This window comes from Alexandromys fortis, unplaced genomic scaffold, assembly GCF_014885135.2.
Source record: "Alexandromys fortis isolate MF-2015 unplaced genomic scaffold, M_Fortis_MF-2015_v1.1 scaffold_27, whole genome shotgun sequence".
NCBI lineage: Eukaryota > Metazoa > Chordata > Mammalia > Rodentia > Cricetidae > Alexandromys > Alexandromys fortis.
Window position 1 is genome coordinate 4,671,485 of NW_026067952.1, and position 141,083 is coordinate 4,812,567.

At 46.9% G+C, this 141,083-nt stretch overlaps 6 protein-coding genes across 23 annotated transcripts in view; 1 reads left to right on the forward strand and 5 right to left on the reverse strand.

The window, feature by feature from the left end:
* Positions 1 to 3,990: 3,990 nt before the first annotated feature.
* Positions 3,991 to 4,528, forward strand: Gtsf1l (gametocyte specific factor 1 like). The gene is given in 3 exon segments (XM_050150979.1): positions 3,991 to 4,266; positions 4,339 to 4,392; positions 4,394 to 4,528. Coding segments are annotated over 3 exon segments (465 nt in total).
* A 4,253-nt stretch (positions 4,529 to 8,781) lies between these two features.
* Mybl2 (MYB proto-oncogene like 2) lies at positions 8,782 to 38,363 on the reverse strand. Its single transcript, XM_050150923.1, has 14 exons — positions 38,182 to 38,363; positions 33,902 to 33,995; positions 31,670 to 31,741; positions 30,448 to 30,540; positions 28,394 to 28,614; positions 23,617 to 23,776; positions 20,377 to 20,670; positions 18,462 to 18,878; positions 17,517 to 17,656; positions 14,627 to 14,726; positions 12,823 to 12,936; positions 11,974 to 12,075; positions 9,784 to 9,933; positions 8,782 to 9,312 (listed from the first exon to the last, which is right to left on the reverse strand). Exons 1-14 carry the CDS (start codon positions 38,199 to 38,201, stop codon positions 9,184 to 9,186), a joined length of 2,106 nt encoding a protein of 701 aa, XP_050006880.1. The 5' UTR covers positions 38,202 to 38,363; the 3' UTR covers positions 8,782 to 9,183.
* An 8,137-nt stretch (positions 38,364 to 46,500) lies between these two features.
* On the reverse strand, positions 46,501 to 72,898 carry Ift52 (intraflagellar transport 52). Of its 4 annotated transcripts, none has more exons than XM_050150938.1 (13): positions 72,764 to 72,898; positions 70,461 to 70,585; positions 69,481 to 69,568; positions 68,507 to 68,636; positions 67,993 to 68,068; positions 65,870 to 65,941; positions 64,691 to 64,817; positions 63,078 to 63,164; positions 61,210 to 61,278; positions 57,528 to 57,682; positions 53,722 to 53,809; positions 49,591 to 49,699; positions 46,501 to 47,172 (listed from the first exon to the last, which is right to left on the reverse strand). In XM_050150938.1, the coding sequence occupies exons 2-13, from the start codon at positions 70,577 to 70,579 to the stop codon at positions 47,015 to 47,017; spliced, it is 1,278 nt and encodes a 425-aa protein (XP_050006895.1). In that variant the 5' UTR covers positions 70,580 to 70,585; positions 72,764 to 72,898; the 3' UTR covers positions 46,501 to 47,014. The 4 variants fall into 4 exon arrangements, with proteins under 4 accessions (XP_050006895.1, XP_050006896.1, XP_050006894.1 ...); XM_050150939.1 differs by having other exon boundaries at positions 72,642 to 72,764; XM_050150937.1 differs by lacking the exon at positions 72,764 to 72,898 and adding an exon at positions 70,929 to 72,599.
* A 638-nt stretch (positions 72,899 to 73,536) lies between these two features.
* On the reverse strand, positions 73,537 to 93,078 carry Sgk2 (serum/glucocorticoid regulated kinase 2). 4 transcript variants are annotated; one of them, XM_050150946.1, is made up of 14 exons: positions 92,949 to 93,078; positions 88,776 to 89,004; positions 87,442 to 87,603; positions 86,847 to 86,896; positions 86,253 to 86,310; positions 86,023 to 86,106; positions 85,441 to 85,569; positions 83,852 to 83,964; positions 83,547 to 83,583; positions 82,532 to 82,618; positions 80,840 to 80,935; positions 79,833 to 79,988; positions 76,586 to 76,675; positions 73,538 to 74,724 (listed from the first exon to the last, which is right to left on the reverse strand). In XM_050150946.1, the coding sequence occupies exons 3-14, from the start codon at positions 87,475 to 87,477 to the stop codon at positions 74,563 to 74,565; spliced, it is 1,098 nt and encodes a 365-aa protein (XP_050006903.1). In that variant the 5' UTR covers positions 87,478 to 87,603; positions 88,776 to 89,004; positions 92,949 to 93,078; the 3' UTR covers positions 73,538 to 74,562. The 4 variants fall into 4 exon arrangements, with proteins under 4 accessions (XP_050006904.1, XP_050006903.1, XP_050006900.1 ...); XM_050150943.1 differs by having other exon boundaries at positions 85,441 to 85,572; XM_050150947.1 differs by lacking the exon at positions 76,586 to 76,675 and having other exon boundaries at positions 73,537 to 74,724; positions 85,441 to 85,572.
* Positions 93,079 to 102,262: 9,184 nt separating this feature from the next.
* L3mbtl1 (L3MBTL histone methyl-lysine binding protein 1) lies at positions 102,263 to 139,810 on the reverse strand. Of its 12 annotated transcripts, XM_050150914.1 has the most exons (25): positions 129,470 to 139,810; positions 128,729 to 128,825; positions 128,223 to 128,453; positions 126,804 to 126,949; positions 126,258 to 126,472; positions 125,848 to 125,980; positions 125,495 to 125,642; positions 125,149 to 125,266; positions 124,128 to 124,206; positions 118,244 to 118,332; positions 117,687 to 117,791; positions 116,836 to 116,971; positions 116,434 to 116,525; positions 114,831 to 114,982; positions 114,290 to 114,366; positions 113,486 to 113,571; positions 113,211 to 113,321; positions 112,697 to 112,811; positions 112,228 to 112,327; positions 111,860 to 112,057; positions 111,702 to 111,751; positions 108,914 to 109,071; positions 108,464 to 108,526; positions 104,792 to 104,934; positions 102,263 to 104,193 (listed from the first exon to the last, which is right to left on the reverse strand). In XM_050150914.1, the coding sequence occupies exons 3-24, from the start codon at positions 128,342 to 128,344 to the stop codon at positions 104,800 to 104,802; spliced, it is 2,628 nt and encodes an 875-aa protein (XP_050006871.1). In that variant the 5' UTR covers positions 128,345 to 128,453; positions 128,729 to 128,825; positions 129,470 to 139,810; the 3' UTR covers positions 102,263 to 104,193; positions 104,792 to 104,799. The 12 variants fall into 12 exon arrangements, with proteins under 12 accessions (XP_050006871.1, XP_050006872.1, XP_050006870.1 ...); XM_050150915.1 differs by having other exon boundaries at positions 102,263 to 104,898; XM_050150913.1 differs by having other exon boundaries at positions 102,263 to 104,934.
* Positions 139,811 to 139,961: 151 nt separating this feature from the next.
* Srsf6 (serine and arginine rich splicing factor 6) overlaps positions 139,962 to 141,083 on the reverse strand; it is a 3,607-nt gene continuing 2,485 nt past the window's right edge. The window contains exons 5-6 of the mRNA XM_050150953.1: positions 141,017 to 141,083; positions 139,962 to 140,917 (exon numbers count right to left, since the gene is read on the reverse strand). The exon at positions 141,017 to 141,083 is cut by the window's right edge and continues 17 nt beyond it. Coding sequence (XP_050006910.1) covers positions 140,572 to 140,917; positions 141,017 to 141,083 — 413 coding nt within the window. The 3' untranslated portion in view covers positions 139,962 to 140,571. The remainder of the gene's footprint in view (positions 140,918 to 141,016) is intronic.

Genomic DNA, 141,083 nt, shown 5'->3' on the forward strand with positions numbered 1-141,083 from the left:
CTCTCTCTCTCTCTCTCTCTCTCTCTCTCACACACACACACACACACACACGCACACGCACACGCACACACACACACACGCACACGCACACGCACACGCACACACACGCACACAGTAACAACAACAATATTATCATCTTCCTGGCACCTGGGAACAGAAGGCAGGAGAGCTAAAACTTAAAGACTGTTCTTAGTTACACTGTGAGTTTGAGGCTAACCTGAGATACATGAGGCACTGACGCAAAAAAAAAAAAAAAAACACTTATAAGTATTTAGACTTTGGTTCAGTCCTGTGTGAGGCAAGAGGAACAGTAGTAGGGACCCCCAGCATGGGGAATGTTTCCCACGTTGAGCCGGGGTAACAAGAGCTCCAGCTCCATGTACATAGAGATGCATCTGAATCCTTCTATTCCACCCAAGGAGACTTTTAAAGGTTCCCCAGGGTAGCAGCAGAGCTGCAGGACAAAGGAAGGCAAGGCCAAGAGCCATGTTTGGTAGGCCAGCCCTTAGGCCCGTATCTGCGAGGCACGGAGGCCTGCTCAGCTAAGGAGGCTGTGACTTGGGTGGAGGTGGTCCATGGCTCTGGATCTCTACGTGGCAAGGGTCTTCAAAGGAAGACACATCTGTCTTTAGAGCGATAGACTCTTCCCTACAAAGAATTCTCCAAAGACAATGAATGCTAAGCTACTAAATAACTAGTTAGCTGCAAATGGTGGCACACATCTATCCTCCCAATGCTCAGGAGGCTGAGGCAGAACTGCCAGTTCAAGGCTAGCTTGAGCTACATAATAGGACCCTCCCTCCCCCGAACTTGCAAAAACAGGTCCACACGGGCTTCAAACATGGTTTTTGATCAACTCGGCTTTTCAAGCTTTAAAAAATAAAATGGCAAACCTCAACATATCTGTCTGCATAGAACAAGAAACTACTCAAGGCAGTGTTGCAGACTGAAAAACAACCAGAACCCTAGAAGCACAAACTCTAAACACCACAATTATGAACCAGTGGGGAGGGGCTAGGGAGATGGCCCAGTGGGTAAAGGGGCTTGCTGCACAAGCGTGAGTCGTGAGTTTGGGTCCCAGCACCCAGAGAAAAAGTTGGGGGTTGGCTCCTCTAATACCAGTGCTAGGGTGGAGGGGACAACTGTGTATTAACTACTTTGGTGTTGCAGTGATAGAACACCATGACCAAGGCTGGAGAGATGGCTCAGCAGTGAAAAGCGCTGGCTGCTCTTCCAGAGGCCCTGAGTTCAATTCCCAGCAACCAACCACACGGTGGCTGACAATCGTCTATAACGGGATCTGATGCCCTCTTCTGGCACGCAGGCATATGTGCAGATGGAGCACTTATACACATAAAAAAATACATAAATAAATTAAAAAAAAAAAAACACCATGGCCAGAAGCAAAGCCACCCCTTCTAAACCTACCCAAACAGTGCCACCAACTGGGAACTAAGTATTCAAACATCTGATCATATTGGGGGAACATTCTCATTTAAATAACCACATACCCTGTCTCAGTTAGGATTTCTATTACTGCAATGAAGCACCTTGACCAAAAAGCAAGTTGGGGAGGACAGGGTTTATTCACGTTACACTTCCATGGCACCATTCATCACTGAGGGAAGTCAGGGCAGGATCTTGGAGGAGGATCTTGGAGGCAGGAGCTGACACAGAAGCCACAGAGGGGTGCTGCTTACTGGCTTGCTTCCCATGACTTGCTCAATCTGCTTTCTTATAGAACCCAGGATCAGCAGCCCAGGGATGACACTACCCATAAGGAGCCGCGCCCTCCTCATTGATCACTAAATGAGAAAATGCCTTCCAGCTGGATCTCATGGAGGCATTCCCTCAGTTGAGGCTCCTTCCTCTCTTGTGACTCTAGCTTGTGACAAGTGGACATGACACCAGCCAGTACACACCCCACTGTCACCAGTGGGAACCAATTGTTTAGATATCTGAGCCTATGATAGAGTGAGGGGCATTCTCAGTGGTTAAGAACACTGATTGTTCTTTCCAGGGGACCCTGGTTCAATTCCTAGCACCAACATGATGGCTCATCACCACCTGTAACTCCAATCCTAGGTATCCAAAGCTCTTGTCTAGCCTCCATGAACATTGTATATAGACATACATGCAGGCAGTACACCCATACATATGTAATTTTTTAAAAGGTTAAAAAATCTTTTTAAAAAACCTTTTTTTTTTAAAAAAAAAAAAAAAAAAAAAACCCAGAGACTACCAGACTCAGTGAGAGACCCATGTGGTTGCTGGGAATTGAATTCGGGACCTCTTTGGAAAAGCAGCCAGTGCTCTTACCCTCTGAGCCATCTCTCCAGCCCCCCAAAATAAATCCTTAAGGGAAGAAAAGGTGAAACAAGGGTGTTGTCGAGCCAACAGAAACAGAACAGTATGTTAACAGAAGTCAGGAAGTTGAACTTGAATCAGAAGGACAGTTCCCCAAGCGGTGTAAGATGCAAGGGGAGCCAGAATAGCAAAAAAAGGCACAGATTTGAGAAGGAGAGGCACGGGGGCGGGGGGAGAGAAACCTCACAGATACCAAATGACAACAGCAGCAAAGGCCAAGGAGGCCGTTAAATCAGGATTACCCCTTCAGGAGTGCTTTCCCTTCCTTGGGTATGTCTTTGCTTCTCTGGCTCCTTTGAGAAGCACACAAGCATGCAGGAATCCACGGAGACCAGAAGAGGGCATCAGATCCCTTAGAACTGGCGTTAGAGATGATTGTGAGCTATCAAGGGCACGCAGTGCACTTACACACATGCAGGGGAAACACACACAAAATAAAAATCTATTTAAAAAACTGGACATTTCAATTTGTAATTATTAAACAATTAGAACGTGTACAAAGTGAGGAAGGGTGGAACTATTTCCTCAACACTCTGTACTTAAAATAAGAGCTGGCGTCAGGTGTGTTGCACACCCCGGAGATTGTAGCACTTGGGAGGCTGAGGCAGGAGGATTTTAAATTAGAGACTGCCTACACAAAGAAATGACCTAGTAGAGATAGATTAAGGGGTGGGAGGAGAAGAAAAAAAAATGAACCAAAGAGAGCAGAAAATAAAGACTGAGGGTACAGTAGTCTGTTTGCCACAAACGCATAAGGCCCCAGGTTTGGTCCCCAGCACCATGTAAACTGGCAATAGCAGCACACGTCTATAATCCCAGCACACAAGGTAGAGGTCATCCTCACCTACATATCAAGAGCCAGGCCAACCTCAGCTACATGAAACCTGGTCTCAAAAGAGGGGAGGAAGCGAGTGGGGGCTGGGAGAGACAAGGAAGGAAAGGAGGCAGGCAGGAGGATTGGCAAGAAGGCTCATTAGGTAAAAGTGCTTGTTGCTAAGCCTGATAACCTGAGTTCGAGCCCAGAACTCACGTGGAGGAAGAAAACCAAGTCCTTTCTGAAAGTAGTTCTTCCACCTCCACAATTATGTCACTATGTGCCACTGCATACAAATAAATACATGTAAAAAATATTTTTTGAAAGATAACACAAAGTTAGTTGATGTAAACCAACATGTATTCTGAATTTAATTATACTAATGAAGTCAGAAGATGCAATTGTTCCTGCCATAAATAAATTTGAATAGCAACTTTCCTCGAGGCCACTCCCCCAAGCGATGGACAGTCTTTTCCTGATGTCATAAGCTACCCATTGTGACCACCCATTCTGTCCCTTGACAACACAGGGTAACAGCCCTTCGAGTTAAAGGGTTGTACAGCCTCTAACTTCACCTCCTTGGAAGCTACTGTTTGGGCTCTTGTATCTGCTTGAGCTACCTTCTCTCACAGCCGTTTGCTGGCTTTCTCTGCATAGCTGTTGCTGACAGAACTTGAAGAGGAAGAATTTCACTCCAGAGTCCCAAGAGCCAAAGCTTGGCGGAAGACGGTACAATCTTTCTTACGAAAAGGCTTTTCCTTGAGAGGTGTGCCACTGTGCAAAACAACCTGGCTTCAAGTCAAGTCCCCATGGAGCCAGAATCCATAGAAATTTGTCCTTATAACCCTCACCACCGAATCCCACTCAGCAGACTCCAGTACCACCTGGCATCATGCAGGAAGAAGAACCCCAAGAAAGCCAAAAAGATGGCCAGCTGTAAATACAATGCTTGCCACGTGGTTCCCATCAGAAAGTTGGCTGAACATGAAGCTACTTGTGTCAACCGAAGCTCCCTGGAAGAAGAGGACACGCTGAGCCCTCTTCACGTTAGTCTCCCAGAGCCGCAGACCGAGGACACACTACCAGTCCGTTGGCTTTCCAACCCTGACACATGGAATGTTGATGGTGCCAACTCTCACCCAATGTTCGTGCTTAAGAGTTTTATTCCCCAAAAACTTGTTTGTGAAAGTGACACACAAGAGTCACAGAGAGGAGACCAAACCCCAGAAGATCCTCGAGCCAGGACCAGGAGGGCAAACGTCTAGCAGGAAGAAGAGGGCTCTCAAATGCATGGATAGACGCGAATCTCAAGACGCGAATCTCAAAATAAAAAAACCTGCAAAGTAACTGGCCCTGCTGCCGATTGTTCCAAAAGGGCTTAGGAAGCCTGCAGGAGAGGTGGGGTTTATAACAAAGGTGAGATGGATGTAAGTTGACCCAACTTCCACGGGGAACACTTTGACAGGAAGTATGAAAATGATCATGACACACAGGCTTTGATCAAGTAATTCCACATCTAAGACTTCACCCTGCACAGCCAGCCACATGTAGAAAATGAGGTTGAGTACAGTTACTTCGTAAGGTATTATTTATAGCAGCACTGACTTGCCCATAAATAGAGCCTACCTGAGGGAATTAGGTTGTAGCTTTACTAACAAGAGAAGGGACCATGATGAGCCATTTGTAGAAACTGTACAGATGTTGGAAATTGGACATTGCTTGTTCAGAAAGGTGTATAGTTAGGCTTGCTTCACCTTGCAGACTCTCTGGCAGCTGCTTGTGTCTATAGGATGAAAAGAGCCAGAGATAACAGCTAAGTCAGTGACCCCATGTTCCAATAAAACTGTCTACACAAACAAGAGGCAGCCTGGATTTGGCCGATGGGATGTAGATTGCCAACCACTGAGTTTAACTGATAGAAAACAAGCCTAGAAAAATCTACATTATAATATGCCATTTGTACAGGGCCAGAGAGGAAGCATGATATGTGTGCTTGTATGGCATACACACAGGATAAAATAGCAGCGTGTCCAGAGGTTTAAATGCTCAGCACCTGATAAGAGCTTCTTCCTAGACTCTAAACACTGGCTGCTTCGAGGAAGGACAACCAAGGAGTAAGAAAGGCATCTCCCCGTTCTTCGCCTCTGCATACCTGTGTATGTGTTACCTGGCTTACATATATTTTTTTAAAAGCCAGCAGCCAGAAGCCATAATTAGGTTTTTGTAAGTTCTTCAGAAATCTTTATTTTTTTAAGACATAGTGTAGCCAGCCTAGAACTAACCAAATAGTCTAGTTGACCTTGAACTGTGAAGTGAGCTGAGGCTTGAGTCCACAGGTGATCCACACATCTAGTTTAGGAGGAAATCTAATTTTTTTTTGAAGCATAACTTGGGCACACGCCATACCACCCTTGCCTCAACTGTTTCCATGTTGTGTGCCCCTGACCCTGGAGACAGCGTTTCTCAGTGTGTTGGATGAGATTACTCAAAGGGTAAAGACAATTTGCTGCACACTTAACCTGACCCGAGTTCAATCTCCAGAACCCACATAAAGACAAAGAGAATCAACTCCACATGAACTCTGTCCATATGCACACTGTGAATAACACCCCCCCCCAAAAAAACATACCCAATAACAATTTTAGATTTTTATTCTTGTGTGTATGTGAATGTTTGCCGGGTCTCAGCAGGTGCCCCTGGAGCTGGAGTTACAGGGGCATATAAACTGACAGGAATACTGGGACCTGAACTTGGGTCCTCTGGAACGTGTTCACCAGCCCCAAATAATAAATAAAATTTAACAAGAATTTAAGTGTACTAAATAGAGAACAGCCAATGGGAAGTCAGGGGAAGCCTTGGAGGGATAGTTGTATAAGGCCAGGAAAAACATCTGGTGTGTGTTAAGAGCAAATTAGTCATAAAAGACCTTACTATCATAAGGTGATTCTAGTGTCTTAATCTTTTGTGTATGTTTGTTACTAGGGACCCAGGGCTTTGTGCCTACTAAGCACACACACTACCACTTGCTACACCTTTAGCCTACTTTTATATAAACTTGAAGCCTTCCATAAGGAAGTTTAAATGAATATGCCAAATGCAAAGTGACACCCTGGGTTGAATAGAGAGACAGGTGAAATCCTAGGAAGCCTGGTGTTTGCGGATGGTTTTACACCAGCCATTCTTTGGGCTTTGTGAAATGTACCACTATCTGGCCAGATGTGAATGTTGGCGAAGTGGAGTGCTGGAACTCATCACATGATCTCGGTAGGTCTTCTGTGCACTTAAAATGTCAAAGTAAAAACTTCAAAATGCAAAGTGAACCCGGAAGGGTGTGAGAAAGGCCTCCGTAGGGTCGTTTGGGCTAAATCTGTTCTGTCACTAGATGGGAAGTTCCCATCAGCTGTTGTCAGCAGGGCAGCAGAGGATCTATAGTCCTGACTATAAAGGACTGAGTGGTTCAGCAACTGAGATCAGGGAAGCTCTGCATCCATGCCAGTCTTCCAAGTCAAGCCTCACCGACAGACCCTCTCCCTCATTGCAGGCTGGCCCAAATCCAGATCCCAGCCATCTGCTGTTGCCTAGGCCTACTTCAGTCCTTGCCCTATCTCCAAAGAACTGGGCGACTGCACCTGCTACATGACAAACTACCTCCAAGTAGTATATGAATTGCTTGCTTCCTCAAAGTCTATACCCAGCTGGTTTGTGTAGTTTAGCACATTCCCTTGAGTCTCTGTGATAGCAGGAATATTGTCTCCTTTAGATTTTCCCAGAGTTCCAAGTGGCCCTTGCTTCCCAGGATGCCTCAGTCATCTTTACCTTGGGGCCATGTTATATACATGCCACCATTTGGATCTTGTTGGTTGACCCCTGCCCAACTTTGAGACTTTCCCTACTTAATGTTCACATTTTGCTCCCAGCACCAAGCTCATCACATTAGGAAACACAAACCTGGGGGGTGGATCCAATTGATGAAGGGCGAAAGGCCTCGCCTACAGCTGGCTCCCTGCAACAAGCAGAACTAGGTACTCCCATCCCCTGTGGGCTCTCCCTTTGTATAATTCCTGAAAATAAGACCAGAGGTAGGATTTGCATGTGTGTGAGTTGTGTAGCTTGGTCTGTTTGTGGGGTTCCTAATAGTGGGATCAGGACCTGTCTTTGGTGCTTATTTTTGAGACCCTTCTCCCCATGCTGGGTTGCCTCACCCAACCTTGATGGCATGGGGAAGAGAGCCTGGTTGGTCCTGCCTGAACTTGATGTGCTATGCTTTGTTGACTCCTATGGGAGGCCTGCCCCTTTGTGAATGGAAACAGGAGCGGATGAGGGAGGGGGAGAAGGGAAAGGGGGGAGGGAAAGGAAGGAGGGAGGGGAAACTGGTTGGAACACAAAATAATTTAATTTTTTCTCATTTAATAAAATTTTTTTCTCATTACATTTTAGTAAAAAAAAAAAAAAAGCCAGAGGTAGGAAAGGACATTGGGTGGGGTCTCTTAGACCAACCAGCTCATCAGCATAACCAAGGACTTCCAGGGGCCTGGGCTCCTCTCTAAGGTCTTTGGACCCAAGAACTTGCATCTCCAGCCAGCAGCAGACAGCCACAATACTCTTGATCTTGGTGGGAACCTCTGGAAACAAGGCAGTGCAGGCCTCTTCCCCAATGGCAGAGGAAAAGAGAAAGGCAGAGACGCTCTGGTGGCTACTCTTCATTGTTGGCTTGGGTGTGTCTGAGGAAATTCCAGGGATTTAAAGGGAAAGACCCACCCTACATGCAGGTGGCAGCACCCATTGAAGAGCCCAGACTGAGAAGTCTGGTAAGCACTAGCAACCTTCGTCCTCTGCTTCACAGTAGCCTCGTTTCTGCCATCACACCTTCGCTAGCACTGACCAGGAGCCAATGTAGCCCCCCCCCCATAAGTCCCTTTTTGGTCCTAGTAGTGAGAAAAGCACGAACAAGCACAGGGGTGAAGCAGACAGAAGCTACCTGAGCATGGGGCTCAGGCACAGGCTGTAGGAGGCAGTATGGGAAGAGCAGAGCCGGCCCCCATCATTCCTTGCATAAGAGCAGGGAAGTGTCTGAATTCTGGAGCACTGGCTCAGGTGTGTCTTGAGATGGTATCTCTTGCCTTATCAGAAAGGATCTGCCTCTAGTCTTCTCTGCAACCTGGACTCGGTATAGGCTTCTCAGAGGTTCATCCAACCTCCAATCCAAAGACACTCATGCAAACTACTGAACTTCCTGATCTAAACATAAGGCTCGGCATCTCTCTCTTCAAGCTCACCAGCTATAGGCCATACTCCATCCACTGACCCTAACCAAGGGAGGCAACAGCATGAGCAATTGTTCCCACAACCTCAGACATAGAGCTCCAGAGCTAGGTAGCCCTCTTTCTGCACACTGGCCACCAGAGTTGGATGGTTCTCCCAGTCCTTTCCACCTTCCAAGAGCCTCTCACCCATGCCCAACTTTAACCCCGCTAAGAGTTCCTAGGAGATCTGCAGAGCTTTCCACAGGCCAAGTTCTGAGGACAGAGGTCCACATACCTACATGTCAGAAGAAAGCCACTAAGGCACTTCAAGCAAGGCCCAGAAGGCAGAGTCAGGGCTACACAGGGAGAAGGGTACTTTATTGTGGAGAGAATAGACCAAAAGGGGATGAAAAACGGAACACTCCTAGCCACGTCCCCGATCCTAAGCAGGGGTCTGAGATGAAGCCAGTCCTGATGAGAGCTCGGGAGAAGCTAACGGGGTTCCTAGTAGTGGCTTTGGGGACAGAACAGATAGGCCCAGGAGTGGGATTTTGTTCTTTTAGCACCAGGAACTAACTTCCCAAAGATAGACCTGGGGACAGGATATAGTGTGTGTTACTTCTGCTGCCACCTGAGTAGTCTGAGGGCAGCTGGCGACTTCCTGAAGCTGATCACCTGAATGTGATTTCAAAGCAAGCCTTACCCCCCCCCCCCCCAGCCCCTGTAAACATGAGAACAGGTCTGTGCCCTCCAAGCCCTTCAGGACAGGATGAGGGTCCGAGATGTGTGGCTGGGCTTCAGGCGGCCCAGGAGCTGCCGGGCTTTCTCTTGCATGAAGAGCTGGTCTTTGGTGCCCCCACAGGCCACCATCTTCCAGGCGCTGGTCATCTGGTAGGTAAGAGAGTTAGCTCAATAACAAACCCTGGTAGTCCTGGGTAGTAAGGGTGGGGACATTTCTAGGGCCCTCTCTCTGGATATTGGAAGCCAGTTTATGCTCCCTCCATTTTCTTTGGTGGTCCTGGGGAAGTCACGCCTCATCTGTAGGCTTAATAGTAAAGCAGGAGGCTGAGACAGGAAAAAGTGTGCAGCACCTGCTGGCCTCAGGAGAAGCCACAGCAGAACAGATGAGGACACTGGGATACAATGACCCAGGTCAGCACTAAGCAAGCCAAATACAGATAATGACCCAGTGGCAGGTTAAGTCCAAGCCTCAGGAAGGAAATGGAGCTAGATGCATCTCTTCAGGTGAGGACAGGAATGGCTTCCCATAGGAAGTAGCAGTTAGTCAGGCAAAGAGTCACAGGAATGCAGTAAAACAATCAGGCCCCGGGGCAGGACCTGTTTACAGCAAGCACTCACAGGGGCAGGGGCTGGAATATGGCTCCGGGGCTTCTGGGTGGCCACCACTTTCTCAGGTTTGGCCTGCAGGAACCCCTGGTTGAGCAGGTTGTTATCCTCTTTGATACCTGGCAGGGTGAAGCTAGAGGAGCTGGATGGGATACTTGTTGGCTGAAATCAAAACCAAGTTAGTCACCACTTTGCCACAAGATCTTTGCCAGGGGAAAACAAAACAGAAACACAACCCGGTATCCCAGCATCCCCACCCTGCTAAGATCTGGAGCAGGGTGTCCACCCTCTAAGCCTCTGTTCCCTTTCAGATAAGGAGTTCAAACGCATTCCCTTCATCTTTTTACTTAAAGGAGTATCTATGAACTGATCATTTCGGAGCCCAGCAATGCCAGCTCCTGTCACATGAGGTCCGACACAGTACTTCAGGCTTCCTGGTTCAGAAAAAAAAACCCTAAGCATCAAGTGGAATGTGCCATGGACCCATAAAGCAGCCCTGCTCTGCTCACTGGCTTGCTGTCCTTATGTTCCACTTGGGGTGAGGGGCCCAGGAGTCAAGACCAGACCACAGGTTTATTATTCCCTACAGCAGAGTGGGTTCAACCCCCAGCATTGCTTAAAACCAAACAAAGTAGATGCCTCTGGAGGCAGCCAAAGGTCTGACTGAAGGGAGCAAGTCCCCCACTGGGCAGGGCTCCCTGGAAAAAGGTTTTTCTAGAAGGACAACAGCCCTACCTATAAGATCTGTTTAGCAATTCATCTCCTTCATTCATGCTCCCACCCATCACTGCCTCTCTACTGGTGCCGGATGTCAGGCCCAAAGGAAAACTCCAATCCCCCCAACTCCAAAAGGCTGTCCAATCATCAGAAATGAGCTCAACCTAGACCTAGATAGAAGGATTTCTGGCAGTTAGATAAAAGCCAGCATTTCTCAGGAACCTGTGAAGCCAGTTCCCTTCCATGGGAACATATGGTTACTTGTGGGGCCTATCACATATCAAAGCTTATCTGGTCTCCAGGCTCCCTCCCTATCACAAGTACCTGTTACTCATTTCAAAGCCCAGGCCAGCATCCTCGCCCTTCTCATCTCCTCCGTTACCCCAGAATCCCAGCTCCCTCCTGGCAGCCACTAGTTTTCCTTATAACCCTGTCACTCGTGCTGTTTTCTCTGTTCTCTATCCCGCGCTAACCTCCTCTCTCTTGCAGATAGCCCTGGTCACCTCTAGTCTGCTGTTTATGTTCAGTCTATTCTTTCTCTGCTCTGGACTCTTCCAGATGTTTCTGGCTGTTCTCTCTCTCATATCCAAAATAAAAAATCTCCTCCTTAACCATACAGCAGAACTGCCATACCATCAATTTATACACCAGGCCACATCTCATCAGCTCCGAGGGACCAGCAGTAGCACAACACCTGGGCTCTTAAAGGCAGTGACTTCTATGCCCAGAAGAGCAAGGCTGGCCTGTAGGCCAGATAGCAGTTGCTCAGGGTTAAAGTGCCTCAACCACTCAGCTGGGCTTGGGGCCCATGTGGTTGGCACTCAGTGGGCAGGGTGGTGCTGGGGGCCTAGAATGTTCTAGCAATATAACTCTTGCCAAGTCAAACCTAGGAAAGACACATCAGGACTCTCAGTGAAGTTCAGGCTGGGTGCCCAGACCTGCAATCTCCTGCCAATCTTCCCAACACCGGGCCCAACCGGAGAACCAGAAACCCACCCCATCTAGAGAGTCCTCTCCATGACCAGACAGCTCCAAAGGCAGAGGTTCCCGAGGACCCGTGAAGCAGGTGGTTACTGGCACTGTTATTCTTTCCGTCCCTGCCCTAGCCACGCCCACTCCTTTTTAACCTCTGACCTCCGCCCGCCATTGCTCTCTCTCCCTGTTTTCTCTCCCGGTGTACACACGGCTCGCTCTCTCTCTCTCTCTCTCTCTCTCTCTCTCTCTCTCTCTCTCTCTCTCTCTCTCTCTCTCTCTCTCCTGTAATAAATATGTTACCTTTATGCCTATCTTTTGTGTCTATGTGTCTGTTACCCGCTGAGCGCGGAGCCTCCCGCTGGTGGGAAACTGTAGCCACTTGCTAGGGTGCCGGACTCTGGAGCCGGTGCCCGGCACCACTGGGGACCCGCTGGAGTTTGCTGCTGCTCTGTGAGCCTGCCAGGCCGGGGGAACCCCCCATATATTTAGGAATAAGAGTCACCCCCTTACCAAGGACAGAGTTTTGGGAAGTGTAGACATCAGCTTCCCATCTTCATCCACAATGTCAAGAGCCAGAGACTTTCGAACTTTCTTGATAGGGCTTCGCCGCAGCTGAGGGTTAGGGAAGAAGAGGATGGATGGCGTGAGTAGTCACGTTTCCCATGGTCAATGCCTCAGTGACCACAGTCATTGAATCAGGACTTGAGAGTGTGTGTAATCAAGGCATAGACAGCGAGCAGTTCTTGCTCTAGGGATATGGGAAGACCAGGAGACCTTGGCCACACTAGACTCTGACCCAGGTGGTCCTTACCCTGCCAGACACTGTGGGTCCTTCCCAGCCTCACTGCCTAGCTCCATCATCTCCCCCTAGGAAGAGCAGTCTAGGGAAGAACACAAAAGCAAAGAGATCTGTGGCAACAAGAGTAGCCAGCCAGTGTAATGGGAAGGAAGCAGACCACGACTGGTATCTCATCACGTGGCCCTGTGAATCCCCCACACACTGCCTTCGTGGCTGAGGTACCCATTCTGACCCTCTTCCTAACTCACTCTACCATCTGAAAGAAACAGTTGGAATCTATCCCCCTCTATTCCCTCATCCCACATGAATTCACATGGCCGTGAGGCTGTGTGCTGCTCGCCTGTCTCTGTAAGTCTCACTTGACCACTACTGCACTCGGCACCCCATGGTCCAACCCACTTCAGAAGGGTGTATCAGTCAAAATTCAGGAGGACCCAGGGAAGAGGCCAGGGCTCTCTGAAAAGTGCACTCCCTCGGTAAGGAACTTCACAGGTCCCCTGCCCACGGGGCTGACTTTCTAGGCCAGCTGCCCAGGCAGTAAGTGCCCTCAAGTCACTCACCCCAGGCTTTCTTTTCTGCTTCTCAGGCCTCACATCATCCTCAATAATGAGCTCAATGCCAGCCTCAGAACGTAGCACTTCCTTCAAGTCCTCTTCCAGGTGTGGAGTCTGCGGCTGTGGACAGATGCAAGGGTGACCCACATGAGGCCCATTCAGGCTGTGCAGGTCTAAGAGAGGTGGACGGTTCTAGGCACGCAAAGGAAGCCTACACCAGGACACTGACCTCACATGAATTGTTCATAACCTAGTGGTCCTGCCTTAGACAGCTGGACGAAGACCTTGACCCTGATGACCTACATGTCTAGAAGAGCAGCTTTACAGCTCCACGTAGCCCTGTGCAGCAATTTTCATGTCTACAGAGCAGAAGCTCAGGCTCATATGTATCAAGAACCTGACTTGGGCCACAGCAGTTATTATAATCCAGATGCTTGGGCCCGGTCTTCTTTGAAGTCCCAGGTCCTCAAGGGTCGATGCAGAAGCACCACTAGAACCCTGGGATTTCAGATAGCACCTATAACCTCAGCACTGTGAGGGTGGCCAAGACAGGCGAAATCAGCCTGGACAAGTTCAAGAACAGTCCTGATAGTGTTAGTTTTCCATTAACTTGATACAAACTGGAGTCATCTGAGAGGAGGAGACCTGAGAAAAAAAGGTTTCCAACCAGAATGGGCTGGAGGCAAACCTCTGAGGGTATATTCTTAATTGACGTGGGAGGGCCCCATTGTAGTCCTGGGGTGTATCAGAAAGTAATTGAGCAAGTCATGAGAAGCAAGCAAATACAGAGCACTCCCCCCTCAGCAACTGCACCAGCTCCTGCCCTGACTTCCCACTGTAGGCTGAAATAAGCCCTATCTCCCTGAGGTTGCTTTTGGTCAGCATTTTACCACAGCAATAGAAACCCAAGACACTGGGCTTCGTAGACAAAAGCTATCTTAAAAATAAAGAACCTACATACACCAAAAGCCCAGGTTCCTTCTGTCCTTGTTCCGCACTAACTGGGACATTATGTGTCTTGTTTCCATTGCTCAGGTGCAGAAGCTCCAAGTAACTTCTCTACCCTCAGGTAGCAAAGACTTGGAGAGACAGTGAACACTCATAGTGACACTTCAAATGTCATACAAAGAGCCAGCATTGTCTACTCATCTACAGCCGCCAAGAATAAGCCTGAAGGGCGACCTAGTTCAACAGACACCCAGTAGGGACAGTATTAACTAGTACTCATGACTAGTACCAGTTTCTAGAAGCCCCACTTGACCTAGAATCAATGAGATAACCTTCATCTTTGCTGAGGCTTTCCTTCTCTCCTCCCCATGTAGTGCAGACTGGCTCACAACAGCCTTGCCTCAGCATCCTGAGTGCTAGATTAAAGGCAGGGACCACCATACCTGGCTTCCACCCCCACCTTTTAAATAAGGTCTCATGTTGCTCAGGCTAGCCTCAAACTTTCTAGGCAGCTGAACTTCTGATCTGTCTGTCTCCCCCACCTGCCAAGAACAGGTGTTACAGGTGAGTGTCACTATGCATGTTTTGGCCCTTTTCTTTACAGTAAGAAAATCTGTAGATATTTAGGTGGCATGTGTTTTAATGTCCACGTCCCCTGTTCTACACAATTTCACCAAGATACCACCAACTCTACCGTCAGCCAGTTTCTGCCTGTCTGGCACACTGAAGGTACTCAGGAAATGCAAATAAGTAGAAACTGTACCTTGTGAGAAGACTATGGAGCCCTCAGAGAGAAAGGGGCTCATCAGCCCCTGTCAGATGAATCCACCCCACACAGAGTCACAGCAACCATGGCACATACCAGGGGCTTCAGTGGTCCATACTTCTCCAGGGCATTCTTGAACGGGGTTGGCGTGTGGGGAGTGTTGTCCATGGAGTACTTCTGATCTGGGGTTACAAACCTGCCAGGGGCCAGAGGAGGCTCAGCCAAAGGAAAGAGTGAACTCCCGCTTTCCCAGTCATGACCAGGATCCCCAATTCCCCCCCCCCCCCCCCCCCCCCCCCACCCCCCCCCCCCCCCCCCCCCCCCCCCCGCCCTCCCCCCCCCCCCCCCCCCCCCCCCCCCCCGACACTCTTTCCTATCACATTGGTTCAACGGTGCCTGCCTGACTTCCTGCACAAGTCTAGGTCAGGGACCTAGAGGAAGGAAAGAGGGGGGAGGAGACCATGACAATGATGGAGAGTGCTGCCCATCGAAGTACAGTCTGGGGACTTCCCAGATACAAGGTGGACCTGCAGTCATATTTCAGGCCTGGGAAGCAAGCCCACAACCCTATGTGTCCTCTCTATAGAAAGCATGTGGTACTAGGTACAAGACAGCCACAATCTCCACTGGTTCTCTCAGATCATCATGGTGAGGGCAGAAATGCGGAAAGAACACAATTACAGTTCTTCCATGTTCTCCATCTGCTGCTCCTTACACAAAGGCATGCCTCCACCTTCTAGCTCCGGCAGTTCTCTTCTCAGTTCAGCTGTGTTTCCAAGGGGCCGTCCCTGATCTCTGGCTATAGTGGAACCAGTGTGCCACCCCTCAGGCCAGGGTAACTTTCCCTTCAGAGACCAGTGTCTACTATCAATAAGGACCATACTTTGATGTGTGCTGTTTAGACAGTCCCTAATTTACAATTACAGCACAGCACACACCAACAACATCATGCTTCTCGCTTTCTGTACAGTATAAATTAGCAAAGCAGTCTCTTGTACTAGGCTTTGCACTGGAGTTTCTCAACTGCAGGGTTAGCAATCGAATACATTTAAGGCAGGAGAGGCTAAACTATTTTCTGGAAGTTATCTACTAAATGGATTTTTTCTTTTTTTAAATTTTGTATGTGTGTGCATGCACATGCATGCGTGTTTGAGTTTAATTATGTACACCATTTGAGTGTAGAAGCATGAGGAACTCAGAGAAGGGCATTAGATCTCCTACAACTGGACTTACAAATGGCTGTGAGTCACCATGTATGTACTGGAAATTGAATCCGAACCCTTTGCAAGAGCAGCCAGTGCTCTTAACCAGTGACTCATCTCTAGTCCTGTAACACTCAAGGCATTTTCCACTTTTCTCCTCCCCCTGCTGCACGGTAAGCACCTACTTCATCACTGGCTCTATCACAGCCTCCATGTAGGGCATTTTAAACTAGTGTTGGGTCTATTCCACTGTAAGCTGAGAACACCAATATCCGTTGTTAGTAAACCATTCCTTCTACTAAGCCACAACCTCTGTGACATGACGGAAAAAGTTCTGGGCACAGTGGTGACCGTACCTGTGACACCAGCTCTTGGGGAGGCAGAAGCAGGAAGATAGTAAATCAAGGTCAGTCTCAGCTACACACTAAGTCTGAGGCCAGTGTAAGACATACGAGGGCCTTTCTCAAACAACAGCACACCCCCAAACACAGGATGCATGAAATAAAGCTTTTGGCAACAAAACTCCAATTTGGAAATTTAAGTCTAGTGCGTCTTGCAAAGAATCTTTGAAAGAGATAAGAATATCAAAAGAATTTGTGTTAGTATCTGCATTTAAAGATAAAGCGTGTTTCCACTTCTGGTCAAAACGGAACAGCAAGAATCAGATACACCCTCTCACCAACAGAAGGCAGATAAACAGTTGTGTGAGGGGGACTTGTGACGTTGGGAAATTGGGGAAAGTAATCCCTGAGTCCATGGCTATTCCAGTTAGCTATCTATCTCTTAAGCCCAAAACAGGAAGAGGACACCCAGGCAGAGCCTAGCAGTCACATGAGCTGAGTACAGTGACGTACACGCCTAAGAATGTCACTCATTATCATCAGCCTTTTTTATTGAGATGCAGTCTCATTACTAGCTTGGTAGGTCTGGAACTTGCTCTGTAGACCAGGCTGGTCTTGAACTCGGAGTTCCACCGGGAGGCCACCCAAGTGCTGGGATTAAAGGCGGCACCAGAGCCCCACCACCACCCAGCAAAAAGACCCACTCAGCTGTACCATAAAACAAAATGTAAAATACAGAAATACAAAATTATACAGCAGTAAATTCTACAACACAAGTCTCTAACCACAGAAGGAAAAGGCCAGGCCTGCCATAGTTCAGCATCCCTGTTAAAGGGCTCAGATGGAAAGTCCAGGTTCTCATTTGAATGCAAGAATTACTTCTCACAAGACTATCATTATTAGATTGAGTGATTTCTAACCAATGGATTTTAATAAATTGCTTTTGAAAAGTCATCATTACCTTGTGCAAAATTCCTGAACCAGTTCCTTGAACAGACTGTAATGCCTCTGCAGCCAAACTAATGAATAGAGGAGCAAGAAAGCAACCCTATCCACCTGGAATTCCATCATGCCACAAGAGGGAGTGGGCATACCATAAAAGCCCTCCCTCACAGCAGGCTGAGGACAGACACAATTGCAGAGCTCTTGGCTCCTGAGGCATACAGAGCCCAGGGGCACTTTTGGTTCAAACACCTCTGATCCATACTTGATGCTTATCAAAGGAGGAAAAATATTAGGTTGTTTTTTTGTTTTGTGTGTGTGTGTGTGTGTGAACACTGTTTCTGAGATCCAGGACTATCAAGTTAAAAAAAAAAAAATAAAAGGGGAAAAGAAGGAAAAAGAACAGGCTATTCAGACAAGGACCAAGAGGTTGACAGCTACGCCCCAGGATGAGAGGGCCTCCCTGTTGTCCAGGTGGACAGGTGGCAGTGCGGTACTCACGATGGATACTTCTGATGCAGGGGTGTCTTATCCCTGTGCAAGGGTGTGGTGACCACCACCTTCTGGCTGCACACTGGAGTGGACGTCAGTGAAGGGCTCTCTAGCTCCAGGGTATCCTGCTTGTTCCAGAAGTTCAGAAACTGTCAGGGAAGAGTTAGAACATGTGACAAGAAGAAGCTTTTGACGGACAGGAATAGACCCTTAGACAGCACTCCCCATGTCTGTTCTGTGAGGTTGAGGTCTTGTTCTGACCTGTAGGACACCAGCAAAGACTTCTTTCAACAAGTATGACTCAGCCTTTCTGTCTTTCCTGTATTACCCAGCCAGGTCCTATAGCATTCTCAATGCAAGAAATTCCTCTATCCCTGAAAGTCCCCCTGGATCCACAGTTATCAACTTGATGGTGCTTGCAATCACCATGGGAACAAACCTCTGGGCACGTCTGCAAGGGATTCTTCTAGACTAGGTTAAATGAAATGGGGACAACACACCCTACCGCGGGCAGTGCCAGTCCACAGGCTGGGAACTTGGACTGAATAGCAAGGAAAAAGGGAGTAGAACGTCATCATTCCGCCTCCCTCCAGGCTACAGCTCCTGCTGCCATGGCATCCTTGCCACTATAGCCAAGATAAAGCTGTCCTTTCCTCGGTTGCTTCACCAAGTATTTTGATGAAATGCAGCAACAGGACAAGTGACTAAATCCTTACTAGCTTCATTCCCAGCAGCACTTCACTTTATCCCCTGTCTGGATCTTTTATAATGCAGAGTGGAAGCTTCATTAGGGCAGGGCCAGGTCTGGTTTTGCTCACCTAGCACTGAGTCCCTAGCACTGAGCACAGGGTGATACTCAGTGAAAACTGATTATCCAATGTGTACTGTGCCAGACCCCACTGGGCACTAGGTGTTTTATCTATGCAATCAAGGCAGTCGGAGGGACCCACGCACCTGGGAAGGAGAGAACGGAAGGGTTTTGACAGGCGTGCTCTTCGGGGTAAGACTGTTACAAGAGTCCAGGAAGGACAGGCTGGCACTGTTTTCTGTGACAGGTGACAGGGCCACGCGCCGTTTCTTCTGTCGCTTGAGCACTGAAGGTGGTGTGCCAATGCCTGAGCCTCCAACCTCAGTGCTCGGGGAAATGGGGATCAGCTCCCCCCGGCTGCTCCGGCTCAGGTCTGAAATAGTGTGGCCATCGAGCCGATACTCAGTCATGCTGGGCCCCGGTGTGGCAGTCTCATGGGATGACAGTGCCTGTTCTTGCTGCTGTGATGTCTGGGGTCGCACTGGACTGCTGTTGACACTGCCCTCAGCAGATGGTTCTTCAGGAAGATCAAATTTACTCAAGTCACACCAAGCATCAGGGTCCTGCCAGAAAGGGAGGGTAGAAAGTCCTAATACAGGAGAACTTCATTCATTGCATGAAAATATAGCAACGTCAAAATGGGATCCTTATCCCTGGGATCAGTCATTACCACTTACATTCATTTCCTCAATGCTCTATGAATTATCCTGAAAAGCTTGAACAGAATGCTTGCCAATCAACAGCTTTACAATCCCTTAGCAACCTGCTAGAAAGCATGACTTTTTTTCTTATTAATTCATTGCATTTATTTTTACGTGAGTGTCAAGGACAACTTGAAGGAGTTAGTCCTCTCTTTCTGCCACGTGGGTCCTCTGGATTGAACTCAGATGGTTGGGCTTGGCGGCAAGTGCCTCTATCTGCTGAGCCATCTCACTGGCTCCCTTTCTTGCTATCACATTAAAGAACCCATGCAAAGCTCAAAAGAGTATATGAGAATCACCAGTCCTCATCTTTACCCAAAGGCGTCTAGAAACAGAAGGTTCCACTTTGATCCTGGAAGTATGGCCCTGAGATAGAGCCCACTTGCACGCTGTGGTTCTTGGGACTTGCTGGAGCCAGAGGCAGCTTATTCCTGAGAGTAGAAACTAGCTTGCAGCTAGGTTGACCTCAGATCCTGATCTCTCAGAGATCAGAGGTCCAGGAAACTGATGGCATCTTGGAGCATCTAGGAAGCATATCCTGCAGGAATGCCTGGGGAGGATGCTGGATGGGATGGACAGTGGTTTTATAAGATCCTTTCCCTGACCTTCACCACTCCCGGTAGAGAGTCTGAGGTCTGAGTCAGTCAGGACTTAACTCCTAGCTGATATAGCCTGAAGCTGGCTATCACATCAAAAGGATGGCCCCAGCCACAAGCTCTCAAGCAATGTCACTGTTTAGCTATTTTCTCAGAAATGACACACTCCCTCCTAGAGGAAAGTTACAAGAGCCGCAAGGCCCCTCCCCACAGTTACAGAGCTGTAAATAACTGCTGGTGAAGAGACTCTGCCCGAGGGCTGCATACTATCTGGGCGCCGCAGGGATATACTGCCTGTGAGTCTGCTGCTCATGCTGGTCAGCTTACTAGTGATGCAGCCGTCTTGTGAAGTTACAGGATACCCACAATCCTCTAGGCATCACCTGCTAGAGCTGTGTGGGATTGGTCTGTCCTTGGTGCCATACCTGGTTGGTAAACAGGTATTTGCTTGTCTCCACACAAGGAACACAACCTATGACACCTAGGGCAGTAATCATAGCGTGGCCTAGGGGTGAGCAGCCAAACCCACTGGCTGAGCAGTGTAACTCCTGGCACTTCCAGGCCCCTCTCCAGTGAGACCAATTCGGCACCCTCTCTAAGAATACTTTTCAACCCATTCCATGCTGTAGGGCAAGGACTGCAATGACCTCACTAGTGTCCCCAGCCTGGTCAGGGCTGTGCAACCTCCATCAATCAATAAATGCAAGGAGAGTGGTGGAGGGGAAAAAGGCAAGTTCACAAGAGAAGTGTTGGGGCCAACATACCGACTCAATCAAGTCCAGGGCTTCCGAGAGGCTGGACCCCACAGCAGGGATGAGGAGGTTTGCCGCCTCCACCACCCATTTGTAGGGCAGGCTTGTTTCTGATGAGGGGGAGTCCTCTTGATATTCACGCTTGAGGGGCTCCAGGGGCTCTGGGGTATGCACTTCGCCCAGATCAGCAGGCACAGGTTCATGTTCCTGTTTAGCACAAGCAGCAGCTGCTGCAGCCTCCTCCTCACTGCTCTCCTCTTCCTTCACAGCAGAGGGCGCCAGCGGCCAGCCAGCCATAAGACTTCCCTGTCAGATCCAAGGGCACACAATACATTTTCGTTGAAATAGACAATGCTGTAAGTTTCTAACTAAAAACACATAACCCAAATCAAAGACAAAGGAAGCTCAGATGACCAGAAATTGCAAGACATTCCGATTGTACTGCATATTTGAAAAATATCAGTATGACATAGGCTAATGAGACTTACGGAAAAATAACTAATCCTGGACTATTCACAGGAAAAGCGGAACACGGACTACACAGAAGAGAGAGGTCCTGAAACAATGCTGGGCATGGGAGCACTTGTCATTCCAGAACTTGAAAGGCCAAGGTGAAATGACCACAAGTTACACAGTGAATTCCACAACAGTGTGGGCTACAGAGGTGGTTCAGCAGATAAAGGTGCCTGCAGCTGGGCAGACAACATGAGTTTGATGCATAAGAGCCACATGGTAGAGAAAACAGATGCTATCCTGACTTACACACACACACACATCATGGTACTTGCACACACGAACACACAGACACACAGTTTTTAAAGCAACAAAAATGTCTTTAAAGCAAGCAAAGAAAGCAATCCATTATGGACACACATTTGTCCAAAACCAGGTTTCCGGGGTCTGTGTAACAGCCCACATGGAGACTGCCTGACTCTGCTTCCTGAGTGCTGGGATTAAAAGTGTGGACCACCATGCCCGGCCACACATACTCACTTGTTTGTTAAAGTTATTTTTTAAAGCAAGCAAACAAAAACAAATCATTACCACCACAAGGCTCAGAATCAATGTGGAAGTCCCTGAATTAGAAACAGACATACCTTAAAATACAAAAAAAGGAAGAAGAAAGAGAAAGAAACAGATATACCGAGCGTAAGTGAATTCCCTTATTTTGGAAAATACAAGCTGAAGCACAGAATATTCGGGGGATAAAAATGTAGTAACTCCCGGTTTTTCTTTCTTTTTCGAGGCAGGATTTCTATGCAGTCCCAATTGGCTTGTAAGTCTCTAACTAGACCAACCAGTCTCAGTCTCCAGGGTGCTGAGACTACAGGTGTGGGCTAGCCCTAGATAAAGTATACCCTAATGGACACACTGAGTAATACAGTAAGTTAATGCAAGTCTGGCAAATGGGAAAAATGAGCTAAGCCTTGGAGCTGCAGGTCTGTGGGAGGGTGCTTATCTGGCATGGGCAAGGCTCTTTGGGAATGGGACAGGAGTGGAACCAATCCCAAGCACACATGGTAACTCCTAGTGCTAGCCCAGAAACGCTTCTGGATGTTTATCTCAACACTGTGACAAAAAAAAAAATTGAGGAAAATCCTTCACAGGAATAATTCTCAAAACAGAACCTAGTAAATGAGCCCTGCTCACAATTCCCACAAATTCAAGGCTAGGCTAGGCTACATGAGACCTGCTCACAAAGCAAATGCTGGGCTGGCACTTGATCAGTGTTCGATCGTTGGGATCCATGGTAGGAGAGAATTGCAAGTTGTTCTTCACCTCTACCTGCACAGTGGTATGCACACCCTGTCCCCAACACACACACATGCACAAGATAAACAAATGTAATAAAAAACTGAAAATAAGGGGCTAAAAGGGTGGTTCAAGGGTTAAGGGCACTGACTGTTTTTTTCCTGGGGTGACCAGTCAGCAGCCTGATAGCTCCACTTCCCTCCACAGAAAGAACAATGCTCTGTCCTCACTGTTCCTGCATGCTAGGCTTCTAACAAAACCATCATCTGTGGACTTACAGAACTCCTTATCTACCCTCATGGTATTCCACACAGTATTGCTTCTGAACAAGGAACTCATGTCACAGCCAGAGAAGTGTGACAGTGTGTCCAATATCATGGAATCCGCTGATGTCACCTACCACATTCCCCACCATCCTGAAGCATCTGGCCTGACAGACGCATGGAATGGCCTTTTGCAAACAGCACCAATTAGATGGCAGCAGCCTGGAGAGCTAGGGTTCTCCAGAAGGCTTTGAATCAGCAGGTGGAAAAGGGAATGGTTCTACTCACTATCACCCTTAGTGACCCACTAGAAAATATGAGTTAGCCAATAAGAAACTAGAGCTAATGGGCCAAGCAGTGATTTAATTAATACAGTTTCCGTGTGGTTATTTCGGGAATCTGGGTGGCCAGGAAACAAAGAAGCAGCTTCCTACTACACCTGTCTCAAAGACAAAAAAGAAAGAAAGAAAAATAAAAAAAAAAAAGAAGGCACCATGAACAAGCTGTCCTCTTTCTTACCTCTTCTACATGGGCTCTAGACATGGGACACGTGTACACAAACACACCTTCTTTTGGATTTTCGAGACAGGTTTTCTCTGTGTAGCCCTAACTGTCCTGGAACACCCTCTGTAGACCAGGCTGGCCTAGAATTCTCATAGATCTGCCTGCCTCTGCATCCCGAGTGCTAGGGTTAAAGGAATGTGTCACCACCACCTGGCTATAAAAATGATTTTTTTTTCTTTTTTGGTTTTTCAAGACAGGGTTTCTCTGTGTCACTTTGTTGCCTGCCATTGAACTAGTTCTTGTAGACCAGGCTTGCCTCGAACGCACAGAGATCCTCTTGCCTCAGACTCCTGAGTGCTGGGATTAAAGGCATACGCCACCACCGCCCAGCTTTATAACAAGGATTTTTAAAAATAGCAAGAACACTTTCAGTTTGTAGATAGGAAAGACCTTTAAGAAAAAAGTTGTTGAAAGGGGTAGGAGGCTAAGAACTCTCCTCCCTAACCCACTTCTCAAAATGTTATCTGACCGCTGTCCTGTCCTGCAGCAAACTAGGACTAGACTGTCACGAGGAAAGCTCTAGAAACATGAAGGCAGCACTCAGACCCCAGAGCAGAAATGAGTGAGTGGCTCTGAGGAAGGTATTGAGAGGACAGGGTAAGAAAACCAGGGAGTAAAAATAACAACCAGCCTGGAATGAAACCCAGAGCCTAAGCCACAGGGGGCCACTCACCTGGCCTTCCACGGGCTGGGCACTCTGGTGACGGTCCTTGTCCTCAAGTTCCAAAAGCAGGTAGACAGGTTTGCAGTCTCTGGACTCATTTGGGAAGCCTCGTGTGTCTACTTTCCTCTTGATGGTGGAGTTCCAGTGATTCTTCACAGCATTGTCCGTCCTGTGGGGAAAACCAGGGGCCCCTGACATGTGGCTCTCGGAGGCGCTTGGAGGCTTTCCCTGTAAGACTTTAAGACAATCCTGAAGCCTTTTTTGACAATTCTGAATCCTCTCAGCCTCTGTGCCATAGTGCTTCTCCTCCTCCCCTGGGAACCAAGGACCTAACAGCTACACCCGCACGTACTCAGTTCCTCAACAATTACCCGTATACGTATGTTTTGGTTCGGTCCCCTGGGAAACGGGGTCAAAATGACCTCTTATCTCATCTGATCTGGCACCAGCTCTCCAGTCAATTATTGGTAATAGCCCTTTCGAATAAGCCAATCAGAATAGTCAAAGAACAACCCCCCTTGCTTCTGTGGCCCCTTTAAAAGTAGACTGTACCCGCTATTTGAGGTCTCTTGGCTTCCCAAATGCTGGGGGACCCTGTCATGACAGAATTAATAAAATCCTCATGCTTTTGCATCGGCTGTGGTGTGTGAGATGGTCTCTGGGGGTGACTCCTTCTTGGTGTTTGGACGCTAGAGTCCAACACCCCCACCCTGCTGCAGCGTATCCCCCATCTCTAAGTGAAGGTTCGGCCGAATGCGCTGTGAGCATTGTTCTGCTCACTGTTTGTAGCCCTCCAATGGCTTAGCAAACATCCACATATCTCCATGGAATAAGCAAAAAGGACTGAGTGCAAGCTGGACTGACCCAGAAAGCATCTCTGAAGAAAGAGCAGGGAGAACTGATAGCACGTGGGTAGGCCTCACAACAGGGCAGGGCAGCAATGCAGGCAAGGTTGTCAGAGTGGCTCAGGGCCAAGCAACCAAGGTGACTGCAGATGGAGGTGAGGCTACTGGCATGTTCAAGGCCAATGTTTCTTGCCCAACCAAGCAATAAGGCAGGCCCTCAAAAGTAACACAAGGGGCTGAAGTTATATTAACAGGCAGTTCAGACTCAAAAGACACTTTATCACCTGGTCTTCTCTTTATTCTTCTTTTCAGGATCACACTTCCATGCAATGGAAGGACTCAAAACAAAACACAGAAAACAAAAGCAAAGTAGGGACAAGAAAACAGGGAGGGAAGTAGCAGCAGATCAGATTTTAGAAGTTATTGGAAAGTGTTAAGAGGTCAGATGAGTAACAGACAGCCCAGGAATCTAGGAGTCCAAACCAAACTGACCTTACAGGAAGACTAACTAGAATCGGTTCACCTCGAGGCTCCTCCCAGGGCTTCCCAGAACTTGAGGAGCCCCAAGATTGTAGCAACAGGATTGAATGAGGAGCACAGACAGGCACAGGTTAAGCAGAACAGCTGTCTGACCTCTAGCTCCTGACCCTGACCTCCAGGCAGGAAGAGATGTTTCCTCTTTAAAAAATAACCCAGTTTGTGTGTTGGGTATAGCTCAGTGCAAGAGCATTTGACTGCAGACATAACCAGCAACCATGGCCACAATGGGCAAAAACAGGACAGAAACTGGGGCCTCACGGAAATCTGCACCCCGGAGGTGAGATGCCCAACGCCAGGCATCCCAGGCAACAGCTCCTTAAAGGAATAAGCTACCTCGAGAAATAAATAAGTCCAGAGAAAAGCATTAATTCTTGGAGCATCCCAAAGGGCCAGCGAACAACAAACCCAACAGGTAAGCAGCAGCAGTGTGCAATGGGCTTCACAACAGTAGTTGCCAACTGCTTCCTAACAGCGAAGAGCCAACCACAGATCGGCAATCCTTCAAAGCAAACCTCCTGTATTAACTAATATGGATGGGCAAAACAAAGAGAAAAACACTAGGCCATGGTTCTCAACCGCCCTAATGCTCCGAGCCTTTAGCACAGTTCATGTTATAATAATCCCCAACCATGAAATTATTTTCATTGCTACTTCATAGGCAAGCACACAGTGCAGGGAAGGAGGTTTGTTGTTGTTTTTTTAATCTTTTGATCTTTAAACACAGTATCGACGGTGAAATAAATGGCTGCAAACATACATTAAGGATCTGGGCCAGAAAAGGGATTAGAATTTAGGAAGCAAAACTTTTTTTTGTTCTTTTTTTTTTTCAAATAGGGTTTCTCTGTGTAACAGTGCTGGCTGTCCTGGAACTCACTCTGTAGACCGTGCCTGTTGAGGCTGGCCTCAAACTCACAGCGATACGCCTGCCTCTGCCTCTCGATTGCTGAGACGAAAGGTGTGCACCACCACCTCCTAGCCAGAAAACAAAACTTCTTAGTTAAAATAATTTCCAAAGGATTGGAGGGTAAAAGCCAAGAAACTTCTGAGAAAGTGAAATCAAAAAGAAAACAGAGAAAGGTGAAAAGATCACGGGATGCTCCCAACACTCTGAACAAAAATGACTTTCAAACTCTACATATATTCAAATCATCTAATACATACGGGATAAAAGTGAGGACTGAGCTTTGGATGCTAATGAAGGATGTGTTCCACTAAAATAAGGACATAAACAAAACAGAAGGGGTCTAACAGTATGAGCGACAAAAGACATTTAATCTAACAACAGAGAAACCCTGTCTCAGGGGAGGAAAAAAAAATAAGAGGCATGACTTTCTCTCTTGCTGTGGGACGATGGTCAGTATTTTAAATTGCATTTTATAATAAATAAAAATAAAAAAATAGGGGCTGGAGAGATGGCTCAGCGGTTAAGAGCGTTGCCTGCTCTTCCAAAGGTCCTGAGTTCAATTCCCAGCAACCACATGGTGGCTCACAACCATCTGTAATGAGGTCTGGTGCCCTCTTCTGGCCTTCAGGCATACACGCAGAAAGAATATTGTATACATAATAAATAAATAAATATTTTTAAAAAATAAATTAAATTAAATTAAATTGTATTTTAAATAAATGCTGATTGGTCAGTAGCCACGCAGGAAATATAGGCAGGGTGACCAGGCAGGAAGTAGAGGCAGGCAGGACAACAAGAACAGGAGAATTCTGGGAAGAAAAAAAGACTCAGCCTGCAGTTGTCACCCAGACACAGAGCAAAGCAAGATGTGACTGTCTCACCAATAAAGGTACCAAGCCACATGGCTAACACAGACAAGAATTATGGACTAATATAAGTTATAAAAGTTAATAAGGAGCCCAACTAGGCCGACCAGTTTATAATGTAGACCTCTGTGTGTTTCTTTGGGACTGAATGACTGCAGGACTGGGTGGGACAGAAACCTCTGTCAACACTCTCTATCTCCTGGTGGCTGATGGGACTTCCACTACCTGTACCATGTTTGTCTTAAACTCTAATAATAAAATTGTCTTTGAGATTAAAAAAACAAAAACACCTGTGAAAGGAGGGCCACATAGAAATAGCCAGAGAAGAAGGAAATATATTCATATACAGTACTAGTGCTTGAATTCTATATTCAAGGCAGTGGTATAAGCTCTGTTGTCCTAACTAAAAATTGGGGTCACGGGATATAACCGGTATCCTAGTTACCTTTTTTTCCCACCTGAGACAGGGTCTCTCTTTGCAAACCAGGCTGGCCTCGAACTCAATAGATCCACCTGCCTCTGCCTCCAAACTGCTAGGATTAAAGGCGTGCACCATCACATCAGGCTGTCTACACCTAGTTAGTTTTAACTACTTGTCAGCAGGGCGATGGTGGCGCATGCCTTTGATCCCAGCACCTGGGAGGCAAAGGAAGGACAATCTCTGTGAGATCAAGGCCAGTCTGGTCTACAGAGGGTTCCAGGATAGCTAGGGCTATATAAGGACCTTGTCTCAAAAAAGGTGGAGGGGCAGGGGGACTAAAGTCTGCTAAGTATAAGCCTGCAAGTGAGCTAAAGCAAGCCAGTAAGCAATGTTCCTCCCTGGTTCTGGCTTCAAGTTCTTACTCCCCTCAACTGTGACCTGAAGTGTAAGCCAAATAAACCCTTCCCTCCCCAACTTGATTTAGGTCAGTGTTTTATCACAGCGACAGGAGAACCAGAACAGCTGGATAGAATGGGACATCAGGGAGGTAAAGAGGGTCAGAGTCCCAGGAAGCTAAGTTTGTGGCTGAAAACCAAGATGAACAACATCACAGGGGCTGAGGAAACAGATGGTTCAGCAGCTAACAGCATAAGTCACTCACTCTTCCAGAGGATCCAGATTTGATTCCCAGCACCCACCGGGTAGCTCACAACTGCAACTCTAGTCCTAGGACATCCAACGCCCTCTTCTGGCCTCCTCAGGCACCAGCCAGACATGGTACAGACACACAAGCAGGCAAAACACTCACACACATAAAAAAATAAAATAAAATAAAATAATAAAAAAAGAACCCAGAGGTGTAATAGTCTTAAGAACAGCGTATCATTCATTAATATGGAGACTGGCTAGGCAGGGTGGTGTATACCCACATTCAGCACTCAGGAGGCCAAGGCCACAAGGTGAAGTCCTAGTCCCTGTCTCCAAGTACAAACAAGATGAGTCTGGTTTAGCACAAAGTGGGAAATGGGGACAGAACCATACTCCTTGTAACAGGATATAACCTGAGTTGCTGCCTTTTTAGCCCTGCCCTGCTGATGTGTGACTCTGGAGACAAGGCGGGTTGAATACTGAAGAACATGGAACGGCTAACAGTACTCTGGGTCACTCTATCCAGGATGGGCCTCACTTCCTGGATCGGAAGACAGCTCACCTCCCTGGCAGCATCTTGGCGATCTCAGCCCAGCGGTTGCCCAGCACTTTATGGGCCTCGCAGATTATGCGATCTTCCTCCTCGGTCCAGCAGGACTTCTTTACCTCAGGGTTGAGGTGATTGTGCCAGCGCTCACGGCACTGCTTCCCCAGCCGGCCCTTCAGGTGTTTGGCAATCAGCGTCCACTGTTTGGTGCCATACTTCTTGACCAGCTCAATGACCTTGAAGAAAACATCAGTGAAGGACCTGCCCCTCAATCACCTCCACTCAAGCATCACCAGATCCAGGTGGGTCTCACTTTGTGGGGCTTTAGAGAGCTACAAGCCTGAGAGGTCAGCCCCAATTTCACTGTAGTTATTTCACGTCCTCTTGGCACTTCTATGGACATCAGGAGGGTAGAACCCCAAGCCATGGCACCTACAGCTAGACTTTGATCTTCAGTCACCTCTCTGAAAGGCTCTTTTGCTCATAATACAAACCCTAACAGCCACAGTCACCCAGTCAGGCCCTCTTGAATTCCCTTTTCCGCCCAAAACAGGGTTTCTCTGTGTGGCCCTGGCTGACCTGGATCTTGCTCTGTGGACAAGGGTGACCTCAAACTCAGTATGCCTCTGCCTCCTGAATGCTGGAATTAGAGGCCTGCACCACTACTGTCTGGTTCCCTCAATTCTTGAGACACACAGCCACAACCAGGGAAGAGTAGATACTTATAGAAAAAGCAACTTTTGCATGAAAATATTCTATTTCATCTGTGTAATTAAAAATTACAGGGTTTCACTATGTAGACCAGGCTGGCTTTAAACGCTGATCCTTCAGTTTCCACCTTCCCAGGGCTGGGGTTACAGGCGTGTGCCACCATACCCAGTCTGCTGTGACTTAGGCGCAAAGGCAGCTTGTGGGCCAACATCAGGAAGATGTACCATAACTGCAGGAGAGCAGCCCAGGGTGAGCATAGTCTGGAGAACAACAAATCCTTTCTGTGCCTTGGTTTACTCCCCTTTAACATGAAAATCACCCACCTCACGGGACTACAGACACTACAGAAATAAAGCATTGAAAAGCCAAATGTGGGGGCTGGAGAGATGGCTCAGCGGTTAAGAGCACTGATAGTTCTACCAGAGGTCCTGAGTTCAATTCCCAGCAACCACATGGTGGCTCACAACCATCTCTAATAAGATCTGTTGCTAACGTCTGGCCTGCAGGGACACATGCAGGCAGAACATTGTAAACATAATAAATAAATCTTTAAAAAAAAAAAAAAGAAAAAAGCCAGATGTGATAAACACCTGTAATCCCAGCTCATGGGAGACAGAGACAAGAGCATCAGGAGTTCAAGGCCAGCCTTGGTTACACAGCAAGTTAAAGACCAGTCCAGGCTATCCGAGACCCTGTCTCAAAAACAGAAAGAAAAAAAAAACCTAGAAGGTGTTAGGAGTGGAGGTAAGCTCAGTGGTAGAGAGCTTGCACAACAAGCAATAGGTTTCACCTGAAGCACCATAAAACAAGGTCTCCAAGTTTTGTGACTGTGTGATATAACCATTATCATAACATCACTGGCAGCTGCCACCGGCTGAGCAAGCCCCTTCTGTGCACCACACATAACCTTTCCATGTTCTTTGTGACAGCTAAGGTTAAAAGCCGGGTCATTCATGGGGTAAAGTGGCCAGTATAAGCCCAACACTCAAGAGGTTGTGAGTTCAAGGCCTGCTTAGGCTACACAGCAAATATGAGACCAGCCAGGGCTACAAAGCTGGCCTGTATCAAAACACACACACATGTGCGCACACATGCGCGTACGCACACTTAGAACTAAAGCGGAGTGGTACAGGGATGTTTAACACACACACACACACACCTGAAAACACTTAGGACTAAAGCGGAGTGGTACAGGGACGTTTAACACACACACACACACACACACACACACACACACACACACACACACACACCTGAAGACACTTAGGACTAAAGCGGAGTGGTACAGGGATGTTTAGACATCTCAGTGCCTGGCAATGGTGAAAACCCAGTGTATGCAGCCCTTTGCCAGCACTTACCTTCTGATCTTCCTCTTTGGTCCATGGTCCCTTAACAAGGTCTGGATTCAAAACCCTCAGCCAACGGTACTGGCATTGCTGGTCTGTGCGGTTCTGGGACAGGAAGAGAAATAATTATGGGACTATAAGATTGAACTCTGGTTGAGCCCTGAGCTCAGGGGCCAGGATGCAAGCACACATCAGATAGCTATGTCTTGTGCCATGCACCCACCACACACCAGAGGCTGACCTACCAGAACAGCGGTGCATTAATTTTGATTCAAAGGATAAACTGAGGCCCTGTGGAAAGTAAGTTCCCAACCTCTGAACCTAGCATGTGTGTGGGATGTACTACCTCAAAGTCTATAAAAGCTTTGTGGGACTTATTGTCTCCTGCTATCTTCTCACTTACTTATTTAAGTTTTTTGGGACAGGGTTTCTCAGTAGCTATGGAGCCAGTCCCAGAATTTGCTCTGTAGACCAGGCTGGCTTCAAATTCACAGAGATCCGCCTGCCTCTGCCTCTAGAGTGCTGGGATTAAAGGCATATACCATCACCATCTGGCTTATTATTTTTAATGATATATTTTTATTATTATGTATTTGGTATTTTGCCTATATGCATATCTGTGTGAAGGTGTTGGATCCCCTGGAACTGAGTTACAGACAGTTGTGAGCTGCCATGTGGGTGCTGGGAATCAAACCAGGGTCCATTGGAAGAGTTGTCTGTGCTCTTAACCAATGAGCCGTTTCTCTAGTCCCACATTTTTAAAGAGTTCAGACTACAAGGAAGAAAGAGACAAAGAGGGCACAGATAAGTATGATGATCTAGCCTGAGATGCCTATGGAAGGCCAGCAGTCAAGTGGCAGCCTTGTACACGATCCTGTCTAGATGGCTGCAGTCCTGGGGAGGACATAAAAGGGAAGCACTCTTCCCCAGAGCGCTCTGAATCATCCCGCGTAGTGGTACTAGTCACCTGCGTGGGAGCCTCAGCTTGAAGTCTGCTCAAAGGATGTCTCCCCTCAGTTTCAAGTTCATGGCCCTGAGCTAAGAACTTGCTCAGTAAACCTGGCTGACCTCAGAGATCTGTCTGACTCTGCCCTGTGCCCCGCCCCCACCCGCATGCTGGGATTAAAGGTGTGCAGCACCTCAGCCCAGCCTCCCAGGCTTTCACACTGCTTTCTAAGTACCTCTTGAAGGAGGCCACCCAGAGCCCTTGCCCTGCGGGAGGGCCAGTACTCACAGGGAAGTGGCTGGCCAGGAACTTCCAGTCTTGCTGTCCAAACTGCCTCACCAGGGCCCTCAGTTGCTCATCCTGCCAATGAAGACACAGAATTTAGTTCATGTGTGTGGAAAGTTTTACAGATGCCATGATACAGCCATATTCATGCATTCACTGAGGAACTGTGTGCCTACTAAATGCCAAGTATTAGTCCCAGTAGCAGTCAGCAACAAATCTGCCTGACGAGGAGAAAGGGGCAAACAAAGCCTCAGGCTAGCACAAGTGTAGCCACTCTGCAAAAGGGCATGCTGGGAGTTAGGGTGATTGACTCTTCAAGGCAGGCAGGCTTTTAAAAACAAAACAAGATAGCCAAAAAAGGTAGCTAGACAGGAGGGGGGGGGGGGGGGGGACGGAAGAGAGATCTGACCAGAGGGGCTAACAGAGACAAGCCAGGAGAACTAATTCACTTAGGCACTTGGGCAGCAGATGATCAAGGTCCAATGTGCTAGTTACAAGTTATCAGTGGGCTGCCTCAAAGTGGAAAATTTTCAGAAAACAGTCTACTTTAATCTCTGCACTTGAAACAGAGACAATAGGATCAGGAGTTCAAGGCCATCCTAAAGTATAGGCTAGCAAGCATCCCAGAGCATCCTGGAATACAAGAGACCTACCTCAAATCAAAAACAACAAAATCTGGGGGAGTGGGAGGGAAATGGGAGGCGGTGGCAGGGAGGAGGCAGAAATTTTTAATAAATAAATAAAAATAAAAATTTCAACCATAAAAAAAAAAAAAGAAACAAAACAAAATAAAACAGGCCGGGCGGTGGTGGCGCACGCCTTTAATCCCAGCATTCAGGAGGCAGAGGCAGGCAGATCTCTGTGAGTTCAAGACCAGCCTGGTCTACAAGAGCTAGTTCCAGGACAGGCTCCAAAACCACAGAGAAACCCTGTCTCGAAAACCAAATAAATAAATAAATAAATAAATAAGTCAAAAACAACAAAATCCCACCATCAACAATGTACTTTCCCACTTAGTGCTGGCAATGCAGCTGAATTGCTACAGTGCTTGCCTACTGTGCACCCACTTCAGGAAAAGTGAAAATTCAACATCATCCTCAGCTGTATGACAAATCGGGAGGCCTGCCCAGCACACATTAAAAACCCTGTCTCAAAACCAAAACAAGTGCAAGAGAGACCGCTCAGTGGATAAAGGCACTCGCTAAGTCTAACTACCTTACTTCATGATTCCTAGGACTCAACTAGGAAAGAACCTATTTGGCCCCCAAAAGTTATCCAAATACACACACCACACCACACCACCCACACACACACACACACACACACACGCACAAGCAATAGAACAAAGGAAAAGAAAACTTGTAGCATATGCCAGTCCTGTCACACACAAAAATAACAATACATAAAATTAATTAAAAGCGGCCTGAGAGATGTTCAGTGGTTAGGATCACTGGCTGTTCATTTTCATAGGACCTGGGTTCAATTCTCAGCACCCACATTGCGGTTCACAACCATCTATAACTCCAGTTCCAGTAGACCTGGCACCTTCTTCCAGCCTCTGTTGGTACCAGGTACACAGTGGTGCACCTACACACATGCAAGCAAAATACCCATACATATAAAATAATAAAATTCTTTTGTTTTTAATTTTTAAAAAAGTAATAGACTTTTTTTTTTTTTAACAAGGACCGCAGATTTAACTTCCTAGCAGCCAAGGGTACATAGGGTCCAATATCCCCACCAAAACTCAAAACTCATGTTTAAACTTAATCTCCACTCTACAGTATGATGAGGTAGTATCAGGATGATTAGGTGTTGAAATTATATAATCTCTGCTGTCAGAATGGTTACCAATACATGGACCAATGGGTTCGTATCTTAAGTAATCTGTTAAAAAAGCCAGTTTGGCACTTGCCTCTTACATAAGCCTCTTGCCGCGTGATGCTCTACACTGCCTGGGAATAGAGACACACACACACACCCCAGTAAAAATGGAATTTGGATATAACAGCAGAGAGCAGACTAAGATAAAGGGCAAGAAGCACCTGAGAGAGGAGGAGGTGCTGAGGTCTAAGGACTACGCCCCCCATCCTTAGATTGGAAAGTCTGAGAATGCTCAGAGGAGCAAAGAGAAGCAGATGGCCCATTAACTTTTCACTGTCCAAGAAGGAGGGGACACCGCCAGCTGCCCTTAACTCTCTCCTCCCCTAGTTCCCTGGAGAAGCTGCGGCTCACCTCCTCGTGGGTCCATTTGACCTTGCACTTGTTGTCCCTCTGCTCCAGGAGGTCTGAGTCCGTGTCCTGGTAGTGTAACTCATCCAGCTCCTCACTGCGGAAGCAAGCTAAAGGTCATGGATAGCACGTTTACATACCTTTACCTGGGGGTGGTAGTGCAAGGCCAGGGTCAGGTCAACTATGGGAGGTTTGGGGTGGCAAGCTTTTCTTTTCTACTTTTACAGTAGTAGGTACAGGCTGGGTGTGGTGGCCCATGCTGGTAATCCCAGCATTTAGGTGGCAGAAAGATCAAGAGTTCAACCCTAGTCTGGGTAAAATAAAATCTTGTCTCAAAAAGCCAAAAAAATATAGGCCGATGTTTGCCTTCTGTTTTTTTATTTTAACTTGTTTCTTTTTTTCAGACACCCTCTATATAGTCCTGTCCTGGAACTTGCTGCATAGACCAGGCTAGCCCCAAACTCAGACCCTCCTGCTGGTATTAATACCCCACCATGCCCAGACTCTGCCTTCTGTTTTCTTCTCAAACAGGTTTATGGGCTTTAACAATTACATTTATTTATCTGTATGCCTATGCATACACATCAGCACCTTTACCTGCTGAGCCATCTGCGCTACTCACTGCTCAGTTTATAGTTCCTTGTGATTTGCTGAGACAGTCTTGTTAAATGGCCCATGCTGGCCTCCAACTCTAGATAATCCTACCTTCATCTCTGGGATTGCAAATTTACCATGCCTGGGTTTATTTTCCTTTTGTTGCTTTATTTTCGGGATAAAATTGTTCAGCACCCACAAAGTCCTGGGTTCTACCCTCCACCTCACCACAAATACAAAACAAAAACCCTTCACAAAGATTGTAGTATTTAGAGGGTGATAGTGGCGCATACCTTTCATCCCAGCAGTTGGGAGGCAGAGTTCAAGGCCAGCCTGGTCTACAAACTACAGAACTCCAGGACAGCCAAAGTTAAACAGAGAAATGTTTAAAAAAAAAAAAAAAAAAAAAGATTATGGTATTTAGCTGGGCAATGGTTGAATGGTTGTAAATGTCTATAACCAACACTCTGGAGACTGAGATAGTAAATTGCTGCAAAATGATATTCAAAACTAAATTCCCTCTTTTTTTCTTTTCAACAGTAAACTTACACTGGTATTAGTTATTTCCTTTAGACTTATTTTATGTGTATGAGTATTTTGCCTGCACGTGTCTCTTGCACCACATCTATCTATGCCTAGTCCATGAAGAGCTAGAAGAGGGTGCCTGATTCTCTAGAACTGGAGGTCCAGATGATTGTGAGTCACCAGGTGGGTGCTGGGAACTGAACCTAGATCCTCTGCAAGTGCAACAAGTGCTCTTAACAACGGAGGCATCTCTCCAGTCCCTGGCATTGGATATTTTCAAGATAACATGTAACCATCAAGCATGCAAAATTTTAAAATTCCTAATTACTTAGGGGAAATGTCTGAAATAACTTTTTCCATTTTTTTAAAATGTGGGATTAAAGGCTTATTCTGCCACACCCAACCTAACTTTATTCATTCTTGCCTGCAAATGAAAACAATCAATGGACAGAAAAACTCAGAATACAATTATTTAAAGTCTAAAGGCTTTTTTTAAAAAAAACATAGACATTTTTGTTATTGTTTTGCTTTTCAAGACAAGATTTCCCTGTATAGCTCTGGCTATCCTGAAAATCATGCCTATAGATTCAGAGATTAGTCTGCCTCTGCCTCCCTGCTGAGATGAAAGGTTTGCTCCAGGATGGGGCCAGTAAACATGGAATTTTTTATTTAACTGTTACCCAAATCCTACTATCTAGCTTAATGCTTTGAAAAAGGAGACCACAGCCAGATGGTGGTGGCGCATGCCTTTAATCCCAGCACTTGGAAGGCAGAGGCAGGTGGATCTCTGTGAGTTCAAGGCCAGCCTGGTCTACAGAATGAGTACCAGGACAGGCTCCAAAGCTACAGAGAAACCCTGTCTCGAAAAACCAAAAAAAGAAAACAAGAAAAAGGAGAGCACATTATGAACCTCTAAGAATGCTAGTTGGGGACTGCAGAGCTGGCTCGTCGGTTAAGGGAACACATATTGCTCTTGATGAAGACCCAAGCTCAGTGTCCAGCACCCTTTAGCACCACCTCCCAGCTCCAGGAGAATCCATGGGCACTGGCCTCTGTGGGGACCCACACCCAAGTGAGCATAACCACATATATGTATAATTAAGGAAGGAAGGAAAACAGCCAGTTATTCACAGAAAGTCATTAATCCTCCCCCAATTCCCCAGGACCTGCATTGGGTCACCTCTAGCAAATATACTGCTAGGTCAGTCATGGGGGGAGGGGGATTTGCAAACAAGACAAGCCACACTTTGCATCTGCACACCCTTCCCTTTCTTCCCCTCTCAAAGGCAGCAGAGCTTCCCAGTCACTCCTACATGCCCCAAACACTTTGAAAAACCAGGCCCTGACCTCAGTTCCAACCTCTGGTCTTGACAGCACCCACAAAGGTCAGCTCCACCTCCACAACCTGGTTTGGCACAGAAAGACCTTAAGAAATATTTGCCCAGGAAGTGAGTGGATTTGTGAATGAATGAGTACTTCAAAGAGACGCTGCCTACCAAACAACTTTAAAATTCAGATAAAATGAAAAGACGTCTCCAGACCTAACAATACATGTCACTGGATCTGGAAGGCAAACATGTTCTGTCATTTCTGACCCAATGCAAGCACCACCGACCACTGTAAAGCAGGAGGCAAAGTCTACTAAGTATTAATAATTGAGCTTGCTTCCCCAGTACCCAGCACAAGGCCCAGAGTCTATGAACAAAAGGTATCTGTACAGAGAAGCTCTGATACTGTATAAGGCGGACAATAATAAACAGATGGGAGGTGATGGCATTCACGAGATACTTTCTCACATTCCCAAGGACTCCATTTAACAGATGTGAACACTGAGGCCAACTAGAGTTATGCTGTGTCAGGCTCGACACCTTTACACCCTCACCTCTCTAGTAATCACAGCTTGAAAAGCAGAGGCCAGTGCGTGGCTTTTTAAAAAAAAAAAATCCCATTTTTGTCCACATCCCTTTCTCTTGCCCTCGTAGGTTCTGGGCTGTGCTCCAGGGAAAGGTGAGTCAGTCAGAGGCCAAGAGGGAAGTGGGGCACTGGGGTACAAGGGAGCTAACATGTGGCAGAAAAGGGGCTGAGGCTGGTGAAGATGCAGGGACACTGAGCCCACGCTTCTTCACCAGCCTCAGCCCCTTTTCACAAGGGTCCCTCCAAATGAGCCCCGCGGACTCCCGGAGTTAATCCGTCCGCGTTCTTCCTGGGCACTGCAGTGCCTTAGAAACTGAGGCAGGGGAACCCACCCTAACCAGAGCTCACGGACCGAATACTTTCCAGCCATGAGGAACTCTGAAAGTAAGCAAGCTCGGGATCTGTTAGGTATCCATACCCTAAGCCCAGTTCGGCCATCTGAGGGCGTGGGTGTTCTGAACTGGAGAAACCCAGGGGGAACCCTGCAGACCCCCCCCATGATCTCACCCCTTAGAGTGACAGAGGCTGGAAAGCCCCGGAGTCGGGCCCCAGATACACAGGTGTACGAAGGTCCAGGCTTGACCCAGTCACTTACCCCTGGGGAACTAGAAAGAGGGAAACGCGGCTCCTGCCTTGGGCCCGGCGGCCGCTGGCAGAGAAGACTCGTCACACTTCGTCTGTTTCTACTGATCCCCAGCTGCCCCAAACTAGCGTGGGACAGGAAGAGGGCTTCTGAAACCAAACCGAACCGGCCGCCGAATCCCCCGGAGACAGACAATGAATCCCCGGCCTCACACCCGGCAGAGGGCCCAGGGGCTTTGTGCTTTCCCGAATGCAAACAAGAAAGGAACGCCAGCAAATTCGAGCCGCTCTGGGACGACAAGTGTCTCCCAGACTTCTGCCTCCCACTCGCGGCGACTAGGAGAGACATTCTCCCTGTCCAGTACTGAGCCTCCAGCTGACACCGCGCGCACCAGTCTTCCTTCCCCACCCTGCAATTAGGCGGGAGATGATGGACCTCACCCTGGGCCGGGACCGGGTCTCGGTGCGGGGAACCCGCGCTTTCCTGTTCCCGGGCCCAGAAGGCCCGGGAAGCCGGGCGAGGGGTCTCTAGAGCTCCTCAGCGTGGCGCGCTCCCCTGCACCGGGTGGCGCCCTTGCAGCAGTCGGCCGCGCGGAGTGTATTTCCCGCGGGGACCCCTACTTCAGGTTTGCAGACCCAAGGGGAGCGGCGAGAACCCCAACACTCACCAGCGCGTCCGCCGAGACATCCCCCCCACCCCACCCCGACCCGGGCCGCGCCGCGCCCTCACGCCCGCCGGCCGAGCCCGGAGCGGGAGCCGGGCCGGGGTCAGGACTCGGGCTGGTCCGGCCGCTCCCGGCCCCAGGCGGCGCTCTGAGGCGTCTGCGTGGCTGCAGGTCTTGTGGCGCGCTCTCAGGAACTGCAGCTGCCTCAGGAGTGCACAGAACCACTTTCCTATCTCCCGCCAAGAGCGTCGGCGCCGCCCGGACCCGGCGCGCGAGCGCGGGGGCGGAGCGTACGGAAGGGGCGGGGTGGACCAGTCGAGGGGCGGAGCCCGCGCGCCAGAGCCCTGGGAGGAGCCTATAGGAGGGGCTGAGACTAGGTAGAGCAGCCCCGGGACAGAGCCAGCGGGCCAGGTTGGGCCGGTGCTACAGTGGGGTTGTGAGGACCTCAAGACTGACAGACCTGGAGACTAAGTGAGACGCGAGGCCCGGCCTTGTACGGATCTTAGGTAGACACCGAGCAGCATACAGAGCAAAGAACCTACTGAGGAGAGTCAGAGGGGAGAAACTTCCCGCACAAAATGTCACTGCTCCAGTCCAAGCCACTGCCCCTTTTTTCTGGGTTTGCCCCCTTTCCTTTGCAAGCCTTCTTGTTTCTTCAGCTGTCTCAGGGAGAACCAGCTAAGATAAGAATGCCAACATTTCTCTCACCAGACTTCTTTGCTCGGGGTTAATTCTTTTACTCCATATTCAAGTTTGTAAAGGTCTTCCAGATCACCGCACCAGCCCCAGAGAGGGGAAATTTAGTCTCCTAGGTTTTGCTTGGGCCATCATCTGGACTAGTAATTCCCACACCTCCCACCACTGGAGTCCCTTGCCCTATGCACTTGCTGATGCATGCAACTGAACTGTGAGCATCCTGGAATTCTACCAGCCTTTCCTACAAGGAGGTGTAGGAACACTCAGGTAAATGTCTGTTGACTTAAAAAAAAAAAAAAAAAAAAAAAAAAAAAAAACTCTATTGGCAAGGACTTTTGATTTTAGGTTGTCATTTACCAACTTAACACTAAGTGTCCCCTTACTGGGACTTCCTGGAAGTATAGGAGCCTGGGAGAGCCCCAGGCAAACACCTTTCACTTAGGATGGCCTCAAGCCTCAGCTCCCTCTTCCAAAAACTACTGGCCACCTGAACACTGTCCAATTCTGCAAACTTCATTTGCAACAGCAGAATGAGGGTTAAGAGCTACAAGTTTCCACCTTAATTCAAGGCTTTCCCCACCAATCTCATCACAAAGAAACTCACTGCGGACATTTGCTCTTCATTGGTAGTGTGTTCACAGCCGGATTTCCAGGGTCGAGTCCAGCCTTCCACTCCCCTGCTGCATTATCTCAGACAAATTAGCAAACTCCTCTGTGCCTCATTTCCTCATCTACAAAGTTTATCAAGATCTTAAATTTTTTTACTATGTATTAGTCAACATTCCACACATAAATTTTAATTAATTTGATCTTCCTAATAATCCAATAAGTTATATACTAGCATTACCCATTAGCAGATGGAGCAACTGAGGCACAGACTGCCGAACTCTAATTCTAGAGTTTATAGAAAAGAAAGAGAAAAATAAAAATGGCTTCCACTCTAGTGTCTTTGGCTTGTTTACAGATTAAATGGATCGAAAATATATAAATAGGAAAAACATTTGATTAGTTACATATCCATGGGAGTCCCAAAAAATTAGGATATCATATGAAGGCTCAGATAATGGAAGCCTTCTGGGTCCTAGAGCTTCTGGCAGGGTGGTAATGGCAAAGTTACTTGGGGCTAAGGAAAGGAATTGTCTAACAAACAGAAGTGCTCTTGTCATGCAGATATAAGTCTCCCTGTTTTTTTTTTTTTTTAAAGTAATTGGCAGCAGCTGGGTTCCTAGTACAGCACGCCGCCTAAGGTAGACGTCCTTTACAAAAGGTCTGCCTTGCAAAGTTACTCCCTGGTCTACAGTTTCTGCAGAACAGCCAGCGCAAAAGGAAGTGGGAGATTATTTTCTCCTATACTCTATTTTGGGGTGCTATGGTATGAGCCTTTAAACCAGGCACTACAAAGATATCTACCCTGTATGATAGTTATAGGATCAAAGACATGAATATGTATAAGGCACATGGTAAGTATTATATTCTTGCTAGCTTGTTTTTGTGGCTGAGATTAGATCTAGGGCTTCCCACATGGCTTTCTCTCAACACCTGTACCCCTTCTATTAGTACTGATTATTATTCTGACTCCAGCAGCCTTCCCAGTTGTCCTGTGAGGCCCAAGAAGCTCCTTCGCAGGTGGCACACACTCACGTAGATTATCAGTCTCCTTTTGGGCAAAAGCAGGACCTAGAAGCTTTCATAAGATAAGTGCCCAAGGCAAGAGGCAGGGAGCAGATGCACAGGCCACCTGGGACCTGGAATTAAAGCCAGGTAAACAGAACACCAGAACTAGAGCAGCGTGGAGGTCAGTGTAGTGAATCCAGCTGCAAAATCACTCTAGTGTCTCAAGGAATCTGGTGACCTCTGCAAGTGTGTCCTCTAGTTATCAGCGCAGCATCAACACACAACCTCTGCGCAGAGGACTCCAGGCGTCCAGGGCCTTCGCACCTGGGAGTGGTCTCTAGACTCAAGACAGATAATCAGGTGACGTCCATTCTGAACAGCGCTGGGAGGTTTTTGGTTTTTTTTTTTTTTTAAATATGACCTCCAGGGGTGGAAAGTCTCTCGCCATTTAACCCATTTAACCATTCAAGTTATCTGCCCCACCCTGGACTCCAAACACAAAGCGGTGCTTGAGTCAGGAAGACAAAGACCAACTCTTCTTGTTACACACCCCGGGCCTAGCAACTGGTAGGACACAAAAACACTGGTGAGGAATAATAATAGATCACTGCTTTTCTGTCTGGAGTCATGGCTTCCATCTGCTGAGCAACTTTTGTTTTTGCTTTGCTTTGTGCTGGGCTTCAATGTTTGGGTCTTCAGCCTGCCAGGCAACGACACTACCTGTAAGTAAGCTACACACACACGACCCACATGTGAAAGATCAGAAAACTGACACCAAAGCCATCTGGTAGATTGGCTGACTGCACAGGAGGTCCTGGGCTGGTGGAAGGAAGCTGTGGGCTCACCCAATCATCGGTTCACAAGAGGCTCCTCAGAGCTGGCTTTTTAGGGATCTGCAGGTAGACAATGCAGGGAATGGCAAAGAATACTCAGGGAAGAGAAAGATTAGGAAATCCGCGCAAGCCACGGTGTCACAAGTCTTAAATCCCTGTACTTGGAAGGCCAAGGCAGGTGCATCCAAGACCAGCCTGAACTGTACACTGAGTTCCAGACTAGACTGAGAGACAAAGAGACGTTGTCCCCAAAACCAAAGAATAAAGAAAATTCTCCCTGCAAGTTCTGGTGCATGCCTGAAAATCCCAGCATTCTGAAAGGTTAAGACAGAAGGATGGAGAATTCAAGACTAGCAAGGACTAGCTAGGAAGACCCTGAATCAAAAGAAAAAGGTAAAGGAGGGAGGGAAGAAAAGACCAAAAGGAGAGGTAGGTGGGGAACTTCCTTAGAGACTGGCAAGACTTCAAAGTCATTCTTGACTCCTTTCAAGTCACAATTCACAATTCCTTCCCCCCCACCCCCTTGGGAAACAGGGTTTCTCTGCCTAACAACTCTAGGTGTCCTGGAACTTACGTTATAGACCAGGCTGGCTTCAAACTCACAGAAGACCATGGCAATTCTTTTAGAGGAAAACATTTCATTTGGGCTGGCTTACAGTTTCAGAGGTTTATTCCAATATTGCATGGTAGGAACCAAGGCAAAATGCAGGAGACATGGTGCTGGGGAGGGAGCTGAGAGTTCTACATCTTGATCCACAGACAGCAGGAAGTGAACTGTATTCCACACTGGACACAGCTTAAGCATATAAGACCTCTAAACCCACCTTCATAGTGACACACTTCCCCTAACAAGGCCACACATACTCCAACATGACCACACCTCCTAACAGTACCACTCCCTCCCTATAGGTCAAGCATTCAAATACAGGAGTCTATGGGAGGCATACTTATTCAAACTATCATACGCACCCATGTAATCCTAGCACTGGGGGAGAGGGGGATGGCAGGTAAATTGTAAATTTGAATCCAACCAGAGCTAAAGAATGACATTCTGTCTAAAAAAAAAAAAAAAAGAAAAAAGAAAAAGAGAGAAAAAAAGAAATGAAGGAAGGAAGGGAGGGAGGGAGGGAGGGAGGGAGGGAGGGAGGGAGGGAGGATGGATGGTGGGGTGGTGGTAGCACACACCTTTAGTCCCAGAGTTTGGAAGGCAGAGACAATCAGATCTCTGTGAGTTCTAGACCAGCCTGGTCTATAGAGCTAGTTCCAGGACAGCCAGAGCTACACAAACACTGTCTTGAAAAGCAAAAAAGTAAGAAAAGGGATGGGCGGTGGCCTGTCCATGTAACCCAAGCTGACCTGGAACTTACTCTATAGCCAACCTTAAGCTTTTGTTTGCTTTTTGTTTGTTTGTCTTTTTCTTTTTTCGAGACAGGGCTTCTCTGTGTAACAGTCCTGGCTGTTCTGGAAACTCACCAGGCTGGCCCTGAACTCACAGAGATATGCATGCCAATGTATGCGGCACCACTCTGGGCCAGTCTTAAACTTTTATGGGGTGTGGGGGATGGGCTGGGGAGAAGCTTGGTAGAGGGCTTCCTGGACAGACTTGAAGGCCCAGGTATGATCTCAAGCACCATGTAAACTAGGCCTGGTTGCCCAGATCTGCAAACTCAGCACCAGAGGCAGGAGCATCACTGGAAGTTTGAGCCTTGCTTGTTCTACATGGTAAATTCCAGGTCACCCTGGGTTACATAGTGAAACCATCTCAAAAAACATCTCAAATCAAAGAAACAAACCCACCCAAGACAAAACCCCCCGCCCCCCTTAAACAGAAAGAGCAGCCTTACAACTAAACACCTATTGTATGATCAAATCGTCATAAGTGTACACACCCGCACACAGGCTTTCTCCTGTATATTTACAACAGCCCCAAACTGAACGGGTAAACAAATTACAGATAGGAACTGTTTTCAAAATAATTACACTGAAAGAAGTCAAAGAGAACAAGACGGTTGATGCCATTTGTACAAAACTCCAGGAACTCCAACCCCATCTACTGTGATGATGGTGGTAGAGGAGAGGAAAGACTCACAGCGGGACACAGGAAGTTCTGTCCTTTTGCATGACTCTTCCACAATCATTGGAAGAACTGTGGAGTCCGAAGACCTGATGACTCTTTCCCTGAGCTGACAAGAGTGAGGTGCCGCGCCGCATGGCGTCACTAGAGGGCGCTTGGACCTCCCCATCCTGACGGTGTGGGTTGGTGGAGCTAGCGGCCCCTAGCGGCCGAGCCTCAAGCTGCGCCCCTCTCCACTGGGAGTCCCAGGCCCTGCATAGCAAGTTTTAACATGCAGTAGATTTGTCATCCTTTGCATTAAAGCATTTATCTCTGTTTATGGTAATACTAGTCGCAGAGAGGGGAGCTGGATGGTCGAAGAGGTGGAGTTCTTTCCCTTACCCCATTTAGTTCAGCGCTCCAAGACTCACACTGTTAATTCTTTTTTTTTTTTAATTAAAAACTAAATCAGAGTTCAGTGCCCAGCTCACAACCATGGTTAATTCCAGTTTCAGGAGACCTGGTACCCTCTTCTGGATCCACTGGCACCAGAAACAGACATGGTGCACACACATACATGCAGGCAAAACATGCATAACATAAAACTTAAAAAAAAAACTTATTATTTTTTTCTCTAAGATAGGGTTGTCTGTGTAGCCCTGACCCATCCTGGAAATAGCTACGTAGACCAGGCCAGCCTCGAACTCAGATATCTGCCTGCCTCTGCCTCCAGAGTGCTAAGATTAAAGGTGTGCGTCACAATGCCTGGCATAAAAACTAAATATTACTTAAAAAAAAAAAAACAAGAAAACCTAAACTTCAAGCTAGTTATGACGGCCCATGCCTGTAATGCTAACACTCATATGGAAGAGATAGGGTGATCGTCAAGAACTGGAAGGCAGTTGGGGCTACAGAGAGAAACGGTCTCAAAAATAAAACAAAATAAAAACAAGACAAAAAAAATGAGTAAAAAAAAAGTTAAAAAAAAAAAGAGTAGCCAAACAAACATCACTCCCTAAATTTCTGTAAGGTGTATGAACAGAGTAAACTAGTCCTCTGATGCTTAGGTGTGGTGTGTGTGTTTTGTTGTGGGGTAGAATTTCTCTATGTACCCAGTCTGGCCTGCTGCTTCAGACTCCCAACTAGTGAGGATTACAGGGGTGCACACTTCACTAGCTGATATTTAGAGGAGGCTTGTGGATTCTTTTGATTTGAGACAAGGATGTGCTACGTATCCCAGGCTGGCCTGTAATTGAGTTGGATGTCAGGCTGGATTCAACAATCCTTCACCTTGTAAGTGCTGAACTGTAGACAGGAGCCACACTTGCTCTAAGTTTAAAGCAATAGAGGGTGGGGTACATATCAGTGTAAACAGTGCTAGACTTCATACTATAATGCCATTATCACATCTACCACTTACGAACACTCAGACTGTCCCCCAGATGTTTAACTTTTTTTTGTTAGATTTATTGTGTGGGTTCTTGGTATCCATGAAGACCAGAAGAGGTCACCGGGGATTGGAATGATAGATGTCTGTGAGCTACCATGTGAGTGCAAGGAACGGAATCCTGGTAAGAGCAGGCAGTGCTCTTAACCACTCTCCAGCCCCACTTTTTCTTATTTGAGAAAAGGTCTCCACAGCTCAGGCCGGCAATTCTCTTGCCTCAGTCTCTCAAATGCCAGGATTACAAGTGCATGCTATCATGCGCGGCTCTCACATGTGCTTTGTAGATATTTTCCCAAACCAGGATCCAGTTAGTTCACACATCATTGATCTGTTTTAAACTACTTTTGGGAGGTGCTGTGGGTCTTGAACATTATATGCCAGTGCTCTACCACTGAGCCACACCCCCAAGTTTTTCCAGTTTAAAATTTCTAAAAATGTTTTCCTCTCCCCACCCTCCAGTTCTTTTTGAGACCGAGTCTCACATGACCCCCTTGCTGACCCAGAACTCGCTATATGGACCAGGCTGGCCCTGGACTTCCACAGTACCTCTTGTCTCTGCCTCCTGACTGCTGCAATTATAGGCTTGGACCATGTCTAAAACTGATGTGGGATTCCCATCTGTATGCTATGAATATGCTTTATTATCATTGGTCATTAAAGAAGCTGTTTCAGCCAATGGCTTAATAGAGTAAAGCCAGGCAGGAAATCCAAACAGAGATATAGAGAAAGTAGGCAGAGTAAAAGAGATGCCATGTACCTGCTGAAGGAAACAGATGCCTTGGAACCTCTCCTTACTGTAAGTAGGCCACAACTTCATGGTGATACACAGATCAATAGAAAAGGGTTAATTTAAATGTAAGAGTTAGTTAATAAGAAGTCTTAGCTAACAGGTCAAACAATATTGCCATTAATATAGTTTCTGTGTTTGGGTCTGGGCAGCTGGGAAACAAACGAGCTGTCTCTGCCTACACTGGTCATTTTTTTTTCTTTTGGTAAGCTATCCCAATAGCTTCAACGATCATATGCACAGTTCAGACCTTAGCTTCTGTTAAAATATTCTAGCCATCTGCTAGTTAAGTCTTTCTTCTTTTTCCTTTTTTTATCTTTCTTTTTGAGATAGGGTCTCATTGTGTACGGAACTAGCTCTGTAGATCAGACTGGCCTCAGACCCACAGAGATCCACCTGCCTCTGCCTGAGTGCTGGGATTAAAGGCGTAGGCTGCATGTTCAGGTTGTTTTGTATTCTTTCAAATCAGTTTACAGGGTCAACATCAGCTTAATCAATTATTTCCTGCTAGGCTTTGATCTGACTTTGAACCAGCCCGGAAGTCATACAGTATTGTAACAAGTTCGACCATTAGTTATATCTTCAATAAGACTCAAATCTTGAGCAGGAATGTGGAGGGAAAAAAGATATTAATGACAGACCATTTCATGAATTATGAAAGTTCCATCACAGATTTAATTCAAGTAAATGAATCATCTCTTCCACCTGAGCACTACAGAGGATGCACAAACCTTCTAAAGCTCAGAGAAAACACAATGTAGACACTTTTTTCGGGAAGGCGAATTCAGAACCCCAGCGTTGGCAGTCAGAAGGTGCTTTAAGGAGAGGCACGGTTCACAGTCCTGGAATGTCATCCCACTTGTATCAATAGCATGTGCAGGAGAAGACAGTAAACACAGAATTTTATTTTATTTTATTTCAGTTTAGGGTCTGAAATAAGAACCTCTTTGGTATTTTGAACATCAGCTTGACATTCCAGATCACCATTAGTTGGAACAAGTAGGAATTAGTTGACTTGATGGTTGATTCTAACCCAAGGATGAAGTTTTCACAATAACCATGCACCACTCAAGTACAGTTGAAGGTTCTGATACAAACAGTACCCCAGACTCTGGCATCCATGTGTACTGGGCCAACTCTGCTCATTTTAATAAATGCTGGCACACTGGATCCCTCTGGCCTAGCTCTGTTTTTTTCGACACCACATCACTTACCACCTCTTGCCCGCTAAGTGCTTGCTTATATACTCTGCTACTGTTTGCTGGGACCCTCCAGCTAGAAGAGAAGTTCCATTCTCGAAGGGATCATCATGTGCTGTTCATCTGTAGACACTTGGTAAGTACTTGCAGAACTAAGGAATATTGTAAACAGTCTATGCGGGTGACATCACCTGAAGGGCTGCCATGTCAGTGGGTCTCCTGGTTCAATTTCTTGAACTCCACCACCTGGAAGAAGATGTGCTCAAGAATATGTTTGGCGTCCTGCTGATCCTTTGGAAGTTTACTGGTTACTCCAAGAATGTCACCACACTTTCTGACATAGAATTCCAGGTCTTCATCAGTACCTAAACACAGTACAGTTGGATTAACCCTTCAGTTCCACTCTTTCCAGAGTGCAAACACTGTGTTAGAGGTGTTCCCTTCCTCTTGAGATTACTTAATTCTTCCTAGAATGATGTGATCATTGGACTTACATTCTGGCAACTCTCAGGTCTTGGATGTGCTGCTTTCATAAATAAGAACAAAAGTAGCTCACTTTGTTGTTCTTTAGTGAGACAGTGTCATGTTATAGGCCAGGCTGGCCTCAAACTTTTAACAGTCTTACTGCCTACCTTCAGCTTCCTGAGTGCTGGAATTACAGGAGTGAGCCACTATGCCCAGCTTAAAGTGATGAACCTAATCAGAGCAAAGTCCACCTGTTCTGGCTTTCCCACTCTCCAAATCAAGCACTGGTGCACACCAAAGCACAAAAGCAACCAAAGGAACTCAAGTTACCAGGCTCTCAATAGAGGCCACTGTAAAAAGGTCATATATGAAGTTTAAAGTAGCATTTATGCTAACCATGGTGTACACACCCAGAATCCCAGCATCTGGAAGACTGTGAAAGAGGATTACAAGTTTGAGACCAGCCTAGGTGACACAAGAACACTCTGTCACATAAAAGAAGTCAGGGATATAGTTCAGTGGTAGAGCACTGGGTTTCAATCTCTAGTGCTGGAAGACAAGGAATGTCATTTACCAAAAGAACATTATAGAAAAGTCCTGGGTTCAATCCATAGTAAAACAAAAATAAAACCCCACCATTTACTGTAGATTATTATAGAAAAGAAAAGCAGGCCATGACACAAGGTGGATCACCCCTGCCCTCACAGCACTCGAGAGCTAAGGCAGGAGGATACTGAGCTTGGGGCCAGCTGAAGTGACCCAGATGAGTTTCAGAGCCAACTTACACTACTCTGCGTAGCCCAGTTTAAAAAACCCAGAAAGAAGTAGGGCCTGATGAGAAGTGGACACAGGGATCAGGAGTTTGGTCAGCCTCAGCTACATACTGAGTTCAAGGTCAGCCTGGCTATATGAGCCCATCTCAAACTTCATCCCACGCCCCCAAAATTAGGAAAACACAAAGAAAAATTTACCAGTAATTACAGCAGTCTTCTGTGAAGTCAGTCCCTAGCAGTACTATATCTAAGATGTACAGCCATTACTGCTCTTCTCAAGACAGGGTTGTATACAGTAGCTTAGGCTGGCCTTGAACTGAAGTGTTCCTCCAGTCTCAGCCTCCTGAGTGTGGGATTATGTGAGCCAAGCTCCATACCACAGATTAAATGTGAAACAAAAACCTTCCATTCCTTTGCTAGTTAACATGAAGGACAATCCCAATTTCATTGCTTTTTGTTTATTTTTTTGGAGACAGGGTTTCTCTATAATAGTTCTGGCTGTCCTGGAACATTTATAGACTACGCTGGTCTCAAACTCAGAGATCTGCCTGTCTCTGCCTCCCGAATGCAGGGACTAAAGGCGTGTGCCACTACTTACAACTCATTGCAGTTTGAAAATAAACAATGCCATCTGGGTACGTTCATACGTCTTCTTAGTTGTATTCCAGGAGTGGGGTCACTGCTTCACAGTGAGTGCTTAACTGTATGTCTCTTGTATGGGTACAGGTCTTGAAGCAGAGCTTATCAGAAGGCTCAGTAGGCAGAAGGACACTACAACTTGAAGTCTATATAAGTCTTTTTGGACTGACTTCTTTTTATGTTCTTGGTTTTATGGGGTGTTGTGTGTGTGTGTTGTTGTTGTTGTTGGGCTTCTTTTTTTTTTTTTTTTTTTTGAGACAGGGTTTCTCTGTACCTCTGGAGCCTGTCCTGGAACTCCCTGTGTAGACCAGGCTGGCCTTGAACTCACAGAGATCCGCCTGTCTCTGCCTCCTGAGTACTGGGATTGAAGGTGTGCACTGCCACCACCCGGCTCTTGTTTTTTGTTTTAAAAATATTTAATTGCTTTACTATTATTTGTCTATGTATGTCGGAGCTTGTACATGACATACATGTGGAGGTTGAAGGACAACTCCTTTTCCTTGTGAGTAGGTTACAGGATGTAAACTCAGGTAATTATGCACCTTTACCTGCTGAGCCATCCTGGCAGCTTGTGACTCTTTCTAATCTAAATGCTCCTATGACCAGTGACCCAGCTCCGTAAGGTAGAAGCCAGGGTTAGTATTCATCTTCTCGTCACTCAGTCTAAGGGCCTTTGGGGATCCAAAGTGAGACTTATGGTTTCTGCTTAGCATTGTGTTCTGATTCACTAGATTAACTGAACTCAGAGGACAACATTCACATGCAATGAAGACATGTTCAGCTTTGTCCATGTGCTCAGATTCGGTTCTCCAAGAAGAATCTTTGAACATTCTCTTACAGCAAGTCACAGTGGTTCGTGGTAAATAAAAGTCATAAGGGAAAAAGTCTTAACAGGCTAATACTCACATTTGTTGGTGATCTGAGCAAGACGCGCCTTTTCAGAGGAGAACGTTTCATCTAGGTCAAACAGCTCCAGGGGAGGGGGTGCTAACTCCCGGAAACTGGGTGGGAAGACCTAGAGGGAACGAAGGTTTTTAGTGAAATCTCCCAGAGCTTAACAGCAACAAGAAGAGTAAGCAATAAGAGGCTGACTGAGCCCTTCCCCTGGGAGGAACCGTCCATCCCAACTCCATCACCTCTGGCTGCCCTCATCCATTAGGCCCATGTCAAGACCGAGTTCCTTGTAAACAACCAAGCAGAACCAGATTTAACTACACTACTAAACTGACAAAGCCAATATAACAATGCCATGAATTCTGCACAAGCCCAGAGCTTAGGTTTGTGTAGAATATTTGAGGCCACAACTTGTTCCTATATAGTTATGCTTTTGTTTTGAGTCAGGATCTTGCTGTATAGCCCAGAGTGGCCACAAACTTGCAGTCTTCTTGCCATAGTCTCATAAGTCCTTAATCATAGGTGTACATCTTACACCCAGCTAGTTATTATGTTTTCTTTAGGAACAAAAGTCATTGGGGAAGCAGATGTAGATCAGCGCAGACAGGGTAAACTTAACATTAATATGTTAGCATTTTAAGAAGTGCTCCTGGACAGTAAAGAATTACAGATTCACAATAGGACAGATTCAGACATAAAAGACCTCTAAATGGGTCACAGTGGTGGATAAATGTACGTAGGCTTGGAAGAAAGAGGAAAAAGAGTATAGAGAGTCATAAAATAAATGCTTGTTTTTTTTTTTAAAAGGGGGGGTAAAGTCTTTAAAGAGACAGTACAGAAAGTCATAGATTAAAATGAGTAAAGAAAAATAAGCCATGTAAAAATGGAAAATTCAGAGTGTCTAGATTATGTATATCATTGTGTTTCCTTTGAATTATTTGACTGTGGAAGGAGTTAAGTATAGAGAGACATTTCATTGTCATTGTATGCTAAGCTAAACCACCATGTATATTATAAAGGTGCTATGACTTTCAAATTTGGGCCTAAGGATATATTGCTTTAGAAAAGTTCTTCTCTTGTTTTCACAGAAGATGAGAGCCTGTGGACTGCTTCTAGACCAATATGGTTTGATAAACCACAAACCCCTGAAAGATTGCCACGAACACCCTCAAAAAATTACTTCGTCCAACTGCTGACTGAGATGAACCTAGCACACAGGATATAGCATAGAAGACCTGATTAATAGTGCCCTCAATCAGCAGGAAGCAGTATGCACAAGTCTACGCCCATATTCCCAAATATTGTCTATAATTTTTTTTTACATTTAAATGGGGATATGATATAGATATGAATAATTTGCATTGGTATGGATCTTGGTTTACTAATACAAATTTGAGGTCAATTTTGTTATATGTATATGTATTTCTGATCTTGAGTAAGGTATTATGTTTGTGTAGCTCACTTAAAAATATAATGTATAATAAAGAAATATCAGTTAATAGATAATCAATCATCTACAACAATCAAGCTTGTAGTCATGTTAGTTAGGTTTTCTAGATATATAGAGATATATTTCAGTTAGATAGGTATTCTTCAAATCTTTCAGAGACCTTCAGAATATGGCATTTAAAATGTTTTAAGAACTTAGAACTTTTCATGACAATGAGACACATCTGCTCCTGACAGCACAAATTACTTCAAGAGGAAGATGGGCATCGAAGATGCTCCTTAGCCATTTGAGCAAGAAACTGCTCTTGCCTGGACTGCTAGACTGGACATGAGGACCCACAAAGAAATGACTGCTGAACTTGCCTAAATATGAGATGGTCCTTTGGGGTTCCTGCTTCATGAAAGAACCTGCAAGACACTCTGCAGGATACAGACGAAAGTGACTGGCAAACTGCCAATATAGACAGAACTGTCTTTGAAATTTTCTGCTTCATGGGAAAGTCTGCTGGATACGATGAGCCTGTAGGCTAAAGATGGATGCTTCAATGATAACAGAACTTTGGGTGACTGCCCAGGCAGTGAGATGTCTCTGTCAATTCTAGAGTTTTGGAAGTTGCTTATGATGTACTTCCCATTAACTTAGGTAATATTAGAACCTTTTGGAGTCTTTGATGAAATTGAAGAATTTATAATTATAGTTACAGTTTTCCTTAGTTATGATAAAAGATAGATATATATTATTGTAACTGTAATTCTTGCTTAATAACTGTTTTGTTATGTGTAATTTTACTATGTTAAAGCCTTCCTTTTTGTTTAAAGAGAAAAGGGGAAATGGTGTGGGAGGTTCTTCTTTCTATGTGTTGCTCATATTGGTTAATGAAAAAAGAAACTGCCTTGGCCTGATAGGGAAGAACTTAGGTAGCTGGTGAAGACAGAACTGAATTCTGGGAAGAAGAAAGCAGAGTTAGGGAGATGCCATGGATCCACAGATGGAGTAAGAAATGCTGCCAAAACGTAGCCGGTAAGCCACTGCCATGTGGCAATACACAGATTAATAGAAATGGGTTAAACTAAGATGTAAGAGTCAGCCAATGAGAAGTTAGAGCTAATGGGCCAAGCAGTGTTTTAATTAATATAGTTTCTGTGTGGTTATTTCAGGGCTAAGCTAGCCAGGTGGCTGGGACAAACAGGTGGCCCCTCCCTCCTACATGCTGTTGTTTCTTGTTTTGGTTTTTGGTTTTTCAAGACAGGGTTTCTCTGTGTAACAGTCTTGGTGTCCCGGAACTCTCTTTGTAGACCAGGCTGGCCTTGAATTCACTGAGATCTGCCTGCCTCTGCCTCCCAAGTGCTGGAATTAAAGGTGTGAGAAACCACTGCCTGGCCTCAGTTATGGGCTGGTTTTGTGTGTCAACTTGACACAAACTAGAGTCATCAAAATGAAGGACCCTCAATTGAGTAAATGCCTCCATGAGATCCAGCTGTTAAGGCATTTTCTCAATTAGTGATCAATCGGGGAGAGCTCAGCCCATGGTGGGTGGTGCCATCCCTGGGCTGCTGGTCCTAGGTTCTATAAGAAGGTGGACTAAGCAAGCCACAAGAAGCAAGCCAGTAAGCAGCACCCCTATGTAGCTTTTGCATCAGTTCCTGCCCTGACTTCCTTCAGTGATGAACAGCAATATGAAAGTATAAGCTAAATAAACCCTTCCCTCCACAACTTGCTTTTTGGTCAAGGTGTTTTGCTGAAGCAATAGAAACCCTAAGACAATGAAGTACTCAGAAGTTGCTCAATGCCTTACATATGGCTGCTGTCTGTAGCTACTGCTTCTCAACTGAAACATTCCCCCCCCCCAAGGAGAAAAAATAGAGTCCCACAGGAGTTAGGAAACTTACAAAGCTCAGGAAGCTCACAGTCTACCTGGAGGGTAAATGAGCAGACTTGGGAGGAATCATGTTTGTGTTATATTATCAGTGCCCTCTACGGTGAACATATTTGTGCATGCCTCCTGAGTACGTTAAATAGTGGCCACATGACCCCAGCCTGTTAAAACTAAACTAAGGATCTGAGTGCCCAATGCCTGCGAAGGCATCTCAAAGATTTTCTACCTCTTTACCCAGTGTGGTGGTTTAAATGAGAATGGCATTGACAAGCTCATGTTTCTGAATGTTGGGTCTTGAGCTGGTGGAACTATTTGGGAAGGATTAGTGCGGCCTTGTTGGTTTCAAAAGCCCACACCAGGCCTAATCTTGTGCTCTCTCCATCTCCTACTTGTGCATCAGAAGTAAGTTCTCAGCTACTGCTCCTATGCCAAGCCTGCCTGTCTGCTGCCATGCTCCTCATCATGATGGTCATGGATTCACCTTCTGAAACTGTACACAATCCCCCAATTAAATGCTTTCTTTTATAAGTTGTCTTGGTCAGTGTCTCATCACAGCAATACAAAAGTAATTAGGGCACTCAGCCAGTCTCATACATGCCTTCTAACTCCTGACCCCCAAAATGGAAAAGTTTAATAACTAGGAAAGCCCATTCTCTGACTCCTTGGCACTTCCCCACATAGAAGTCCCTACAGAATGCTAACAGATGTGATGTCTCAACGTGCTTAGAGGTAGAGCACTTAGAGTCTATGAAGGTGCCCACATCGAGGGTAAGCAGTGGAGTTCTACAGCAGGAGCCCCTAAACACACTTAACTCACCGCAGGCTGAAGGGCTGGCAGCGGCATCTCAAACTGAGGTTGGACAAGCTGGAGTGGTTCATGTTTCACATTTAGCTCCTCATGAGCCCTGAGTTAGTCAGACAAAAATGTGGGAATAAAGGTAAGGCACTGTGGTAAAGCACAGCTAACTGCTCACATCGACACTATTCAGAAAACATAGAGTGTGCTGTTCTAACAGCTGTGGGAAGAGTTCATAATAGGGCTTATGCCTAATATAAGTGAGGGCCTGGGTTCTAGCCTTATCCCTTCCAGAAAGAAAAGCAAAACAAAATATATCTGTTGCTCTGGGTTGGTGAGATAATCCGCAGCTAAAGAACTTCATCAAGCTGATGACCTGAGTGTGATCCCCAGAACCCACATGATAGAAAGGAGAATTGACTCCTGTAAGTTACCCTTGACTTCCACATATGGGTACACATGTACACACACACACACACACACTGTGATGGCTAATCTTGGTTGTCAACCTGACACACCTGGGAAGGAGGAGCCTCAGCTGAAGAACTGCCTCCACTGAGGAGGCCTTTGGGGCATTTCCATGGTTGCTATTGATATAGGAGGGCCCAGTCCACTGTGAACACTACCATCCTCTGAGCTGACACTCCTGAGTTTCATAAGAAAGCTTACTGAGCATGAGCCAGAGGGAGCAAATCAATAAACAGCATTCCTCTGTGGTTCTGCTTTAAGTTCCTTGAGTTCCTGCCCTGACTTCTCTCAGTGATGAGCTATGACCAGGAAGTGGAAGATGAAATAAATCCTTTCTTCTCCAAGCTGTTTTTGGTCATGGTGTTTAGCACAGAAACAGAAACCAAATTACAGCACATAAAATTGAATACAATGCAATGCAAAGGAAAAACAATTTTAAAATGTTGCTCTAACAGGGTATCTTCTATGATACTTCTCTCGGGAATCACACAAAGCATTATTTGAGAGGAAAACTTACTTTTAAATTTCAACAGTCCTCTTAATGAGATTTGGTTTTTACCCGGTGAGTACTGTGACTGTTTTCACGACCGAGAGAAAGCATCCCAGTGTGGTAATATTTCATTTGTATTTTAATAAATAAACTTGCCTGAAGATCAGAGAATAACACAGCCCCACTAGTCAGCCTTACACACCAGGCAGTGGTAACACTTTAGTCCCAGAAAGCCACAATAGTTTTCCAAAGAAACCAAGCAGTAGTGTTGCACGCCTTTAATCCCAGCACTAGAGAGCATTATAAAATGGGAAGAGACAGCTCTCAGACACACTCTCATTCTGAGACTCCTGGAGACAAGATTGCCATTTCAGACTCAGGGAGAGGTAAGAGCCAGTGGCTGGCTATTTTGCTTTTCTGACCTTGAGCCTGAACCCCAATTTCTGTCTCTATTTTTATTAAACATGCTACAGTCCAGCATAAGGACTGCTTCTGGTAAGTGAACACATCTTCACCATGTGAACTCCCATGTGTCCACTTTCCTCAGCAAGTACTGACTCACTGTCTGCTATGTACCAGGTAGCTTTACCTGTCATAAGCTTCACAGCAAGAAGAAACAAAGGAAGTTCTCCTGGAACCTACATGCTAGGGAAGGGACATACAGTACATGGAAAACCAGGTAATATGCCAGGTATCAGTAAGTAGTAAGAAGAAAAACAAATCCAGGACAGAGAGACAGGAAGGGGGCAGGAAGTGAGGATGGTCAGAGAAGCCCTGAGTAAGAGAGAGGGAAGAAGTCACACAGTTATCTTGAAAAGTATCTTTTTTTGTTTTTTGTTTGTTTGGTTGGTTGGGTTTTTTGTTGTTGTTGTTTTTGGTTTTTCGAGACAGGGTTTCTCTGTAGCTTTGAAGCCTGTCCTGGAACTAGCTCTGTAGACCAGGCTGGCTTCAAATTCACAGAGATCCGCCTGCCTCTGCCTCCCAAGTGCTGCAATTAAAGGCGTGCACGACCACCGCCCGGCCCTTGAAAAGCTGAGTCAGGTATGTGTAACACATACTTATCTCAGTGCCTAGGAGGTTGTGGGGGAAAAAAAATCACAGGTTGAGGGCCAGCCTGGGCTACACTGAAAGTTTCACACCAACTTAAAGTACAAAGGAAAACCTAGTCTCAAGAAAACAGTTTTTAGGAGGCAGCAGACTCGGCAGAAGGGGCTGGAGTCCTTTTGTCACAGCACAGTGGCGAGAATGGTGAGGGCATCAGAGACTCGAGTGCCAAGCTCAAGTGGCTGCTCCAGCTTCTGCTTTGCCGTCACTGTCCCTAGCATTCATTTTGTCCTCCTGTGCTGTATGTAATTTTGCAAGCTAGTCCAACTCCTCGTTCAATTTAATTGTTCTCTTTATTCTACTCATTTAGGTTTTTTAAGACAGAGTTTGATTTGTTTTCAATATGCAATCCTCCTGCCTCAGTCTCACAAGTGTGGGTGGAGATTACAGGCCTGACACCACTGTGTCTGTCCTCAAATGTACATTTAATACACATCTGTGGCCTTTCAAAATTAAGTGAGTATACAGCCTCAGCAGGAGTGAGGTCTGTGGCTGGGGGGGTGGGGGGAGGGAATCCTTTCCTGGCAGTGAGGATTACAGGTTCAAGACAAGGCAGACCCTGTCTCAGAAATACTACATGAACAGGTTAAGGAGAGAATTAAAGTGGACAAGGAGTTGCACTAGTTAGCAGAATTACAGACATACAAAAGGACAGAGTCCCATGGAGGAAAACAAGTAAATCCTGGTGAGTGTCTACCCACTACACACGTGTTTTCTGACCCTGTAGTGTGCAGGGTCACTGAACTCATTTCGTTTAAGTTCGTTCAGACTCAAAACACTCTAGATTATGGCATAATTACTGAAGCAAGAGAAAGCGGAGATACAGAGACTTGATGTAGTTTCCAAAGTTGTCTTTTTAAGAGACAGGCGAGGTGTAGCCTGGGCTGAGTCTGGCCTCGTCATCCTCCTTCAGTCTCTGCAGATCCCAGGCTGATGTAACAGTGCACCCTACTCAGCAAACATCTCTTTACTTAACCTGTGTCTGCTGAGCTGTGTGCTGTCAGAGATAAGAATGATGTTAGGAACTAAATCCACTGTGATAGGGCAGTCTGCAGCAAGCATAATCATCTGAACAAAGCCCTGGAAATTTACACATGTTATAAAAGTCCTGGCAGAGAAACAGTTGAGACTCAGGGCCAGGATCCTATCTGTGAGAAACTTAAAAAGACCTCTAGCAGAGGTGCATGTTTCAATCTGTTTTTCCAGGAATAGCCAAAACAACTTTTGGGAAAAAGCATCTGAGAGTCTTGCACGTTAGCTATACTCAGCACCCATAGTACTGCAGCAGCCTGCCAAATGACTAGAGTCAGGAAGAGTAGAGACTTGCTGCAGAGGGTTGACAGTGGAGCTAGGAAGAGCAGCTGAGGGGTAAAGGATATGGGAGGAAGAGTCCACGGGCATGGGCCTCATAGGCTGTGTTGGACAAGCCTGAGAGACTCAGTGCTTTCTCTGCTCTGTTTAAGTGCTTCTAAGGGGGACCAAACATACCTGTTTACTAAGGAGTTCTTAGAACCCAGGACTTGTGCTAAACCCAGAAAAGCTGTTGGCAAGGTAGCAAAGTCAGGTCACCTGAAATGCCTTTTAGATCCTGGGACACAGGCGGACAGTGACCAGCAGCAGTTCCTCTACACCATTCATGCACCCACACCCGTGTCCCCACTGATTCATCACAGAGCTGAGACACATTTTCCTGCCACAGCTCCACACTCAGGTTTTCAAACCACCGTGGACTGCAGTGTGCAGCCCAGGCAGCCTCAGTACTAACTTGATGACCTTGGGGAGGCAGGTGGTGTCCAGCTGGTAAATGGACAGGTCAAAGAGGGTGGTAAAGTCACGTGGGTTCTCATCACCCTCCTGGAGGCACACTCGGAGCTGCTCTGAGAGGGTGGCTGTGTCTGGTACCATCGTGTAGTCGGAAATCTGAAAATCAAACAAGAGTCCCCCTCAGCAAAAGTAAATGGAGTTTACTCTGTCAAGCATCCATCTCGGGTCACAATCTACAAAACTTCCATTTCCTTGCCAAGAGATCTCACCGCCGATCATCACTGACAACTTCCATCAGACACTTTAAGCAGAAAGAGGAAGAAAGCTACTGGACTGAACCCAAAGCTGGCTGAGTCCAACTCTGCAATTACACACGCAGTTGAACACAGCTGGAGCCAAGGTGACTCAACTGCTCTCTTTTTACTACTGTGGCCTTTCGCCCTGAACACTAGGCAATCAACTCTCTCTCAAATTTACTCACATCTCCATCTGAGGCAATATCCCTTTTACCACTGCAACCATCCAAAACAATTTTCCTTAAGGTTATTTTAATGAACAACTTTCTTTACTATTCCAGTGAGAAATTGGAGGTGATAAAAAAAATTCCATAAACTCCCACTAAAACACACCTACCTCCCCTGCCCCAGCATCTGGGCCATGTCTGCTATCTCCTGTTAGATGCATGAACACATGTGACACCAATGCAGACTGGCTCTCCCCCTGCACCCTATACCCTAATCTTTCTCCCTCAGTCAAGGACATCCCAGCACTGTTCAGAGCAGTGATGATGTGCTCTGTGCTGGTAAGAGGAAAAGACCAGGAGAGTCTAACTGTCCATCTCAAGACACTGTTTAATAAGGGGCAGCATGTTTATGCTTAAACAAAGGGAAAACACGGCTCGGCATTAAGAGCTTTTCAGAGGACCGGCATTTCATTCCCAGTACCCACTTCAGGAGACTCACAACAACTGCAGCTTCACGGGATCTCATGCTGGCCTCCTTGGGCATCTGCATATGTGGTACATATATGTATAGAGGCAGGCACACCCACACTCCAAGAAAATAAAGTAAATCTTAAAGAATAAAGAACAGATAGGAGGTTCTTCAATAAAGAACAGGAGCCGGGTGGTGGTGGCACACACCTTTAATCCCATCGCTCGGGAGGCAGAGGCATCCTGGTCTACAGAGCGAGTTCCAGGACAGGAAAGCTACACAGAGAAACCCTATCTTGAACTCCTTGGATGTGGGATTCCCCTCTGTATGCTATGAATACCATTGGTTAATAAAGAAACTGACTTGGCCTGATAGGGTAGAACAGAGCTAGATGGGGAAAACTAAACTGAACGCTGAGAGAAAGAAGGGCGGAGTAGGGAAAAGTCATGGAGCCAATGCCAGAGACAGATGTGCTGAAACTTTGCTGGTAGGCCACGACCTTGTGGTGATGCACAGATTAATGGAGATGGGTTAAATTAAGATGTAAGAGTTAGCAAATAAGAAGCTAGAGCTGATGGGCCAAACAGTGATTTAAATAATATAGTATCTGTGCGATTATTTCAGGAGTCTGGGCAGCTGGGAAACGAACAAGCGGCTTTCCTACAACACCCCTCCACCCTCCCCCACTCCTCTCCCTCCCCGCAAAAAAAAATATGAAAAATATTTCACTGATAATTTTCCTCCCAGGGGTCACATGTAGCACAGACTGGCCTAGAACTCACTACTAACCTGAGGCTGACCTTGAAGTTCTGATCCTCTGGTCTCCACCTCCCCAAAGCTGGGACTACATGTATTTGCATCATGCCCAGTTCCGGTGGTAATTTTTAAGGTGGTGGATAATGTACACACAGTGTGTGTGTATAAGATGAGAAAAAGGAAGCCCACACAGACTAGCTTACCTAAGCAGACACTATCTCTGAAGAAGCTATGGGAGCCTATGACGGCTGTCACTGGAGGGAAACAGAACAGCCTGGCTGGAAGACGGAAGAAAGACTACTCACTGTGTATGACCTTTAAACCCAGAACTATGTCAATCCATTACCTATTAGTCTATGCCTGGAATCCCTTTACTTTGGAATAGCTTCAAACTGCACTAAGGCCCAAGGAACACCGAGGAAGAGAGAGTGGAAGACTGTAAGAACCAGAGGACCAGAGGACAAGAAAGTCTGCTGTGAGACTGTCTCCCAGTAATGACAGAAAAGCTACACTTTGTTGGTACCTCAACAAAGTGGCAGCCTAAGCAAGACCTGAACAATGACAAGACCAACAGACATGCTAATTTGGAAGGGGCAAATCTCACACTGTTCCATCCCTAGACAAAGAACTGCGAGCAGCTAATGACTGCTATTGCTGAGAGTAGAAGGAGCTAGTCCCAAGGATGAGCCTCCTAATTGGTTATCCAATAGAAAACTGATTTAAACTTAAAAAATAAAATAAACAAGCAAAAAACCCTGATATATAACCAGACATGGCAGCACAGCCTATAATCTCAGCACTCAGGAGGCTGAGACAGGAGGACTGCTGTAAGCTCAAGGCAAGCATGGACTACACAGGGATACTGACTCAAACAAAGAATAGCAACAGAAGTTGGTCATCTGAAGGGCTGGGGGATGGCTCAGACATTGAATGCTCAGTGTATGGTACTCTGGATTTGACCTCAACCACCAAACAAACAAACCAAATTGCTAGTCCTGTTTCACAAAATCTTTACCTTCAGCATAAGAGACTTGCCTGAACATTATAGAAATAATAGAATACATTCACTGTTTTTCTGTAGCCCTGTGATTTAATTTAATTTAATCCCAGTACTTGATAGGCAGCAGAGGTAGGTGGCTACTGTGAGTTCAAGGACAGTCTGGTCTACAAATTGAGATGCTGGGTAGCCAAGACTACACAGTGAAACCCAGCCTAAACAAATATAAAAACAAAAATGAAACCAATGACTTTTCCCAATCCTCAAACTTTTGTTTAACTCAAGAAACAAACAGATTCCTTTGCAGGAATATGTGGCAGCTTTAGCTACTTTAAACTCCAATGACGATGGGCTAAGGGTGAGAGCAATGGCAAGGAGACTGTGCCATGACACATCCAGCACACAACTCAAAGGACAGAAACAGGCCAGCCGTCTGTTTCCACATCTCCAGCCAGAGGCCTTCCATGAAATCCTAGTTCAGACAGTCATCAAGGCTTAGACACCCAGACATAAACATAGTCTTCCCAGGATGACTAATTGTCCTAACTTGTTGTGTTTTTAATTTTACTTTGTATTTTATTTATTTGAATATTTGGGGACACATGCACTAAGGCATGCCTGTGCCAGTGAAGGACAATGTATAGGAGCTGGCTCGCTCTTTCCATCATGTGGGTCCCGGGGATTGAACTCAGGCTGTCAGGTTTGACAACAAGGCCCTTTCCCACTGAGCCATCTCTCTAGCCCAGCAATCTTCCAGAGAGCTAATTTTAATCCTGATGTTTATATGGAAGCACTGACTTCAATTAATCCTATCATTAACTATCTATTGTGTCTATTGATACCTGACTCTCTATAATGTGCCCTTCCTTTCCCCAAGCAGCATCGCTCTCTTTCCAACTGTCTCAAGGATGAGTTAAGAGACATCTATTCCTGTGGAAGAGGTTCTAAGAAGCTGGCCTCATTTTCCAGTTCAGTCTTCCAGTGATTCAATCTCCTACCTCTGGGTCCTCAGCATCAATCTGGTTTAGGTGGATGTCTCCTGTCGTGAGCCACTGGAATACAACATCCTGTATTTAAAATGATAAATACAGTTAGACACCTGGCTGTTTGGGAATGCTGAAGGTCAAGCTAAATTAATTAAGGTGGGGAAAAAAGACAACCAGTAATTTTAAAAAGGACTTTCAGTCTTTTGTTGGTAAAATATTTGGAAATTAACAGGTTTTCTTCAGTCTAATGCAAACCTTTATTATCATTTGCTTCAAAGTATTCTAACAAGTTGCAAGTCAAAACTTACTAAAAACCTATTCACAATCCTAAGCAGCCTTTGTTTACTAAAATGACAGTCTAAACTTTTAAAAGCATACCTTTTTAACTGCGGCTACTGTAATATGACAAAATCATAATTATACAAAAAAAAAAAAACAAGCAGCTTTTCAAAGCAAACATTTAGGATTCTGAGCACAGTGAGAGGCACTGAATCAGGTAGTCCCTGGTCCACCTCCCACTACATGGAAGACTAGAAGGGCTCACTCCGCTAACACACATCTCCCTCTGGCAGATGAGCGGCTGCAATTCCAGTGTTCAGTTCTAGCAGGCACTAGGAAAATGCTTGCTTCCCCATTATCATCCTCACAAGACACGTGCTCTTCCCATTACATAGACAGGACAAAGGCAAGCTTCTACTTCAATCCTCATCATCTTATACAGAAAAGTCTCGCTAACTCATGCTGCCAGCCCTGGCTACTCACTAGTCACAACCTTCACTCAGTCATCGTCCTTGCTCTGGTAACTCCACCAGCCTCCTAACTGGCTCTGTCCACACAATCTAGAGGGGTCTGAGCACTGTTGAGGAATATTATTTTAAGGTGTGTTGCGTTTGTTTATGTTGCATTTGTTTAACTCTATAAAGCTGTTTGTCAGGTGGTAGTGGTGCACGCCTTTAATTTAATCCCAGCACTAGGGAGGCAGAAGCAGGTGGATCTCTGTGAGTTTGAGGCCAGCCTGGTCTACTGAGCTAGTTCCAGGACAGACTCCAAAGCTAAAGAAAAACCCTGTCTCTAAAAACAAAAACAAAAAAACAAAACAAACAAACAAAAAGCTGTGTTACTGTGCTTGTCTAAAATACCTGATGGTCTAATAAAGAACTGAATGGCCAAGAGCAAGGCAGGAGCAAGGATAGGTGGGGCTGGCAGGCAGAGGGTATAAATAGAAGGAGAAATGAGGACAAGGGGGAGCAAGCAACGAGAGAACAAGAAAAGGAGAATGTCAGGGGTCAGCCCACCCAGGTACACAGCAAGCCACAGAGAAAGAAGTAAAGTAAGATATACAGAAGTAAGAAGGAAAAAGCCCAAAGGCAAAAGGTAATCAGGATATATTTAAGTTAGAAAAGCTGGCAAGAAACAAGCCAAGCTAAGGCCGGACATTCATAACTAAGTATAAGCCTCTGTGTATGATTTATTTGGGAGTTGGGTGGTGGGTGCCTCAAAAAGCCAAAAGAGTGAAACATCACACAACAGAACACCACCAAGGTTGTTCCCCGTGCTTTCAGTGTAAGCTCACACTACTTGCTTTACAAGGGAGGCTTGCTCCTCACCACTTTTCCACAGTCAGTCACCACTCCTATTCAGCATGCTTCCCCAGTACTTTTCTAGATTCACCAAACTGTCTGTCACTCTCCTGATACACCATAAACTTCTGTAAAGCAAGGGCTACGCCCAACTCAACTTTGTGTTTTTAGTGCCTGATATCTACTCAGTTCAGTACAACTCATGTAGACAAGTGGCAAATGTACTTATCAGTATTTTCTATTGGGATGGAAGTCATATTTACATAGTGTGCATTAATTTGATGAAAGAAAAAAGCTTACCATAATCTTATTGTTTTCTTCTTTATCCAAATATTGGTCACTGAACATGTGACATGAGCCAAGCACTGCCAGCTTCCCACCTTGGTTCTGTTGGTGACAAAGCAGTGTCAGATGCTTAGGTCCGGAAACACACTGCATGTCTCATTTATTACATTAGCAACTGTCTGATACACCAATAAATGCCAATTCCCACCAAGACTTAACATTTGAAAAGTACCAACTATGAAAACAATTACTCTTTACTGTTACTCATTTTTAGAGACATTTATTTTTCATTTATGTATATGAGTGCTTTACCTACATGAATACATGTGCACCATGTGCACATAACAGGCTGTGCACGTAACAAGCTGTGCAGGCCAGAGAAGGGTATCAGATGCCCTGGAATTAGAATTATATGTAGTTGTGAGCCTCCAAGTAGGAATCAAAGTGAGGTCTCTGAAAGAGCAGCAAGTGTTCTTAATTACTGAACCATCTCACCGACACCTACATTACTATTTTTCAACAAATAAAAACAAAGTATCTTTGCCTTTCTGATAAATATAAAAAAAATGATCAGTGTTTATTAGATTTCAATGAGTGAGTTCTTTTCTTTTCTTTTCTTTTCTTTTTTTTTTTCGGTTTTTCAAGACAGGGTTTCTTTGTGTAGCTTTGGAGCCTGTCCTGGAACTACTCTTGTGACCAGGCTGGTCACAACTCACAGAGATCCACCTGCCTCTACCCCCTGAGTGCTGGGATTAAATGTGTGCACTACCACTGCCTGGCTAATGAGTGAGTTCTTACACTACACTGCTACTAAAATTGTCTTTATCTTTAGCCAAGGCGGAAGAGATAGCTTGGTGGGTAAAGTACTTGTTACGTGAGCACAGGGACTGAATGTTAATCCCCAGAATCCATATAAAACCAGTTGAGGTAGCACACATGTCCATACCATAACCATAGCACTCCTGTGTGGTTATGGGAGACAGAAAAAAAACAAAATCCCTAGAATTTTGTGAGCCAGCTAGCCTGGCATATATAACAGAAACAAAACAAGAGACTTTGTCTCAAAGTCAAAGATGAAGACCAATTTCCAAGGTTGTCCTCTGACCTCCATTTGTGTGCCATGGAATACATGTGTTCATATTCATACACACAAATGAAGACACATGCATACCTCCCGACACACATGCACACCATAAGAACATCTAAACACACACACATACACAAATTTTAAAGGAAACAAAACAAAACCCTGCAACCAACAATCCAAAACAGAGACTCTATACACAATTTGTAGTCATAATTACAGACAATTAGAAATAAATCCAATTGTTCAGTGGGAAAACAGACTAGCTTCTATATCTCATAAGAAGTAAACATTTTACAGGAAAAATATTACTATTTTGTCGTGTGTGTGTTTTCTGTTCAAAACATGGCACCACTGTGTAGCCTTGGCTAGCCTGGAACTCACTATGTAGACCAGGCTGGCCTAGAACTCAACTCACAGAGCTCTGAACTGCCTCTGTCTCCCCGGTTCTGGGATTAAAGGCATATGTCCATCATAATGTAACTTTTTTACTTCAAAAATAAAATAATACCCCCCCCCCCCACATATCTAAGAAAGTCAATACCTTTGAGTGATAGAAAGCCAGAATAGGTCTGTTAAGTGGGAAGCAGACAGAGCCTGTGGACAGAACAGCTACCGCAGGTTTCATGACGCTCAACGTGGCACCAAATGGGTAAACAAAGGTGAGAGCCCTGTAAGAAAACAAACACATCCAAGTGATTACGGAATGGATTTTAGGAGCCAAGAGATGGGTCAGTGGGTAAAAACACTTGCCACCAATCCTGAGTTCACACAGTAGGAAAGAATGAATACATGCTGCTCTCCAACCTCCACACATGTGCACAAACCACTAAGTAAAAATATAATAAAACCAACCAAGTACGGTCTCTGGCAGGACATGGGGCACACATCTGTAATCTTAGCACTCAAAGTCCTAACACAAGAAGACTGGGAGGCCATCTCATACTACACAGCAGGTTTCAGGCCAGCCTGGAACACATAGCAAGACCTTGTCTCCAAAAAAAAGGGTAGATTCTCTCTGGGGCAAACCGCATAGGTCTGAATCCAAGATCTGACAACAGATTAGTCATGTGAAGTTGGGCAATGCCTTCACCACTACTTAGATAAATTAAAATGTAGCTAATCTGATCCAGTCATTTAAAATAATAAACTACTTAGTTACATAAACCATTATAAAGTGCTTGGTTAGATATATCATTATGTGCAGGGGAAAAAAAACCCAAAAACCAAAAATAACAACCAACCCGGAAATCTAAATTCCACACTCTTAAGACACAACGCCTCTATTGAAGGGAGGAGCATGGATTTACAGTGCGGAATTTCTACTCTGCTTCCTTTTAAGCTTTACCATGGTTTGGAGTTTGGTTTATTTTCTTTGTTTTTAGTTAAGTGTGTATGTGTGTGGAGGTGTCCATAGACCAGAACAGGGCTTCAGAGTCCCTGAAGTTGGAGTTACGTGTAACTGAAGCTGCCTGATATGGCTGCTGAGAGCTAACCTTAAGTACTGCAAGAGCACTGTGCACTTTTAACCACTGAACCATCTCTGCAGCTCCCAACTGAGATTTTGCTACTGGTGGTTGTGGGGTTCTTTTGGTGAGAATTACTTTTATAACCAGAAAACTCTTCATTTTGAAAAAGGTAACTCTTGGAAGTGAGAGCTCCTTTCCTGCAGGGAGCTGCAGAAGCACACTCACTGGGCAGGGAGCTGCAGAAGCACACTCACTGGGCATTGTTTCCATTGCTCTCTTCATCAATGATTCCAGGCACAGCCTTTCCTGCTGCTCGGCTAATTTCCCTAAAAGCAAAACATTAAAATCTGATAAGCAAAGAAGTTGGGGAATTTCACACTGCCTTCATCAAACAGTAAATATCAACTAGGCAAAAGGATTCTATATTTTAGCAGTTTTTAAAAAGGAAATAAAAGCACACACCCACATACCCACATTCTTTTCTGATGCTTGCAAAAATTACCATTAAAAAATTAGGCTTGGTCCAGGCATGGTGGTGTAGGCATTTATCCCAAGCACTAGGGAGGTAGAGGCAGAGAGATCTCTGAGAGTCCAGACCAGCCTGGTCTACAGAGTGAGTTCTAGGCTACCTAAGGCTACAAAGGATGTCTCAAACAACAAAGCAACAATAAACCGTGACTATTACAACAAAAAACTTAGGCTTGGGCTGGGGCTCAGCTGGAAGAGTGCTGGCCTAGCACACACCAGGCCCTGAGTTCAATTCCTAAGACCACATAAACAGTCTGGTGGTACACTCATGTAATCTCAACACTTAGGAGGGAAGAACAGCATGATCAGGAGTTCAAAGCTAGCCTGGGCTATGTGAGACTGACTCCAAAAAATTTAAAAAAAGGAATCAACTAGACAAATATCTAGTTCAGTTCCTTTTTGTGTTGTTTTAAGAAGAGAGGCTTAAAAAGAGGGAGGATGCAAAGTTGGGGTGGGAAGATGGTGTGAATCTGAGGAATTAAGGGGAGGAATGGGGGTAATATGACTGAAATACATTGTATGAACTTCTCAAAGAATGAACATATAATAAGGAAGGAAGAAGGGAGTGAGGGAAGGAGGGAGTGAAGGAGGGCCCATGGAGCACTGGTTGGCACTCACTCTTTAGCCAAGACTGGCCTCAGAATTGAGCCAATCTTTTTGTATTATACTCCCAGGTGTGAGGATTACAGGAGTGTTCAACCACACTGTCTCAGTCTCTCCATCTTCAGTCCTAAGGAAAGCGCCTATACCCTAGATCCACACTCTACACTGTATAACTAGGGTCAGCAGAGTACTTGCAGATGGCAAGCTCGAGTGTAGAAGGAGTAATTTCCAACGTGAGAGAAAGCTCACAAGGCACCTGATACTGCCTTCTCATGTACCCATTTTCCAATTCTAAAAGCCCCTCATCTGTTTTAGGATCCAGAGCAATGAAAGCTGACAGTCTCAATCTCCATGAGGTGAAATCAGGGTCAGTTCAGGCTGGGCATGGGTCTGAAGATGGCTCAAACAGCATATCTTGGAGCTATTACTCGGTTGTTGTTGTTTTTTTTTTTAGATTTATTTATTACATATACAGTGTTCTGCCTATATGTATGCTTGCACACCAGAAGAAGGCACCAGATCTCATTATAGATGGTTCTAAGCCACCATGTGATTGCTGGGAATTGAACTCAGGACCTCTGGAAGAACAGCTAGTGCTCTTAACCTCTGAGCCATCTCTCCAGCCCAGTTATTACTCTTGTGGGAATGGTGAGACCAAATCAAATCATGCTACCTCTAGACACTGTAGCAAACAGTTATGAATTAGGGAACTTTAAAACTTGTTGGAAGGTAGCTCTGGAGGCACACAAGTCATTCCAGCACTTGGGAGGGTGAGGCAGGATGATCACAAGTTTGAGACCAGACTGGGCTACATATAGAGAACTGGTCAAAAAAAATTAAAAAATAAAGCGGGGGGAGAAGATGACGACCTGACAAACACACAAACACAGTCAGCTACACAAACAAACAGGAATGCAAAGCTGAGAGCAGAGGAACTGCGGTCTTAGCGCTGTGGCTCCTTCAGTCACTCCACACTCAAAGCCTACTCTACTGCTGCACATTCCCGTGACCCAAAGCAATAAAGTTTCTTTACTGCTCAATCCTGCCTGGATGGGGTTTTCTTTTTCTTGAAGTGGAGAGAGAATATCCTGACCAAAGGTAAATGTGAAGTTTCCAATGATGAAAGAATAGTTTTGGAGAATAATAAATAAAACATAAAGGCCAAGAAAGGAGGGCGGCGTGGCAGTGAGAAGGTGCAAGACGAATGGAAGCCACATGAAGGGCATTCTGCTTTCAGCGCCCTTACCTGTTCAACACTCCGTCTGAAACCAGAGCTTCCTTGGGATGGAAATACTTGTAATATACATTTCTAACCACAGCATCTTATGGGGCAAAAGAGGAAGGCACATTTTAGATTAGAAACAACCTTGACATAGAGACTCATCCAAATTTTGAAATAAAAAGAAACCTAGAACTCTGTTCAAATCCCTCCCACTTTAGTGTACTAGTTCAGTGTACCAGTGAGCTCAGGATGGTGACCATGTCACCTTGGGAGAGTCTTCCCCCAGTGATCAGCAGGTCAAGAGGGCTATGATACAAGCATTAAATAGGCAATCAGTACCTTTGTTTAAAATACTAACAACCATGCCAATGACAGTTCAGTGAGTAAATGCACTTGCCACCAAGCCTAACAGCATGAGTTTGAACCTTGAAATTCACATGGCGGAAGGAGAGAACCAACTCCCCCACGTTGTCCTCTGACTCCCATATGTACACTGTGGCACACACAAGTAAATAAAATGTAGTGAGATAATAATCACCATTATTAACCATGATTCCATATTCTTCTAGAAGAAAGTTGATATTGGTATCAAATCTGGATTCTCCCCCTTCTCCCAGCATCACAAGGATGTCCCCACCACCGTCAAGGTACTTCTTCAGGACTTCAAACTATGTGAAGGGAAAAGCAGACTGTGAATATGGCCAAAAGACTTTTGTTTAAAATATCCATACCATGAATAAAACCTTAACTAACTAAAAAGAAACATTTCAAATCTATAAACTATTTAAATGTTCTTAGACTAGTATATATTTTCTCACTGTACAAGATCATCTCCTCTGTGGGTGGTGGTGCATGTTTTTAATCCCAGCAAAGGCAGAGGCAGGAGGATCTCTGTGAGTTAGAGGCCTGCCTGGTCTACACAGTGAATTCCTGGATGCCAGTAGAATGTAAAACAAAAGCACACAAAGTCCCATCTCCAGGTTTACCTTTGAACATCAAAGCTCTAACATGCTCAAACAGGGACAGGGGACGTAGCTTAGGTGATAGAAGTGGTCCCCTAGCAGATACTAGATCCTGGATAAAACAGTGGTGCACACCTATAAGAGGACCCAACACTTAGGAGTAGCATCCACCTGTATTATAAATGCCACTGTTTTTGTTATGGGTTTCAATGCACTGATAAGCTGGGCATGGTGGTGCACGCCTGTAATTCCAGCACTCAGAAAGTGGACGTAGGAGGATTACAGATTTGAGGCCAGCCTAGGCCACACAGGAGTTTTCCTATGTTCAAAGTAAATTTAAGGCAAAGACATGCTCCTGGCCCTTGCCTACCTTCCCTGTGGGTTAAGGACTCCATGGGTTACCACAGTTCATCGCCAGAAGGGGAAATGACTATTTCAGGCAATACAGTAGGTCTAGAAGGGAGACTCCAACCCACTAGTTCAGGTCCTTGCTCGCTCCTGGCCTCCTCTCTTGTTTCCTATATGAATATTCTGTATAAATATTCCTTACCTCAGCTGCAGTAAATTTTTCCCTCGGTCCAGCTGTAATCCATAGTTTCACCCCAATTAACTTCTCAGATGTGATTTCATCTTTCAAGCTATAAATAAGATTTTAAGAGCAAGTTAGATCCATAATTTAAACCAATTTATAAATTATTTTAGGCTCTTAATTATATGGCACCATAAAGGCTGAGACAGGGGCATAGAACAGCCTCTCTCCCGAAGTGAGATCCTCTCTCCCTAGGTGAGAGCCCCTCTCACGAGTGCCCTGGAGGCATCTGGCCTTAGTTGAGATCTCCCAATAAGCAAAGGAGTTCAAATGAACTCACACTAAAGAATAAAGAAGTCTTCCAAATATTAATTTAATCAATTTTTCTATTAGCTTCTCTATATTTTAAGACAGGGTCTCATAGAGCCCAGGCTGGCCCCAAACTTACTATGTAGCCAAATCTAACCTCAAACTCTTACTCCATCTACGCTACTTCCCCAGTGCTGAGATTACAGGCACATGCCACCAAGCCCGGCTCTAATCTTAATCTATACAACGATGTTTTCACTCATTGAAAAAAGAAAAAAAAACATTTAAGGACTGGAACTGGAACTTAGTACTTGCCGAGCTTATGCAAGGTTTTGGTTCAATCTTCATGACAAGGGGGAAAAGAACATTTAAAGAAGGCACATTTAAACAAAGAGACATTCTCATTTAACTCTCACTTTTCCTTCCCTAAACTGAGATTTTAAACCGACTTAAAATATGGAGAATACCTTCTCTGCCTTTTGGCTGAGATCAAGTATAAAAAATGGGGAAACTTCTGACATCTTTAAATACTATATATGCATAACTGTGAATCTTTGATCTTCAAAATATTAACCGAGAAATCATTAAATTGAGCCCCTCCCACTTAAACAATGAAAGTTAAAAAATTACTATTCAGTTCTACTGTAGGCCACCATTAGCACTCAGAAAGCAGTGCCCAAGATCATGGTCACCTCTGAATCTTCCAATTACTCCGAAGTCTTTTCTGCAAAGATTTGTAGCCAGTATTGGTGGTAAACACCTCCTTTTTGTATGCATTGAAAACAATGGTACTCCGCACCTCCTTTTCCATGGTTACCTGATAAAGCAAACCAGAGAAGCAGCATTTTAAAAGTGCCCTGTGACACTGGTGAAGGACACACAGCTGCACCTACATGTAAACCCTAATGATTCTCAAAGGCTGAGAGGAAAACGCATAATCATAGCTGAAAAGCCGGTGGCCAAAGCCAACCCTGCCTGCGCCTGGCTTTCGTTTTCAGGCTGGTCTCTGGCCCTCCTACCAGCCTACTTTCCTGACCTTGCCACCACCCTCCCGTTGTACACCAAGATCCTATTTCCAAAGCAAGTCCTCACCGCTCACTACTGTCAAGTATAGCTCTAGAGATTTTAGGTATAACTTAATTTATGAAATAAGACCTTACCATAAATGCTCCTCCAAAACATACCAAAAATTTGATTTGCCTTTAGCCTTGGCTTCTGGTAACCTTCTGGCTTAATTTTACAGGTCACGTGTTTTATAGATCCAGAAGTATTAACATTTCTCCTTTTGGCTTCTGGACAGCATGAAGCATTTTTAAAAAATCTTTTGCTGTGGTAAGATTTCTGGGTATATCCAACGATGTTTTCTTCTTGAACTTTCATGATTATCCTTTTTTTTGAGATTTTTTGAGATATGATTATCCTTTTTTATTAAGATTTTATTAGCATATATTAATTCAACAATTTCATTCGTGCACTTAATGTATTTTTTTTAATCATACTTCCCAATTTGTGATCTTGTCCTATCCCCACTAATTCCCTTCTCTTCCCTAAACCGTCCTCCCTCAACTGTCATGTCTTCTTTTCTCTTTCAATAAATGAGTTTAGTTAGGATTGCTTCTGAAGCTGTGAGACATGGATGGCAACACTGTACCACTGAGGAAAATGTCTCTCCCCGCCCACAGAGCTTCAGGGAGGGACAAGGCCTCCTGAGCCCTCCCCTCTCCATGAGATAATGACAGGCCCCATTTGGGATAGGTCTTGTGCAGACAAATATGGCATAATTTTTTAACACTATAATCTGAGACCTCTATGGGCTGAAGAGATGACTCAGTAGTCAAAGGCACTGGCCTCCAAGCCTGAAAAACCCATAGAATAACTCCTGCAAGTTGTCTCTTGACTTCCACAAGTACTTGGTGTCATGTTCACCCATGCATATACAACAAATAAATGTAAATTAAAAGTTAAAAACACTCTTGGTCCATTTGAAACTTATCTTGATGCTCAAAATGACCATCATTATTTCTTCCTAATTACCAGAAGACTGCCCAATACCAATCCATGTTTTCAGAGCTGATAAGAGATTCCCTCAATACATTTTTTTTTCTTTTGAGACAGCATCTCATAGCCCAGGTTAGCCTCTAATGTACTAGGTAGGGGAGGATGACCTTGAACTGTCTCAGGTTCCTGGGTGCTGGGGTTACACACACACAGCCACCATGCCACTACCTTTCCAATGGCATTTATTTTTCTGTGCTGAGATCAGACACCCAGGGCCTCATGCAGGCACTCTGTGCTAACTAAGCTACATCCTAACTCCTTCAATGAAATAAAAAAACATTTTGCCATGTTGATTTCGCCACGTAACAGTGCTAGATTTTTGTGTTCCATGGACAATTTTAATGGCCACAACGAACCCATGCATCGCAGAACTGGAATTATATTTTCCTGGTTTTGGGATTTTTCTACCCCTCCCCTTTTTTTCTCTAGAGGGCAGATTTCCGGGAAAAGCAAATAACCTGCTTTGGCTATTGAATGGTTCTTAAAGGAAGAATACACTTCGAGTTTACAGTTTATTGTAGTTTAGCCTCGGGTGAGAGGAGTAGATGTGGGGTCCTGATGTTTGGGTAGAGTAAGGGACAACCTTATTCTCTTATTTTCTCTTCAATAACCTTATTAGGTAAATCATATTTTGTCAGAGTGACGAAAAAACAGAGGTGGTAGCAAGAACAGCCGAGTCCAAGACCTGATGGCTCCTCATCCAGGATTTTTTCATACTGTGCAGGACGACAACGAATCCGCGCAGTCTGAGGAGCTAGAGATTTCAGATCACTTCCAGGACCCTTCCCCAGCCCATTTACGCGCCCTCAGTTTACCTCCGCCGACCTCGGGTTTCCCACAAGGCAGGCCTAGGGGTCTCCGGAGCAGCACGAGGAAGCCGTCACCACCCCCGAGGCCCCAGCGCCCAGTCAGCCCGTGCGACCCGCCCTCTCCTCACCTAAGGCCAGAGGCAGCCAGGTATCCAAGGCCGCGCGCCGAGAAGGCGTGGCTCTGGGCCCGGAGCGACTTCCGCCGCGGAGTGATGACGACAGAGCGACAGAATGGCAGAGCGAGCGAGCCGGGATTGCTGGGGCTGCTGGGCTGGGGACGGAGCTGATGCGGGCCTGGACAGTTCCCGCGGGTGGAGGGAGCAGCCAGGCTTGAGGACTCACGTTTTGATAAACCCCAGCTTATTTCCTTATAGCCGCAGTTAAAGACCGATGTAGGTCCCCAGGCTCCCTGAGGGCGGGGGCTGTGGGCAACCCACGCCCGCCCCCCCCCCCGCCAGGCTGCAGGACGCAGGCGCAGGGCGTCTTGGCAGGTGTTGGGAGAGGCCGAAACACCTGTCGGCCTGAGGCACCTGGGACGTTTGGGAGGCCAGGTGTCCTGAAATGCCAAATTACCAAGTTTTAGAAATAGAAACTGCCGCAGGGAGTTGTGAGGGGTCGGAGAGTTTGGGGAAGCATTTGGGACAGAGGGAAGGAAGTGCTTGTGCAAACGATTATCATGGAAATGAGAAAGGCCTGCGCCCGCAAACAGGCCCCCTCCTCTTCAGGAGAGCGCTCTGTCTTCATCGAGAGGGCTGTGGGTTTGTGTACAAAGCGGCTGCAGCCTCAAGGCTTGAGCAGGCCAGTGATGGAACCCTTTCCTCAAGGTTTGAACGCCCTTGCTATGAGAAGTAGCTTGTGCCCAGGCTCCATTAAGTAGGGCTGGAGATATATGACATGCTAAAAGAAGTCACTGAACGGCTTCTGGGAAACTCTTTAATGGTGTCCTTTTGTAACCCACTCCTGTCCCATCCCTCTTTTCTCTTGCTTAGAACACAAAGGTGGCTATGGTATCAGCAACCATGTTGTGATCATGTAACCCCAATATTCAAAGCTATTTTACTTTGGATCTAAAGGTTCCCCTGTCCAGCTGATGGGGTTTTAGTTTAAGATTGGGTCACGGGGGCCCAGGCTTCATCGGTGATTTAGTCCATTCATAGATTCGTATGGCACGGAGAGGTGGTGGAGAGGTAACTAAAACGTGAGCTCCGCTTGGAGGGTGTCGGCCACTTGGGACGTAACTCCGAGGGTAAATCTTATTTCCAGCCCAGGCTTCTATTTCTGCTTCCTGGTAGGAAGAAAGTGAGCAGCTTTTCCACGCCACTCCTTTCACCGAGGTGACTCAGCTTTGCCTAAAGGCCACAGCCAGCTGTGGACGGAAACCTGTGAAGTGGTGAGCCCGAGGAGATCCTCTTTCCGTTACCTTTCTTGGATATTTTGTCACAGCAGCAACAACAACAACAGCCACCAAACGCAGGAGTCATTTCTCAAGAAGAGCAAATCAGAATGACAGACGGCTTGGTACTCGGTGACCTGTCCTGCCAGCCTGAGCCAGGACTCGGTGGCCTGTCCTGATGGCCTGAGCAGGGACTCGGTGGCCTGTCCTGATGGCCTGAGCCGGGACTCGGTGGCCTGTCCTGATGGCCTGAGCAGGGACTCGGTGGCCTGTCCTGCCGGCCTGAGCAGATACTCGGTGGCCTGTCCTGCCGGCCTGAGCAGATACTCGGTGGCCTGTCCTGCTGGCCTGAGCAGGGACTCGGTGGCCTATCCTGCCGGCCTGAGCAGATACTCGGTGGCCTGCACTCTTTTTCATGTGACAGAAAGCACTTCCCTCTTCCTTGAGTCATCGAACTCATTGTGTCTTGCTGGCAGCCGAAGGTGGCCCCTGCAGGTGCCAGCTGGTCTTGGCGGATTTGCAAGCGCTTGTCGCTTATGAGTCCAAGATGGTATCATCCTGCGCATAGGAAAATCCCAGGAATGCGCTCGAGGCCCCAGAACTGCTGGCCATGGTGTCAGGGGTGCAGCCAATAGACTTGGACACAGCTTCCTGGGTGAACTCCGGGTCAAAGTGTTTCAAGTCAGCAGGTCCTTCCTGTAAGTAGAAGCCAAGGGTGAGAATGAGGCATAGTGACACAGACCTTTAATCCCAACACTTGGGAGGAGAGACAGGTGGTTTTCTATGAGTTCGAGGCCAGCCTGGTCTACCTACGTAAAGAGTTCCAGGACAGCCAGGGATACATAGACAGACCCTGTCTCAAACAAACAAAAACAAACAAAACAACAACAACAACAAAAAGAAATGATAATAGATTCTCTACTTCCACTCCAGAGACAGACTATATACAACCATCTTTTTAATATGGGCCAGTCATGTGACTGGCCAATCAGATACTGCCAAATAACTAAGCGAAGGCTTGAAAAGGGTACCTCAGAGGAGTTGTCTTTCTGGGTACCCTGAGGCCACCACACAGACAAGCGCACACTGGCTTGATGGAGGCAAAGAGGATTCAGGGACCAAACACGTGAGGTAATTCCAGACCACCAGCAGCAGCTCCTTCATTACTAACCATGGACCTGAGGGCTCCGCAGGGAAGAGTTGAGCTCATCCACTCTAAAAACCCATAGAATCCAGGTAGAAGACTGTTGCTCAGTGGAGCGATGGCTCGGTTGCTAAGAGTGCTTGCTGCTTTTGCAGAGGACCCAAGTGTGGTTCCCAGCAGCCTTCAGGAAGCTTACACAACCACCTGTAACTCCAGCTCTAGGGGATCTGATGCCCTCCTCTGCTCAGCTTGCACCTCTACCACACCCACCTGCACACACCTACCTACACACACTCACACACACACACATAATTAAAAATAAATAAAATCTCTTAAAAGATTGTTATTTGAAGCCCCCTACTTTAGAGGGCAAGAGTAAACCTAGGCTAGTGTTTCTGCAGCAGAAAAGACGCTGCCCCGGGTTCTCAGACATAAGCAGGTGAGCAAGCGTTGGGAGGGTCTGCAGGTATGCTTACAAGCAGGTCTTGGGCTGGGGAAACACACAAGCCACAGCTACCAGCTTCTCAGGAGGGCCATAGGGTACAGTAGTCCGGCCCAGAGCTCAGTTACTGGACCAGAATGTGAACCTCACCCATGACCCTTGCCTAACTTTGTTAGTTGTGTTGCTCTTGACAACTCCATAGTTTCCAGTTTTTACAAACAAAGAATGTGGTACTAAGTATAATGTGGTACTTTGTATAATGTGTGTAACAATTTTTAATCAAGGCAGAGGCAATGGGGGAGAAAGACAAGACACACACACACACACACGAAACACGGTAGTTCACTCTTGCAAACCCAGTACTCAAAATGCAGATGGATCAGCATGGTTTGAGGCCAGCCAGAGACACGGGGACAGTGAGATAGTATCTAGGATAGCCCAGTACAGAGTCTCACAAAAAAGGGAAAAGAAATCTAGTGTCACATTCAAGGGCAGGAACTCCACAAAGGAAAAATACAAACAGGGAATGATAAATCCTGGCGGTATTCAGGAATGGAAGGAAGTCTACCAACAGTGGTTTCCCTTGCCTGGTGAGACTCCCAGCCATTTCCCTATTGCTGCTTCCAACTCCATTTTACACACTTCCTACAAGAAATGCACATTGTTTTTATCACCAGAAAAAGGCTGTGTAGGAGAATCTTGAGCTGAAGGCTAGCCTGAGCTACTACCTCTCAAAATAAACCCTGTATCAGTTCTATGGTGGGGTTACAGTGCTGGGGATGATGGAGCAGCCCACAGCTCATCCTTCTAAGGCTGAGCCAGCCATCAGGGACCGGGTGGCTAGAGCCAATTCTCATTCTTGCTGCTCTGGATGAGACTCTTGGCCCCTTCAGGTTCCCCAGTTGGCCTAGATCTTACCAGCTCTGGGAATCCAGAAACCACAATCAGGAGAGATCCTTGTGCTCACTTACCACGTTTGGGTTGAAGGGTGGAGTTAGCCTCTTGTGGTACAGGTCATCCCAATTTATGGGACTGAAGAACACATGGTTCTTTATGTCGAGCTGCGGGAGAAGACACTGGTCAGCAGTCCTCACCACAGCCACTCCCCAACTGGTGCCCACAACTGGCCACCAACTAGACAGAACTCTGCAGCTCTGGCTGGTTTGCTCAGCCCAGAGAGCATTCCGTTGACAGATAGCTCACTTCAGCATCATCCGAATCCAGATTTTCCCCTACAGCCACAGGTGCCTTCCACAGCTGGGTCTCAGCACCCACACCCTACCAGGCTCGGGCATCATGTCTGTGAACAAGACTGCAGAACTGGTTATCGGGGGAGAGGGTATGCAGGTGGAGCTTGAAGACAGCCTCCCACCTCCACGCACGTTAATCCATCCTGATTCTTTCACAATACAAGCCAGAGAGATAGAATAGACCTGCTCACCAAAGACGACATAAGAAATAAAGCCCTGGGGGCTGGAGAGATGGCTCAGTGGTTAAGAGCATTGCCTGCTCTTCCAAAGGTCCTGAGTTCAATTCCCAGCAACCACACGGTGGCTCACAACCATCTGTAATGAGGTCTGGTGCCCTCTTCTGGCCTTCAGGCATACACGCAGAAAGAATATTGTATACATAATAAATAAATAAATATTTAGAAATAAAGCCCTAAGCTGGGCAGTTGTGGCACACGCCTTTAATCCCAGCACTCGGGAGGCAGAGGCAGGCAGATTTCTGTGAGTTCAAGACCAGCCTGGTCTACAAGAGCTAGTTCCTGGACAGGAACCAAAAAAGCTAAGGAAAAAGCCTGTCTCAAAAAACAAACAAAAAGAAGAAGAAGAAGAAGAAGAAGAAGAAGAAGAAGAAGAAGAAGAAGAAGAAGAAGAAGAAGAAGAAGAAGAAAAGAAAGAAAGAAAGAAAGAAAGGAAGAAAGAAAGCCCTACGGAAAGCTGAGAAAGAAAGAAAGAAAGAAAGAAAGAAAGAAAGAAAGAAAGAAAGAAAGAAAGAAAGAAAAGAAAAGAAAGCCCTAAGGAAAGCTGTAGGTTCCCAGGGACTCAGAGTGAGGAACGAGTCCTGGGCATGGTTTTCTGCTCTGTTTCTAAACCGCCTTTCCTCCCTCTGTCTGTTTCACGTTGAACAATTCTCCAACACCTTGCGTCAGTATTGCCTCTCAGAGTTTGATTTCTGTGAACACAAAACTTGTCCCAAGAGTCACAGGCACGCGTGCTCTAAGATGCAAACTCCTCTCTGGAAAGAAGGGATCTGTCTTTGCAGAAGCCCGGATCAGATCTTTAAGCCGGGTAGGGAAACAGATAGGCAAATAAGCCAAAGTGGTTACCACACATCACAATACCTGGCATGGCGATCTTTTCAGTGTATATAACGCTTGTTATATGACACACATGGATCAAAAAGCTGTGCTACCCACAGAATGGGGGTGGGCAACCCTGGAGTCTATCCGTTAGCTGCTGAGGCCATCTGGACTACAGCCACCATCTCATTTAAGACAGGGTCTTACTATGTAACCCTGGCTGGCTTGGAACTCACTTTTCAGACAGGCCGGTTTAAAACTCAGAGAGCCGGGCAATGGTGGTGCACGCCTTTAATCCCAGCACTCGGGAGGCAGAGGCAGGCGGATCTCTGTGAGTTCGAGACCAGCCTGGTCTACAGAGCTAGTTCCAGGACACATGCTCCAAAGCCACAGAGAAACCCAGTCTCGAAAAACCAAAAATAAATAAATAAATAAATAAAAATAAAACTTACAGAGAGCTGCCTGCCTCTGCCCCATGTGGAGGTCAGAGAACAACTTTTGGGAGTCAGTTCTCTCCTTTCACCATGTGGATCCTGGGGATCAAACTCAGGTTGTCAGACTTGACAGCAGTCACCTTACACCCAAACTATCTTGCTGTCCCTGAAATGATCCCACACTGAGTAATAGATAAGATTTTTGTTTGCTTGTTTGCTTTGTTTTTTGAGAGAGGATTTCTCTCTGTAATAACTCTCACTGTCCTGGAAGCTCGTTTTGTAGAACAGGCTGGCCTTGAATTCACAGAGCTATACCTGCCTCTGCTTCTGCCTCCCAAACTTTGGGATTAAAGGTGTGTGCCACCACGCCAGGTTTAAGTTTATTTTTAAAACTGATGCGTTAATCTTTTTCTTTAAACATGTATGTGTCAGAACAGGAATGAAAAGAACAGACAGACTATGAAGTCTATGACTTACTTATTCCCATTCTCATGTGTCCAGCCAGGAGTCTGTCAAAGTGAATTGCTCAGATATTTGTGGAAAGCAAGACACTTATGTAGTTTTTCTGCACAGAAGTGGTAAGAAGCTTCTGAAACCTTCCTCTGCTCAGCAAAGCCATTCTGCTTCTTGCCATTCTCCTCCTTGTGCAGGACTGGTACATATGCTGTGCCTACAGCTGGAACGCCTCCATCCAATTCTTTGCATGGCTCCCCATATTCAAAGTTCAGCTTGTTACGTCTTTAGAGGGGACCTGCCTGGCCATGCCAGTGTGAAACTGTCCCCATACACCTTCACTGTCTGTCTCTGCTCATCATTTATTTCCTTCCTGAAGCTTGTCACACTTTGTGATCCGTGTACAGAATCTCTGGTTTTTGTCAGTCTCCTTCCACCTTCAAGCTTAATCACGTCAGAGACCCAGGCTATTCAACCCCCAGCACCTACCTCAGTGCTGGGCCAAAATAAGAATCCTGCAAATATTGGTTGCCTAAAAACTGTATTTAAAAAAAAAAAAGGAGTCAGGGGTGGGAAAGATGGTTCAATTGGTAAAGTGCCTGGCAGACAAGCAAGAGGACCCGAGCCTGAATTCCTGGCACTTATGTAAAAGCTGAGAATGATGGCATATTCTATAAACTCAGAGCCAAGGAGGCAAAGACAGGCTAGCCAATCAGCGCCAGGTTCCGTGAGAGACCCTGTCCCAAGAAGTAAAGTGGACAACTGAAGACATTTGACATCAACTTCTGACCTACACACACACACACACACATATAGACATATATCACATACAAAAAAAAAGACACATACACATATACAGAGACAGACAGACAGAGAGAGACAGAAATAGACACACAGAGTTCAACTGGCAGAAAGGTCATTTCTAGGGAAATGCACCAGCAGCTCCTGGCTTCTAAAGCAGAAGGCAGGTGCTTTCTGAGCTGTCCCTGCAGGAAGGGACCTGTGCTCTTCTGCTTGGTCACTTACAAAGTCTTCCTTGGAGCCCAACCGCTGCTTCTTGTCCTTGTGGAGAAGGCCTTGCAGGAGGTCACAGGCAGCCACTGTCCGGCCTCCAGGGATCTGTAGTGGCTGGTGCAAAATATTCTCATACATCTGGGCCACATCTTTGTTGAAGAAGGGGGGCTAGGGAGACAGGGAGAGAAGCTGGGGGCTCAGGAAAGGGGTCTCATCAGGGAGGGTTAGAGCAAGCTAGATAGCCGGGAGTATGTGGTCAGGCTGCGTCCAGTGCCACCGCTTGCAGGGCAGATGGGGAGAGAAAGGACCTCCAGGCTTCCAGCATGGGATAGAGGATTGCTGAGAGAGCCACAGGCTGTGCACACCCACAGGAAGCTCCTAGATGCCCTTTCTCTCCCCTCTCCCCTTCAGCATTTCTTCCTGGCCTCACAGCCATCTTCTGCCAGAGGCAGACAAGAGAAGACAAGGCTAGGGACCACTGAACCACACAGCTAAGAAAAGAGCTGGACTCTAAATTACATCCACGGTCTATCCTTCCTTGCTATTCCTCCAGCTCCTCTACCCACTGGTCCTTCCGAACCCTCAGAGCTTACTCCTTTGACAGCATGCCATGCTGGAGAATCCAGCCCAGAGGAAAGTCAACCTCAGCAGGTCCACACAGGCTTCCACTGAAGCATACAGTCCAGGACGGCTCCCAATCTACCAATAGGACCCTTCAGCCTCAGTTTCCCTCTTAGTACAACAAAAGTAACTACGCTCTGCAAAAGAGGGAGTGCTATAAAGGTAAACCGTGAAAATGACACTATTTAAAAGAGATATTAATTTCTCATATCCACTTTGGCCTCATCATTCCTTCCCAGGGTAGATGGCTAGCTCTTTAATTCCCTGTGCAAAATGAGAGTAAGCCACATAAAAGGGGGGCCACCTTCAGCTTTCCCAAGCCACATAAAATGGGGGCCACCCTCCCCTCAGTTGTCCCAAGCCACATGTGTCCTGTAGAGACATCTCTGCCCACTCACCAGGCCATGAAGCATCTCATAGAGGACCGCCCCTAAGCACCACCAGTCCACTGCTCGATCGTAAGGCTCTTGACGAAGCACTTCGGGGGCCAGGTACTGTTGAGGGAAGCGCAGTTATTTGAGGATGCCTGGACTGTTTCTGTGTCTGTAAAGAAGGCACTCGGAGGGAGTTGAAACTGTCAGTTTCAACCTGTGTTCTCCTGTGGTCATCAGCATCCATTCATTATTTCAACATTTTTACGTTTATTTTATTTGTGTGTGTTGTGTGTGCACATGTGTGTACACATGCTACAGCATGCATATGAAGGTCAGAAGACCTATTTGGAAAAATTAGTTCTGTCCTTCTACCACATGGGTATTGAACACACACAGGCCCTTAGGCCTGGTGGCAAGTGCCCTTACCCACTAAGCAGTCTTGACAGTCCTATTTCACAATTTTATACTGACTGTGTATTGAAATGTAAGGCTTGAGATATATTGAGTTAAATAAAATGCATTGTTAAAATTATTAAAATTAGTTTCACCCGTTTTTCCTGTCCACACGCACAACCCAAGACAGGATCTAACTATGTAGGCTTGGCTAACCTGTAACTTGTTATATATGCCAGGCTAGTCTCGAACTCACAGAGATATTCTTGCATCTGCCTTCCAAATGCTGGGATTAAGGCATGTGCCACCATGCCTGGCATCACTGTTTCTTTTTACTTTGTGTGCATGTGTGCATGTGTTACTGGGAACCAAACCCAGGGCCTTGACGAATGCTCTATCATTTATCTACAGCCTACAGTCCTGTCCTTACTTTTCTTAAAGATTTATTTAATTTTATTTTATGGGTGTTTTGCCTACGCATGTGTCATATGCATGTGCCCACAGAGACCAGAAGAGTGTGCCAGATCCTCTGGAACTGGAGTTACTGTGGATTGGCTGTGAGTTGCCATGTGGTTGCCAAGACCTGATTCCTGATCTTATGCAAGAGCAACAAATGCTCTTAATTGCTGAGACAGGTCTCTATCCCTGTCTACACACACACACACACACACACACACACACACACACGATTTATTTCAATTTTATGTGCATGGTGTTTTGCTTGCACCTCTTGCATTCAGTATCCATGGAGGCCGGAAGAGGGCATTGAATCCGTTGGAACTGGAGTTCTAGATAGTTGTGAGCTGAGGTGTGTAAATTGGGAACCAAACCCAGGTTCTCAGGAAGAGCAGCCTGTGCTCTCAAGCACTGATATCTCTCTCTCCAGCCCATCTTTTTACTTTTTAATGTAGTTGCCTAGAACGCCTGAGGCTCTGAGTTCAACCTCCATCTATTTGTTTTTGGTCTCATGAAGTCCCAGCTGGCCTGGGTCCTACTGTATAATTGAGTCTGGCTTCAAACTCCTGATCTTCCTGTCCCCATTCCCAAGTGCTTGGGATTACAGGCGTGCAAGCCCACATTTAGCAGTAGCTTGCCCATGCCCACTTGGGCAGCAGTAGAATTCACTAGAGGTAGCTGGGTGCCCACCGTTCCAAATGCTGGTTCCTTGACACTTATGAGGAAATGAGCGCTCAGCTTAGGGCTGACTCGGGGAAGAGCTTGAGAGGATGGAGTGAGGCCTCGCTGCTGTAGCCTGGTGGCTTTATTTAGGGGCTGTGGCGTCAGCCACTTATGGCCTGTCTTCTCCATAGGTCCTCCACGTACCTCGGGAGTGCCACAGAAAGTGGATGTGGTCTCCTCGGGCTCCACACATTCCTTGCAGAGGCCAAAATCTGTCAGGACCACGTGTCCCTGTGGGTGAGAGACAACAGGAAGGGGTTAGGGGTCAAAGGTCAAATGCCACACCTTAGAGAAATGGCTGTGCAGTACGGCGAGGAGACACAGGCTGCATGCTTTCTGAAGACTCAGGGTTCCTGGCCCGGATGCCAGGAGATCTCGGGGCACAGGCTGGGACCATGACATCATGACTCGGGGCCCGTGCTTACCACAGTGGCAACTCCAGGGTTTTCTTGCTGGGTAGCAATGCTCTAGACAGAGGGCTGAGGACTGAGAAATCAAGCCCACCAATGTCAACTGGGCACGAGGATGGAGAAGATAGACAGGTAGAGGGGCTATCAGACTTTAGGAACTGCTGCGGGCAATCCTCACTGCTGGGCCTGTACCGCTGTCCAAAGCTGTGCTGCCCTCTAGAGGGCAGTCCACAACCAGCCACTGAGCAAGAGGGGCTGTGAAGGCCCAAATCTCAGTCAACTCATCACCAGGCATGGTGAGAGCCATCTGTCCTGAGGGCGTCCGGCCTGTGAGAGGTCCTGAGGCTTCTCTTGCAACCACGGTGCAGTGACACCTTTCCCTCTGCCTGACCCTGTTTTCATCCCCCTTAGAGTTGTACCCCTCTCCATCTTGGGGTCTGTCTCCAGGGAATCAGGAAACATGGAAGGTCTACAGAGCTGCACCCCACCACCACCACCACCACCGCCACAGGCCTACGTAACTATATCTGCACTGACATCTGTACCTGTGCGTGTCTCCTGTGCACGTTTATATACACAGATATGTGCATGAGCACATATGTACACTTGCACACAAGAATGTATGTTACCATATGCATACATGTATAATGCATAATTACCAATGTACACAGACCATGGCTGAAGAGCACAGATTTGAGCTGCATGCGGGCACACACACACACACACACACACACACACACAACACACACCTGGCAGTCCAAGAGAATGTTTTCTGGCTTCAAGTCTCTGCAGAAAATAAGAGAAAACAGCCATTTACTGAGTGAATTGGGGACTTGGGTCCCAGTGGGAGAAACTCCTGGAAGCTCCCACAGATGAATAAGGAAAAATCCAGGGAAGCTGGGTACTTGACTCTTAAGGGAAGGACACCTCAATCCAAAATAAGAGCCTGCCTCAGTCAAAGGACCCAGTTCACCGGAACCTCATGGCCCACGCAATCCCTGCCTGGTGGAGCCAAAGGTCCTGGGACTGAGCACGAGCCAAGAGCAGGCCTCACCTGTAAATGATGTTGAGGGAGTGTAGGTAGCCAATGGCGCTGGCCACCTCTGCAGCGTAGAACCGGGCCCGGGGCTCCAGGAACCTGCGTTCCCGCTGCAGGTGGAAGAAGAGCTAGGAGAGGGGACAGTGAGATGGCTTCTGGATTCCAGGTTCTAGATCACAAGACAGGGGCCTTCAAGACCCTTGACTCTGCGCAGGCCAGTCACCCTAGGCTTAGCTGAGGTGTACTGGACAGGAGAGACTGCATCTGACCCCACCCCTCAGGGTGCTTGTGCTCTCCCTGTCTTTGGTCAGCATAATTAAGCAGCCACTGTCTTCCAGGCTGCAAGTCAGGGTCTCACACAAGTCCTGTTTAATCCTCGTGACCATCTTCAAGATCTCAGCTGTGACGCCAGTTTTGTATCTAAGGAGGAGGAGCTAAATGATTTGTCTAAGATCTCACATCTCAGAGTTGGCAGACTTAGAATTTGAAACCAGGTAGTTCAAGACATACGTTGTGGGCAGGGAGCTGGGGAGGGAGTAGAAAGGGGTATATTCTATGAACCCAGATTGACCTTGAACTTAATCCTCCTACCTCTGTACCCCAAGTGTTGGGATTATGGGTGTGAGGCACCACGCCCAACAAAAATGTACTTTTTCTTTAACCCAAGCATTAGGATGCCACACTGAGTTCAGCTCTAGATCTTTCTGTTTGGTCTGCTTTGTTGGTTGCAAAGTCTTCATTTAGGGATGCGAGGGATAAAAACCTCCCCTGTTGGGCTCATGCTGAAAACATTTGGTTATAGGCCAAATCTGGTGCAACTGAGGAGAGCCCCTATTAAATTTTACCCCTTTGTTCAGTAAGACAAAGCAAAGTCCAAGATGGTGCCTAGTTTGTCCCTTCCCTGCTTTGGGGTTAGCAGGTGACTCAGGTCTCTACTTAGGACAGTGACATCAGGCTAGAGAAATAGCTCGGTAGTTAAAGTGCAAGTATAAAGACCCAAGTCCAGGTCCCCAGAGACCAATATAAATGCCAGAAGAGCATGGTTGCCCACCTGTAATTCCAGCCTCGGAAGGTAGAGACGGGATCATGAGAGCAAGCTGGCTAGCAAGACTAGCTACACTGTCAAGCTCTGGGTTTGGTTGGGAGACTCTGATTTGATGAAAAAGACGGAAGGAAAGCTGAAGACAACTCTTGACATCATCAGCCTCTGGCCTCCATGTGCAAACACACATGCACCTACACGTTTGCCCCTCACATAAAAATAGGAGTAATAATACATATACATGGAAATAAAAAAGATGATAGTGATGGGCCTGGGCCTGTGGCCTGGGTGTGGGAAATGGAAGCACTGGGAACAGTGACCACACATTTCTCTTGGTAGAGCCCTTTCCTGGGGTCTCTGAAAGTAAGTATGAGCCACCTTGCATAGGAAACACTCCTGCAATATCAGGAGTAAACGGGACCTGGTGTAGACTGGGTTGTCTTGAGGAGCGCCTTACTGAGTCTACCAAGTAGCTCTGTTATAGGGGTTCAGTGAGATCACTCTGGAGTGGGGTACGCAGTGGACACACAGGAGGACAGTTCCCCTCCTGAGGTCCACTCACCTCTCCTCCGTTGACATAGTCAAGCACGAAGTAGAGCTTCTCTGGGGTCTGGAAGGAGTAGCGCAGGCCCACGAGGAAGGGGTGGCGCACGTTCTTCAGTAGCACATTGCGCTCTGCCATGATGTGGTTCTGCTATGGAGTCACACAGACAGGTCCACGTCACAGTCGAGGACAGTGCCTTTCATCCCAGTTAGTCAGGTGACCTTGCTCATAGACGTGTCCTCCCAAGGCTTTTTCCTGTCCCAGCTCAAATACTCACATTGGCTCTCTATTGCCCCCAAGCCAGGCTGAAAGGGCCTTTTAAGAAGCTGCACTATGAGCCCATAGTGTGCACACAGTAGTCTGACACCTAGAGGGAGCAGAGAGCTGGTCCATCCGTGAACCTGTTAACTGGAAGGTAGAGACCTTCCATCCTCCAGAAAGCTCCTAGGGAGATGGCTTGGCCTGCCTTCCTCTAAAAAGGTTAGGATCTTGTGTGCCAGTTGGACTTTCTGAGCTGCCCCCACTGGACCTCTTGGGAAGCCATGCTAGGCTGGAGATGAAGAAGCAGGAGGGGAAGTGAGCCTTCCCGAGTTCTGGTACCTCTTTGCTCTTCAATATGGACTTCTTCTGTAGCACCTTCACTGCGTAGAAGGCTCCGTCAGACTTGCGTTTGGCCAGTAGGACCTGAAGAAAAGTACAGATATAAGATATCAGGGAGCTTCCCCTAGAAGCTCCAATCCATTCTGCATGTATGTTACACACCAGACTTCTTTTTGCATATGCTAATGGAGACCACAGGCAGAGGACTCCAGAAAGCTCTCCTTGCTTACCTTCCCATAGTTCCCTTTGCCAATGACTTTGAGGAAGTCGAAATCTGTGGGTCGGGCACTGTGGACCGGAGAAGAACAAGGATCAGCATTTGGAAGCTCAGGAAGCTCTGTCTCTGGTTCATTTCAGAGCTGAAAAGTGCAGGTGGCCTTGCAGGAGCCTCCTGGCCCCCCTCCTGAAGAATATTATGTCTTACAGCCCAAAGGAGCTCAGAAGACGGAACCTCACACACCTCCTCCTACACCCACTCCCGGCTCACAGACCAGTTATTACCAGGAGGAACAATCAGGTACATGGTACAGAAGGCAGTCTCCTTCATCCCTGCCCACCCCCACTTCTCCTTCTCCGCCAGGAGAAGGCGGAGAGCTGCTGACAGAGAAGATGTTTGGGGTCATTCCAGGTAGAGAGGGCTTGGCCTGGGCCAAAGCTGGGAAGTTAATGAGAGACGAAGCTGAGCAGGCACAGGCTTAGAAGGATTCTGATCCAGCGGGCAAAGGCTTTGTGTACACCATGGACCCTGGATTTTATTTCTAGAGCAAAGAGAACCAGCCATGGGACAGCTGGGTAGGAATTTTGTCTTAGAAAACAGAACTCACTTGGGGTTAGCGGATGGTCCCAGGTTGATGTTCCCATTGGCCCTAGAGGGCTGAAGACATTTCAAGAAAGAGGCAATAAAGATCAGCAAGCTTCCTCCTCTTCCTTTGGCCTAGGCTCTGATTCTGCCAACATCACTAACTAGCTCACCTTCCCATCTCCCTCCTTTCCTTTATTGGTTTTCCTCTCTGTACCCACCCACTCCTCCGTAGCCACCCCTCCTCCATCTAAACACTCATGTCACACTAGCTTCTAAAGACCATCATGGCAATTAAGAAAAGAAAACTGACACCAGAGAGGAGCTGTCCAGGGCCTTACATGTGGCCAACGTGGGATTTGAACCTATATATTTTCACAACCAGTGTCGTGTTGTTTTGTTTCTCCTAACCAAATCTACTTCTGATAACTCCCCGCCAGATCTCTCTTCAATGTTCTTTGCAAATGGCCAACTCTGTGAGTTCACAGTAACCTGGCAGATACAAATTCTGGTTGAAGGCCCACAGGGCTGGTTGGGATCCCTACAGATTTCCTCAGCCTTAGGAGGAAGTGAGTCTCTGGTGCAGGGGGCTGGGTGTTGGAAGACTGTGAACCACTCACCTGTGGGCTAGGAACTCCAGCTGGGCTGGAGGCCATTCTGTAGCTGTGATGAGGCAGGCTCTGGAGGTACTGGGAAGACCAAGAGCGACAGATCTTGGCCCCCAGGCCGGGCTGCCCTCTTTCCCACCTTCAACTTCGGAGACAGCCTTAGCAGCTCTCACCCTAAAGACCAGAAGTCCATGTGTGGATGAGACAAATGACAGACAAAAGGCCAGACCCAGTCTTTCTCACCAAACAGTTGAGGAGGGATGGAGAAGGACAGCTAGAGTGGTCCCTGCGTGGCAGTGTCTTTGCAAAGGCCCGAGACACCCAGGAAGGGAAGATTCTTGTGAATGATGGAAACTCCAGAATCCCAAGGAGGAGGCAGGAGCCTCATAGGCTTAAAGCTAAATATTTCCTTTTACTTCTCAGGGAGGCGCGGAGACCTTGAAAAACGCTTTATGTATTTTTGTTACTCTAATTTTTCAAACAGGGCCTTGCTCTGTGGCCCATGCTGGTCTTGAGCTTGCTGCATATCCTAGGTTGGCCTGGAACTGCCTTAACCTCCCAAACAGTGAGAACACTGAAGTGTGTTCCCACACACGATTTAGAACAGGACTTTCTTGACTCTTACTGTTTGTGGGTAGCCTAGGCTCTCCAGACTCACAAATTGCCATGTTGGCAACTGTGAATTCTTGTGGAAAGTCCCAGGATAAGCTCTATGTTGATTGCAATCTTGCCTGGATACTCTCCTCAGGGTTCAGTGACAGTGACTACACTGGGACTTTGGATCAGAACCATGAAATCCCCCAAGGAGCCGGTGTCTGTGAGTTCAAATGATAGAAGGGGCGGGTAGCTGGTCTATGCAGCCAGCTCAGCACAATAGGAGAAGCCAACTGTCTAGGATTTGGTTCAGGGGCTTGGAGCCTCATCGGCTCTGTACCTCTCACAGGGCGTGGTGCAAATTATTCATTTAAAGACCCTAGTTTTGGTTGCTGTAGGACCTGGGCTAAATAGCGTGACATCTCTTAGATCATCTTTTTTTCAGGAGGCACCACCCTGTGGCTGGGTGGGATACTGACACCCACTCACCTGTGGCCAGGAACTTCTACCAGGTCAGAGGCCACCCAGCTGAAAAAGTAGTATTAATGGGAGTTCCCAGCTAGACTGATCTAAAGGCCTCCCACTGCCAAACTCTATAGAATATAGCAGAGCAGGCTATAGAATTCTAGCGGAGGGAGGTGTATCCTGGCCTCTCCAATGCATGCCAGGCTATGTTCCTACAGTCAGCCTGAGACACCACCATCCCTCCCATGGGTCCTGTGCCTGGTTCTGGCTGCCCGGGTCCCACATACCTATGCAGGCTGGACAGAGGCTTCCGGGAGATGCAGCAGTTGGAGCCGAGCACAGGCCGTGGACAAGAGAGACTCTCTGTTCTCCCAACAAGAGCCAAGTGTCAGTGCCTGGTGCCCCCAGCACAGAGCTCAGAACTTCCAGCAGTGGCAGCAGCAAGGGGGCTGGTGATGTCACACAGAACGTGCAGTGGCATGGGAGACCTCTGTCCCTTAGGGGATGCTGTTTTCCCTAGGAAATGAGGGATTATTCAGCAGTCCCAGAAGACCCTGGAGACCACTGGGAACTGTAAGAACGTGCGTAACTGTACGGGTTAGGGTATGTGCTCTCTGCAAGTATTTCATGTAGAGTTGTGCTTTGGCATGTCTCTGGTGTGCCAGTGTGGCTGCAGATTTCAGATATTTGTGTCAGTGTGTGTGTGTGTGTAAGAATGTGTACATGTGCCGGGCAGTGGTGGTGCACACTCGTGAGGTAGAGGCAGGTGGATCTCTGTGAGTTTTAAGGCCAGCCTGGTCTACAGAGTGAGTTCCAGGACAACCAGGGCTACTCAGAGACACTCTGTCTCCAAAAACCAAAAAGACAAAAACAAGGAAGAAAGAAAGAGCACATGTGTTGGTGTGACAGCATTGTATGTATGTGAGTCTGCATCTGTGCCGAGTTTATCATTGTTTTGCTGTATGATCGGTGGATGTAAAGTCCCAGACGTCAGTGTACCACTGTATAGTGTATGTCGGCATGTATTGTATATATACATGTATATATGTATGTATGTATATAATGTTTGGTGTGAGTCTGCGTGTGTTTATGTGTCTGTCTTCAGATGAGACTGTGTCTAGTAATATGTGCATGTGACATATGCATGCATAGGTCCCAACTGTGTGTCTGTGTCCATATTGGTAAGTGCTAGATAACCTGTGTGTGTGAACATGTGTATACACATATAGAAGGCTCATCAGTTAGAATCCAGGGTTCTATGCAGACTCTATATAGACCACCTAGTCTGGAGGAGAGGCGCCTGGGACCTGAGCTATGGCCACAGAGAACAACCCAAAACCATGTAGGTGCTCCAGAGGAACAGGAGCTGGTTCTCCGTCCAGCTGGCCTTGGTCGTGGACTACGGAGCACTTGGCTACCTGGGTTTTCCCTATGGGCTCTTCAAGAGCTCACTCTTCTGACTCACTGTCCCTGAAGCAGGCCTGGCTGGACCACAGCTCTTCTGCTGTGTGAGAACGCATGCCTCAGGAGCTCCAGGCCCACAAAGGCCTGTCTGGCTGTGAGGTGTGCTGTTAGGTTCTCACAGGGTTCGTTCCTCTATCAGAGGATCAGAAGGGGTTGGCAGGTGCTCTGAGCAAGGAAGGAATTCATGGGAGCAACAGAGCCCTTGTCTCCCTGGAGCTTTCTGTGCAGCTATGCAATTACTCGAGCACAGAGGGGGTGGGTCAGGCGTGCTTTTTTTTTTCTTTTTCTTTTTCTTTCTTTTTTTTTTTTTTTTGAGACAAGGTTTCTCTGTAGCTTTGCAGCCTGTCCTGGAACTAGTTCTAACTAGTTCTTGTAGACCAGAGTGGGTCAGGCATTCTTATAAACTAAAATTCAAGGGACCTGGAGGTGTTGACCTAAGAACACTGCAGTAAACAACATCAAAGTTTCATTTTCCCACAAAATAGAAATGTTGAACCCATACACAAGTCTGCAGGGTGACACGTTGACAAAACACACGTCCTTACCAAGAACAAAAACCCATGGGGTCTTCGGGGGAGCAGCAGCAGGACTTTAGAAGAACAAGATAAAGGGACTAACAACAGGCTAAGAGCCTCTGGCTGGCACTTAGGAACACTTCCGCCATGCTGGCTCAGATCCTCATCCTGCACCCTGGCTAGACAACCCATTTCTCTCACTTTCTTTTTTCACGAAACTTCTCTAAGGACCTGTTCGTTCTCATCTCCACTCCTTTTCTGTTCCACTCCTGAACTCACCTTAGATTTCATCCCAGCATCCTGAGGAATCAGTGGACAGTGGCCTCATATGTCAGGGTCAGTGATGACTTCCAGGTTCTCACCTTAGTCAGCCCAGCCAAGGCTCTGGCATCCTCCCTGGCACCTTGAGAGGTCCTGGGGTTCCTTATTGGACTCTCTTCCCCTTCAACCCTGGCTCAGTCCTTGGGTCTCTGTCTCCCCTCATTTCCCATGTCCACGAACCAGTTCAATGGCTTAGCTCCTTTTGCTTTCTCTGTCTAGAAAGCTCTTACCCCACACAACACGTGGCTAACTTTCAGTAACACAGTGGAGGACCCGGCTTCAGTGGCACCTCCAGGAGAGGCTTGTGCTGACTGATAGTAAGTAGGTGATGGGTTCTCTTGATCTATCTGGGGCTTAGGGCTTTCTCTCTTATGTCACTAGTCGAGTGCTCTAATTTTCCATCTCAAACTAGAACATCAGCTCACAAAAGCAGACTCTTTTTGCTCACTATTGGATCCTTTATATCTATAACCAGCCTGAAATAGCGGAAGTGTTCATGACACATTTAATTAACGAAGTCACGGGGTTGAGTGAATAGGTGTAGTATACATACTAAATGAAAAATTATATAACCCAAACATCTGTCTATGTAAGCCTATTTGGATCAAAATGGGGGCATACTTCTGATGCTATGATCAGGGAGAAAGCAAGTTTCAGAATGGTGGGTGCACTGGGGTACTCATTTTACTAAAGTGGGGGAAAAGGACAATGGACATTTGCATGAATAGCAACAACAAAATTGAAGAGGCCATGACCACTAGTTACTAGGTCATTTGTTTTTCTTTTTGAACTATGATATAAAATTTCTTACAGTGCCACTGTTTTATTGCTAAAGTACCAAGCCTCAGCCGCTCTTCAACGTGTTCACTGCTCAGTCTCCTATCACCTTGCCTAAGAACCCCATCCCACCCCTGCAGTTCCTAAGAGTTCCTTTTCCCTTGTATTACTGCCTTGTGATAGATACAGCCTGGTCCAACTTGGCGCCAGTGTCTTCTCTTGGTTATTTTATTTTTACTATTACATTTATTGATTCATATTCTCTCTCTCTCTCTCTCTCTCTCTCTCTCTCTCTCTCGTGTGTGTGTGTAAAACTTGAAGGAGTCAGTTCTCTTCTCCTGCATGAGGGTCCCCATGATCAAACTCAGGTCATCAGACTTGATGGCAAGTGTCATTATCCAGTGGGCAATCCCACCACCCCTTCTCTCATCCACGAGCCACTAACATCATCCCATTCCTTGCTGCTGCCCAGACTTGCCCTTGTCTGGCCCTCTCTGGTGTGCTCTCTTCCATCTCCCTAGGCCTGCATGGCACAAGGAATAATACACAGCTCTCTTCCGCGAGGGCACCGCCACCAACATGGCCAGCTTGCCTCACCCTTTCAGGAGTCACCATCTGCTTTCCCTTAAAAACTTTGCCCAGTGTCCTCTTCTTGTATCTGCTTCTGTCATTGTGCCCGGATTCACTCCATTGGACTGCGTCACTTACCTGCCTTCTTAGCTCAAGGGCTAGCTTGGTTTTACCTTGTTCATATAAACCCCATAGGATAAATTTGCCAACATCCACACGTGTGTGTGTGTGTGTGTGTGTGTGTGTGTGTGTGTGAGAGAGAGAGAGAGAGAGAGAGAGAGAGAGAGAGAGAGAGAACGTGTGTATTGGTGAAGATTGGAGTCAGGACTGCCAGCCAAGTGCTCCACCCCTAAGCTAATCCCCCTGTTATCCCTTCTTAAATGAGGAGGAGACTGAGGCACGGTGAAGAGAAACGACTTGAGTGAGATGCCATGTCAATAGATGATATAAACAGGATTTAAACCCAGGCAAGCTGACCCCAAAACCCACAGCCTGGAGCCTCCAGAAGAGATTAGACAGAAATGGAAAGAATGAAAGTGGGGATGAGCTGGTTCATTAAAAAAGAAGAAGTTGGCCGAGGAGGAGAAATTAAGGAGTCGCTTGGATGGGAAGGTAGGAGACAGGGGAAAGGAATTAGAGTTAAGAAAATTCAAGAGGAAAAGGAGGGAGGGGGATAAAGTTGGGGAAGGGAAGGGGAAGAAGGGCATGGAAAAGAGAGAAAGGTAGTTAGGAAGCAATCTAGCCTGGGCAGTCAGCTGGAATACAGAAAGCTGTGAGCAAGGCAGATACTCTGAGCACAGGGGAGCCCCTCACCTCGAAACCCTGGGTCCCAGCGCAGGTCCTGAAGAACTGTGCTTTCTCCGTCTCCCCAATCCTGACTCATCCAGCAACCTTGCGAAGCAGGAGTGACCTGTCACCAGCTCGCCCGCCCGTCTCTCAAACCAGCGCAAGTTCAACCTCCCAGGCCAGCCAGATGGGAGTCGGCTTCAGGACTGTCCGGTTACTAATTAACTGCTGGACTGAATCACCATGGTTGCTGCACTGCTGGCTTCTGGACAGCTGTGCCCTGGGGGACCCTCTGAACTGTTAAAAACCTACTGCCAACTTATGCTGTGTGACCTTGGGCTCCCAGAGCCTCGTGAGAAATTCCTGAGCCTCGGTGAAGGCTTTCCCGTCCCTTCTGACACTGCCACCCTTTCGTTCTCAAATCAGCCCCTTCGTGGTCCAGCTCCAAGTTAGGCTTCTCCACTCAGCCCTCCCACTCGCCCTCATCTAAAGCGCTTTCCCCTTCTCCCAGAACTTGGAGAATGGACGGTAAAAAGGCCTATTTCACCCACCTCTCTCCCACCATTTCCTTGATGAGGGTGCCTGCCTCTGCATCCAGCCCTGCCTTGATGACTTCCAGAGATGGGCAGCTCATTCCTGCTGTGTCCTGCTGCATCGCTGGACATCCCCCCCCACCGCCCCCTCCGATCTCTCTTGTATTGAGCTAGTGCCTAACATCCTGATTCACCTACCCTGCCTCTTTAAGAAGAATGACAGTCAGGTGGAGACTTGAAGCCTGCTCTGAATTGGGAAATCTGAGGGTTAGGTACCAGGGCTCAGTGGTCCTAGGTCACATGAACGGAGGCTTTATTATGAGTGACCTGAAGGTGCCAGGCCAAGTGTTCTTACTCAGGCACGGGACACGGTCAAGACACTGGACAGAAGGGACAAGATCTTCCTTGTGACCTCTCTACAGTAGGCACCTTAGAGTTTGAGATTCCTTGTGCTTAAAACGGTGTTCCATGTGTCCCAGGCTAGCCTGGAACTCCCTGTATAACTGGGACCAACTTTGAACTTGTGATTCCCCTGCTCCACCTCCCAAGTGCTGGGACTGCAGGCCCTTACCGTTATGCCCAGAACTTCTGTGGTGCTAGGGATGGAACCCAGCACCCTGCACATGTCAGGCAAGCACCCTCCCCGAGCTACTTCCACAGCTCTTTATTGTTGACCCTTTGTTAAAATCGTCGACAATCCCATGGTCAAGCCCGGTGCCTTAAAAACTACCGCTCCCACCCTCTCCAGAGCTCCGCATGGCCTCAACTCACCACCTTTTCCAACACACACACTAGCACATGTCTGGTCCTGACCCAGAGAGGGGAGGCAGCTGGCCTGAGTGTACAGAACAAATCAGGACTGTGGCCAGGGTCTTGCTCCTCGGCAAGCTCCTCCCCACATTCCCAGGGATCCAGGCCAGCACATCAAAAGAAAAAGAGAAGAGAAGAGAAGAGAAGAGAAGAGAAGAGAAGAGAAGAGAAGAGAAGAGAAAGGAAGGTAAAGAAAAAATCCACCCACAATATACAATAGTATCAGTTGTACAGACTGTATGCAAGCATTTCAGCATGCAGAAAACATTGAATAGAAAGCCAAAGCTTCCCCTCCGCTCCCATCTCCACTCCTATTTGTGGAGGTACGTGCTGTCAATCACACAGTGACGAACCCTCCTGACTTTGGACTGTGCCTGAGTGGACAGATCTACAGACAAAACTGAATCACACTTTACACACTGCTCAACCACTCATCTCTAAGGAATTCATTTCTGTTTCTCACAGATAATCTTGCTGTGTCAACACAGGCTCGATTTTCTTCTAAAAACAACATTTTATGTGGTGTGTGCCTGAGACTATATGCACTACATGCATGCAGGAACCCAAGGAGGCTGGAAGAGGGTGTCTGATCCCCTGGAACTAGTTAGAGGGGCTGTGAGCTCCCTGATGTGTGTGTCCAATGGGATTGAAACCTGGGTCTTCTCTCTAAACTACTGAGTCATCGCGCCTGCTCTTAAAATTAAGAGGTCAGAAGGCAACTTTTGGGGAGTTGGTTTTCTCCTTCTGCTTTTATACCCAGACGCTCATTTCTGCCTTTTTTCCGAAATTAATCCACAATTGCTTCATGTGTTAGTGTGATGGTTATTTTTTGTCAACTGGATACAAACCTACACATATCTAAACAGGGGGAATTTTAATTGATAAAATGCCTCCATATGTTTGGCCTATAGGCAGCAAGTCTGTGGATACTTTCTTGATTAGTGGTTGACATAAGGGGGCCCAGACCATTGTGGGTGGTGCCACCCCTGGGCTGGTGGTCTTGGATGGTATAGGAAAGAAAACTGAGGGGGAGGAAGTATGGTAGGACCCAGTGGTGTCAAGGACACCACAAGAAAATTCACATAACCAACTAACCTGGGCTCACAGGGGCTCACAGAGACTGAACAGACAACCAGGGAGCCTGTATAGGACTGACCTAGGCCCTCTGCATGTGTGTTACAGTTGTGTAGCTTGGTCTTTGTGTGGGACTCCTAGCAGCGAGAGTGGGGGATGTCACTGACTGTGTTGCCAGCTTTGGGGACCCAATTCCTCCTGCAGGATTGCCTCATCTTGGTGAAGGAGGAGGTGCCTGGTCTCACTGTAGCTTGATACACCATGGCTGGTTGATAGGCTGGCCTGGATCTGAAAGGAAACAGTGGATAGGGTAAGGTGGGGGAGGGGAAAGGGAGGGGGAGGGGATCCCCCATGGAAGAGGGGAGGGAGGGGAAGCTTTAGTTAGGATGTAAAAACAAGAAAGAAAAAAAAGTAAAACAAACTGAGCAGGCCCGAGAGCAGTACTCCTTCCTGGCCTCTGCTTCAGTTCCTGCCCGGCGTCCCTGAGTGATGGACTCTTCTCTGGAAGTGTAAGCTGAAACAGGCCCTTCCTTCCCAAGTTGCTTTTGGTCACTATCTCAGTCAGTTTTCTATTGCTGTGAAGAGACACCATGACCACGGCAACCCTTATGAAGAAAAACATTTAACTGAGGTGGTATACCCAAAGAGTCTGGAATGTGTGGGTGGAAAGTTCCATCCAAGCCCCCTCCCCTGGGAGTCACCTCAGTCCAGACTCCACCCCCAAGAAAGCTCTCCTCAGAGATGCTCAAGACCACTCTCACAGGGTATTTAAACAGCAACCCAGAGAACAAACACATGGTCTTCTGGTCTTCCTTCCCCATCGCCTCTCTGGGGCGCTGGAAAGCCATCCGGGAGCATTGGTATCCATTAAACATGGGCTTTTTCTAATTTGGTTTGATTTGGTCTGATTTGGATTATTGCGTTGGTGGAGAGGTTTATTGGGACACAAAAACTTTTCAGTGGGGAGCGTGATGGGGAACGGGCAGACGTGGTGCAGGAGAAGGAACTGTAACTTGTTGGTACGCAGGCAACAGGAAGTAGACTGTCTCTTCCGGGTGTGGCCTGAGCATATATAAACCCTCAAAGTCCACCTCCATAGTGACACACTTCCTTCAACAAGGTCACACCTGTTCCAATAAAGCCACACCTCCTAATAGTGCCACTCCATTTGGGGGCCATTTTCATACCACCACAATCATGATGTTTTGTTGTTTTGTTTTGCTTAATTTTTTTTTTTTGATACAGAGTTTCTCTGTGTAACAACTCTGGCTATCTTGGAGCTCACTCTGTAGACCAGGCTGGCCTTGAATGTACAGAGATCTCCCTGCCTCTGCCTCCAGAGTGCTGGAATTAAAAGCATGCACCACCACATCCAGCTAGTCACAATGTTTTTCATAGCAATAGAAATCTTAATTAAGACAAATGGCTTGAAAAATTGCCTCTGTTTGTAGAATATACATATATGGTTATTATACATAGAGAGAACATACATATATCACATATTGCTTTATGATGGATATCTGATCTTCAGTGTCTTATCAGGTGATCTCATAGAAGGATCATACACAGTACTTCCATAAACTAAGATAGACATGGAGTTATTAGACTTAATTATAGGATAATTATCCTAATTGTGGTAGATTATCGACTACATATTGAATATCTTTACTGAGAATTAGATATTTTCATATACAATTCTAATAGAAACATTATATCCTCCTAATATGTCAGTTTGAGTTTATTTAGCTCTTTCCCGCCTTTCTGGACTGCTCATTCTCATATTCTTTACAGATACTGTCTGCTGTCACCGCGGCCTTTCCTTTCTCATCATTTTGGAAATTCTCCAAGAGTCTCTCATGTTTAATGGCCTGCTTAATGGATCTTATGAATTCCCCTCACAATATTTTATTATGAACTAGGGAGATGGCTCAGTGAGTAAAGTCATGACCAGAAAAGCCTGACAAGTTTGATCCCCCAAATCCACTATGGCTGGACAAAGTAGCTCAAGCATCTGTCACCACACTGAACCCCTACTGGGACAGAGGAAGTGGACACTGGAGAATCACCAGAAGCCCCCAGGCCAGCCAGCTTAGTGAACAAGTGGTGAACAAGAGGTATCCTGTCTCAAACAGGGTGGAAGGTGAGGATCAACACCCAGGGTTGTCCTCTGACCTGCAAACATGCACCAGAAGGGGTGCATGCACACTCACATATGCAAATTGTTTTATTGTGGTATATATGTATGTGTATACAGACATATCTATACACACATATGTATATGGTGGTATTTACCACTTTAACCATCTTTAATGTGCAGTTCAGTGGCATTAAGAGTTGCTGACTTTTAAAAGACATTCCCTCTGGGTTTTGCTTTGGGATAATTAGTGCAACAGTGGAAAGCTGACACATTTTGGGTTGCTCATTGCAGATGTATAAACATGCAACTGATCTTGTGATTAATCTTCTGTCTTGCATCTCTGATGAACTAGTTAATAGTTCTGGCAGCTTAACTGGTTCTTATTGGGACTTCTCTAGAAATAAGATCATATTATTTTTTTTAACATAATTGTACTTCTTTTCAAACTTGGATTCTTTTTCTTTTTTTTTTTTTTTTTTCTTTTTTGGTTTTTCCAGACAGGGTTTCTCTGTAGTTTTGGAGCCTGTCCTGGAACTAGCTCTGTAGACCAGGCTGGTCTCGAACTCACAGAGATCCGCCTGCCTCTGCCTCCTGAGTGCTGGGATTAAAGGCGTGCGCCACCACCGCCCGGCTTTCCTTTTCTTCTTTTCTTATCTCTGCTGAAACATCCAATAAAGGCAGAACAGCAGCAACGAAAGCAGCAGGAGTCTCTTCGTCTTCTTCTTGACCCTTGACACAAAGGTTCGGCTTTCCACCACGGAGCTCGGTACGTGTTGTGGACTTTGTGCAGATGCCCTTTGCCATATTGTGTAAGATTTCTTCTGTTTTTCTCATGTCGAAGCTTGTCAAAGGCCTTTTTGTGTCATTTGAGATTATCATGTTCCCTGTATGTTTTATAATGTACTGTCACCTAGGTTTTCTTTTTTTTTTTTCTTTTTGATTTTTTGAGATAGGGTTTCTCTGTGTAGCCCTGGTTGTCCCGGAACTTGCTTTGTAGAACAGGCTGGTTTCAAACGCAGAGATCCATTTGCCTCTCAAATCCTGGGATTAAAGGCGTGCATCATCACACCTGGTAAACCTAGATTTTCTTAATTGAACCATATTTGATTTCTGGGATCTTCCTCTTTAAAATCTTATTTTATCTGTCCCCTTTTTTTGGGGGGAGGGCAGTATTTAATATAGGGTATCACCAGGTAACTCTGGCAAGTCTGGAACTTTTTATGCAGACCAGGCTGGCCCCGAACTCACAGAGATTAGTCTGATTTTGGGCATGTGCCACCTTGGCCGGCTACTTTTGGAGTCTGATGGGGTGCATCACCCGTGGGCAGGTGCACAGGAGGTGGACGGCTGAAGAGCTGGATGCTCATGAATATTCATGCTTGTAAATATTCTGCCTTCGTGACTGATTGACAGCCTCACTGGGCACACACGTCTCTTTTCTTTGACCATGTTTGTTTTCCCCTTTTCTCTCTCCTTGCAGGTAATTGGTTCTGGGGCTTACTGCATGGTAGATTCGCTCTCTCTTTTCCTTTAAAATTGCTCCGCGTGTTGTCTCAGCAATTGCCACAGAGAAACCCAGTGCCATTATCATTCCTGTTCCCTGGTGTTGCTCCCACTGAAAGCTCTTCTTCCTATCTTCTCCTTATTCTCATTGCTCTGATATTTTACAGTGTTGCAGTTTGGTACTATTCCTTTGTCCTGGCACTCAGTGTGACCGCTCAATTTGGAGACTAGCTTATCTCAATTCTGTTTTTTTTTTTAATTTTTTTTTATGTGTGTGGATGTTTTGCTTGCATGTATGTCTGTACCACATGCATATCTGGTACCCCAGGAGGGCAGAAGGGGGTGTCGGATCCTCTGGAAGTAGAGTTGCAGATGCTTGTGTCCAGGAACGTGGGTCCTCTGGGTCTTAGCCACTAAGCCATCTCTCCAGTCCTTAGTTTATTTTTTATTAATATAATTCAATATTTGACTAGTCTGCTGATTTTCAAATATTTTTTTCTATTTTCCTCTCATTGTCTTGTCTGTTTGGAGACAGGTTGGCCTTGTCTTTGTGCAATCCTCCTGCCTCTGCCTCCTGAACCTTACGATTGCAGGATTACAGGATGGCAGCCACCGTGCCCCCTCCATGTCTTCTACTTTCCAGAAGGTGTCCTCACCTTTAATTTTTGAACCTTGTATTAAAATTTTATTTCTGCAATCACATTTTAAAGTTCCAAAGCCTTTCCTTGTGTGTCATTGTCTCCTTTATTGCAGTGAGCTGGTCAAGGATTAGCTTCCAGGAAGAAGAGTCACCTTTTCCACCGTAACAGGAAAGGAAGAGGACAGATGTGGGTGAAAGATACTGTGTGGATGAGGTGGCACGGAGGTGCAAGCTTTGTTTCCTGTGACATAGCTGGTGAGGCCACAGAGAAGACGGCAGAGGAAATGGTATGGGGGTTTGAGGAACAAGTGGAAAAAAAGCTGGAGCCAAGCTCCTTAAGGCCCAGCTGCTCCTTAGATAGCCAAAGGAGTTCAATTCACAGAAGCCTGGGGCCATCAGTCTACCTAGACACCTATCTGTCCAGTCTGCTGAGTTCCTGCACCAGAGGAGAAAGCTGCGCTCTTGGGCAGTCCATGGTTGGTATTTTCCTGGTCAAATGGTTTGGAATGGGCAGGGGGGCAAAGGCGTTAAAGGTTTTGATGAGACGGCCCCAGTGAGAGCATGGCATTCCTACCATGTTCCCACCTGCTTGCACACTCTGGTAACTGTAGAATCGAACCCTCCAGGCTGACATTTCTGCACGAGAGCTTCATGCTAATTTTAAAACTGAAGGATCCATTGACTTCTCTGGCCTGGACCATTTATATAAAATTATATAAAATGTCAAGTTATCAGACCCCAGGAGTTCTTATTGTTCGTGTTTTTAATTTAAACAATTATGTGTGTGGTTATGTGGATGTGGAAGAACAAACATATCTGGGGTGAGTGCATTGCACACATGTGGTCAGAGAGAAGAAACCCGTGTTAGCCGTGGGCCTCATCAAATAGGCTAGTCTCGCTGGCCTAAGCTTCCAGGAATTTGAACTTAGATCTTCAGCATGCTAGGCAGGCATTTTACTGAGTCATCTCCCCAGTCCTGTTGTTTATACTGTTGTTTTTAAAGTGGAGATTTATTTATTCAGGAGATATTTATTGAACACACACATTCTATGTGCCCAGCAGTGATTGTATGAGTTTTCCTTGTATGTATATCTGTGCAACATGTGTGTGCCTGGTGCGTGAAGGGCCAGAAAAGGGCGTCAGATCCCCTGGAACCGGAGCTACAGTTGTGAGCTGCCATGTGGGTGCTGGGAATTGAACCTGGGTCTTCTGTGAGAGGAAGTGCTCTTACCCATCGAGCCATCTCTCCAGCCCCAGCTGGTTACACTTGTAAGACATGCAGGTGCATTGCCATTAAACACTTACTATCGTCTCTCTCTTTCTTCTTTGGTTTTTGTTTGTTTCTCGAGGCAGGGTTTCTCTTTCTCTGTGCAACAGCTCTGGCTGTTCTGGAATTCATTCTGTAGACCAGGCTGGCCTTGAACTCAGAGATTCATCTGCCTTTGCCACCTGAGAGATGGGATTAAAGGCTTGCAACACCACTGAACGTCTCTTTTTTTCTTAACAATAGCTCTCATGTATCTCAGGCTAGTCTCAAACTCACCAGGCAGCTTCTCATCTTCCTGTCTCCATCTCCCCAGTGCTGGAATTGCAGGGGTACATCCAGACCTGGTTCATGTGGTGTCGGGGAACAATCTTGAGCTTCCTGTGTGCTAGACAAGCACTCTACTAAACAGCCCCATCTTCAGCTAACACCAAATCCCGCAGCTCCATATCTGGGATCCTGAGCTCTTGGTGGAATCATCTGGGCTCATATTATGGCCCTCAGCAGCCCTGCCTCTCCAGCTCTGCTGCCTGAGATACAGATAACCTCTCTCTTAGCCTAGTGCTACTTTATACCTGCATCTGTCCTTAGTGGGCATGCCACAGCCCTGGCACCTCAGAAATCACTGTAATTTGGGGTACACCCTTATAGATTCATATAACGGCGATCAGGGCCTCCTTTCAAAAAAAAAAAAAAAATCCGGCCCAACAGCATGGTGCCCAGCTCTCTGGAACCCTGGAACAAGCTTCCATTACCCCGTCACTCTTTCTTCTCTTCTGTTTGTGAGACCAGTGCCATGTGGATGATCCTGCCAAGTTCCCGTCAGCCTGAGATACAGTCTGACCCACTTTGGCCACAGCCTCTGTTTACCTTGGTGGCTGAATATGAGACATTTTCCGAGGCAAGTGTTCCTAAGCAGGGAATCCCTTCCACTGAGTTCTCAATTTGGCTTTCTCCTTTGAATGCATTTTTTTTTATAAGCTGTATCTTTTAAATTTAAATTCAGATTTTCTAGGAAAGTGGTTCATAACCTTCCTAGGGCTGTGACCCTTTAATACAATTCCTAACACTGTGGTGACCTTCAACTATAAAATTATTCTCATTGCTACTTCATTACTGTAATTTTGCTACCATTATGAATCATAATGTCAGTATCTGTGTTTTCCAGTGGTCTTAGGCAACTCCTGAGAAACAGTCATTTGAATCCCTAAAGGGGTTACAGCCCACAGGTTGAAACACCAGGACCTCTACCTAGCAGCAGAGGGAAGGAACTGATCTCCTCAGACATGGCAGCACTGATGTTCGCCTGTGTGTTCTAGGCATTTCACCACAAAAAGAGAAACAGACTCTGGCTGCAGACTGTTCAATGTGTGAATTTATTTATGTTGTTACAATACACAGACAAATCATAATGTATTTTCTTTGTAATGTTTCCTCTCTCAAGAGTCACTTCAGTTTAAACCAGAGGATTTTTTTTGAGAATGCACACACACACACACACACACACACACACACACAGCAAGAATAAACATGTAACTCCATCATTAGCACTGTGAATAAGGGTAGAAACAGGCTTCATTTTCAAATCCTGGGGCCATTCTCTCTGCCTTAGAAATTAAACAGAAAGTTCATCCCTGTCCTAAGCCAGGGCTGGGCAGAGGCTGGAGAAGCCTGGTGGGGACAAAGTGTAAGTGGTTGGCGTTGCTAGAGACCAGGGCGCAGGGTGCCAGAAATAGCCACCCACTCCCTCTCCTCCTGTGCTCCCAGGTCAAGGTGCAATGGTCTCATCTGGGGACACAGTGGGTGGTGGAATGCTCAGAAGGCAGATGTCTTTTGACTTTTTTCTGATTTGATTTCTTTCCACAGAGTCTGATATTAGTGCAGAATAGCTGAGGTCTCAGAGTTGGGAGGCCTGCGAGCCCTCTTCTCCAAGGCCTTTGGTCCATCTGGCCTTTTCCCACAGGTAACTGTTACTGGCCGAGCTGCATGGCAAAGGCTGTTGTCCCTCTCCCTGGGAGCTGTGTGGTCTTACAGCCCCAGTCAAGAACACAGAACATTTGTTGCCTTCTCAGAAAAGTCAGCGAGTGACCGGGCAGACTAAAGACAAGAAGATGACAGGTTCCACAGCAACCCGGACAGTTGAAATAGCAGAGACTGACTCCTCTTTACTCCCAGCAAAGGGGCAATGATGTCACATCTGTCAACCTAACCCTCCCTTCCCTTGGCCGGTCCTGCGCAGTGTTCTCCCAGAAAGATTGTGCTCAGTTACCCTTGAGGGCTGAAAGGGAAAGGCAATCCACTTGGTTGAGGCCACCTGGGTGTTAAATGGCTCTCCCCCTAGAAGGCTTAGGGAGGGGAGGTCTCCAAAGGGCTAAATCAGGAAATCAACAGACCCTTTGTTTTCTCACTTCTGATGAAATAATAAAGCTCCATAGCTTTAAAATAGCCCTTAATATTCCCAACACCACACCTAACACCTATACCTGACAGAAACTGTTGAGTGACCAACATGTATGTGCACACACACACACACACACACACACACCTTACAAGTGTACTGCACTGGGGGATGACCCTGCTCTTCTGCCTGCAGGCCCACCTCAGCACCAGATGAAGCTTGGCACTGGCTTCCACCTATGGGTAGGGTGACTCCTGCTGGGCTCTGATGCTCCCCATGTAGGCTGGGAGGCGAGTTTGGCAGTAACTGAGTGGAGACTGAAGGTCCAAGTCCCCGAGTCCCAGCAGGGACCCAGCTGGCAGTGAGAGGCAGTTAGAGAGTGGCAAGAAGGGCATAAGTGACCAGAGAGTTCGGACTGGAGAGGGAACCTTTCCAACTCTCCACTGTAAGTGGCCTTTGTTAGACTCAAGAGCAAAATGAGAAGTGTTTAAGGGACAGAGCGAATGCGATGTCACAGGGGTTGTATGCTAGGCAGTGCGGCACTCTCTGGGCAGGAGGCTGGACTGGCGGGGGCCTCTCACTCTTGTGTAATGTCTTGGCTGAGATCCACAGACACAGACAGGATGTTGCTGCCACCTTGCTGTCTAGAGATACCCTTCAGGCCAATGACTCCAATGTGTCTGGCATCCCAGCCTGCACTGCCTACCAGCCCAGACTGCATCTTCCCCACAGCCAGCAGACTGCGCCTGCTGGTGTCTAGGCAGCGTCAGGGAACCTGAGCCCCATTTGTTTTAACATGGGCTCCATCCGTCTGCTCACTCTGCGGGAACCAAGCCCTGGAAGTGGCCACTCCAAGGCTGAGTGGTCCTCAATGGAACATGTCCAGGAAGGTGCCTTGGCTCTGGATCTCCACCTAGAGGCAAAGGGAAAGACAGCCAGGGACTCCCAATGGGAAGCTCCCATATTTCTGAGACTTACACATCTGTAGGAGAAGAACCATGGGGTCTGGCTGGACCATGATAGGGGCTGCCCAGGAACCAGGCAGCAGAGGAAGGGTACACAGCCAACAGTGGAAAGAGAGGAGGCACCTTTTGTGTAAAATAAGAATGCCAAAGTTATGGTCACTTCTTAGAAGGGGGAGAGGGCAAAGGGGAAGAAAAATCACAGATTCCAAAAAATACCCCACAGGTCTGAGTAGAGGATGCCTGCTGGACCCAGCTCCTCCTAACTCCTAAGACAATAACCAAGGTGACTGAAGATGCAGGCTGCGCTAGTGCCAGGATACCTGCATTCCTCTCTATCAGTCAGGCCTCAGTTTAGTCATGCCATCACTGGGGCAACCTGGAGACAAATGGGCTCCAGGACCGAGGGCCAAGACTCCCTTGCCCAGGCTCGTCTGCTCCCAAACACCTTCTGGAAAGGGCCAGCCCTGGTCAGACCGTGAGGACAGGGGCGCGGGAAAGGAGCACCGTCTGAGGAGAGAGCCTGGCAAGGGCGGGAGGAAGTCCCACCTGGCCAGTCACTTAAAGGTGTCATCAGTGTTTTTGAACATGAGAATGGCGTTATAGATCTTCAAGGCTGGGCCCAGCTTGACACTCATGATCTTCACAATGTCCGCCTGTGTCAGCAAAAGGAAGGCCTCGCCGTCAATCATCTGAGGGGGCGGGAGAGGGAGGAGGAAGTCGGAGGAGAAGGAAAGGGTGGTGAGGGGGACAGGTGAGAGGAAGGGAGGGGCAGATATGTGAGGTGGGGATGGGAAGGGGAGAAGGGGCATGTGGCAGGTGGGAAAGGAAGAGGGGGTAAAGAGGAAGGACAAGGAAGGGAAAAAGAAGAAAGAAAGACGGCAATGGGGATGGAGAAGGAAATCAGGACAGCTTGGCTCCCACTGTACACATAGAGCTTCTCTTTCTCTTTCTGCTAACAGGTCTGTGTCAGCGTCTATACTGGAAAACCCTCCCTGGAGCCCTTACAAACAGTAGCTTCGAGAATTCAGCTGCTGCTATACAGTTGCGGGACATCGTCCTTAATGCAAACGTGAAGCCCCTTGTTTGAAAGTTATTAAGACTTTCAAAATAGTGACAGCTAAGGACAGAGCCAAATGCCAGGTTTGTCTAAGCCCAGGGCGCAGGGAGGCTGCCCAGGAAGCCAGGCAGGCTCGTGGTCTAAGTAGTTTCGTTCATTAATCGTCCTTCAAAAATGCTACCTGGGCTCCTTCTGTAACCGGGGTAACAGCCTCCATATCTACACATGTGATCTCACATTTATGAAATGCCCGCAGCCAAAACAAAACAAAGACAAGAGAAAGCCCATCGCAGTGCCATGGGAGCCCACTGGACAGTCTCAGTGCCGCTGAGGGCGAGCTGGACAGACGCTGCATTCTGAGTGCTGCGGCATGGGGTGCACTGTTACCTCCGACCTTTTCCCGCCCCCAAATCAGAGAGACGGAGAACACTTGGATCTAACGAAGCCTTTGGATCTGATCTTTAGATTAAATTTTTTCCTATTACAATCATTTATTTTGTGTATATATGGGTGTGGGTGTGAATGTGGATGTGCGCATGTCCCGACATGCATGTGGGGGTCAGAGGACAATTTGTGGGAGTCAGCTCTCTCCTTCCATCATGTGAATCCTGGGGATCAAACTCAGGTCTTTAGGCTTGGTGTGAAGTGCCTCCATCCACTTAGCTAATCTGCTGGTCCTCACTTCTAGACTTTTAAAAATGTCATGAGAAAAAATAAAATGAGAAAAAGAAGAAAAAGGCTACCTTCCTAGAATGGAGGTTATTTAAGAGCTATATAAAACCTGAAACAATTTATGTGGGTTTTACTTAGCTCAAGAACTACTGTTTAAAATGTTCTGAGGTAACAGGAAATGCGGATATGGGCAGGGTGTGGATGGCCTGAGGAGCAACCACTGATTGCTGGCGCAATAACAACACTGTATAAAGTCACGAGTCACAGTCCTTGGGTGAATCACGATGGTGCCTGTAATCTAACAACCTCATGCCAGGGCAGACAAAGCAAGTGTGCGGAAGGCTGATGAGTGCACATTCTAGTCAGGGAGGAGAAAAGTCAGGTGTGAGGAGGGAGGGAGGGAGAGGAAGAGAACAGAGGAAGGAGGTTGTATGGGACTCAGGAGGGGAAACCATGTAAATGTCCATGGACAGGAGGCCTGCAGCCTGTTCATTAGGTGGAGAGAAACTGAGAGTGTACACAGCACTACACAACAGGTCCCCCAACACTACAGGGAATGAAGAGAGAGACCCACAGCGCCCCTGCTGTCTGATCCCACTGCATAATTTAAGAGTAGGCAAGCCCAGCCTATAGTGCTATAATCCACAGTGCTAAAAAAGGTTCGATGATCCACAGTGCTTATGTTTTGGGGTGGGGCCTGACCAGTGGGGGCTGAGGCAGAACTTTCTGGTGTGATGGGAATGGTCTGTCTTGATGGAGGTGGATTCAAGTACACATTCATAAAACTTGTGGTGTTGGGTGTTCGCCTCAGTCAGTTCGTCTGGGGATGGTGGAGTGGAGGGCCTAGATACTGAACAGTGGCAAAGAACAGCCTTAGCTTGCAAGAAGCTCTGGGCTCAATCCTCAGCACCAAAACCAAAGCCAAACCAAACCAAACCAAACCCCAAACAAATGAAAGTGAAACCAACAAGCCACCCATGGAGCAGGCATTTGCTCCATGTTGGTCAGAAGGTTCTAGAAACAGGAGTCCAGCTAGACACCCAGACAAGCACAAATAAGATCAGCAACACAGGGGGCAAGACCAACATCCAGACAGGAAGAGGGAGACCATGCTGGGGCTACAGACATCCATCTTTCTTACAGGGCACAGATTTAGGCAGCTGAGCCCACACTGTCCTTGGGCTAGGGACTGCTTCTGTTGATTTGGAAGGAAGACTCAAACACACTTGAGGGCTCCTTCTACTCTCAAATTCTACAGATTAAGAGAGTCATGAAGAAAGTTCTTTATTTAGGGGCAACTGTGCACACAAAATCAGACTACCAACCATTTCTAGAGGTCTCACCTGTACTGGGCTTTTGATATAGTGGTGGGATTTCTATATGACTCTATAAAGTTGCCTGATAGATGTACACACAGGCCAGTGATGTGATCATGTAGCTACACTGCAGTGAGGACTCGCTCCTGGTTTCTAAAGTTCACAGTGACCTGCCAGGCAGCCCTCAGTGCACTTGCTCGACCTCCATCTTAAAAACGGGAGGATGTGGGCTCAGAGACAAGCGGTTCAAACTGGGAGAGCTAGGATTCTGGCCCAGGCTGTCTTCAACCCGACATTCGTTTTCCCATAACCCACTGCTTCATATCTTCCCTAAGCTCTTGGGTGTTAATTAAAGTGAACGCCTTTCTTTTTTGTTTAGACAGAAAAAGGGGAAATGATGGAGATGGGTCTTGTATTTATCTGTTGCTTTCATTGGTTAATTAATAAAGAAAACTGCTTGGCCCATTAGTTTTAACCTCTTACTGGCTAGCTCTTACGTGTTGATCTAACCCATTTCTAATATTTTGTGTAGCACCACGAGCTGGCTTACCAGGAAAGATCTTAACCTGCGTCTGTCTGGAGTGGGAGAATCATGGCGACTGCTTGACTCGGCTTCTTTCCCCCAGCATTCTGTTCTGTCTACTCTGCCTACCTAATTTTCTGTCCTATTAAAGGGCCAAGGCAGTCTCTTTATTTAACCAATGAAATCAACACAAAACAGAAGACTCCCACATCAGTTAACTTTCGTGTGTTGGGATCTCTGCAACAAATATCTACACCTACGCCACCCAATATCTGCTTTGGGTTCAGTGGTATGCAGGGATGCAGCTCAGTGGTAGAGTATCTGCTCGGCCTGGCTGAAGCTGTGTTTGCCCCCCAGCACCCCAAACTGTAAAACACTTCAATTCAAACAGCCCCGGGGAAGACAGCATGAGAGCAAATGGATTCCTTCTTCAGGACACATCTTCCTTCCCAAAGGGGATCTGAACACAGTGTCTCCAAGCAGGGCCACAGTCCCTGCACGATTTCTCAGACACGGGCGACCATGACTGGTCTTGCCTTGCAGGGCATTAGAGGTCCCTCTCGGGCTCGGGTAATGCTGGTGAGGGTAATGGATTTCCGCCATCTCAATGGCAGCAACGTTGTCTCTGTCCCTCTGCACTGGTACCTTACCTCATCTTTGAAGAGGCGTGCTTGGTCCTCAGAGCCCGTCAAGGTCAGAACGAAGCCGAAGACCTTGGAAATCAAAGGAGATGCCTTAACCAGGGGAGGGTAAGTCTACATGGTCTTGGGGCCCCTTGGATTATATCAGCAGCTTCTTTCTTATTAGCCTTAGGAAGTCCTCATGTCTTTGTATGGTGGTACATGAGGGAAGGTCTCTTGTTCCTTAAAGTATGTCTGTCCTGCTAGAGTCCCAGCTTGACTGACAGGACCCACCCTCTCTATCCACCATAAGAGGTCTGATTTGGTCAGCCTTGCTGTGCCGCTAAAGGGGCTGCGCATAGGAAGGGATGAGCCCAAGGCGGAGGCTCCATCTGAGCCAGCCCTAGCCTGAGCCCCCTCCTGGGGTGTGGTCTAGCGGGCAGGAAGAAGAGGGGGAGAGGCTAAGGAAAGACTCCATACCTCTTCAATGGTCCACTTGGAGACCGTGGAGGCTGAGATACCTGCTACTCCTGGCAAGAGCTTGCAGTGCTGCTCCCAGCAGAGAGAGAATGAGCGATCGGGGTGGGTGGCCAAGGTGGACATGAAGAGGGACTGGTGCACCACACTGGGAGGAAGGGCTAGAAGGGAGAAGCAGGGAGAAGTGTGAGCACTAGGGAGAGCTCACACTTAGGACACAGGGGACACTGGCTGGCACAACGGACAGGGTGAGGACCCCTCCTGAGAGCCTGCAGAACCACGTGGGTGAGCTGGTATGCTGCTGGCCAAATGGGTTGCTTGCTTGCAGGCTTCGGCACCCACTGTGTGGAGTAACCCCAGCACTCTGGGCCCTGTGAGGGTTCTCTCTTGGAGCTGGTGGCATCAAACAACCCTTACATTCAAACGAGTTCATCCCCGACAGCAGTACTGAGTTCTGTGTCCTTTCTGAAGCCCTTTTGGACTCTGAGTAGGGTCATTCTGGCCCCAGAGAATGAGTTCTTATCAGCTGTCCAGCCACAGGCTGCCATCGCTTGCTTCCTCTTCCGCTCAGGAATCTGATGCCACTCTTTGACTTCCTCCTTAGCAGGCCGGGCACTCACCCCTTTGACTTTACTCAATTCAACTGCTGACAACCTGACCCTGTCCTCTGCACTCTCCTGGAGGCCTACTCTGCCTCGGTCCACAGTTCTGGCTAATTGCTCTAACGTGGTGTGCTTGCTGATAATTCTGGATGCAGAATGCAGCACTTCCGGCGCCGTCTTCTCTATGGCAGCCTCTGCCCGGTACAGACTACCCTGCCCCACCTCATTCCCTAAGCCTTAGCCTCGTGGCTTCTTCAGCTCCTTGTAGTCCCACCCTGGGCCTCTGGGATCCTACCACAGACCCACTGCCACTCTCCTGCAGCCTCTGCATCTCAGTCCATGCCTGTGCATTGCTCATTGCCACCGAAGCATCACTGATGCTTGTTCCCTGCGACTGCAACAGTTCCAGCTGTGACCCAGCAGCTGTGCCTCCCCTGCCTGATCATGTTTTAGGACCGTAGGTAAGGATGGTACCCTGGGTCCTATCTTACTCCCCAGAGCAGAGCCTGACTCTAGTGAGCAGCCACAGCATTGTATTTAACCATCTAGCCACACAGCTAGAAGGTTCTTCCAAAGAGGTGACCCTTGTGGGACCTGGGCAATGAGCACAGCCAAGGGCCAGGTGGTGTTCCCTGATGGGACGGTCACGTGCGCATCTGGACCCTGCATCAAGGTCTACCATGGATGGTGTGAGGGGTCTCTTCTAGAAGGGGAGCTGCAGCCAGGGTCCCTTCCTGGTTAAAGGCCTGCCGGTACAACAGACAGCCCTCTGTGGAGATGAGAGACCTGGGCTCTGTCCCTGAGATGCCTTAGGGGCCAGGGTGAGGCCTGAGTCCCTCCCTTTTCCTTTGGCCATAGATGTAACCACTGGAAAGACTGACTTAGGGGCTGGAGAGAGGGCTCAGCAGGTAAAGGTACGTAAGGTATAGGCTGTGCAAGCCTGAGAACTTGAACTAGATTCCCCAAGCCCATATAAAGGTAGAAAGAGAGAACAGACGTGACAAAGTTGCCCTCTGACCTCCACGTACACACCTTGGCATCACTCACTCCCCCAACCCCCCAACCCCTCCACATTCAGTCAGGAGGTGCCCTCTGGTGGTTAGAATGTAGTCCTGCACATGGGAGCTGACCAAAGTACCATGGCAGGCAGGAGAGAGGCCTACTATAGCCTGACCCTGGCTGGGATAGCTTTCTAGGGAGGACCCAGACGTCAGCCAAGATGCTTGGCATTCAGACCTGAGGCTACAAAAACTATCTTCTGTTTCCATCAGGAGGAAACAGTAAAGAGAGAAGCCGAGGTGGGGATGTATTCCAGGCACGAGCTTCCTACTGGTGTGCAGTTAGCTGTGCTGAACACACCGTGCCGTGAGCTCTTACAATTCTCAGTATCTGACTGAGGATGCCAGGCTCAGGGAATCTGGTGTGAGACACCAGGGATGCTCACACAAGACAGAGCAGCAAGGGTGCAAGCAGCCAGTGGTCTGTGCACCGGGAGAAAGGTCTGAGAAGATAGCAATCCAGACACCTGCAGCTCCAGAACTGTGAGGTGAATACATGCCTGCTCTTCAGGCCACCCTGGCTGTGGTATTTTGTTACATAAATCCACACAAATGAACCCAAGGGGAATGAGCACTGAGATGACACTAGGGTACAGGGCTTTAGCCTAATGCCCTGTGGCAGACATCAGGTCCAAGTTTGAATTCCAGCTCAGCCCCTCAGAAGGTGAATGACCCTGAGCAAATGATTTCGGCTCTGAGCCTCCCATTCCTCCATAGTTAGACACAGTGGGAGGCTGGAGAGCGGGAGAAGGCAGCTACAAAGTGCTCATCACAGTTCTGGCTCAGTGAACGGGAATAGTAGCCACCATCGTCAGCTCAGCCAGTGACTCCCTATGCTCTCAAGTGAGGAAAGTGGCTTGCTCAAGGTCATACGACTGACAGCCATGGTCTCCCTGAGGAAGCTTAGAGCCACAGACAAATGGAGCAGGGCCATTGCTCCACCTTGTGGAAACCCAGCCCCCCACCCCCTTTTCCACAGACTCCTAGAAAGTCCGTAGAACCAGAAGCCTTGGCCACTCAGGCTTCATCCTGTGCTCTTGCCCCCTGTGGTATCATCCCGCTGCCCTGGTGTCTGGTTCCATCAATCACAGGCCCCCTGCTCAGCATCCTCTGTCAACTGGACTCACTCACCTTGAAAATCTTCTTGTGGACTCTTGCGATACTTTGGAGGACGTCCAATCCTGGAGAGAGAGGGACCGGGGCCCGCAGCAGAGGATCAGTGGCTGGCCCAAGAAGACACGAGGCCCCACACCCGTGAAGCCCAGGACCTGACTCCCTGGCCTCCGCACCGGCCATGATGGCGGGGCTTCTTCCTTGGGGACAAATTAGACAGGTTCTTCTTCCTGGCTGCCGTCTCTGAGTCGGACAGCTCCGCTTTCAGCCGACTCTGGTTCCTCTCGGCCAGCGGGCAGCCAGAGAGGCAGTGGTGAGCCGTGAACTTGCCTGTAACGTGGCCAGAGCCATCACAGCCAGGGGTAGGGCACTTCCTGGGGAGATGAAGGCTTTAGTTGGGTGGACCCACTTGTCTCTACCAAGCCCCCCCTAACCTTGGCCCTGGGTCCTGGGGAATGCTGATGGGTCTCGCTCCACAGCTGTAAAAGACTCTTCCCTGAACGATACCTGCTTCACTCTGGGCCTCGGCTGTTGCTTTACTTACCGCTGGTGAAAGCTGTATTTGGAGGGCTTTGTGTGGGGCGGGCTCCTGTGGCTAAGCGTGGGGCAGCTCCCGGGTGAGGCAGAGCTGGATTCTCTGGGCCCTACAGGGGCAAAAGAGAAGTCAGCATGGAGTCCTGGAGACAGGAGAAAGGGACAAAGAAGGGATAGTTAGTGTGCATGTAGTGGGGAAGGAGGGGTCAGTACCCAGAACTAGTTCCTTGGAGACCAGGCCCTGAGCCAAGCTGTGCCCATTCCTGCCATCAGGTATCAGCTACCATTAGGGAAGGAAGGTTTGACTTTTTCATACTTTGCTGGGACCTGCGGGCATGCCTTGGTTTAGTGAGGCAGAAAGAGCTGGGGGTAGGGGGCTGGGCATCCCAGGCTCACTGCGGGCACTGGAGCCCCGCCTGGGAGGGCTGTCAGAGGTTGGTGGAAAGGGAAAGTTAGCAGCGTGTCCTGAGAGTACACACGGAGAGGAGGCTCCAGGGGATGTCCTGTCTTGGAGCACCAGCCTGCAGGGTGGATGTCCGGGTGGTCGGCGTCGATCCAGAAGTCATAGTTGTGACTCCAGCCATCAAAGTGGAGCTGGGAAAGAAAGGCCCTTGGGGGTCAAGTGTTGTTCGTGGAGCCCGGCTCAGTCAGGAGGTGCTCTGGGCTCCGACGTGCTCCCTATGCCTAGGCCAAGATCTTGGAGATGAATACAGGGGGCATCTATACAGTAACTGTTCTCAGCCACGTGTTTTCATCTCCATTAAGTCCCTGTGTAGGACAAGGGTTATTAGACCCATTTTACAGATGATAAGATTAAGGCTTGTAGAGGAAAAGGGACCCTTCCAGGCCTACAACAGTGAATCACAGATAAGGAAAGAAAGGTCTGGGGTCTTCAGCTTCCTAGTTCATGCCATGCCCTGACCTCTAAGCATTCTAGAGAATTCCTGTCCCACTGACCTGTCCACTCCCCCAGGCCTAGGGTCCCAGAGCCACCTTTATCCGATGGTCCTCCACATCTTCCACGCTGGCTACCCGAATCAGTGCTGGGTTCCGGCGGTCCACAGCCTCCAGCTTCATGTTGACCAGGAAGCTGTGAGGGGGTCTCTGTGGGGAGAGAGGTGCTTTGAGGCTAAGGCCCAGCTCTGAGGAGCTGAAGCTCCAGGAAGAGAGCCACAGGGAGGACTGTCTTGGCCGAGGCCGTCCACTGGCTGACTGACAGGACCTCGTCTTCCTAAACTCAGCTCTAGGGAAGTCGCGAGTCCACTTACCACTTTGAAGGCCCAAGTGGGCACAGCTGAGGTCCCAGTTTCTTCTAGATAATTCTCCCAGCAGAAGCTATCAGGGTCTGGATAGTCTGGAAAGGAGGTGAGAGCAATAGCTGAGCCAGCCAGATGGCTCAGGGAACTCTGTCCCCAGTTGGGATCAAGAACATGGAAGGAAGCCAGGGGTGGTGGCACACACCTTTAATTACAGCACACGGGAGGCAGAGGCAGCCGTATCTCTAGGAATCTGAGGCCAACATGGTCAAAAAAGCCAGTTCCAAGATAGCTAGGGCTACACTGGGAAACCCTGTCTCAAAAAAACAACAGCAACCAAACAAAACAAAAAAACAGCAACAAAACAAACAAAAGAACATGGAAGGGGCAGAAACACTTAGAGAAGAAACTTCCGCCATGTGACTGCGATCACAATTAGATGCTTGTCCTGGGGCAGATGGGTCCTGGTGAGAACTAAACCCACGGGACCACAAGAGCTCAGGGTTGTTGGAATCCTAGCTCTCATCACTTATGGCCCCATTGCTCTTAGTCCTATCCAAACCTCTGCTACACTTGGGCCAGCAGTGGTCCCAAGTAAAGGACCTACGTCCTTTGTTTAAACCCCTGCATGCTTGAGGGAGCCATCTAACTTTCCTTTCCTAAACCCCAAATGTCAAGGCTCCAGGCCCAATCTGCTCCCTACCCTGTCCTAAAGGGCTTGCTAAGGAGGTGCAGGGACCAAGTCTCACATGCTAAGAGACAGGGAGGAAGCGAGGGCCCAGCCTGGGAAGGATGCACGCTGGGCAGCAACCTCACCTTGTGGAGGGGTGAGCGGCTTTCCATGCTTCTGGCACCAGCCCACTGGGTGGATGTAGGGACTGCTGGGATCACACCTGAAACCCAAGAGTACGTCATTGTCCTAGGAGAACGGGGGAGGGCTGAGCCTGCTGTCCCCATAGCATGGCACCGGGGACTTCCTCAGCCTCCTTCTTGGTGAGAGGGACATGGGTGATTAACATTGGGTCAGAAAATTGCCACATGGACTGAAAACTCTATCACATCATAAGAGCTAATAAAGATTTATGTTGTGTGTACATGCACGTGTGTGTGCACGTTCACACACCTCTTAATCAAGGTATTTTCTGATGAAGTAGGAAACACTGAGCTTTGTAACCCATGACTCAGCTTAAATCCAGGACAGCTTGCTATCCTCCCCCCCCCCCCCCCCCCCCCCCCCCCCCCCCCCCCCGCCAAATCCAGAGCAATATCTGAATAACTGGGTAGGGCCACATGGTGTCTGAGGTCCTACAGGGGATGCCTCCTCCCCTGGTGCCTCTTCCCCAGCAAGTCCCAGTACCAGTAGTCATATGTATCATCCCAGTTGTCAAAGTGCACCAGGAAGCGGCCATCTACCACATCGGTCACACTGGCCACACAGACGAGGGATGGGTTCATGCGGTCCACAGCCTCCAGCTTCATGCCCACCTGGAAGCCCACTGGGGGAGAACTCTAGGAATAAGAAGAGGGCTGTCACAGCCCGGGGGCCAGGGTGGCCGGAACTAGCCTGGAGCTGCTAGCCAACGCAGGAGCAGGTTCTCTGCACGGATGCCTGGAGGTGGGAAGTGGGCACCAGGGAGAAATAGGCAGGGAATGAGGGCTGCTCTGGGCCACACAGGGACTTCTGTCCTCCAAGTGTAATGACTTGTGGGAGAAGGTCAGGGACTGTCAGGAGGCTCTGTATTTACCCCAAAGTCCCAGCAGGCTGAGGACAAGTCTCCCCTACCCTAATGAGCCTAGCCAGGCTTGCCTGAGGCAGCTGGGGCAGTAGTTGGGTGGTGGGGGAGGGAGGGCTGCTGTGTTCCACCCCTGAAGGGAGCAGGGAGCAGGGAGCGACCAGGGAACTAGTATTGCATGGTTGCCACAAACAGAAGCTTCAAAGACAGCACTTCCTCATCTCTAAGCGCCTGTCTAAGACAGTCATTCTCCTCCTAGAAGTGACTTCTGTGACTCAGAACACAAAGCAGTTAATGCCAGGGCCAGAGGTCAAACAGTTGACTTAAAAATCCGCATTTCCAGACTGGACAAAGGTGGCCCACGCCTTTAATCCCAGCACTCCAGGAGGCAGAGACAGGCCGATCTTTGTAAATTCAAGGCCAGCCTGATCTATGGAGTGAATTCCTGGATAGCCTGGACTAAACAGAGAAACTCTGTCTTGAAACAAAGAAAAAAAAAAACCAAAACAAAAAGGGGAGTTGTTCTCTGACACAGATACACACACATTAATAATAATAATTTTGCCAAGTGATAGTGGTGCATGCCTTTAATCCCAGCACTTGGGAGGCAGAGTCAGGCGGATCTCTGTGAGTTCGAGGCCAGCCTGCTATACAGAGTGAGTTCCAGGACAGGCTCCAAAGCTACACAGAGAAACAACCACCCTGCAAAAAAAAGTATTATAAAATATCTGCATTTCCCATGACTAGGAGGTGGGCCCTTATTAACCACCTCTTGACCCCAAATAAGGTCTCTGGAGCTGGACTGGAATGGGAGAGTAACTGTCCCTGTCAACAGCAATCATGAGTCCCTGACCCTTCAATATGGTCATGGTGGCAAGGGACACGCTACTAAGATGCACAGCCAGCCCCCAGTATGGAAATATTTTCAATGGGAGCTCCCTATCTCTCAGACCCTTTGCTTGGGGTTATGTGATACTTAACTAATTGCTCACACCGCCACCGCCTCTGAGCAGATTAACACCAGGAGGTGAGCTGGTGGGAACATAAGCAAAGAGGAAGGCTGCCAGAACAGACTTTGACCTCATTCCACTAAGCTGCAGAGCAGATCCCCTGCGCTGGCTACAGTGACTCTAGCCTGAGGGTGGTATTCACCTGTGCCCAGATCCCCTGCGCTGGCTGCAGCGACTCTGGCCTGAGGGTGGTATTCACCTGTGCCCAGATACTCACCTGGCCCTGGCTTACGAACAGGTGCTTGGGGGCTGCCTGAGCTCTTGTACTGCGCAGGTACTGGCTCCAGCTGAACTCCTCTGCCTTGTAACCTGGGCCCCTCGGGGGAATGAAGAGAACGCTGTGCAGAGGCTGGGCCATGGTGAGGACCCCAGGAATGAAGTAGAAACAGGCAGGTCTGAGGTCCCCCAAACCCTCAGGGCCCCTCTGCTAAAGGAAGATGAGACCTGGTGAACACTCAAAGAGTTTAGAAGCCTCAGGGTGGAGTTGTATCACAATGGGACAGAGAAAGTGGCCAAGGTTTTGGGCTTTAAAAAAAAATGTGGGATGCAGGGTGACCTGAAGGGAGTAAGGGAGTCTGGGGACTCACTGTCTTCCAGGGATAACCCAGGGAGGTCTTACCCTTGGGAGGCTGCAGCTTGTGGCCAGTCTTCTCAAACCAACCAGCAGGATGAATGTCAGGGGAGTTGGCATTGACCCAGAAGTCATGGCACTCAGAATACCCATCAAAGTGCAGGCGCAGGCGGTAGCCACACACCTGGTTGTGACAAGAGTCAGAGGCACGTCAGTGCCAGCAGATACCGCCTTCCCACTCCTCCGCCTTTCCTGGTCCAGCCTGCAGTCCTAAGGATCCAATGCTAGCAGGCGCCCTGGGTGCTGAGGGGGCATGATGGGTCTGCTGCCCTCCTAAGCCCCAGACAGGAAGCAGAAAGTACTACAGGTCATCCCATGCCCTTGGACTCTTTCCTTTAGCCATATTCTCTCACCGTACACTCTCAGTGTACCCTGCTCTGCTCACAACATCCCATGCCCCAGGGACCATTTTGCTGCATCTGCTTGCAATTTCCTGCTCAAACACAGGTGGCGGCAGATAGACCTTCCTACACTTTCCCTGCCCACTTAGGCCAAATGGAATATTCCTTGATCTGCAAGCCCATGGCCTGTACTGCTGTGTCCATCTCACAGATTCCCTTCCTAGAGGACAGGGCCCTATTTGATTCAAGATGGCATCCCTGCCTTTTGGATCTTTTACATCTACCCCACCCCCCAGCAAAGACAACTTATACTATTTAGTGATACCAGTGTCCCGCTGCTCCCCGTCTGCTTCCCAGTCTTTGCCTTTAGCCTTCCCTATAGTCCAATGGATCCTCTTGTTTGTCTGGGCTCCCTGAGGTAAAGCAGTGCCTCTCACCGCTACCCACAAGGGCTCCATCACTCTACACTGAGACACTGGGAGGGTGTTTCCAGCTCACCTCTGCCACGGTGAGGATGAAGTACATGGACGGGTGTTGAGGGTCAATGCCTTCCAGCTTCATGCCCAGTTTGAAGCCATTCTTGTTAGGGGCGACTGCCTGGGACTGTCAACGCACAGAGTGGAGAGGACCCGGCTTCCATCCAGCCTTATCCTTGCCTCATGGGCTTGGGGTGAAGGAGCTCCCATAGGCCCCATCTGCCTGCTGGCCTCAAAAGGGTGACTTATTGGGGATCTGTCCTGCAAGGGGTCCCCAGAGGGCGAGAGAGTTGCAGCACTATTCTGAAGGGCTGGATCAGGGCTAGAGGTAAGGGTTCTACCACCTACCTCATGGTGAGGTCAGTGTTAAACTGCAGAAAAGATACCAGAACCCACAAGTCAGCAGATGACTTCCCACCCAGGAAGTCCCTTACAGGATACTCTTTTCAACTCTAGACATTTTCATCTTGCTAGTATGTCAAGGATTGTCCAGAAGAAAACACTAGAAGCCCTGCGCTTGGTGGTGAGTCCCCGAATTGAGAAGATAAAATCTCCTTAGACTGAAATTGTCCAACTCACATCCTGGAAGAGGCTGACTGGGGCAGTGACAGCCTTCTGCTCCTCCAGGTAGGACTCCCAGGACCAGCCTTCCTTCTTCTCCTCTGACACTGCAAAGACAAAACAGGCAGGCTGTTACTGTCAAGGCATGTACAATCTTCCTCAGTTTCCCCTAAGTTCTACAAGCAAACCTTTGTCTGTCCACACGGACATCTTGCCACACTCAGCTAGGCAAGTGTCAGGCACAGGGGGCTCAGACCTGAGGCGAGGTCACAGATTCTGTTTCTCCTCCACCCTCAAGCCACTGTCAGCAGTTGCCCTTTGGATTACACAGCAACTAAGATCACAAAGTATCAGCCACGCTGTCCTTGGACATGTGCAGGGTGAGGATTAGTGATGAAGCCTGAGCCAGAGGACTTAGTCACACTGATACCTAAGCTCACAAAGGGAAGAGTAGGAGGAAGAGCAGGGAGGAAAAAGTGAAGGACAGAACACACAAAAGTAAGAAACCTTTCTAAAGAGTGTTTTCTTAACTACTTACAGGCATAGACATACAGATATGGGTGTGATCCTAGTGTGCTCCAGCACACAGACCAATTCCACAGTCTTCCCAGACATGTACATGCCGAGGGTATGTGTATGTGATGGGTACACGCATTCATGGACGGACATGGGTATGTGCAAACACACACAGAGAAAGAGGTGGGGGACACACACAGATATGAATGAAGTACTTCCAGAGTCTACAGTTTGAGTCTTGTTCATAACCCTAAGAGGACCTGGACGGGAAGGATGGGACATGATCCTGCTGGTAAGCTCCTGGCCTCCACGCACAGGACTCTTTTTTAAAAAAAAATTTTATTTATTTATTATGTATACAATGTTCTGCCTGTATGACAGAAGAGGGCTCCAGATCTCATAATAGATGGTTGTGAGCCATCATGTGCTTCCTGGGAATTGAACTTGGGATCTCTGGAAGAACAGCCAGCGTTCTTAACCTCTGAGACATCTCTCCAGTCCTGCACAGGACTCTTTAAAAGCTGTGACAACCAGTTACCCCACCAGTAGGCTGAGCAGCTCAGCTGAGGTGCCTTCCATTGAAGGCCACAGACAACCAGAGACCCAACGACGCGTAAGCACTGGCTTGCATTTTGGCAATGGACTCAGCTTTGTGATGTCAGCTAGTGATGTGGGAAGGTCATTTGTCAATCTGTTGTTTCATTGGTTAATCAATAAAGAAAACTGCTTGGCCTGATAGGTCAGAAAATTAGGTAGGTGGAGTAGACAGAACAGAATGCTGGGAAGAAGGGAAGTGAGTGAGCTAGACGCCATGCCTCTCCTCTCCAGGGCAGATGCAATTGAGCCAGCCACCAGGTCAGACATGCTGAATCTTTCCCGGTAAGATACCACCTTGTGGTGCTACACAGATTATTAGAAATGGGTTAAACAAGATATGAGAGTTAGTCAAGAAGAGGCTAGATATAATGGGCCAAGCAGTGTTTAAGTGAATACAATTTGTGTGTTGTTATTTCGGGGTATAAGCTAGCCGGGTGGCTGGGAGCAGGGCAGCACCACTCCTTCTACAATCTAGCATAGGGCGCATGTGAGGATTCTGAAACACATGGGTCAGGAGAGGTCCTTATGAAACACCAAGACTAGAGTTAGGTTACTGAGTCTTCCTGCTCTTACTCAAGACAGATTAACCCAACTCTTCCTTGCTCTGGCTCACTCAGCCTTGGGTCACTCCAGCTTGTGGTGATTTGTTGCTCAGGAAGATGGTTCATTCCTCAGTGGAACTCAAGTTTGTTCTAAAGCTGCCTAAATTCCTTAGTCACCGCACCAAACCTTGAGCTCCTGATGACCTGACCCAGCTGAGCTAAGACAAATATTTTGTTCATCAACTGATCAACCAAGCTATCAAACTCTCTCTCTTGGAGATTGATGTCAATGCCAAATCTAGCGCACATCTCTTCAGGGCATCCTTTGTCCCGAGTAAGACTCCTGCTACAGCCCTTCTGCTACAGCCAGCTCTCCCGGACTCTCCTAGCTCTCTACACAGCTTCATCTATACTCCCTGAGCAGGAGCATGAAAAAACAAAATCAGTCCCAAAAGAAAGTCTGACCAGAAAGTCCAACTACAGCTGTCTATAGGAAAGAAGGAGCCCGCTTCTGACTGGTCTACGAATATGAGGCATTTTTACATGATTTGTATGAAGGCATCACAGAGGCCAGCTGTAAAACGGATTCCTTCCGGCTTCCAGAGTGCTCCTTTGCTTGTTCCTGCTTCCTCAGATGCCCTTGGCAAGCTCGGCCTGGTCAAAGCCAACCTGGAAATGACTACAGCAAAGCTTGGGGCCTTTTTGGTGCTGTTTATCCCAGTCAGTGATACTTCCATCCACTCATCCAGCCAGGAACCTGGCAGCGACCTGTGTGCTTCTCTACTCCCCAGAATCCTCCAGTCCTGCTGATTCCAACTCCTGTGTCTCTCTTGAGTCTGTCTCCACCTCCTCATTTAGTCCTTGCTCTAAATACCTCTGAAGTAAGGCGGTTTCTTTTTTCCCCCACATTATCTTCTCATTTCAAACTAAAGGACAAAACCAGACACAAAACCAGCACCTGGGAACTAACCACCCCCTCCTGCTCATGCTTTACCACGAACCTCAGTGCCTCTGTGGCTGTGAGTTTGCACAGACTGAGCCTCTATTTCAGGTATCCCACGCCACAATTTTCTTCCACCCTCCTAACTTTTTCTCACTCTCTAAGACCCAGATCCAGGTGCAGCATTAGTTAGGGTTTCACAGGGGACAGATGTTCAGCAAGTGTTTATTATACGACTAGAGAAAGGGCAGATGGCTGTACCAAGTCTCGGAATGACTGACTGCACATGGCAGTTGTCCTGTGAAACAGTTTTGTACTTACACACTTTACACATAATACCTGTTATATGATATATAACATACTGTTATATTATATATTATACATCATACTGTTATATGATAGCTACTTGTCTATATATTCATCTCTGCAACTGTGACCTCCTTAGGCAAGACTTGGTGTCTAGCTCACTCTGAATGCTCAGCTCCTAGCCAGTGCTTGATACAGAGTAGACAATATCTAGAGGATAGAGAGAGAAAATGCAGCAGACAGGATGCTAACACCATGGACCATCTAAGGCTACATAGTAAGATCCTGTCTAAAAGAGGGATGGGGCGGGGAGAGATGACTAGGTCCTGAGGGCACTGCCCGTGAACATGTTGCTATTGAGGAATTATTCTGAGAAACTAATGAAAGCCAAGGACTATCTTCTCCCCCAAAATGAAGGGTTTGTAGAGTTTTGCATGGATATTTGGCTTAGGAACTTCCGTTAAGAAAGTGTTTCTAAGCTGAGCATGGTGGTATATGCGTATAATTCCAGCTCTGTGGAGGCAGAGGCAAAGTTGGCCTGAGATGCAAGGTGAGTTCCAGGCCAGCCTGGGCTTACAGAATGAGAAGATGTCACCAATAAACAAACAAACAAACATCAGAACGTCTCTAAGCTGGGTGAGGTGGCACATGCCTGTAACTCAAGATCTGCAAATCAGAGCCAGGAAAACTGTAAATCAGAGGCTAGCTAGAGCTAAAGACTAAGACCTTGTCCCAAAAAAATAAAGACACTTCACTAAACCAGATGGGATGGTAAATGCCTTATAATCTCAGTACTTGGCTGAGGCAGGAGAATCATTCATTTGAGGCCAACCTAGGTTGTATAGTGTGATTCTGACTCAAAAAAAAAAAAAAAAAGTCCAGGAGTGGTGGTACGCGTCTTTAATCTCAGTACCAGGGAAGCAAAGGCAGATGGATCTCTGAATGGGAGGCCAGTCTGTTATGTGTAGCAAGTTTCAGGCCAGCCCAGAGCTACACAGTGAGCCCTGTTTCAAAACAAAACAGAAAAATCATCCTTAAAAGCCAAAATAAATTTTGAAAGAAAACGGTCGGGGAGGAAGAGAGAAAGAGAAAGCAAGTGAGAAGGCAGACAGAGCCCCTGAAGTTGGCATCCTGGCATGTCTGTTCTGAACTGCACTCATTCTGAGGCCCTGCCAAGCCCATATGTCACTATAGCAGTTCAGCACAGCATCAGTTTCTTACACCCAATTTAAAAGTGAGCAAGGGTCTAAATTTCTCCAAAGAAAATGTATAAATGGACAATAAATTCATAAAAGAGACATCACGTATCACTTACTAGTCATTAGGAAAACACAAATCCAAACAACGGGGAGACATCCCACAGGATGGCTAAGATGGAAAGACAGAGTCACCAAGTGTTGAGGACAGGGATAAGCTAGAACCCTGCACATTCTGTTGGGGATGCAAGATTACAGTACAGTCACTTTGGAAAACAGCCTAGTAATAATATATCCAGATGACAAACGCAGAGCTATTATGTGAAAGAAAATTTCACTCCTAGGTATAAGCCCAATATAAACGAAGCATATGTCTACAAAAAGCTTGTACTATAATTCATATAAGAGAATATAACAGCCCAAAATAGAAGCAATCTGCCCATCAACTGATGAATAATCACTGGTGTGGGAGGTCCTTTTGTCTTTCTTTTGCTTTTATTGGTTAATGAATAAAGAAACTGCCTTGGCCTATAGCACGGGAGGAGGAAGGCAGAGTCAGGGAGAAGCCATGGAGCCACCAGAGATAGATGCTAGAAACTTTAACCGGTAAGCCATAGCCACATGGTGATACACAAATCAATAGAGATGGGTTAAATTCATATGTAAGAGTTAGCCAATAAGAAGCTAGAGCTAATGGGCCAAACAGTGATTTAATTAATACAGTTTCTGTGTGATTATTGTGGGGCTGAGCTAGCCAGGTGGCCGGAAACTAATGAGTGGCTCCCTCCAACAAATCACAGCACGGATGTTATTCAGGAAAAGGGAATACAGTCCCCACGGATATTAAAATATTGCTATACCTTGATACCACCGTGCTAAGGAGAAAGAAGACAACCACAAAGTTCAACATGCATATATATTTGAATAAAATGGTCCAAACAAGAAAGTCTATATATGCAGAAGGCAAACTGCTGGTAATTTGGGGGATAAAGGTGGTTTGTGGGGATGACCACTGATGGGCACAATTCAACCACTGAACAGGCATTCAATACCAGGCTAAACATCCAAGACACAGTGATTAATAACCTCAGCCCCAGGCTGGCAGGATGACTCAGCACGTAAAGGCACTCGCTGCCAAGTCTGATAACCAATCATTGACCCCCAGGAACCATGCGGTGGAAGGAGAGACCTGAGTCCAGAAAATTGCCATCTGTCTGCCAACAGACTCTGAGGCACATGTGCCTCCCGCAAATAGATAAATGCAATAAAACTATAAATAAACAAATAAATTCAGACCCTGGGTTGATATAATTTAAGTGTTGGGGACGGAAGATATAAAATGGCTACATAGATGATTACCAGTATGGTAAGCTCTGCTTAAATCCAGTTGCAGCTGTCACCTGGGACTACAGAAATACTAACAACGGGCCTGAGGGCTGAAGCCAACTATGAAGGACTCTTTCTTAGAACCAGAAGATCATACAGGAAGGTCAGGCTAATGACCAGCGTGGACTTGACAATACCACCAAAGGGAAGTAATACTACACAACCCCTCAGGTCTTCGGATACCGAGCCCAGACTTCCCAGGAGGGCCTCCTCGCTGCTGAATGATGCAAGATAAACAGCCCCAAGAATAAACATATAGCCATGCACAAACCACAAGTGGCCACTCGGTCACTTTCATACACACTAACCTGTGCTCACATGTACCATATGAAACCACAACCACGACCCACACTTTCAGTCTCACACCTCCAAAAGTATATAAATACTTCACATAAACAACCGCACACAGGCCGCCATACCCAGCTGGCCTCGGCTCCACTCTTCACCCTCTGGGGTGCTGGTGGTAGGCTGACTCTCTGGATCTTTTCCTTCTTGCTTCTGTAGAAAGAAAGACTAATTCCAGCTTCCTGTCCTCATGGGTCAGGATGTAAGTTCAGCCTCTAGTCCCTGGCCCCTGCCTGGCTCTCTGGTCCAATGTTATGCCCGAAATTGGAAGAGTTTCCTGCAGGGTATACGCGGGAACTCTGCTCCTGAAGTCAATTTGTTGTTTGGGTTTGCACCACTGGGGGGTATAGATTCATATGAGTACCCTTGTCACACAGCCTGACTACAATTCTCATTCCCAGATGGGGAAACTGAGTACATGAATATCTGCTCTGTGCTGATTTTACCTGCTCAAGAGACTCTTTCTGCATCTACAGCTTCAGAGAGGTGTTTCCCGACCTCTCATTTAGGTACTAGACTCTAAAGATTTCATTTTCCACTGCCACGCATCCACCTTAGGTGCCAATGCCCCTGTGTGTGTTGTAACCCTGACACCAGTTCATGATGGGAGCCACAGAAAATTAGGAGAATAGTCAGGAGGTGGAGGCAGAAAGATCAGGGTTCAAGGCCAGTCACATCTACAGGGTAAGTCCAAATTCAGCCTGGGCTATATACTAAGTCCCTCCCTCCTTCCTTTCCTTTCCTTTCCTTCCTTCCTTCCTTCCTTCCTTCCTTCCTTCCTTCCTTCCTTCCTTCCTTCCTTCTTCCCTTCCTCCCTCCCTCCCTCCCTCCCTCCCTCCCTCCCTCCCTCCCTCCCTCTCTTCGTCCCCCTCTCCGTCCTTCCTCCCTCTCTCCCTCCTTTTTTCCCTCTCCCTCCTTCCTCCCTCTCTCCCTTCTTCCCTCCCTTTAATTAGGTTTAATACCTGATTCAAAATGGAACCAGAAGATATGGGAGCAGGCACAACAGGATCTCCACCCCCTCCCCCATCTTGGACTGGCAAGATTACAAGGCTGATGCTCCAGCTTCGCATTTCTCTCCCCGCCCCTCTTTTTTACCATGGCCTCTGTTTCTGACTCCTCTGATGGGCTCTGGTACTCCCTATGTTTCCTCTTCTTCATGGGCTTTAGGAGCTCGGAAGCGACCGCACAGCCCGAGTTCTCTACTATGACTGACCTACAAAAGGAACGCTCTCATTAGAGGAAGAAACAAAACCAAAAAAGCAAAACAACAATAAATGATAATAATAATAATAATAATAATAATAATAATAATAATAATACAACCAAAACACTATAAACTCAGTAGAATTCACAGTATTCACATTTTTCTAAGCCTGAAGTCGGAAAGATACCTCAAGGGCTAAGAAACAGGGCAAGAAAGGCTGTAACTCCTTGTTCTTACCGCTTCTGGAAAGGCAGAGGGTGGTGGTCATCTGAAGAACCAAGGTCTGGAGCAGTGCTTTGTTGAGGCCCAAAAGTCTGGTACTCTCTGGAGCTCGCGTCTTCTGGGGGTTCCTGAGAGGTGTCTTCTTGAGGGTCCTGGCGGACATCTGTGGAAACCGGCTGGGCCTTAGTCTTCTCACCCTGGACTGCCACATGCTGGCTCCGCTCACATACCTATAGCCCATCTTCTACTGGACAGCATCCTTCAGCCTTCTCCACTTAGGACTGCCTCCCTTCACATTCCCATCCAAGAGTCTTCAGGGAGCTCAAGGGTCACCCACCCACACACTGCCCCCGGAAGCAGGATCCTACCAGGGTACTGGGTGCCCGTATTGCCTTCTGTAGAGCCACCTTCATGTCCGAACAGGCTTTCTCGCTGCCGTTCCGGGCTTGGCGGTCGCTGTACTCCCATCATGTTCAATGGCGCATATTCGCTTATTCGGAACTGGGAATACAGAAAAATTTGAGGACCGTGACTAACTACTACATCAGCTCTCCACCCACCTTGGGTCACCCACACTTTATGTTTGCTCTGCCAGCGAACACTTCTGGGGGTCTATAGACTCTGCCCACTCCGCCCCGACCACGCCCCCACATACGGTTCTGTTCCTAGAGATTACTCACTCTAAGCCACGCCCACCAGCCTCAGCTTTTCCGCCTCAAGCCCCGCCTTCAAGCCCACAGGCCCCGCCCCACAGCTGCCAATCCTCCTGGGCACTGACCCGTAGGCCACTCCCAGCTGAAGGTGTGCAAACTCCTGTCCAATCCAGGAGCCTGACTGTGCTATTGGTCCCTGGCCCGGTGCTTAGCTGTGGCAGAATGGTGGCAGTAACTGGTTCGCTGCTAGTCACTCGCTCCAGGGCACCTACATGGGCTGGCTCTCGGGGATAGGACACCGCTGAAGCCGGGCTGGGCAGACTAAGGGTAGTTGCATTGCCTGGAAACAGATACGCAGATAAGACAGAGCACAGATGAGTCTGGGTACCCTTTCTCCTCCCATGCATGTGTATACAGGTGAAAAGCAGGTATAGAAGAGTGAAAAGTGGCCAGGTGAGGTGGCACACGCCTTTAATCCCTGTACTCAGGAGTCAGAGGCCAGCCTGATCTACAAGGCAAGTTCCAGGACAGCCAGGGCTACACAGAGAAACCCTGTCTCAAATCAAACCAAAACAGAACACAGTAACAAAAAGAGTGAAAGTGTCCTCCTTGCCCCTGTCCACATCCTCTTGAGCAAGTACGGGACCTCCAGACCACTGATCTTGACTTACTAGGAATAATAAAGGCAGTTGCAGGCAGGTGAGGACGGGGACCTGCGCTGTCTCTGGCCATCAGGTGCACACTGACCTCCCCTGTGGAAGACCCCTTCAGTGTCCTTAGCACCTCCATTTCCGTGTGTCCCTCCATCCAGATGAGTCTACAAATCAAACACAGTCACCAGGATGATGATGATGGGGAGAGAAGGGAATCTTTGGAGGAGAAACCGGTCACCTTCAAGTCAGCAACTTGCTGAGAAAGGTCTCATCTCCAAGAGGAGTATAGTTGTCTTTTTGTTTGTTTGTTTTTGAGACAGGGTTTTTCTGTGTAGCATCCAGAACTGAAGTGTTTTAGGATATCAGCATCAGGTCTGACTCCTGCCTTTACCAGGTTATTGATAGAACTCTGTCTAGGCCCTGCATCCTCCCCTGCTCATTATTTGTGAGGATGGGCATAATGGCATGTGTGAGGGTACCACGCACGCTGCATGTACAGAAATGGCTTATAGGAAGCATGATTCAGGCCAAGGTTCTGTTTTTGTCAGTGGCACAGCCCAGGCTAAGTCCAAATCACTTCTTTCTTGATTCCCCCACTTCCATTCCCCGTCTTTGAGAACTCAAGAGTCTTCAGGACTACATGCTACTCTATCCAAACAGGGTCAGTCCTTGTAGAAGGTGACATCTTTCCTGATTTTGTTCTTTTGTGTTTCCCTGTGCACCACTCCCTCTAACCCCAGACACAGCCATGTATGGTTAGCCATAGATTAATTACAGAGGGCCATAATGCCTAGGCCGCAGCCTCTGTTGAACAAATGCATGTACCTGAATAGCAAAAGAATAGCATGTGAAAACCCAGTCAGCACAAGGTCCAGAAGCTGGGGGGTTTAGCTTATTGCAAAGCACTGGACTAGTATGCATGAATCCTGAGTTCAAATCCAGCACAGGGGTTGAGGGGCAGAGAAGGGAAAGGAAGGGGGAGGAGAGGGGAGAAGAGAAGAAAGGTATTCCACAGCACGGTTACTACTCAGCTGCTCCTTAGCCATGGCTTCAGGCATAGATGGTAAGGAAGAATTTTGAGGCTGAGCCCAGGACGGAGTCTTGAGTTAGACTCTCAGCTTCTCCATATTCACTTGGTGCCCGTGACTCCAGATAAGCAGCTTTCCCACTCTGAGCCTCGGTTTTCTTTTCTTTTTGTTGTTGTTTTTTTTTTTTGTTGTTGTTGTTGTTGTTTGTCGTTTTTCAAGACAAGATTTCTCTGTATAAAAGCCCTGACTGTCCTGGAACTCACTCTGTAGACCAGGTTGGCTTTGAACTCACAGAGATCTGCCTGCCTCTGCCTTCCAAGTGTTGGGATTAAATGTGCTTTCCACCACTGCCTGGCAAGCCTTAGTTTTCTTAACAGTAAAGTAAAATGAAGGTGACAATGGTACCTACCTGAAGGGGCTTTGGTAAATGCTGGCTGTGAAGTACTGATACCAGCAGGCCTTCGACAGACAGCAATCCTCTCCCGTTAGACAGAAACTCCAGGGAGTTGGGCAGCTTCTAGCCAATACCATGGGCACTGCCTACTTGTAAAGTCAAGTTGCAATGGCTGCTGTCGTGTGCCCACCCTCCCTTTCTCTCTTGTTGTTCTTGTGTATTCATTTATCTCCAAGAGTTTCCTCCCTAAAATGGAATATATTACAGATGCCTATCATTAGAAGTATAAAACCATGGGATAAACAGGTAGATAGGGTCAGATATGTGACCTGATTAACTAAAGAAGCATTCAAGCCAAACAAGATGAGTTTTTAAAACTTGAGTTTATAAAAATCCAGTATCTCCCAAATTTCAATTCCAATTCATTTTGCTTTTTACAGCTTAAGTGTTTATATCACTTAGAAATATTAGCCTTATTTTATGTGTACAGTTGGTTTTGCTACACTGTGTGCATGTGGTACCTGCTGTGGCCAGAAGAGGGCTTCTGATCCTCCTGAAACTGGAGCTCCAGATGGTTGTCAGAGACCATGGGGTTGCTGGGAATTGAACCTGGGTCCTCTGCAAGAGCAACAGGTGCTCTTAACCCTGAGCCATTTCTTCTGCCTCTGTGTCACTTACAGTTATTTTAAACAGAATAAAACTCTTATTTAAAATACTGACGATTATGAAGAGAGGCTGCTTATTCAAAGAAGTCTTTAACAAAAAAAAAACAGTCCCCTCTGGCAGGTGTCTCAGAGAAGCAGCTGAAGATGGGCTTTCTGACAGGACTTTGCTGTCTGGTCTCAGTACGTCCCGGAGAGCTAGTGAAGTGCCAACACTGCTCTATGCTTTGGGGACAGTGGTGCTCCTGAGACACAGGGTTCTCATGAGCCTTCTACTTTAAGGGATGAGGCTGCAGCTGGAGACACATTTGAAAGTTGTTGCACACAGATGGTGTTTAAGACATAGAAGGGAATGCAGAGAAAAGAGGGAAGCCTTGGAGCACCAAAACAATTGCAGGTTGGGAGGGCAGAGGAGATCCAGTGCCAGTGAGAAAAGCTTGCAGCGAACTGGGAGGGGATTCAAAAGAAGCCCTTTCTGGAGACTAATGGAGACAACTGTCAGCTATCAGCCTCAGGGGAACTCTCATTCAAATGTTCTCTACCTAAGACAGCTATAGATGCTCAGTTGACTGAGGCCTATCAAAGAACCCATCTCTTTACCTTCATTTGAGGCATCTCTGCAGGGCCATCTCAAGTCTAGGGATTCCTGCTCCCCAGGCTGAAGCTCTGTTGAGACTGTATCGGTATTTCACCATCTCTGTTCCATCTTGCTGGCTTCACAGGGCTACGCCCATAAACCTACACTTAAATCTGTGTTTCCAGGAAATCCTACTTAAAACGAGAGTAGTTGCACATAGCAAGTGCTCAATAAACAATTTTGGAATGTATTCATTCCGTCTGTCAGGCTTTACACACACACTCCACCCAGAGCCCTTTGATGTCTTGTATACAGCAGACACCCAATAAATGCCCTGGTGGTAGGTGTTGGGAAGAAGAGAGATAGTTCTGGAGGCACACAGAAAACTTGGAGGGGCTTCCCCTGGCTCGTCTCTGCCGAAGCTAATGTAGACGCTAGCGAGTGGAATGCGCTGTTGGAGTGTCTAAGCCCACCCACCACCCGCCTCCCTCGACTAACGCAGACAGTTGCAGGCGGGGCGGTCACTGATCCATTTGCTCTGCAGAAGGGTTACTTTTTTTAAACGCCAAAATGGCGGAATTTTTTAGGTTTTTTTTTTTTCCCCCCCGCTTATAGCCAATTTTTTAAAAATCCAATTTTCTGTTAAAAAATATTGAAAATCAGGGACAGAGGAAAGTTTGCCAAATGGCCTATGGAAACCCGAACTCGCCCTCCACACCCTCTCATTAACGGAAACTCTTAATTGATTGCATCTCTTTGCAAGGCCGAGTCTCTGCCCTCCCCGCGGCTCTGGATGCCGACAGCAGTGCCGGTGGGCTCGCTCGCCCGGCATCCCGCAGCCCCCAAAGGGAGTGCCCAGCCCTGGTACTGCAGAGCCACCTCCCCAGCCCGCGGCCAGTGCGCCAGGAACTGAGAAAGTACCTGGGGTGGGGCCCTCAGGACACCTGCACTCGCCACGCCGGCCGGGACCGGGGTGTGACGTACCGGGAGCCCCCAGCCCGAGTCCGACCCGTGCTTACCTGCAAGGCTTGCGGGTGCAGCCCGCGCCAAGTGACCGAGGGCGCCCGGTGTGGCGCGCGCCTGCGCACACAGGGGGGCGGGTCCGTTCCCTGCAGAGCGCGGCGTGGAAGCTGCTTAAGCCGCCTGGTCTGAGCGGCCATGGACCCAGGTTGCAGCTTTTGCTTTTGTCGGAGCTCTGGGGGTGCAGGCTTAATTGCCTCTTCCCCACAGGACCCGTTAGCTTCGCGGGAGAAGTGGGTGGAGATTCTTACAGTATTCTGGGAACCACGGAGCCGGGAGCGGCAGCCAGCCTGATGGACCTCCAGCTGAGTGATCTGTACCAGGCAAGGCGCACCCCTGTATACACCTGGGTCCCCCATTTGGAGAAGGGGATTTCAGGATTTTCGGAAAACTCTCCTAGGATGGGTGAAGAGCACGCACATCCAGATGAAGGAAGCTTGGCACCACGCGGCGTCTGGCCTTGGGCTTGCCTGGCATGAAGGACCCTAGCTGTGCCAGCCTTTGGGTGACCTGGGAACATCACTGTACTCCTGTGCTTCCGTTCAACATTGGAAGACTGTCAAGCCATGTTCTAGAGTTCTGTAATGGCTCCTTCAGTGTTGATTCAAGCAGGACACTGGCTCCTCTTGTGTCTTCCATTTCCTGAGCTCATCACTCTACCAGACCTCTGCTTTATTGGTTCTTATTCTGGTACCATGGCTGTAACGTCATAGAAACGAGTATTTCAAGAGTTTAGGAGACCCTGCGCTCTAGAATGAAGGAAATCCACCAGGTCTTAGTATTCCCAGTTCCTAGCACAGTGGGTACTAATGAACAAATGTCTTTCTGTTGACTCTTCAGTGCCCCACTTCCTTCTTACACACAGGTTTTAATTTTACCCCCTTATTTTGCCAAGAAGGAAAGAGGTCTATTTGGCTCTTAGGTGGTAGCCATCAGCCAAATCTTTAGATTCCTAGTCCAGATGAAAAATAGTTCTTACTTAAACAGTAAACTCTCCCAAATGTTGTGGCAAACAGTTTAAATTTGAACTATTCTTTACATGTGTTGTCTGGTCTCAACAGTTCTGAACATTTTTGTTCTTAGGGACAAGATTAGTTAGAAAAAGGATGGGGACTGCCATAATCATAGAAGCCTCTTTAAACACACCAACACACAACCATTGCTGTTTTCTTTTATTCAGACTATGCTTATTTAAGATTCAAAAATGGTTAAGTATTAAAATGGTTAAACCTATTAGAACACATGATTCCTCAACAACAAATCCATCTTTTAGTGATTCAAACTGATGCATGAAATTTGAGCAGGTGGGATTCAAAAACAGCTCATATAGATTTCAGTTGCTATTTTCTGCCTATTTACAATCTCATTGGTCTTAATACCTGTTGTTCATTCCAACGCCCCAGGGATGGAGAGCCCCTTCCAAGCTGATGTGATATGGGCAGCTCTGCCCCTATGCTGTTTACCCTGCTGGTCCCAGTTTGCTTAAAGAAGAGAGTGAGCAAGTCCAATGCTTCCTTCATATTCCACCCCCCTTCCCAAGATTGGGCCCAGATGGTGTTGGCATAGAGAAGCATGGAAGAAACTTGTTTGGAGGAAGCCCATTCTTCCTGTTTCACTAGGAGTTGAAGTCACTGTTGCAGTAGTCCAAGGATCTCAGAATAGCAGGGTTCTGCCCTTCACGTGAAAACATCTCTGCTTCCCCAAACACATCAGACTATGCAAATTGGGAATTCTTTTAACACAGAAATTCCCTGTCTAAAGACACCTAAAAAGGCTAAAATACCACAAGGGAGCCGGGTGGTGGTGGCACAGCACTCAGGATGCAGAGGCAGGCAGATCTCTTGAGTTCAAGGCCAGCCTGGTCTACAGAGTTCCAGTATAGCCAGGGTTGTTAATCACACTTGTAAGGGGGAATCAGGAGCAGCACACAGGGAAGCAACTCTGTCCTGACATCTCTTGTCATGGAGGGGTAGGGTGAGGCCCGAGTGACTGGAGTCTTCGATTTTATCACTCACAGTGACAGCAGATAGGGCATTAAGTCTTTGTGGTATTGTGGACTTGGAACTGAAATTCCCTGTCTAAAGATCACTCATTTTCTGAATGAGTGGGGGCGCCTTTCAAACTGTCCCTTGCTGGAGGAAACAGTCATTATTAACTGACTCCATTTTTTTTCCCTTTGGCTTGTTCTAAATCATTTCTCCTCAGCTCACCTTGACTTCCAGAAAGCCCTGCAGACTGTTAATTTTTTGGGGGGGGGTGGTGGTACGAGACAGGTTTCTCTGTGTAACAGTCCTGGAACTTTGTAGACCAGGCTGCCCTTGAACTCAAAGAGATCTGCCTGCCTCTGGCTCCCAAGTGCTGGGATTAAAAGAATGTGCCACCATCGCCCAGCCACAGGCTGGTGATCTTATGTCAGAACTTAGCTGCCCACTCAATGATTCCCCAGGTGGTGACAGCAATAACCCCACAGAATTAGCCCTGGATGACCAAGGCTACTTGGCTGTGTGTTTTTCTTACCCCTAGTTCTGTCTTTCTGGAGTAGCCCTCAAGCTTCTGTTAGTATCTTGAAGGAGTCTAGGAGGCTGGTCCCATTCTTTCCAGATGGCCATACTAAATTCTTTACTGGGAACAGAACCTAAGAATCCATGCATACTAGACCAAACTCTACATCCCCAAACCCCTTCTTTTAGAAAAAAGGTCCTATTGAGACAGTTTCGCTAATGTAACCCTATGTCAGCCTCCCAAGTAGCTGGGATTACAGGTATGAGTAAAAAGCTCAATTTAGCCACTATTCAGGCTCTTAAGGTGACAGACAAATTTGGTCTTTGGGGACCAAGAATTAGGCAACTACCTCATTAGACTACAGGTTAGGAAAATACATAGGCCATTTGGGGTGGGCTCAGGAAGCATTTTTCCTTATTTGGATGCTTAGTGGAGACATGTCATCTGAGGATTGACTCCCTGAACTCATACCACATGCACTAGGAATCATGCACACACTACTCTTTAGAAAGTATTGTGTGTAAATGATGTGTGAGTGAAGGTATACATGTGCCATGTCTCATGAACGGAGGTCAGAGTACAACTTTTGGGAATCAGTTCTTTTCTTAAATCATGACGTGCATGGATCGACCTCCTAATGCCAAGCTTGCAAGTATGCATGGCAAAGCTTTTACTTGCTGAGCCATCTCCCTGGGCCTACCCTCTTGGCAGTCATATTGAAGCAAGAAAGGCAAAGCAAAAATTGGTTCTGGGTAAGTGATTTACTTGTACAATTAAATGTACTACTCCAAAGAGACAGAACACCAGTCATGGGAACCTGCCCATTTAACCATCAGCAGACCTGTCTACACCGACTTGAGGTACCAGTACAGTTTGAAGAGTATAGGGCTCAAAGGCACATTCATGTAGTCCTGGTAATGGAGGCAAGATTTCTTGAGTACCTGGGCAACATAACAAGGTACCATAGTGTTAACAGGTCACCCTCAGACTTTTTGTATGTAAAGGTGCTCTGACTGCATGTTGTTTGTTCCTCATGTGTGCCTGGATACCCTGGGATTGGAGTTACTATGTGGTGCTGGGGCTTGAACCTGGGTCCCCTGGAAGGACAGCCAGTGCTCTTAACCACTGACTCATCTCCCTAGCCCTAGACTGCTTTATCTATTGAGGCTGCTGGGGCTGGTTTGTTTTGGAAATTTTGCTTTCACCTGATTTCTTGGAAAGTCAGCCAAATAGCTTAATTTGGGTTGTTAACAGAACTTTTACCAGGAATAACTCCTCCACTTTGGTCTATTGTCATGTTTACACATCTAGAGGACAACACGTAGCTCTTTTGACCGTGTTGTGTTCCAAGGTCTGAACAGGTTGTCAAGCTTGGTAGAAAGTGCTTTTACCTGTTGAGCCACATCTCCAGTACCCCCATCTTAGTCTATTCTTTTAGGGTTCACTGCTGGAGCTCAATCCAAAACAATGACCCCCCTGTAAGCTTTCACAGAGGAAGGGAAGCTCACAATTTGGCTTGTGAGCCCAGCCTCAGATTGCAGATGCTGCATCATTTCTTTTGAATCCACAGACTGTGGAAGCCTGGGGTCTGAGTAGTACAGGATCTCTGAAAGAACAGAGGACCAGAGAAATAAAAAGTGATGGGACAGCCATGACTCAGTATATGGCCCTTCAGAAATGTAGGTTCCAGATACTCTGGATAGGTAGGTTAATTCAACTGAGCAGACTCAAGACAAGGTGAGAGTAGATGCTTAAGTCTATCCAGCCCTACAATCTCAAGCCCCATTGTTAAGATCAGTGACACCAGTAAGATACACCGAGGGGAAGAACGAAGATGTTCCTTCTTCCTCCCTGTGTGCCCATCTTCTTTGCACAGACTAGTATAAGTATGGACATGAGACCCACCATCTAGCTGCCTAAGTAGTCCAAAGGAAGGGACAGCCCCTTACATAAAGGCCTAATTTAGGAACTCTAGGGTTTTAATACTCATTGAGAAGACTGGTTAGCCAATGCATCTCCAGCTCCCTGAGCTGGGCACTGCAACCACTTAAGCCTTAAAAAAGGGTCCCAACAACCATCTATGATTTTTACTTGCCCTTCGTGCCTTTAAAAAGTTGAAGCGTACAAGAGCTAGTGCCAGGACAGGCTCCAAAACCAGAGAAACCCTGTCTCGAAAAATCAATTAAAAAAAAAAAAGTTGAAGCATAGTAATCATCAAATGGTGTCTTAGGGTGGAAGAGGAAATGATGTGTATTGCTGAGGGAATCCTAGTCCTCATCAGAATACCACTGAGGTGGCCAGGTGATGGCTCAGGGGCTAAAAGCACCTGCTGCCAGTTCTGGTCATTTGAGGTCAATTTCTAGAACCCAAATGGTAGGAGAACTGCTGAACTGACACCCACATTCATAATAATGTAAGAAAAAAATACCACAAGTCAGGAATATAGCTGTGGTAGAACACCTATCTGGAATGCATAAAGTCTCAGCAACTTTGCTCTCTAACACTATAGAATGCCACAAAACACCGGGTTCTCAAGTAGAGGTTTGGAATGTGGTCAACACAGACCCAAGAAGACCACAGATTGTTCAGTTACATAGCAGTTTCCTGAAAATCTGGGCGTGGTGCTATTTTCTCCATCTTTTTGCAGTGCCAGGTACTGAATGTGCTGCCAGCACTACAACCATTAACACTCCTGGCCTGTGACTCAACTGTACTGAATTTATAGGCAGGTGCCACCACACTTAGCTCCAGGGCAGGATCTAGGGTAGCAGGGCCAAATGGAACTTGATGACCGGAACATGTAGCAGTGATCTGTGATGGTAGTCATGTTTAGGACTGCAGGGTCTCAAACCCACAGCTAGAAAAGTGCTAACTCAAGCACAACCCAGGTCCATACCTTTGTATGAAGGTAAAGTTCTGTTAGGGGAACTCAACCGAGTGCAGTCACAACTAAAATGAAACTAGTATAATAAATCTATAATTTTTTTTTCTACTTCTAGAAATAGGCACCATCTACTTTAGAAATCAAGTGCTCTGATGAACTGAGCAGAACTGGCTTCATAGGCAGAGGGTTGAAGGACCAGAGTAAGATGGGGGTCCTTCATTTCAAAGTGTTCCTTTTCTCATAAAGGCCAAAGCAGAAGGGCTTCTTTATCAGGTCAGCTAGGATTGGCCTGAGTGAAGACCTCTCATTTCTTGAGAGGCCAAATAAACAACTCTGTTTTCTGCATGACTTCAAACCTGAGCACGAGTGATTCCCCTCTGCTCTGTTGGGCCTGGTGCAGGAAGTCCACACCAACACTCCCCTGACAATTTCATATGAGAGCTTATTAGGACATGTAAGGCTGGTTTCAAACCCGTATTTCTGGATGGATCAGTGTGTCCAGGGTAGGACCTGAGAAGCTGCATTTCAAACAATTCCCAGCTGTTGATTTAGGTAAACATCTGTGAAAAATAAAACCTATCCATTTACAGCAAATGCAAGGCACCGGATATACTTAATTAGAGCAAATCAAGACTGAAAAAATACACAATGACCTAGCTACTTCAATCTTTATGGGGCAACGGAAAAATGTTTATAAACCCACCCTCCATTTGAGGGCAAACTTACCTATCTACACAGCCCCAATTTCAAAAATCATCTTGTGTTGGATTACAGGCTTTGGCCACACTTGGCAGGGCTTAAAGAGATTTTATATGCCCTCTAGAACTATGTACTATAGCATTACCATTATTAAATGCCTAGAGTTACCTTCAAAATTGAAAGCACACAGGTATATATACTGTTAAAGCTTAAGTGGGTGGTGGTTTATCCCACTATTCTTACTGGTGTTTTAAATTCACTGTAAAAGTTAACAGCAATGGTCAAGTGTCATGGCACGTCTATAATCCCAGCTCTCAGGCTGAGGCATCTTAAACTACTGAGTTTGAGGTCACCTAGATCAGAGTGATCATCCCAAAACATTAATGAAACCTATTTTGTACACAAAAGCCCCCAAAAACATCCTTCTGCAGTTTGTCACTTCCTAACCCAAAATGTTTGGGGATTTTGTTAACTGAGAGCTAATGTACTGGAATCAGAGCCCTGGGAGATTCAGACTACTCCATGTCTATTACTCATGCTGTCAAGAAGCATCTCCGAAGTAGAGTGTAATACCTGCATGTCCTACTTCCTCCAAGGAATCAGGTGGACTTCGCTGCATCACCCTTTGTTTACATTTTATTTTGGAACTGAAACTCCTTTCTGGTCAAACTAGTGCCCATTACTTTATTAACTGCTACAGTAGGAGCCTGGGAATCACTACTGAGAGTCAGGTCTAACCACAAAGGCTATTTATTTAGGATCTGAAGATAACTGTACTAACCCACCCTTTTAGGAAAGGCTACACTTGTGGTTAGAAATTTAAAATTATCAAGAGTCTGAGGCGGGAGGATTGCTGAGCTGAAGGTCAGCCCCTAAATACAGTATTAAGAAAAAAGGGGCAAGCACATGTACAAATGTGATACTACATGCCACTGATACTGCCTTAACATTACAAGTCCAAAGTCATGGTTAGTTTGAGACCAGTCTAAGAAATAAAGACACCTTAAATAGTGTCTACCTTAGTAACTAAACCTAAAAAATTTTATATTCCAAGTATTTTTTTTTCAGACAAGCTATCTTGCTAATTATACCGGCTGGCCTAAAATTCAGAGCAATCTTCCTGCTTTAGCCTCCCATGCTACCACCATAATGAGTCCCTATTAGTTTATTTATGTGAGGGAAAGCTGCATCCTGAGCTATGCTTCAAGCCCTAGATCATTCTTAGAAAAACAAGGAACTCCACCATGTATATGAAATCAGATCGACCACAGGTGAGGCTTTTGAGAACAACATTAAGCAATAGAAAATGCAATGGTATTGAAAGCTAAACCTGTAAAGCCTAGAGTGCCCAGGATTAAGGACATAGATTAAGGATCTGCAAAGTATTTAAAATTTCCTAATTTGAAAAACTGTTGAAAGTATCAACCACAAGATAAAAATGGACAAGAGTAAATACAGGAAAGTAAGACAAACTATCTACTGTCCCCAAACTCTGCCCTCTAGAGCTAAAATAAGAGCACATATCAACTACTAGCCAATGGTAACTAGAACTCAAAAAACTACCGGCCAAGTACTTGGTGCCAAGGGACAACACAATAAACTCAGAACAAGTCTTTCCCTTGGTAAGCGTTTTATTGAGATAAAGCATAAAATAGGTTAACAAAGTAGAAAAAAAAAAGGGTATCCAAGATGAAAGCAATGTTAACACAGGAGGAGTGGGAACATAAAGGCTGAAGTAGGCAGGACTCAAACTGGCCATAAAGGCACTGTGGCATATCAAGAAACGCTATCACGTCCAATAGGACTCAAGATGTTCCCCACTTCTCTTGTGCTCTTTTATCGGTTGGTGCTGTTGATACTCCACCCAGGGCATCACCAATGTGTGCGAGATGGGATTCTTAGATTCTGTGTATTAGTTGGCATAACTGAATTCACTAGTCAGTAAGGAACTAAACATTTTAAGTCAAATTTGCTAAGGCAAACGCTTTAAATGCAGTCAGTGGTTTATTCAGTGAATTTAACAACTAGGGTCTAGGCCTAGATTTTTAATAAAAATGGCCTTTGCCCCTAGAAAAATTATATGGATGTTGGCATTTACCTATACATTATATGCTTATTGGGGCAGCTAAAAATAGTCAAATGCCTCTGTCATGTACTACATTAATAGAAGGCAAGCCCAGTTGAAGATGCATGCGGTCAGAAAGCCCAATTTTACTGATAACCTTTCCTCCCTTTAAAAGACTGTGGCTCAGAAAGCTTTTATATATTTTTCCCTGAAAACAAAGAGCTTTGGTCAAACCCAATTTTTAAAGAGCCATCACTTCGGTCTTTGAACAGGCAAAATGGTAAACTACGACCAGAAACAATTTTAACTTCTGAAATTTACACTGGAAAAATAAACATCTAAACAAAGCATCAAAGAAAAGATGACTAAAGCAGCAGCTTTATCTGACACTATTTCCTAAATTTAGTCTGTTTCCTAAAGTTAGTCTTTTAGAGATTTTGTACCAGAAATTTCTTGAAAACATTCTCCTTTCCCTGTTTCCAAGTATTCCCAGCTACTGATACCAATGTAGGCCCTTGAATACCCAATGTCCCACTCAGCCTCAGTGTATTGCATTTCTGATTATTCAGTCCCACAGAGCAACCCTATAGCACTATAATCCAACTCTTGCTAGGCTATGTAGCAACAGCTGAGGAAGCCAATTCATCTACACCTTGACTAAAGACTGAGGAAGTATTTAGGATGAAATGACTTTAAAACGTCTGAACAATGAAAGGGTTGTAAGGTAATTCACTTATTGATTGCAGTCTCAACAAACTGGGCTTTTGGATGCACGGAAACTGCAAGTCCAGTTATTCCTACAAGTTTGCACTGTTTATTTTAACTTGGTTTCCACAGTGTTCATAATGCTTTATGTATAAAGCACAAAGCATTTCAGCTGATCCATGTCACTGTTTTTGCAAACCAACCACAAAAGCCCCACTAACACAATGGGACTGATTGTTAGGAAGTTATAACCAACAAATATCTTACCAAGTAGTCTGCTAAGCACCTGTTACATATAAGCAACTTTCAGCAGAAAATGCAGCATTATGTGCTTTTCCCACTTTGAGTAAGATAACTAAATTCCTAATCAAAGAAAGGCTACTTCTGTTTTCAAAACATTAGAGACCACCAAACCATACACTAACACTAATCACACTGACCACTTCCAGAACACAGGATAACAAGATCCCAAGTACTAGGACTTACTTCTTGAGGAGTTCATTTGTAATCCTTTAGTTTCTTTAAAAACCTCTTAACTGGACAACATCTTGTGACATTAACTACAAAGTCCCTTTTACTTTTAACTAAACTTATTAAAGGGGCAGAAAAAGACTTTGGTAGATATAATTAACAGCACAAATTAAGGTTATCCAAACTGATTAATTTATTGCTGGTCTGAGGCTTGCCTTGTTTTTACACTTCAGTGAAACTTACACTGTCTCCATCAATGGCAGGTATCAACACTTACAGGGCCCTAAGTAGTGACCTATTCAATAAGGCAATCATCTTGGTAGCAAACTTTTATTTAAATCTTACATAACTCAAGCTTTATAAAAAGCCAACATAATTGAAAATTTGGGTTCTCCCTGTAAAGCCTGCAGTATCCAAAGCTTGAAACAGTTAATTTAAAAATAAGCAAACAAAACAACAGAACCCTGCAGCAGATTCTGCTGCAATATGTTTTTTTTAAAAAAAAATCTAAATGAGCTTAATCTTTACAAAAGTTATTTTAGGCTCAAAGGCTATAAAATCAAAATTATCTTAATTCTACAAAGAAGGGACAGGGCTTCATACTACCACTTTAAAACCTCATCTTTTTCTCATTAAATTTGGCCACAAATTAAATTCCTGTGTTCCCTTTTCAGGAAATCCTCTTGAAGAAGAGGCCAAGTACAAACTCGGAAGAGTAACTGCCTAAGCAAGTAGGAAAGTGTTCTGTTAATAGTGTGCAAAGAACGTAGAGTTCAGGGTTAATCTCTGGAACTTGATCTGGACCTTGAACGAGATCTAGAACGGGACCTGGAAGCTCTTTTTGGTGGAGGGGACACAGAACGGGCCTTTGAAGGTGGAGCAGGCAGAGGTGAATGGGATCGAGACTGGCTCCGGGATCTGGATTTTGACTTTATATCTCCTTTTCCATTTTCTTTGGGGGACCGAGAACGTGACCTACTTCGGGACTTCCCATACTCATCCTTAGATCTGCTTCTTGAATGTGAGTGGGAACCCCGATCAGACTTAGGCTTAGATTTGCTCTTTGATCTGGATTTCCTGCCTTTTGAGCGGGATCGGGATCGACCTTTGCTCCGTGACCTAGATCTGTGTAAAAAAAAGTCAGATTTTTCAGTATCTTGTCAGAAAACACATGTATGCCATCAACAGGTAAAATTAAGAGAGACCCAATATCACATTATTTACCGGGAGCGACTTTTTGAGATACTTCGAGATCTACTGCGGCTGCTCCTGCGACTCCTACTCCGTGACC

Coding starts and splice junctions, on each gene's coding strand:
- Mybl2 (XM_050150923.1), bottom strand. CDS start 38,201: ATGTCTCGGCGGACGCGCTG. Junction 31,742..33,901: donor TCAAATGGACCCACGAGGAG/GTGAGCCGCAGC, acceptor CTTCATTGGCAG/GATGAGCAACTGAGGGCCCT. Junction 12,076..12,822: donor AGCAGAAAAGAAAGCCTGGG/GTGAGTGACTTG, acceptor CCTAACCCTCAG/CTGCGGCGAAGCCCTATCAA.
- Ift52 (XM_050150937.1), bottom strand. Junction 64,818..65,869: donor AGCAATGGAAACAATGCCCA/GTGAGTGTGCTT, acceptor GTTTTCTTACAG/GGCTCTCACCTTTGTTTACC. Junction 53,810..57,527: donor TGCCTCCCCAAGGTCATCAA/GTTAGTACTGAG, acceptor TGACTAACTCAG/GGCTCATGAGGAGCTAAATG.
- Sgk2 (XM_050150944.1), bottom strand. CDS start 87,477: ATGGCCTCCAGCCCAGCTGGAGTTCCTAGCCCACAG. Junction 86,107..86,252: donor GCAAAGGGAACTATGGGAAG/GTAAGCAAGGAG, acceptor ACTTTTCTTCAG/GTCCTACTGGCCAAACGCAA. Junction 83,584..83,851: donor TCCCTCAACATCATTTACAG/GTGAGGCCTGCT, acceptor TATTTTCTGCAG/AGACTTGAAGCCAGAAAACA.
- L3mbtl1 (XM_050150911.1), bottom strand. CDS start 128,344: ATGGTATTGGCTAGAAGCTGCCCAACTCCCTGGAGTTTCTGTCTAACG. Junction 118,333..124,127: donor GTGGAGCCGAGGCCAGCTGG/GTATGGCGGCCT, acceptor TTGTCTTTGCAG/TGTCAGAGGAGAAGAAGGAA. Junction 109,072..111,701: donor TCCACAAGAAGATTTTCAAG/GTGAGTGAGTCC, acceptor TCTCCCTTCTAG/CCCTTCCTCCCAGTGTGGTG.